This window comes from Tenrec ecaudatus, chromosome 10, assembly GCF_050624435.1.
Source record: "Tenrec ecaudatus isolate mTenEca1 chromosome 10, mTenEca1.hap1, whole genome shotgun sequence".
Lineage (NCBI taxonomy): Eukaryota > Metazoa > Chordata > Mammalia > Afrosoricida > Tenrecidae > Tenrec > Tenrec ecaudatus.
The window spans coordinates 100,789,351-100,933,529 of record NC_134539.1 but is presented as its reverse complement, the minus strand read 5'-3'; the positions used below and the strand labels follow the sequence as shown (position 1 = coordinate 100,933,529).

Below are 144,179 nucleotides of genomic sequence, written 5' to 3'. Positions count from 1 at the left end.
GCTCTTTATAATTTTCTTCTTTAAACTTATTTGGAATTTTATTTACTGTTTTCTAGCTTCTTGTGTAGGATTTGAGACCATTAAGTGTACATCCTTCTTTTTAAATAAAGTATTTAAAGATATGAATTCCCCTAAAAATTCCACTTCACTGGATACCACAAATATTTATAGACTGTCTTAATATTGAGAATCAGCTTAATTTTTTTTCTAATTCCCTTTGATTTCTTCTTTAACCATTGAGTTACTTTGATTTGAAGAGTATTGATTGGTTATCAAATATTTAAGACTTTTCAAACATCTTACTGTGGTTGATTTCAGAATCTAGTCTATATAATTGCAATACTTTAACATTTATTTAATAGTATATTCTAACTTAGAATATAATTCTTGGTGAATGTTCCATGTATACTTGAAAAGTATGTGCATCCAGTTGTTACTGAACTCTAAATTAAAATTAAGTCCAGTTTTCTGCTGATTTGCCTACTTGCCTTTTCTTTGTTGTCAGTATTTCTTCATATATTTTGAAGTTCTGCTATTAGGATCGTCACATTTAGAATATAGCTCAGAGGAATGTACCACTTTTGCATTTACAAAATATTCAACTTTAACTCTTACTTTTGAAGTCTACTCTGTATAAGATTAATGCAATTACACATGATTTGTAAGTAAGTTGCTACTCTTTGCCTTTAATATACCTATATTATATGAAAATTACGGTTTGTTAGTATACTGTGTTTGAAAAGTCTATCATAGGCTTCTTTACCCCGTCTAACAATCTTTGCTTTTCAGTTGAGTGGTTGTTTTATTTATAGGTAATATGATTATTGGCATAGTGTAGCTTAGTTTTTCTGTTTTACTATTTATTTTCCATTTGTCTTATTCATTTTGTTTTCTTATTGTTCCTTTATGAATACTTTTTTTAATAAATAATTTTTAGGAGTTCACTTTTTTCTCCACTACTAGTTTGCTAAGAAGCCTGCTGATTGTTACATTTTGTTTTATTTTTTGGTTGTTCTTGATCTTTTTCTAATTGTTCCTGCTGTTTGGCTTTGGTTGCTCTGACATTTACAGTATGAGTAGTTACGTTCTATAAGATAGATAGCATTATATAGAGATTGTTATATATCGTTAACATTTAGATTATTAATATATTATGTAGCTATATATTATATGTGTTATATATTACACAGATGATATGGTATAGGATAGGATACATACAGAAGAAAGATGGGACTTTTCTGCTCCCATAAAGAGTTGCAGTCTCATAAACTCACAAGAGCAGTTCTAGCCTGCCCTATAGTGTCGCTATGAGTGGGCATCCATTCAATGGTGGTAAGTAGGATATTTGTGTGTGTGTGTGTGTGTGTACCAGGAAAAAAAGGAAAAAAGCTCCATTGGGCAGAGCTTTCATAGTAAGCATTTATCCTGCTAGACGGGCATCCAGTGCCCCAGTGGCTGCCTGAGTCAGTGCACCCAGTGGCTGCCTGGGAAGGTTCTCTCTGGTCACAGTGATTTTTTTTGTAAAAGCAGTTTTTTGCTTGACCTTGTTTTTTGTGAGGTTCATTTAAGAGAATAGCATGCGGCTATGAAATTTTGCTTCCTGATCGGGAAACATGCCACAGAAACTGTTGTGATGTTGAACACAGTTTACAAGGACAGCACTATGGGAAAAACTCAAGTGTATGGGTGGTTTTCTCATTTCAAACAAGGTGAAATGTTGATTGATGACAAACCTGTCTGGACATCCGTCAACTCACCGAATGGACAAAAATGTTGACTAATGGGGTATTAGGAGTTTGTTCCACCAGGTCAGACTGTTAACCAAGCTTTCTATTTAGAGGTTCTGAAAAGATACAGTAACAGTGTGCAACAAACAAGGCCTGATTAGCATCTAAGACCCAACAAAAACACCCAATGTGAACGGGTGAGGAGAGCATGGAGTGGAGACCCAATGCCCATCTGTAGACAATTGGACATCCCCTCACAAATGGGTTGCAGGGAAGAGATGAGCCAGTCAGGGTGCAGTATAGCACTGATGAAACACACAACTTTCCTCTAGTTCTTTGGTGCTTCCTTCCCCCCATTATCATGACCTCAATTCTACCTTATAAATCGGATTAGACCAGAGCATGCACACTGCTACAGATAAGAGCCCACAACACAGGGAACCCAGGATAGATAAACCCCTCAGGGCCAACAATGAGAGTTGAGATACCAGGAGAATTAGGGGAGGGTGGGGGAATAAAGGGGAACCGATCACAAGGGTCAATATATAACCCCCTCCCAGGGGGATGAATTATGAAAAAGTGGGTGAGGGGCAAGGGAGGATGATGTAAGATATGAAAATAATAATCTATAACTTATCAAGGGTTTGTGAGGGAGGGAGGGCAGGGAAGGAAGAAAAAATGGGGAGCTGATATCAGGGGCTCGAGTAGAAAGAGAATGCTTTGAGAATGATGATGGCGGCATATGTGCAAATGTGCTTGACACACTGGATGAATGCATGGATTGTGATAAGAGATGTAAGAGCCCCATAAAAAATAAGGGGAAAAATAAATAAATAACATCCTGGGGTGGTGGGGGAAACTCTGATTTGTGGCAGATAGGGGACTGGTTTTGCCACCACAACAATGCACCTGCTCACACAGCCTTCTCTGCACAAGTTTTTGGCAAAAAGCAGCATGTCTTTCTTGCCCCATGCACCATACTCACCTGACTTCACTCCATGAGACTTCTTTTTGTTTCTGCAAATGAAAGGGACATGAAAGGAAAGAGATTTGATGATGTAAAAGAGGTGAAGACAAAAACAAGGCAGGTGCTGTCAGCCATCCAAACAGATGAGTTTGAAAAACGTTTCCAAGAATGAAATCGCAGATTTGATAAATGAAGTGTGATGGAGAGTGCTTTGAAGGTGATAAGGTTGTTTTGTTTTAAAAAGTATTAAACATATAGCTTTAAAAAATCAGGTTTTTTCCCCTTGGGTACGTGTGTGTGTGTGTGTGTGTGTAAATTGTTAAATGCCACCAAGTGGATTCCAATTCATAGCAACCCTATGTGCAAAAGAAGGCAATGCTGGCCCCGCCCCCCTCTCACAGTTGTCCTGTGTGCGCCTTTGTTGCATGCCCCCTGTGGGGGGCCCTCTTCTCGTGCACTGACCATCTGTTGTACAAGTGTGACGTCCTTTGTCAGGAACTGGTCTCTCCTGATATAGATCATCGACTTGCCTGATCTGTGTGTTTGTGTTCACCATTAAAATTTTTAAGTGTAGACTTCAGTGGCATTCATAATGCTGTGTAACTACCGCTACTATTTCGAAAAAAATTTTAACACCCCAAATAGAAACTCTTACCGATTAAGCTATAACTTTTAATTTTCGACTTCCCACTAAAACCAAAGACCAAACTCACACTCATAAATTCAATGGCAACTCATAGCAGCCCTATAGGACAGAATAGAATTTCCCCTGTGAGTTCCTGAGTTTATTTTTTGATATTTATATTTAGTCAATTCTAGATATTTTATATCAGTTGGATCATTCTATAGTTATGTCTGGTTTATTTCATTTATCAGCATGTTTTCAAAGTTCATCTGTGTTGCATCATGTATCAGAACTTCATTTCTCTTTATGATTGAATAGTAATTGATTATAACCCTATTTCATTATCCATTCATCTGTTGATGGACTCTTGGCTATAAATAATGTTGCAATGAACATTGGGGTGCAAGTATCTGAGTCCCTATTTTACAGCGTTCTTCAAATATGAAGGTAAATCAAAAAGTTATTGCTGCTAAGATTTCATCCCTTACATACATAGATTTATTATAAATAAATTGTTTAAAGAAATCTCTGCAATCAGTGAATGGCTGCAGCCAAGCTCTCTCCATAATACTCAAATCTTCATCTCATTGATGAGCCTTTAAGATAAACTTACAATCAAAACATTGGCTTACACCTAGGAAGAAAAATTTTATTTGGACACTTATTTTGGAAGCAATGGTACAATTATGTTTGATATGATTGAACTGTGAAATGATATAACATATGTATTATGGCCCAAGCTACAGAAAATTAATTTTTTTTAAAACCATAGGTCCAAGATGGAGTTCTGGGTTCACACTAAATCCTAGCTCCAACTTAAGAACAATTTGTTCTTATATCTTGACCCTGCTCAGTACTCACTTTCATGAAATGACCACTGCACATAAGGGTGCTGCAGCACAGTGGGGTGAAGAAAGCAGATGGTGCCCAGCTATCATCCAAGTAGTGAAAGGGGCCTTAATAAGCAGCCATCCAAGTGAGGAATCAACTACTTCCAACAAACGCACAAAAGTGCTTGACACAATGGATGTATGTGTGGATTATGATACGAGTTGTGCAAAAAAAACTGAAAAAAAAAAAGAGTTGTGCAAGCCCCCAATAAAATGATTTAGTTACTTTTAAAAAAGTAATCTGAAAAAAAAAACAAGCAAGCACACCAGCTACTGTAATCCAAAGATGACAGTTCCAAAATTCAAAAATGATGAAGAGAAAATATCAGAGCTACAATTATGAACATTCAATTTGTAGAAGGTAATGGAGGACAGTGGGAGCCCAAACCCCATCTGCTAAGTAGCTCGTCAGACAGAGCTGCTGCAGATCCACTCTAGCCAAAGGCAGGAGTCCTGCACAGCCCTGCTAGTAGGCAGAGACCATTGCAACCTTGGTGATGCTGGACAGGACTGGATACTTGGCCAGTTGACCTCCCCACAGACACATCATGGATTTGTTCTGGGGGCAAGAATCTCTTAGATGCTCCGTGACGATTATTTGTATTTTTGCCTTTATATGGATGTGATCAATCCTTACCACCTTAGTGCCAATTTTTGGTCATGGTTTTCTGTGGGTTTCCCCAGCTGTGAAGTGCCAGAGGAGTGGATGTATACTGCTAATAACTGATTCAAGGTGCTACAGCACATGTAAGGGAGTGGGGTGAAAGGGAGGGGGAGGGGAGTATAGGAGTAAATAATGAAGGTGGGAGGGGACAGGGAGCACTGAAGCTGATTGTGATTGAATAGCTCACTTTGGGGGCTAATCAATCATGGGGGGGGGGAATGCTCTAGGATGGATGTGGTGGTGATTGTACAATTCCCCCTTGCTATGTTTGAGTGACTGAACTATTTGATTCTATGATGTTTAAGTTATGTGCCAATAAAACTGTTGAAGGAACCTCAGTGTTATAGCAGGTTACACATTGGGCTGTTGATCATAAGGTCAGCAGTTCAAACCCACCAGCCAACTCATGGGAAAACTGTTGGAAAAAATATAACAACAACAAAACAGTGGCTTATAAGATCTGCCAGATTAGTAAAATTCAAGGCAGTGAGGTCAGCTCAGAAGGATTCAGAAACTGTGTATTAGGATCCCAAAGGGTAATATAATCTTGATACATTTTCTAAAAGGAAACATGACCATCATGGGGTTTTATTAGGGGGGAAGTTTTAGGAAATTTGAAAATGGCATTGGTGAGACAAAAGGCCAGGAAAGCTGTGCTGAGGACATTTCCTTTGCATCACAATACAGCACCTGCTCCTCCTTCAATGGTGGCCAAAGCTGTCCTAGGAGAAAGAAGTCCATTGAGAAACCTTACCCTCTCCACTCTACAGCCTTGATTTTGCCCCATCAGACCTCTCTTTGCTCCAGAAACTCAAAGAACATTTCAAGGGAACACAACTTGAGACTCCGGCCATTGTGGCGTGGTCCGAAACGAAGAGTGCGAAATTCCTCGGGGATGGTTTAGAGCAAGAAAGAAATGCCACCTTCAGGAGTATGCCGACCTAGATGGAGAAGATGTCAGGACACAGTAACTTTACATTTGGATTATTTTGCTTAATAATGATTTTTGCTTTCTATGATTTGGTAGCAATAATTCTTGATTCACACGCCTATTTTAGGAGTGGTGATTCTATGTTTGACTTTTTAAGAATACCCAAATTACTTTCCACAGGAGCTGCACCTGGGGATGTAAAATCAGTCCTAGGAGCAATGGACAAGAGTGCCAATTTGTCCACATCCTTGCTAACATTCATTATTATTTCTTTAGTTTGTTTCATTGTTGTTTTAAAAGTTTAGTGGGTACGAAGTAGTATCTCATGGTGATTTTTATTTGCATTTCCCAAATGACTAATAATATGTCTTTTCATGTGCTTACTGGAGATTTTTATATCTACTTTGGAGAAAAACCTATTAAACCCTTCTTCCCAATTTTAAAAATAAGTTATTTTTCTTTTTTTCTGGTGAGTTGTCTAAGCTCCTTATAGAATCTGAATAACAAACCCTTATCAGCGATAGGGCCGGTCATCAAATATTTTCTCCCGTTCTGCGGTTTGTCTTTTCGTTTTGTTAGTAATGCCATTTGATACACAAAAGTTTATTTTTAAGAATTCATCTGCTTTGTCTTTTATTACTCAAGCTCTGCTGTCATTTCTAAGAATTTATGGCCAACTCCAAAATATGAATATTGACTCCTCTGCTTTCTTCTTCTAAGGTTGTCGTGGTGTTAGCGCTTATATTTGGTCACTGGTCCATCTTGAGTTAAATTTTGTACACCCAGTGAGTTTGAAGTCCAACATCACTCTTCCACATGTGGCAATCTAGTTGTCCCAGCATAATTTGTTGAAAGGAGTACCGTCCCCCATAGAATGGCTGGCCTTGTCAAAAGTCAGTTCCTCGCAGACATATGGCTTTCTTTCTGAATTCTGAGTTTGAGTCCACTGATCCCTGTAGCATCCCAGCACCATTGTTATCACGGCAGCTTTGTCTGAAGGTTCGAAGTTGGAAAGAGTAAGGACTCCCACTGCTTCCTCTCCTTTCGGATTGCTTTTGCTACTCTGGGCTCTTGGCAATTCCACTGACTCTGGTGACTGCCTTTTTCCTTTCCACAAAGAAGGAGCTGGACTTTTCAAAGAGATCTTATTGAATATGTAGGTTGCATTGGCTTATACGGATCCCTGGTGGCAGAGTGGTTATACATTGGGTTGCAATCCACAGGGTCGGTAGATTGAAACCACCAGCAACTCCTCAGGAGAGAGAGGAGGCTTTAGTCCCACAAACAGTTACGGTCTTGGAAACCTACAGGGGTAGTTCTACCCTGTCCTGTAGGGTCGCTATGAGTCAGCATCAACTCAATGCCAGTGAACTTGGCTTTGGCAAATACAAAGTCCTCCCAATAATCCAATCACCCACATCACACTCCTGAGAGTTTCAGGAAGGACTGAAATAGGCCTCTTGGAGACCAGCCTTATGGGCAGGAGTCTGGAGAGCAGCACATCTTGAAATCATCACAATTAGCCACTGACTTTGAGCAGGACAGAGCTGATTCTTTCCTATTCTAATCAAAATGCCGGAAGAAACAGATTCGTCTGCTACGACACATACACGACCTTTGTTTCCTATGGCAAATATTGGACTGTTTGGGACCAGCTTAATGCCCACCCTGCATCTTTACAATTGTAAGTCTTCCCAATCACGAACACAGGATATCTTTTCCTTTATTTAAGTCTCCTTTAATGTAGTTCAGAAACTGTGGTTTTCAGTGTACTTATATTTCAACTTTCAAGTTAAATTTAATAATCCTAGGTACTTCATTCTTTTAAGTGTTGTAAATGAAATTGCTTATAAATGGAGTTTCATGTGATATTATACCTGTATTTACTAGCTCTATTAGCTTTCTGGTAGAATCTCTTGGAATATATATATATATACCATATATACTCAAATATAAGCTGACCCGAATATCAGCTGAGGCCCCTAATTGTACCACAAGAACTACATTAAAAATGTGCTGAAAAAACTCAGCTTATACTCGAGTATATATGGTATTCTTCCTTTCTGATCTGGATGGGTTCCATTTCTTTTTATTGTCATTCATGAGCCAAGTCTTGTTCCAATTTTCCCTCATATTGCATTGAAATTTTTTCCTTTCAGTCCTAGTGCCTTGTAACTTCCACCCAGTCTAGCCCAGCTTCTTATCATCTGAGGCCTCAAAAAATGGAACATTCTTCTAGCTGGCCCTTGACTCCAGACTTAATCCCCTCAAATCCATCCTGCATAGATTAGTCTTTCTGAACTACTACTTGGATCTTCTCCTGTTGGAAATTAATCGCACCTCCCCCATAGAATTGCCGGCTAAGGAGATTGGACTTTGGCCTACAGATAAATTCCTCAAAACATGCCCTCAGCCTCCTTCTAGCTTTCTTTCCCAACATACTCCTTACAAACCCTTCTGTCCCTGTCTGACTGGCCTTCCCACCACCTCCAGACATTTCCTGTATTGCTGTCTTCCTAATTACATCTTACTTTTGTCTCACAGCCAGTGACTTTCCCAGCCAATAGTCATAAGTCTACCAATAATACTTCATAACCATACAAATTACTCATTACAATAGAGTCAATTCTGACTCATGTGTGTCAGAAATAGCATTATGGTCCAAAAGGTTTTCAGTGGCTGCTTTTTTTGTAAGTAGACCTTTCATCCAAGGTAGCTGTGTTGTCAAGTTCCACTGAGGTGGGTCAGGCTTGTAGCAACCCCGTGTGCAATGGAACAGGACACTGCCCGGTCCTGTGGCTCCTCATCATCGCTAAGTTTGCACTCATTGTTACAGCCAATGGGGCAACATATCTCCTGGATGGTCTTCCTCTTTTTCTCCGAAGCTCCAAACATGCTGTCCTTTTCCAAGGACTGGCCTCACCTGAGAGCGCAGCCAAAGTACACGAGGTCAGGTCCTTCCATCTTTACTTTTAAGGAACATTCTGGTTGTACTTTTTCCAAGATCTGTTTACTCTTCTGGCATTCCGTGGTATTTTCAATATTTGACACCAACACCATTCTTCCAATACATCAATTCTCCTTTGATCTTCCTTTCTCATTGTCCAACTTTCACATGCATAGGAGGCATTTGAAAAACACCCTGGCTTGAGTCAAGTGCATCTTGTCTTCCAAGTGATATCCCTGCTCTTCGACATTTTAAAGAGGTCTTGCACAGCGTATTTGCACATTGCAATACGTCACTTGACTTCTTAACCACTGCTTCCATGAGCATGGTGTGTGGATTCAAGCAGAATGGAACCCTTGACAAATTCCACCTTTACTCCATGGATCATGATATTATTTATTGGTCTGGTTGTGGGAATTTTTGTTTTCTCTACATTGAGTTGTAGTCCATAGTAAAGGCTGAAGTCCTCAGTCTTCACCAGCAAGTTCTTCAAGTCCTCCATGCCTTTAGCAAGCGAGGTGTGTCCTGTGTGTGTGTGTGTGTGTGTGTGTGTGTGTATCGTGGCTATTAAAAGCCTTCCTCCCATCCAGATCTCAAGTTCTTCATGTAGTCCAGATTCTCAAATTATTTGCTCAGCATACTGATTGAATAAACATGGGGAAAGGTACACCCATGATGCATATCTTTCCTGATTTTAAACTATAGACTGGAGTCATTCGTCTTTGGGTTAGCAGCCACATGTTAGCCATTTGCAGCATCCAGAGTCCCATAAAAACGACAGGACTTGCAGATCGGAGCCCATTACATCAGTGCTCACAGGGGCTGAACTCATTACATCAACATTTTATAGAAGGAGAAACCCTTGTACCCTCGTCTACTCAAAGAGGAGACTGGGTTGGGTGCTTCCAAACCAGGAAAGATCTAGTAATTGTCCCAAATCAAACAAAGAGAGGAAATACAAAACAAATTGACTACCCTTCTAGCTCATCTTTCAACCTTGATTATTTTGAAAAGTATATCTTTCAACCTGCTATACACCGGGGATGTAGCAAGTAACAGAACAAACAGAAATCCCCATGCTCAGGGAGCTGATACTCAAGAAAATGGACAGAAACATCAAACGAACTCACTAAACAAGATCTACTTGGTGGTAGGTGCTATGAGGAAAAGAGCCATTCATGGAAGGAGCTGCCATTATCAGGAGAGGGAGAGGCAACAGGGAAAGAAGTTGAGGGAGGAGGTTTTGTAGACACCTGGGACCAGAACACTGCAAGCAGGAAGCAGGGACACTACAGTGCGACCCTTCCTGGAACATTCAATTAGCACTTTAAGAAGGTCGATGAAATTGTTATGAATTGAATTGTGTGTTCCCTCACAAATACTTTGAATCCCTAGTTCCTGGTAACTCTAAACATAACCTTGTTTGGAAATCGGCTCTTTTTAAAGTGTTACCATTCATATGTGATCATACTGGAGTCGTATGGGTCCTAATCCAATATGATTTGTGTCCTATGAAAAGCGAGTATAAAAACACAAAGACCGAGTGGTACACCCAGAGGTCATCATGGGAAGGCAGAGGCAGAGATGTGAGGGATGCTGCCACGCATCAAGGAACACCTCTACTTCCAGAAGCCAGCAGAGACAAGGAAGGGCCTTCCCCGAGAGCCTTTGGGGAGAACAGGGCTCGGCCAACACCCTGGCGTCAAACCTCCGTGTTCTGGAAGCATGAGAACATTTTCGTTTGTTTGTTAAAGTGCCCACGGCCCCCAAACTCCAAACTTGCTGCCACCAAGTGGATTTCTGACTTATAGCGCCTCTACGGGGCAGAGAAGCACTCAAAAATGGTCGTTTCTGGACTGTCCATCTTTACAGGTTTAAAACCTCACCTGTCTGCTGAAGAGTGGAGCAGCTGGTGATTTCAAACAGCTTGCCTTTAGTTTCACAAGTCAATGGGTTTACACGGATGTTCCTAACAACTCATCTCACATACTCTGACATGTTATCAGAAGGGACTGGTCCCCAGAGAATGACATCATGTTTGACAGAGTAGGTGAACCAAAAAGAGGACAAATCTCACTGAGATGGATACGCACTGCAGCTGTGGCCACAATGGCCCCCAAATTAGCAATGACTCAGGACCAGGCAGAATCAAGGAAACAGTATCTACAGTTGTAAGCAAGGGTGAGTCCAAAAGTCCTGTGGCTGGATTCCGGTGCATACATACAGGGATCTATTCCGAACAAAACATGTTTAAACATGTCTTTAAGATCAGTGAAGGGCTACAAACAAGTTCTCTCAGTAATACACTTGTCTTCGTCTTGCTAGGATGTCTTCCAAAAAAAAAGTTTGACCCAAACAGTAATGAAAGGGGATCTTCTGAGCCCGATACATTCAAGGGAAGGAGGTCAATCAGCTCCCAATATACGGCAGCTCTTTGGGGAGGCCCCAAAAGGGTACTGTTGATTAGATGTTCTCCAATGACCATCATGGGGATGAATTAGGGGGCGGTTTCAACACAATTCAAAACCACATTGGTGAGAAAGAAATCAGAAAAGGACGTTTTCCCACCCGCCGAATGCACCCATCATTCTTCAAGGATAGCACGAGCTGTTGCCAGGATGTTCTGCTGGGACACCTCATCCTCTCTGTGCTACCGTCCTGCTCGTCCCTGAGGATGTCTTTTTATTCCTCCAACTCACAGAACAGGTCAAAGGAACACAAGTAATCCATTCTCTGAAAACAACAGGGCAACACGTAGCCAAGGAAGGGTCGGTAAGAAGAGGGAATGAAACCAGGAAGCACAGAAAGAAAATGAGTGACATTGTGGGGGTTGCAATCAGTGACATGAAACAAGCTATGTATAAATTATTGCATGGCAATCTCCTCTGCTCTGTTAATCCTAATCTAATTCACAACAATAAAAAGTTTTAAAATCAAATGAAAGGAGCATGATTTGACTCCTTCAAGAATGCCAAAACTGCCGCTTTGACTGGGTTTAAATAATAAGTTGGAGAGCACAGAATGCTTCAAGGAAGGGCTGTTATTGTTGTTGTTGTAGATGCATTGAGCCCGTCGGTTCCAGCCCATGGCGACCGAGGTACAACAAAGCGCACCGTGCCTGGTCCTGCACCGTCCTCATTGTTGTTCCTGTGCTTGAGCCTTTTGTTGCAGCCACTGTGTCGATCCGTCCTGTCGGAGTTCTTCCTCTTGTTCTGTGCCCCTCCATTTACCCAGCACGACGACCTTCTCCAGGGACTAGTCTTTCCTCATAACATGTCCAAAGTGCATGAGGCCAAGTCTCACCATCTGTTTAGTGAGCGTTACTATGATTTTGTAGCAATGCTATATATATATATATATATACACACATACATACATACATACATACATACATAATACATACATACATACATGAGCCTTGGAAGTAAGTCTTGGGCTACTAATCAAAAGGTCAGAAACCCAAGCCCACCAGTTGCTCCAAGAGAAAAGGGTGGAGCCCCTGCAGATTCCCAGGTGGAAAGCCGGATGTAGGGTCCGCAGGAGTCAGAGTTGAGTCCATGGCAGTGATCTGGGGTTTGGGGAGGAATTGTTTGTTTGTTAATATCCATACAAAAGACACACACACGTTCCCTGACACATACTAAATCAAACCTAGGAAGATACTGTTTGTTCAGTGCCGCTCTCATCTAAAGTACAACACAAATTCATCAGTCAAACACTTTCACATGAGCAGAATTGAACTCCACGCAGGCACAGAGGAAGGAGAAGTAAATGAATAAGGGAACCTAGCAAACTTTTAACTACAGTTGATTTCTATCAGGTGTGTTGTTGAGACATTTTTTTAAAAAACGATTCTAGCCTTCAGACTACTGGTTACTTGTATGACAATGAATAGTTGGTTTCTCCTCTCTGAGCCTCTGCCTCTCCTAATGTAAAATGAAGGAGTGGACCTAGATCCTTACACCTCCTTTCTCAACAGCCACTAAAATCCATCTTTCCTGGAACTTATTTCCTTTGCAGGCATATGGCTCCCCCAAGTGGCCACTGGAATAAATGCAGCTTGTGTGAGGGCCTTGGGTTTTAGGCACCCACTCATTTGCCATCCTGTTGATCTTGAATGTAAATTTTTTTTTTTCCAAGAGAAAAGCTTGTAGTTAGTTCAGGGATTGTTTGCTGGCCCTTAGGAGCGTTTTCCAGTCCAGTCTGTTGGGGCACCACGCCCTGGCCCCAAAGTCCACTTTCAGCATTCCCTGGGGCCACTCCATTCCCTTGCTGTTCCGCTGCACTCCCCCAGTGCTTTGCCTTGGTGTGGTGGGATCAGGTCAGGTGCAATTCCCACACTGTGTCTCCGGTGCAGTCCCCTGTATCGCCCTTAGTCACTGATTGGCATCATTTCTCATAGTTGGGCCAGCCATGTTGTTCTCTCTGTGGACTGGCTGCTCTACTCAGGAACATCATCCTCACAGCCTGGTGGGCCAGGCTGTGTTCCACTCTCTCCTCCTGCCCCTTCATCTGCTCCCGTGTGCTCTGATCAGATATGTCCATCTCCCGGAGCTACAGAGTCAATGTCGTCCTTTGGAACAAATTCTTTTCGGGGGAGGGGCAGGAATCCACTTCATTTATGGTGCTGGGGCCAGCCTCCCAGATCTCTCCAGAATGTAAAATTTTAAGGGAGGAGACAGCCTCATCTTTTTCCGACTGGGGGGTTTGAACTTCCTACCTCAGAGTTAGCAACCCAAAACTTGTCGCACCGTACCACCAGGGCTCATTTTTTGTAATGATTATTAATAACTATGTTCATTTTACTGACCATTCAACATGTTATCAGACATTACGGTAACAGTTTTGTATGCAATTGCTCATTAAATCTTCACCAAAATACTCAAAAAAAAAAACTCTCACCCCCATTGAGTCGATTCCTACTCAGTAGAACTGCCCCTGTGGATTCCGGAAACTAGAACTCTTTATGGGAGCAGAAAGCCTCGTCTTTCTTCCACACCGCTGCTGGTAGTTTCAAACTACCAACCTGGAAGTTAGCAGCCCAACGCATAACCATTATGCCACCAGGGCTCCTCCGTCTTCTGTCAAGTTGTTTCTGACGTCTGGCAACCCGTGCGTTTCAGCACAAAGCAAAGCTGCCCGGGGTTTTCACACTGTGACCTTTCGGATGAGCGTGGCTACACGTGGAGAGAAAGGAGCTTCCAACCTACCCAGCAGGGCAATGGGAGAAAGAACTGGTGACTGGTTCTCCCAAAGATTAGAGACAACCCCGCGAAGCAGTTCTACTACCTAACACATGGGATCGCCATGAGTCCCCATCAATTGGATGGCCACAGATGTGTTTCAGTGTTTGGTTTTTGATGTTCTGAAACAAATAGCCAGCTGGTCTTTTCATAGCATCTCCGGTGGGTTTGAACTATCAACCTTTCTGCTAATAGCTGCATGTATAACCATTTGCGCCACCTAGGGACAAACTATTGTATGAGGAAATTAAGGCAGAAGCATTCAATGAACCAGGTTTCAAACGCAGGCAGTCTAAATCCAGTCTCCACGGTTGACCACTGTGCGATTCACGGTTGCTCCCTACACAGAGGGAAGAATGACTCGACGGCTGGCCGAGCCTTTAAAGGAGCCGACCTGGAGAGCTGATGAGCTGCTACAGGGAAGAAAGTGACTTGAGACTTGGGTGCGAGCAAAGAACCTCCCTGCTGGCCGCCTCAGTCAGAAGAGGTTTCTGAAGACAGCCAGGGAGAGGTCCCCGAAGGAGAGCGGTATCTAACCCAGCACCGTCCAGTCAGCATGAGGTCCTTGGGGCAGTGCCCTCGATGAGCTCAAAATATGTGTATGGAAATTGACACACTTTTCTGGTTGACTATCTGGGCAGTTTCTAGGGATGGATTTTTATTTGTTTTGAGGCTCGGTTTTTGTGTTTCATTCATTAATATTGTTTTGGGGTGTGTGCGGTTTTATGAATTTCGACACGGGCATATCTTATCTTCCAGTTTTGAGTTCTATCCCCACTTTACTTGCTGTTGGTTACTTGTCAGGGCTCTTTTGTTTGTAGTTAGCAGCAGTGGAAAACACAAAAATGTTTGGTAGGACTCGCCATAAGACCTGGCATCTAGATACGAAATGCTTTGGTTGAAGAGTTTTGGATGATGATTCACTAACGACACTGGAGGGGGCACTGGGTCGGTGCTGCCCCATAGCAGCAACTCTGTGTACAACAGAACGAAACTCCATCTTATCCGGCATCGCCCTCCCAGGGGTAGCTATGTTTGAGCTCATTGTTGCCGGCAGCGTGCCAATCCATCTTATTGAGCATCTTCCTCTGTTTCTCTCACTCTCTACTTGACCAAGCATCTAATATCCTTCTTCAGAAAATGGCTCCCCTGGATAACGAGTTGAAAGTACATGAGACAAAGGAACATTCTGGTTGCACTTCTTTCAAGACCGATTTCGCTGTCTGGTTTACAGGGAGTGCACGTTATCGTGAACACTCTTTGCCAGCCCCGAAATACAAAGGGATGAGGTGTGACCTATTTCTCCAAGGGACTTCGTTGTCTTTGGATATGGGGAAGAGGGTGGGGTTTTTTGCAATTGATCTGTCCATGCAAAACATCATTGATTTCTTGACTCCTGCTTCCATGGGCACTTACTGGGAATCTGAGTAAGGCCTTGATAGCTTTAATCTCTTCTGTTTACCATATGATACGTATCAGTCCAGTTGTAAGGATTTTTGTTTTCCATACTGAAGTATAGTCCATATTGAAAGCTGTAGCATTTCATCTTCATCGGTACATGCTTCAGGTCCTCTTGACTTTGAGCTATCATGGTTGTATTATCTGCATATCACAGGTTGTTAATTAGTCTTCCTCTGATCCTGATGCCACGTTCTTCTCCACAGAGTCCAGCTTCTTAGAGGATTTGCTCAGCATACAGAATAAATATGGATGGTGAAAGGGTACAATCCTAACACATAAACCTGCTAATTTTATACAGTGCTACATCCCCATGTTCTATTTCAATGACTGTCCTGGGTTGTCTGTCTGAAATTCCTATTTTTCCCAATGTTATCCATAATTTGTGTAATCCACACAATTAAATGCCTTTGCATAGTCAATGAAATGCAGGTAAATATCTTTCTGGTACTCTCTGAATATCACAACTAATCATTTTGTATGTTTTTCCTTGAGTCAATGTTGGTAAGCTGCATTTTCCTTTCTGTGATTTTGCATTTCTTCTAAATTTTCAGGTTTATTCATCATTTTCATTATCTGTTTATCTCCACACCAAGTCTAGTTATAATAATCTAATATTGTTTGTACCTGCTCTTTATACATGGAATACATCTTGCCTAGGGTTTATATTTTCCTTGGAATTTTCCGAGAAATATATTTAGTCATTATTGATCTTCTCTGTTAACATTTGTCTTTGTATGTCTAATTTCTGCTCCTATCTTTATTATTTCCTTCTTACAGCTTGCTTTGGATTTAAATGTTTTGATGAGGCTCCCTTGAAGGCCTGGATTAATTATTGTCATGTTCCAAAAATGCATACACCTCACTCATCATCATAGTAGGAAATTTACCTCCCTTGGTTGTTAATAATAAGTTAAATGAACAAACAAAAATTCAGAAAACATCAAAGACCTGAGCAACAATATAAACAAGCAGGACCAACAAACATACATAGAATTCTGCACCTAACGGTTAGAGTTGATACATTTTTCTCAAGCAGAGAAGAACCCTTCCAAAAATATCAATTATTTACTGGCTCTAAAGAAATCTCAACAAGGAGGTGACATGAGCTTTTAAATATCTCCACCACAATGATAGGGAATAGCGGGGGAAAGAGCAAATTAGTACAACCAGGACTATAAATAATTCCAAGTGGAAACTGATGTAAAAGTCAAAACAAGGGGCTGTGAACTAAAGGAGGGCAGGAGGAAGGACTGAGTCAGAAGCTCTTTTCTGTCCCCCTGGACACCCACCACCACCGTGAAGCTAGGACAACCGCTGTAGAGCAAGTCCAGGCACCGGAGGACGGAGGACACCGTGAAAAGACCGCTCGGAGGGCAATAAAAGCCAGCTGGAGTTGAGGACCTCCTGTCTTGGAGCCACAGCATCAGTTAAGCAGCAGCCACCGGAATAGAGAATCCTAGGACTCAAAGGAGAAGCTGATTTTATCATACCCCAACATGAAGGGGCGGAGAGGCAGGGCTCGAAAGGTCACACAAACTCTCCAAACAAACAAACCATAATGCCAGATATTTGTAATTTACCTGCATTAGAAGACTTTGGGAACTTTCAGAATGAAAGAAAAAGCGAGTTGGACAACCACCTCTACAGCAAAGTGAATGCGCCCTGTGAAAATGCAATAGGACTCGTCTAGGGGACTTTGAAATCAAATTGGAGGCTTGTATCCATTAAGAGCAAAGGGGAGACTGCAAACATCTTCAAGTCAGCTGACTCGCTCAAAAAGGAGGTTACACCAGGCCTATAGACCTGGGAAAGCCACAATGTTGAGGCTAGATCACCCTCTAGTGGAATTTACAAGACTAGGGGGAAATACATACACACAAAGCTGGAAAAAGAGAAGAATGAATCTGAAACTGTATATCAACAAAGTATTAAAATTACTCAAATTCAGCCCCAAATTGCTAAGGCATATAAGAATATAAAATGACACAACTACACTAAAAGAAATCACCCTTAAGGAAGGATGAAATTCTGGAGTGGAGAAACTAAATAACTGAATTGTAGAAGGTAAGAGAAGGAAGAAGTCAGAAGAAAGAATCAGTGGGCTAGAGAACAATTTATCTGAACTCACCAAACTAAGGAAAACGTCTTGTTGTTGTTGATGTTGCTCGGTGCTGTGGAGTCTGCTCCAACCCAATGTACAAATGAAGGAAATACCGCCCGGACCCACACTATCCTGACCATTGTTCTTATGTTTGAGCCCATTGACGCAACCACTGTGTCTGTCCATCTTATCCAACGTCTTCCTCTTTTTCACTGCCCCTCTTCTTTATCAAGCATGATGTCCTTCCCCAGAGATGGGTCTCTCCTGGCAACATGTCAAAACACACGAGAAGACGTTCTGCCATCCTTGCTTCTAAGGAGTATTCTGGCTGATCCGCCCGTCCCCCACCAAGAAATATTAGAAAATAATACAACAAAAGACAATTGAGAAAACCCAAATTAAAGTGTAGGACACCATCAAGAAAACAGACATCAGAATTGTGGAATTACTAGGAAGTAAAGGGAGAAACAAAAGACCAGAAAGAATATTTGTGAAAACAGTAGCAGAAAACTATCCAGACCTGAGCAAGAAAATTGGCCTGCCCATCCAAGAAGCTTGGCAAACTCCAACTAGAATGAACCCAAAGAGGGCTTCACCAAGCAATCTTGTAAACAAACTCCTGACGATCCAACAAGGAAAATATTTCCAAAGCAGCAAGAGAGTAAAGTAAAACAACATGGGTCAAAGAGAGAAGTTGATAATAGACATTTTACTTTGCATTGGGGCTTTTCTGACCCTCAACCCCAAATATTGACTCTAATGCAGTTATTCAACAGGATTGATCCTGGCTTTTCTTTCCCCCAAAATTGATGTCTTTTTTTCCCTGTTCAAAGTCAGGCTTGCTGGATTTGAATTTCTATAGATGTGGATGGATGGAGGATTAGAGGCCATCTTTTTACCTGATATCAATTGATTTCAATAAGGGTAAAGGTAAGCTGTAATTATTTGTGAAGATTCACCAATAGTTGGTCTTCCATAATTTCCATTTTCTTCTCTGTATAATCCCCATTGCTCCTAGTTTCCTTGAGCGATTTATGTAATCCAAATAGTCTCTCCATATACAAATAGAATTATTCAGAATAATTCTCAAGTTCAAATTTTGTTGAGTTTTGGTTATTTTTTATCAGTACAATTAAATGTCAACTTCTCCACAGAAACCTTAGTGGCCAGGAAATACGTAACATAACACACAGAAAGAAAATAACTTTCAAAGATCGTTCATCGGTCAAAGCTATTCTTTAAGAACAAAGATGAAGGTTTTCCCAGATGAACTTGAGATTCATTATCAGACAAGTCTTATAAGAACTGTGAGAGGCTATCCGTTAGGTGGAAAGAAAGAGCATTAGACAACTATGTGATCCTCAGCACAATGAATAAAACTGAAAACTACAAGAGGCATCTCCAGGGAAGGGAATGGAATGATCAAACAAAATGACTTGTTGCAGTGTAGGTACTTGCAGCAAGTAAATTGACTTATTAAGTACTGAAAGTTTTATTATATCAAATGTATGTGTAATAAGTACAAATTAATCAAAACAGACCCCCATATATAAGAAGCTGTGAAAAGTGATACAAAAGAGGCATGAAGAAGAAGGAAAGGATTAGGATTAGAAATTGTGTTAATATTGTTACTTGTAGTTTATAGTTTAACATGTTGGGGTCAAGTTAAAATAGGTCATAGTAATGATGGCAATATATGTACAAATATGCTTGATACAATTGATGTATGAATTGTTATGAGTTGTAAGAGACCCCAATAAAATGATCTTTTAACACAAATGCATAAATAATGTCATAGTAAACATGAAGTCTCAAAGCATAAAAGTTCATGGCAACCACCAAGAAGATATTATATTAATATATACCCAGAGTGCCTAGGTATCAAAATATATAGCGTCTGGGGTCTTGAAGGCTTGAAGGTAAGCAAGCAACCATCTAGATGAGAAGCAACAAAGCTCACATGGAAGAAGCACACCAGCCTGTGTGATCATGAGGTATTGATGGGATCAGGTATCAGACATCAAAGACCCAGAACAAAATTAAAAAGTCCTATCAGAGTGCAGAGTAGAGACCTAAAGCTCATATGTAGTCAGTTGGACATCCCCTTACAGAAGGAACACAAGGAAGAGACAAGCCAGTCAGGGTGCAGTATAGTACCAATGAAACACACAACTATCCTCTACTTCTTTAATGCTTCCCAACCACCACCCCCAACCCTACCCACCATCCCATACCCCACCCCACTATCATGACCCCAATTCTACCTTACAAATCTGGCTATACCAGAACATGTACACTAGTACAGATAAGAGCTCGCAACACAGGGAATCAGGATAGATAAACCCCTCATGACCAATAATGAGAGTAGTGATATCCGGAGGCTAAGGGAAGGTGGGGGGAGTAAGGAGGAACTAATCACAATGATTGACATATAAGCCTCTCCCAGTGGGACAGACAACAAAAAAGTGGGTGAAGGGAGACAGCAGTTGGGGTAAGACATGAAAATTTTTTTAATAAAGTATCAAGGGTTCATGGCGGGGGGCCGGGGGGAATGGGAAATGAGCTGATACCAAGGACTCAAGTAGAAAGAAAATGTTGAGAAAATGATGATGGCAACATATGTACAGATGTGCTTGACACAGGGATATATGTATGGATTATGATAAGAGCTGTTATAGCCCCCAATAAGATGATTAGATATATATATAACCAGAAATAAAAAAGAAAACAGACCAGCAAGAAACCAACTATATTCAGTAGTGTCAAAACCTAACTTCTCATCCCTTTGAGATGGAGGTCTGATCTACCTCTCCTCTTTGACGCTCTCATCATTTCTAACACCAGCCTCCTGCCTCAATAGCATTCTCTAGTTCTTTACTGAGTTCTATAATTTCTTGCAATGGCCACACTGAACTGACAGACTACATTAACAATTATAATAATTAAAGACTTAATGAAAAGAGCTAAAAGGGCAATGGAAGGACAAAATGAGGATCTTCAAAAAGCAAGATGAGAACTGAGTGAAAGCACAGTAACAAATGGAACAGTCTAAGTCCTACATTTCTTCATAAATCAGAATCGGTTGGATGGCAGTATTTTGTTTTTTTATGCATCATTGGGATTCCAGAAGGAAAGGGAAGAGTGGTAGGGGTAAAAATAATATTTAAAGAAATAGTATAAAATTTCCCCAAGCAGATGAAAGACATAAACTACAAATCCAACAAGCTTAAAGAACACCTAACAGTATACACTGAGAAACATCATAATTAGGCTCTCAAAAATACTCATGAAAGCAGCATGAGAAGCAAACAGTCATACACACAGGATGTCCCATAATATAGAGTCTGATTTTTCCTCAGAAACAGCCCAACCAAAAACCAAACCCACTGCCACTGAGTCGATTCAGAGAGCAGACAGCCTCATTTTCCGTCCATGGAAGGTTTGAAGTGCAAACGTTGCAGTTAGCAGCCCAAGGCTACTAGAGCCTCAAGGAATAAAATGTTATGTTAAAGTGCTGAAGGAAAAGAATTCGTAACCAAAAATAACATACCCAGCAAAACTGTCCTTGAAAATATGTCTGTAAACATCCAAACAGAAGCTGAGAATGTTTTTGTGCACCAGACTGGCCCTACAATAAATACTATTGGGAGAAAGAAATTTGAAGCTATACATTTTTTTTAAAAGATCCCTAATAAGAACTGCACGAATAAGTGTTATGGGCTAGTAATAAAGTACACAAGCCTTACAATTCTAATGGTTTTGTCCCTCGTGACTAACTAAAAACTGAAAGGACGAATGAAATTATGGCACAGCATACGTGAAACACAGACATCCGTAGTGATGACACAGACAAAATCAGGGCTCAGAGAATGGTATAGGATTGAAGGTTTGTGTGTTACTATATTTAAGGTGGTATCAACTTGCCCTAGGATGTTATAAGTACAAACTGTTATAATTAAAAACTGTAATGTTCAAGCTAATCACTAATATCAAAAGAACAATCAAAAAAGGAAAAGGGAAGGGACCCAAATTGGTTCACAAGAAAACAGTAAAACTAAAGCAATAGTAAGACAAAGAAAAGGCATAAGACACACACACACACACACACCAAATGACAAAATGACAGACATAAAGTCACTTATTAGTAATTACCAAAGCAAACGAAATCCAGTGCCATCAAGTTAGAAGCCAGTCATCATGACCCTATGGGACCAGGCAGAACTGTCCCTGTGAGTGTCCATGACTGTAACTGCTATGGAAGTGAAAACCCCATCTTTCTCCCTTGGAGCGCTTGGTGCTTTTGAACTACCATCGCTGCAGATCGCAGCCCAGAGTGTGCCCACAACGCAACCAGAAAATGCTGCAAAGTCAGTGTCAGAATAGGTTTAACAAAAATGAGCCAAGAGATACACATTAGACCCAAGGATACAAACAGGTTGAAAATTACAGGATGTCTGTGTGTGTGAGACACATTCCATGCAAATAATAACAGAAAGCTGAAGTGGCAACTTTAATATCAGACAAAGTAATACAAGATGTAAAGCCATTGTGGAAAACAGTGTAGGAGATCCTGGAAACGCTCTAAATGGACCTATCATGTGACCCAGAAATCCCACCCTTACATCTATGTTCCAAGATGGAAAGCAAAATCAGCGCCATGCATACCAATATTCATCGCAGCACTACTTACAATACCCAAATGGTGGAACCAACCTAAATGTCCACCAACCGAAGAATGGATAAACATGTGTATACACACGCAGAGAATACTGCTCAGTCAGAAGGAAGGAAGGCTTGATATGGCGGAGTTTGAAGACACTGTGTGAAGTGAAATAAGTCCATCACAAAGGGAAAATACTGCATGGTCTGGTTTATATAAAAAGACAATAAAGGGCCAATGTATAGAAACCAGTTTATTGAGGGTTTCCAAGGTGAGCAGGAGGAAGGAAGAGGGTCATTGTTTAAAGAATATCGAGCTTCTGTGTGTGGGGCGGGAAAATTAGCATTGCTGACAAGTAGGGTTGAATAGCTGTTGTTTTGATGTGCTGTAAATACTACCATTATGTTATACACCTGTAAAAAGTTGAACTGGCAATTGTGGGGTGGATTTATTTTCAAAAATCAGCAAAAAGCAGCTGCTGAGCCTGCTTATGCACATCCATGGAGTTGTGTTCCTTGATTTGGAAGTTTAGGATATCCTGGCTGTACCTCTTGCAAGCCAGATTTATTCGTTCTGGCAATCTGCAGATAATTGGTGATCAGTGAAAGTCCTATCAAGAGCATAATGAAATGCTGTTTTTGAAATCTTTGATGGAGGGAAATTATGTTTCCTCTGACTTCATAATCTCTTAGTCTCGGTTCGTATTATCCAGCGTCCCTTGCTAGGCCTTTCAATATATTTAACATTTACAGTCTGCATTTGGTAACTGTGCTGGTTCTCACGTTGGTACACTGTGTCTCTGATTTGCTACTCTGAGCCATGTCTGTGGTGATTCTTTTCAGGTCCGTTTGGAAGAGAGCGCTTCCAAAGACAATGCTGGTTTTGCTTTGCCAACTCAAGGTCACTTACATCCTCTCTGTGAGGCTGGTGGACCCCACGGACAGTGTGAGTTCCAACGCAAAGCCACGTGGATATCGGCGTGTCGTGAGGGAGTCCTATTTTTCCCTTCCACTCAGGCCAAAATCGAACACTTCCTGTCTTAATGCTATCACCAGATCACTGGCAGACTTATCTCTTGCCCTACATACTAAATTCCAGATTTCTTGAAGGATTTCTGAGTAGATATCCCACAAACGGCAGGTGCCCCTTCTTATTTCCTAGCCCCAGACCCCTGCAGCGTTTTAAATACAAAAGCTCAGTTTTCAGAGTTCGGCACAAAGATGTCTTTGTGGGTCCTTGGATGGACAAGTGTCAAAGAAAACCCCCAACATCGTCAAGAACAAAGGTTGGCCTGAAGCAATGCTTGCTTTGATAATAGAATGACTTTCTAGAAACAAGCAAAGTGGGTTGAGATCAAAAGTTCCTGCTTCTCTTTCTTTCAGGACACGGTAGATGCCTCCCTTTTGTACCAACTAAGAATTCAAGAAGGAATATTCTATTACAATGAGTCGTGTAGTTTCATTAATGTTATCTAACGTCCTGTCGGGAACAGAAATTATTACTTTCTTCATTGCTACTGACAGATTTGATTGCTTCAGTTTGAGTAACTCTTCAAATTTGTCTGCTAACTATTAACTGTATGGTGGGACAGCCATACTACAGGCTGTGTGTCCCTTTGCTTTTAGCAGAACTATACCATGGGTATATAATTCCTATCGATTTTATATTCTTTTGGAGAAAATTCATTCAGATGCAACAGAATGAAATGCCATCTTTCAAGTGGGTTAAATAGACGCCCGTTTACTAGAAGCGCATGGTGACTGTGTGGCATTCTACAGCAGGACAGCCCTTAGGGCGGTGCAATCAGAGCAACACTGCAATCCTACCTCTCACCCCGACATTAACAACACAGCTCAAAAGAACAAGATGACAAATGCTAGCAAGGGTCTGGAGAACCTGAAATTCTCCTGAACTGCTGATGGGACTGTAAAATGGAAGAGCTAGTAGGACTAGATCCTCAAAATAAGAGACACAGACACACATACAGTAAAAAAAAATTATTCAGCACAGGCAGAGAATCATGCATATAGTAAAGGTGCTATTCATCACAGCCATTATCTACAACAGCAAAAAGATGGATGCAACCTAAGTGCTCATCAATGGATGAACGGATAAACAAAACTCTGGTACAAACCAGAATGCGATGGGACCCGATGATAAACAGCAATGATCCATCTGTGAAACACCTCAAAACGTGGGTAAACCTGGAGAACATCATGCTGAGTGAAATTTGTCGGTCACACCCTTATGAAAGGCAAGAAAAAGTTCTCACACAGAAACGATCCATGATGGTTGCCATGAATGGGACGGGAAGAGACTGTGAATCGCTAAGTAGAAGGTAGGCATATATTAACTTGGGTGAAGGGGATGACAGCATAAAAAAGGGGTCAACACAAAACAAGCCAGGCAAAAACACTGGAAAGAGCATTAAAGGTGACAGAGGGAAGTACTATTACATATACCACCTTTCAAAAGCCGTGAAAACAACCATCAAGGGGTGGAGACAGGCACACCAGATGGACATACAACTCTCCCACACATACACGAAGGTAAGTAAAAAGGGAGAGCTACAAGCTCCACTTCACGCCCATCAGTTTCTTCTTTTAAATGTGCATTAAAACATGCCTCAGGGATCAGTGGGTGGCTGAAGACAAGTTCTCTCTCTGATATGCTTGTCTTGGTCTAATTAGGGTACTGTCAAAAATGGATGCTTTGAGGCCAGGCAAAAAGCCCAAACTACGTGTGTGTGTGTGTGTGTGTGTGTGTGTGTGTGTGTGTGTGTGTGAAGCCAGAGATAGATAGATAGATATGAAGGCATATGTATGTATGTATATGTGTATATATATATGCAAGACTGGGAGTAGGATTAAAAGCAACAAGGGACGATAGACACATTTCTGCAATAACAGCCCACGAGCGTTAAAATGAGCGTGGGAAGGAGAGTGGGATTGTGTCCAACAGGAATATATAGGTTAAAAAACAATCTTTCTACATTTGTAGTTTCCTATACTGCAAACATATACAGGAATATCACAGAGCCCTTAAGAATCAAAGCTATGAAAGCTTCTTAGACATAACCAAATGCCTTGAAGGACCATGTGAACCTTAGTCTCTACAACCCTGAGCCAGAAAATATCTGAAACTACCGACTGCTCTGAAAGGGACGGCCTTAGGGGGTCCTGAAGAGGGTGAAGGCAAATGTGCAACAGAGCAAACTCATGAAAAGACTGGGCTTGCTGGCTGGATAGACTACTGGAAGTCCTGGGACTAAGACCCTTAGTCATCGTTAACCTGGAACTGAAATCGCTTTTGAGTCAAATAATAGGTAAGACTCTATGGAAAACTAGCCCCCAAATAGGCAAGTCTATCCGGTGACTAAGGAGCTACACACTGCTTGGAATAATCAAATATTTTAGGTCAAAAGGAGAGCATCGACCCCAGGACAATGTTAAGAAGGATGAGGAAAGACAAGAGCGGAAATGTGAAGCACAAGGAAGTAGATGAGTGGTGTTTGCATTGCAGGAGGGAAAAGGGATACTTTTTATGTCCTGGGGGAAATCGCTTTGAGGTCATGGTTAATAACCAATTTTTAAGAGCACTCAAGAGGGCACATTATTGAAGTGTTGCAGTAATTTTATGCAAATGCTTCCCGCATCACCAGTTTTTAGATAGTTCAAATGTTCTAAAAATGAGGAAACCCTCAAAGATGAGCCAAGAAGGGGGAAGACTGTCGATCTATGAATGAAACAACTGGCTGGAATCCAGAAACTGGTGGGAAAAGACCAGACTCACCACTGATATGACAGCTACTCAGTTGGGGCCCGTCTCAACGTAGTAGAGCATGTCCAATTTTAAGTGAACATTTTGACCCCAGCAAACTTTCAGCCAAGAATGCACAAAGACTAGCTAGCTCAAAGACCAGATTTTTCCACCAGTCTTTGCAGCAAGATCAAAATCTAGGAAGATTTTAAGACACTATGACCCGGACAGCAAGGCCCAATCAAGAACGGGGCTGCCAAAGAGAGCTGCTGGGCCAACTAAAGTCAAGGCAGAGAAGTTGGCTCAGGTCATGTTAGGTGCCATCGAGTCAGTCCTGACCCACGCACAAGGAAATGCCTCTAAGGTGAACTATAGAACACCAGAGAGGTTCCGTCGTTATGTAACTCCTAAGAAACCCCAACCATAGGACACCAAACCCAGAGACAAGTTCAGAGGGCGGGAAGGCATAGGAAAATCCAATGGAACTGGTCAACACAGGGAGGAAATGGGATGAGTGCCATTATATTGTGGGGATTCCAACTGTCATAAAAACTGTGTATGAATTGATGAATAGAAAACATTTGCTCTGCAAACTTCCCCTTCAAATCACAAATTAAGGGAAAGATAAATCTGATATTTCTTTTCTGCCAAATTCCCATTCTGTCGTCAAGTATCATACTAAGGGAGACTATCCAAACTCCTTAATTGAATATTAAGATGTTACGGTTTTAAGACTTGAGTATCTTTGTTTATTTCTGAGCTAACTACTCCCTACACTGTTTTCTTTTGATGGGCTAGTTAGCTACACTGCTTCCCAGAAACACTACTCTTAATCCCAAAGAACCAACCGGATCTCAATAAGGTAAAATAACAACCTAGAGGGCACATTTCTTCTTCTCCCACTTAGTGCCAGATTTCTTTTTTGAATTGTCATTCCATGTAAAGTGTTACAACCTGGGATTTGAATCTCAGCCTTGCCACCTACTATTTATCTGGGCCAGAAGCTCACTTTGCAAAGGCTTTTTTGCTCCCAAGAAGGAATACCACCACCTGATTTTTTATACAATCAAGTGAGATGAACAGATAGTCTTCACATTGCAGATCTCATCATGATGGGTCTTTGCTGCACTCTAGAAGCTCCATGGGATAGCCTTTCCTTCAGTAGCTACAGCTTAGCTGGAGGCAGGATTCCTATAGCCACAGCTTGCTCTGCAGTGTTTACACTTACCACATCTGGTTTTACTTACTTGACAGCTGCTTCTCAGGTCAGAGTGAGAGCAGGCAAAGGGGAGGGTACTCAACTAGTGTTTAATCAGAGGCGAAAACATGGAATCAAGGTGACTGGACTTCCAAGACTTCTTGTTCACTCCATACTCCTCATCCACAAGCTTCCAAATCTGATCCCCCCACCCCCCAAATCTCCTCCACTGTCCTCCTAGGGAGGAGTGAGTTCAACCCAGGCTGACATTCCAGGTACTTGGCAGCCACACATGCAGCCAAGAGGGGACTGAGCTCTCCACCAAGACTCAGGTCAAAGAGTGTGTCTTCTGATGTCCCCATTAGGCCAGTTGAGGCAAGCCAGGGCACTCAATGCAGACAAACTGGAAGAGACTATCTCACACCTACGCAGAGCACAGAGCTGATGCTTCATGGATATATCTCGTTTCACCAAGAATGAGCACAGGGACACTGGAACCATCGAGAGAGTGGTGAAGATGAGAAGCAGCCATAGACACTTCTGGAGAGAATTGGTCCCAATGTGAAATGAGCAGATAATTCAATGGTATTGACTTGATGTTCCCCTTTGAGGGTCTGACTGCAGAAAATCAAATGACAAAGTCATCATCGCATCCTAGATTTATTACAACTGACCTGCAGGCAAAAGGATAGAACTATGACATAGACACTTGGATTCCATGTATGTATCTTAAATAGAGGAGGAGATTCAAACAAGAATACAGGGTAAAATATTCCAAAGCTCCAAGAAGCAGTTATGTTACTGAGCTCCATTTTTACAGACAAATAAGGCAATATCCCTGCACATTAGCTTTTTGATAATTTTTATACATTTTTTCTTATGGTACAAGAGAAAAATAACCAGAGCTCACAATGTACAGTTCTTACACTATTTTCACAGTTTGTGAACACTATACACCCTTTTGTTTTAATAAAGATACATTGTAATAAACTCATTGCCCTTAAGTTTATAGTTTATAATAATCTATGATTAATACACTAAAATTGCTTTTTTTTAATGTGGTCATCCACACAATAGAATGGTCAGATTTTAGCTCCTGTACAGTCAGAATTGCTTTTAATATCCATTTGCATAATAGCAACGTGACCCCTACGCTGAGCCAGGTGGGAGAGGTTGACAGCAGAGAAATGAAATTCCTCTTTGAGTCCCGGAGCAATGGAGGATGATGGCTTGGTGTGGCCTAAGGAGGGGCAGACAGCATCGAGCCTCCTCTCAAAACGCTGGGAAGTCTAAGGTAGTGAATGCCAAGGGGAGGGGGGCAAGAGGGAGGGAGAGAAAAATTCGGCAAGTGGACCAAAGAGATTAATCACTTTTGAATTGTGAAATGTATGTGGATGTAACTTGAAACAGCACCAATCTCTCTTTATTGTTTCATAGTGTTTGTGACTGTCACTCAGGGAGGAGACAGCTATCCAGGCCACAGTTTGGCTCTGTGAACGGCATCACGTGCATCTGCGACAAGGGCTGTTTTATATTCGTGTGCTGGAGCCGCTCACAGTGCTGCTGAATGAAGCCTGATGCTGGGTCTGGGTGCCGGAGTGGGCGCGTCTCAAAGCGGAACGTGGCTAATGGGTAAGTGAAGCAGCACAGCAAAAGAGGACAATCCTTGGGGGCCTGGGGGGGCTTTTCTTGTACCTAGTAAGAATCCCAATTCCGTGAACTGGTGGTGACCCTGCCGAAGGCCACCTGGAGCAGGGAATGAGTTGGGAGGAAAGACTACTCTCTCAGGTTGAAGAAGCTGCCGCATCACTCAGCACATAGGGTCGGCCCCGCTCTTCCCAACCTTTGAAACATTACAGCAGGGGTTCTCAACCTGTGGGTCATTACCCCTTTGGGAGTCGAAGGACCCTTTCACAGGGGTTGCCCGATTCATAGCAGTAGCAAAATGACAGTTATGAAGTAGCAACAAAATAATTTTATGGGGGGTGGGGGGGGTCACCACAACATGAAGACCTGTATTAAAGGGTAGCGGCATGAGACAGGTTGAGAACCACTGCATTAGAGCATATGCAAGAACCGGGACCAGAAATCCTTGTTAAGGAACGTCCCTAGTAATTAGTAAGCAATTAATAAAAGGTGAAATGTTGGATTGGGCAAAAGCCACACAGCGGCAACAAACCTCATGGGAAAGGAAGAGGATTCAGGGCCACTGAGGGCAAGGAGCAGAACCAGGACCAGTGAGGGCTAGAAGCCAACCAGTGGGGTTTGGTCTTTCACTACCTACCAGAATCTGCATCTAATCGATCAAGGCACATCGCTACTAGCTACTGCTCCCTGTGAGTTAGGATGGCTAGAAAACAGGCTCAGGGCCAGGCAGAGATTCATAGCTGCTGCACGTTGTTCGGGGTAAGATACTGGGGGGTGAAACATCTGCAGACATTCCCTCGGTACTTGCTCTTCTTTTCACTCCTGGTGGGCGGTGGCAGGTGAAACACCTCGTTGGCAGCACACTGAATTCTGGGAATGAGAAATGCTAGGGTCGGCACCTTCTTTAACAAATGGCAGACTCCCAAGTCTCCCCAGCGAAGAGCGGAAGGCTGCCTGGTAAAGGAGAAAAGAACACATTCGGTCCCGTCTCAATAGTTTAATGTTCACCGCTTTGAACGCAACATGGTTTTTGGTAGAGATAAAATTCATTCTAAACTTTAACATGATCTTGCAAAACATAAAATTTGGCTGAGCACATCGATCACCAAACATCGACTGCGTCTCACTGTAAAGCAACAGGGTATCAATCAGAAAATCTATTGCACTTGGTGAAGAAAGTAACTTCCTCCTTAGTCTCCCAGCTCCAGAAGGCAATGGGTCTCATTGGCTGTGCAGGCTCTTCTCTCTCACACCCCAGTCTCAGTGTTCAGGCATAGTACATCCATCACCACGTTCTTCCAGGATTGGGAAGTCTGACAAAACACCACTCTAGTAGCTGCGTCTCCAGGTTTCGAGTCTAGAAATGAATTTTTCAGATGTGATCTAATCACAGTCAACAAATCGATCGTACTGACTTCCACATTTCATGACTATGTTCATCACGAAAGAGCAGGATGAGGTCTCTCGGACCAGCACTAACACTGTGTGATCAATCAGGTATTACAGGGATGCACGTTCTATGTGACAGGAGTATACAGACATGATGGAAACGAACACCAATCTTATTGCACATGGTGTCTGGGCGAGCAATAAAAACACTGTGATACAGGATGAAAATTCGTTACGTCTTGCTTCTTCTCAGCCCTTTTCTCTAGAGTCTGATGTAGCAGCGGTATCAATCGACATACATGGGAGAGCTAGGAGTGGCTGGCATTTGATCCAAGATTTTACAAACATAGCATGCGACCTCTACGGTACGTTCTTCATACATCAAAATAAAGGTATGTTTCTGGAAGAAAGTGAAGAGAAAAAATATACAAAGGTAGTATCAGAGCCCATCCGGAATGTTTCCCCAGTTTCAATACAGCCTTGAACTAAAGGCTCCCATCCACATGTGGCTGCTTTCTGAACACAAGTCACTGCAGAGAGGCAAGTGCAGCCTTCATTTCATGCAACACTGAGTGGGCGGCAGGTGTGTCTGGATACACAGTGTTATGATATGGAGGCACCTCTCTGGAAGTGCAGCTGACCGACAGACCAGGGAGACCTTGTGTGTCAGAGAGCAGAGTGTTCCTCATGATAAACATAGCTGGAGCCTCTGCCACCACCTGGGAATAGGGAAGAACTCCATGGATGGCCACCCCTCTTCCTCTCAGGGACAGGCACAAAGCCGCCCTGTATCCTCATCTCAGGAGAGGGGCTTTCTAAAAAGGTTCCCACCCCCATAGATACCCAACAGAAGACAGTCTCAGCTTCTACCCTGCCCTGTCCTCTCCAGACCTTTGCATCTACCTAACACACCTTTATTAAAGATTCCCAATCTAAACTTCATCTTCTTTCCTAGCTTGTCAGTGAGAGTTCTTCCTGGGTGTCTCTCTGTAAGAGTTATTGCTAGGGTTGACCACAGGCTACATCTAACTTCTGTGGGGAGCTGGGAGCTAAATGTGACAGACAAGTAGATCTTCTCTTAAAGCACCCCACAGCATGAGAGCACAGTACTTTATTCACTGTCTAGACCAATACCATATCCAAAGGACTGCTTAAAACAGCTACCAGCCAGAGGATGGATGAAAAATGTCCAAAACTATGGGACTAGCCATACCATATAAAGTCACGGGAACATTTCAAGTAAAGACAAATTTAGCACAATAAATAAGTCTTTCACTCTTTTGTTGGATAGATATATTACACAAAGCTGTGGAAATGCTGTATGCTTTCGAACAGATTCTGCCCCTACAGGCTGCAGTGAAATGACACCACCAGGTTTCCTATTCTGTACTCTCGACAGGAGCAGATCGCCCGACTGTCCTGTCCTGTGGGGTCACTGGAAGATGCAAGCCACCTACCCGCTCAATTAACAGCCTGGTGCTTAGCAACTGAGCCAACTACTCCCTAACCCTATAACACCAAGCATGACATTTTCGTAACATTTAATTAAATGTATATATTAATATATATTGATAACTATGAAAGAATAAAAACCAAAAAAATTTTTTCCTGAAATTAAAAATTCAGGCGTTATAGGGCTGAAATATGTTGGAATTCTCTGAAGTCACTTTTATAACATGTCGAAGTCAAAACTTTCAACAAAAAGCCAACCAGTAAATTAGCAGGAAATTATTACTACAATTAAATTGTTCAAAATATCTTTTAAAATATATACATCTTTTTTAACTTCTTATATTTTTAGGAAGTATATTTTGGCTTGGTTGGTTTTCTTGACATCATCTTTTTCAAAATGTAATTTAAAACACGAGAAATTCAACACTATAGACTGCCTTAAGATCATAAACCCTCTATTCATTAAAATTGAGCTGTTTGGTTGTGACAGAGGGGCTGACTACTGGCTCCGTGAGCTGGCATGCTAAGCAAACTCAGGGGTGGTGAATCATCTAAAATTCCCAAGTCCCAGACTCACCAGAAGTTCCTTATACTTTGGCCTTTTGGATTCATCCTTTGTAAGGCTAAAATGTACAAAATAAAATCGTTAAAGCCGAAATACATTTATCAACTATTTTTCTCTTAACAAAACATTGTACAGAATCAAGTACTTTCTCCCCCGTCAGATACATAATTACAAAAAAAAAAAAACCAGACAACCTACCAAACAGTAAGAGCACCTAAAATTTTAAACAATCTATAATGTGAAAATATATCCTTAGCTGATTTATTAAAGGATCAAAAACTACAAGCAAGTTCACTGTTAACGGTTGACGTATGGCACAGCTGCACAGGAGAACACACAATAAACACACGAAGTGCGTGTGCATGAGTGAGTGTGTGTGCACACGTGTAAGCCAGATCCTGCTATAAGGGTTCCCGTTCACAAGTGCGTGGGTTTATTTTTAAAAGAAAAAAAAGTGCTTAACAGGTCACTAAAATCAGTGGAAGGCTGTAGACAGGTTCTCTTAGTAATGCCCTCATTTTAGTCCCCCTAGGGTATCTTCCCCCAAATGGGGCCCAATCAAAGCACTGGTTTCTAAGGGGTCTGCTGAGGAAGTTATTTTCAGGGCAGAGAAGTCAGCTCAGAAGGTTATAGTAACCGTTTTTTAGGATTTTTAAGGAGTAGTCTTTATAGATTTTTTTCAAGACACAGGAAAATCACAAGAGTGTATTAGATAGAAAGTTTTACGAAACTTAAACTGTGTTGGTGAGAAAAAAGCCAATAAAGTAGTACCGTGGAATTTTTTTCATAGCAACAATGTATCTGTTCATTCATTCAGGGAGAATTGCACTGGGAAACCTTACCCCATCTGCCCTACAGAATAATCTTGTTCCTTCAGACAAGTTTTTTGATCCTAAAACTTAAAAAAAAAATTTTAAAGGAGCATGACTTGAGTCTTTGTGACTCATCATTGTTATTATCTACTATCTATCTAGATATATATGTACCTGTATTTTCACAGAAATCACTCAAGAAAACTAGGAATCCTGGAAGGGGAAATATGAATAAATTTTATCAATCTATCATTTGTTTCTCAAGGCATTTGCGCTTTATATTTCAGTGTTGTGTTACCTGATACAAACTGCACAGAAGACTATATTTTTTACCAATACATATACAATCTCTGCCCTACTGATAGTTCTCCTTTGATCCTGCTTTAATTAATGTTGCTGGAAGGACTTCAGCCCAACATGTAACCACAACACCACCAGGGCACCTCAGGGGCAGCACCTGTGCTGTAACATATCAACAGGGGGGCATTAAGAACCAAACCTCTCATTCCAAAACAGCTCCCCCCAGTGTCCCTCCCACAGTGGCCACTGCAGCCCTACTTCTCCTACCTGGTCCGGATTCCTTCCCTTCACTAGTTGATTAACATTAGTCAGTGAGTAACATTAATCTGAATGATACAGATGAAAAATTATAGATAATGCCCAAGATTGGGATGTAGCAGGAAGAACAGACAGACGGGAAGTTCCACAAGAATTAAAATGGAAACAACAGCCATGGGGCAGGAGAGCTCAGTTTAGATTCACGCTCTATGATGCACAGCTCTCAAGCAAGGATTTCACAAATGAACTACACGAAATGAACACATAGTGCAAAATTAAATCAATGACATGAATGTGCATTAATAAGGTACATTATTTTTGAATTGATTAAAAAGAGATTATTTTAGAATTGAGGAAATTTATGGCCTTCTAACTTAGAACATTTTTGAGGTGGTCCTCTATTTAAGAAAAAAAAACATTTTATTTTGGAATTTAGCTAGATGATGTCAGAAACATGAAAGGTAGAGTCAAGGAAGCATTAGATGTTATTCAAAAAAAGATGGATTAAGTATAAAGCCTGGAATGAGCAGCATGAAAGAGCACTGCTAGTGAGAAAGAGAAGAAAACATTTCAAGAGCCAATAAGAAAAGTCACTAACTTCTCATAAATATATATTATTCTTAGACATTTTAAGCAAAATTTTATCCCAAAAAATCCTAATAATTAGTCAACAAAGTTGCATTTAAAATGTAGAATGAGCGAACATAAGGCATGATGACTCTGTAGCGCTCTGCCTGCATATAGTCACTCCTGTGTGTGACACACACACACACACACACACACACACACACACACTGAGTAAAACGTCGGGAAGAGAATCAACAGGACTAGCACCTCATCTGGAATAAGGTTTCAGAGAATCAATACACACTAACACTTCTGTCAATAGAACTTGAGGCTTGTCTCTCCTACATACATCCAACTATATTGTGTTCTGTGACAGCAATGATCCAATGGCCTCCAAGACTCTGATTCGGCTGAGTCAACGCTACCAGCTGGGTACAAGCTCACTTGTGAGAACCTTATCGGAACAAGGCGAGCAGTCTCACTGCAAGTTTACCCTGGCCTTTCTGGTTCACAGCCGTCTCAGCCCCAACCACTCCTACTTCCCACGAACCCCTGAGCAGTAAGACAAGCAGATGATCCTTCTCCAGATTAGCTGGGACTCTCCAGAAATCCAGAGTCCCAACTCAGAAGTAAGGCTAACCTACCACGGTCTCCCTCCCCAGTGCAAAATAAACGTGTGCTAAGAACAGGAGACTTCAGTGTTTTCACCACAGGCAATCGGGGAGTCATAAATTCAGTACTCACCACAAGTTGACAAAGTTGATGAAACTTGGGGAGAATTCCCTCTCCTCAGAATTGCTCAGCTGTGGGGGATCTCCTTTCACGACTTGTGTTAGTTGATCAAATACACTATTCCACTTTGGATAAGGAAATCGGCCTGTGGCCAACTCGTACTAAGAACAGAGAGGAAGAAGAAAAATACACCAGGCATTACATACTGCAATGGCCAAATTGAAAACCTAGACGCTCAAGCAACTCTTGTTAGGACAGAATCTCCAGAATTATCAAAGCTAAGGTAAGACCACATTTAAAAATCGACACAGTAAAAAGAACTCTGTTTCAACCAACTTCAAAGCCCTGGACTGACAGAAAAAAAAAAAACAAAGTAAGCCTACATACAAATCTCAAAGTGAATGCTCTAGGGCAGCAGTCTCTGGTTCTGACGGCACTATGTAAGACATGCTGGAAGGGGGTTTTAGACGGTTTTCAGCACAGCGCTTGCTCAATTTGTAGTCACCTGTATAGCAGCTACAGTCCAGAAGAGTGGTCAAACAATATTCAACACACAAAAGCCCAACCTGAGCTAAGAGGAAATGCCATCAAATCACGTTCTATGGCTATTCCATAGGTATTGCTATGCCAAGCACAGCCAGAGGTTACTATTACCGAGAAAACCAAGTCAGGGTCAAACACGTCATTCTGTGGCCCAACAATGATGCTTAGGACAGTGCCTGTAAGCCATACAGAACCAGAAGTGAAGATCCTCAAGTGGATACATCTAAATGAATATCTGCCTCCCATGTTTCTGAACACAGTGAAATAGTAGAAATTCTGCGTTTAGAAGTGCATCTACATCTGCAAGCTGGCCTAAACGAATCCCACGTTTAAGTGCATGGACAGCTGATTCATGTATGAGGGTGAGAATCCAAACAACTAGAGGACAAAGGCATATTGAGGAGAGGACGGACTCAGAATCTCCCTCAGCTTACTTTTATCTGCGTACATTTCAGTAAGTAATAAATTACTAATTTACATGGAGTAGAATGAAGGTCACTGAGTAAAGGGTAAGGAAACCCTGATGTAGAAGGTAGGTCTGGGAAGACCTTCCTCCCCAAAGGATGCCCCCCGATCAATGTACTGCTGTCCCAAATTACACACATGTGCAGGCAGGTGGGCATGCAGGCATGTGCATGCGAGCGTGACCACAGGCACAGAACTTCATTCCTCTGACTTGAGCTTAAAAGCACCAATAACTCAGGAGGATAGAACTTCACAACATCAGGGAGAGCTTATGGGTTGGGTTATTCACGGCACTAGCGGTACTTCACAAGATTCATTCTTGAAAACAGGTTTTCATAAAAGATGGGGGGCAAGACTGCAAGTCAGAAGAGGAAAGAACTGGGAGCTCCGAAATTAGTTTCGCATAGTTCATAGTTTTTATAAAATTATGCTTGTGAAAAATAAATTACGAAGCAAATGTTAAATATCAGAAACCTTTTAAAGTTACTAGATTTAGCTAGATGAAGGCCTTGCTACACAATTTCTAAGTTAAAACTTTTCAGGGAACAAAATTTGTTGTGCTCTTTAAACATTAACCGGTTTGGTCATTGATAAAACCATCCTGGAGGATAGTTTGCATATATCTCCCTTATATGCAAAGAGCTGCCTCAACTGGAGCTATAGATTTTGCTGCAGCGTAGGGGACCAGCTACCAGATCCAAGATTCTCAAGGGTCACAGTCCTTCCACTCACCACTTTACATTTATCTGATCTTCTGCCACTGGGGTCTTAAGAATCTGCTTGCAGAACTTGGGATTCCACAGGGAGATTCGCCCTCACAGAGATGAAGTGAATTTAGAACTCAGATAAAAGGAACAATCACAGATCCACATGTGACCTCTTCCCTGGGAGAGGGACAGCAGAGAAGGGGGGAAGGGAGACTCCGGATAGGGCAAGATATGACAAAATAACGAGGTATAAATTACCAAGGGCACATGAGGGAGGGGGGAAAGGGGAGGGAGGGGGAAAAAAAAAAGAGGACCTGATGCAAGGGGCTTAAGTGGAGAGCAAATGCCTTGAGAATGATTGGGGCAGGGAATGTATGGATGTGCTTTATACAATTGATGTATGTATATGTATGGATGGTGATAAGAGTTGTATGAGTCCCTAATAAAATGTAAAAAAAAAGAGGAGAAAAAAATGATTAGGGCAAAGACTGTACAGATGTGCTTTATACAATTGATGTATGTATATGTATGAACTGTGATAAGAATTGTATGAGCCCCTAATAAATTGTTAAAATTAAAAAAAAATAAAAGAAAAAAAATTGATTAGCTATGTCTACACTATTGGTAATGCTATGAGTCACAGTAACAGAATGGTGCATGGGCTTTCCAGAGAACTCATCATTTCTACCCTTTTTTTTTTGGGGGGGGTGGCTATTGAATTTTAAGTTTCAAACCACTAAATAAGTCAGATATTTGTGGTATGATATGGTCACTTGTGCATGAGAATTCAGGTATATTCAGAAAGAATCTTGTAGTCAAGTGAGAAACGCAGCGTCCGTCACCACCCTCTTGGATTCATAATACAAGCAACATACCGGTGTCTCTACACGACACAGGCTTCACACTAAACTCCGAATTTTCTAAACTTCTTGACTATGAAATACTTCTGTATATACCTGTTAATAACTTACTCGCCTATGAAACATTTGAGGAATTGGTAAAGACACATAAATCCGGGGGTGGGGACTTAGAATTTGAGCATAAAGAGGGTATCTGAGGTAATTAACAACCCAAATAGGGCTTTCAAAGCAACATTTAGAAATATATAAATAAAATAACACACATACATACACACACAGATCATGGATTTTAAAATCAAGCAGAGACGAACAAAAAAGAGCACCAACATAGAATTCCTCATAAAGTCTTTTAATATCAGAATATGTTTGCATTTTGAAACTTACTGCAAAGCTACAGAATGCTACACCTCTAGGCGACAAGTCTTACTCCCTGCCCTCGAGTCGATTCGATCCTATAGGACAGGGGTGAAACGGCCCTGTGGGATTCCGACACTGAAGCGCTTCACAGTAGAAAGGCCATCTTTCTCCTGCTGTACGCAGCGCCACATGTAACACACTCTGCCCCCAGGGTTCCTCCTTGGCTATCGCAGAAAGTTAAAAGTTCTGACTTCAATATTAAATATGACAGGGCACAGTTAACTGGTATAGAGCTCTAACTATGGGAAGAGATGATAACTTGTTTTGTTTTTTTTAATTTAAGACATATCTAGTTTATACTTCACATATAAAAGCAGAAAGCAAAAGGTATAAATGTTAAGTAATGTACACCAAAAAAATCCAAGTCCACTGTCATTAAGTTGTCTCCAACACACGATGACCTCACACAGGGTTTTCAAGACAAAAATCTTTACAGGAGCACACAGCCCCAATAGCCCTTAGAGATAGCCAGAGGCTCTAAATCATTGGTTCTCAACCTTCCTAATGCCATGACCTTTTAATACAGTTCCTTATGTTGCGGTGAACCCCCCCCCCCAACCCATAAAATTATTTTTGTTGCTACTTCATAACTGTAATTTTGCTACTGTTATGAATCGGGAAACCCCTGTGAAATGGTCGTTCGACTCTCAAAGGGAGGCAACTCACAGGTTGAGAACGGCTCCTCTAAATGATGGTAGCATCGAAGACAACTAGTTGTACAATCCAACTGGCAGTTGCTCTTGGTGGGCCAGGCACCATCTGAGCCAGAGGGCATTTACTCAGAGCAGCAGCAACAAAATTAATGCCGGTGACCCCTTTTTCCTTAGAGGTGGCTGGTGTCACAGGGAGAAATGGTTCCAGAAATTGTACGGCCCCTTACTGTTCAGATGGGAAACCAGGTGAGGTCTCCATGCAGAAGTAAGGGTTAAATTTCAACTCTCTGTACAGAAAATAATTCCGTAGGGGCATTAACATGGCTTATCAAGGATAGCCCCAGATGATGAAATAAAAAAGAGGGTATGCCACTCCAAACTCCAAGAAGAGGAATATTAAACCACAGAAAGCCGGTGAAAACAAGGAGGTTAATGAAGAAGTTACAACAAACTCCTTGCTTGGGCTTGTATATTTCCATGTCGTGGAGCCTTGAACAGTACAGAGGAGAAGGGCAGAGAAGGAACAGATTTGGATTGTCTACGAAACACGAGAACCCCCATGGAGGGATGAAATATCCCCACGCCAAGGCAGAAAAGGAGTCGCGGATGCTGCCGCCAAACTAGGAAAACATTATCCAGCCTGATAGAGAACATAAATTTAATCCTTCTGTTCAGAACTTGGTAAATCTGTTTTTTTTAAGGCAAATAACGATAACTTTTTAAGTGCTTTCAAAATTTTAATATCATCCACAGGTGACTAAGAAGAGTTTAACTGTGCTCGATAGCCACAGAAAAGTAGCTATCCTTTACTTCTCAATTCTGTTGTCCCAAAACTAACCTCTAGATATTGTCTCATCCCTTAATAGAGAAATTATTTTCAGTTCATGCATCTGTGGCTTTTCTTCAAATAGAAAATTACAGTAGAAATTCTTTTCCATGTATAAAGACATCTCTCTAGTGTGCACAGTCTGTGCAGTGTTTTACACAAACTGGGATAAGCCCAGGAGTGCTCCCTGCTGCCCTGGCTGAGGTGGGCTGCTCCTCCTCTTTCCCGTTCTTAGTCTCACTGCTGGCTCCTTTCAACGATGGCAAACAGACTCGGCGCTTCAGGCTAAAGAACCTTAATGTACTTCATAAAACCTTGGGGCAAATGCTAAACCTCGATTTGGCTTTTCCAGTTAAAAAATAATACTCCCCCTCTACCCAACAATTGGTCCATAGTCCATAATATCATCAGCATGAGGGAAAGGAGGTAAAAAATAAGACTGGAACAGGGAATGAGAGAGTTCTTAGGAGGCGTGGATGCCTGGTTAAGTTGTATTTCCTCTCTAAGGTCTTGTCAACACATGCCGATGACAAGGTTAAGTCAACATAAACATACCAATGTGATCCCCAAACTCCAGACATCAGAGCGGACATCATATCCTTGTCGAGATGCACTTGGGTCTATTCTTTCAGGCTGTAACACAAAGAAAAGTCAGGGTCATTTACGATGCTCAGCCCCAAAAAGCAGACCAACACAAGCAATAGTTGATGTAGCTAGCCAAAAGGAATCCATGCCTAGGGACAGAATGAGAGTTATGGAAAGCCACCATTACTCAGGCGTATAATACTCAGAGACATTGTGGGTTCTGTTCCAGGCCACAGTATTGAGATTAGTCTTCCGCTACTTGGTGGATAAAGAACTGGGACCTAATTTATAAGCACAGGTATAAAAAAAGTTTAGTAGCCCAAATGTACATAAAACAAAAAAATGAATTGTCTGTCCTCAAGTTGATGCCGACTCATAGCAACCCTATAGAACAGGGTAAATCTGCCTCTGAGTTTCTGAGACTATTAACTCTTTCTAGGAGTAGAAAGCCTCGTCTTTCTCCCTCAGAGTGGCTCGTAGTTTAGAAAGGCTGACCTTAAGGTTAGCAGCCCAGTGATCACCACTACACCACCGGGGCTCTATTTCTTATTTTCCAACTGAAACCCTAATGCAGACAGGCATATCATCTTATAATAGTTTTATAATGCCATGGTTTTTCCAATTGCCTCAGATGCATAAGAAAGCTGGGCAATGAAATATACACAAATAGATGTTTTTGAATTGTGGTGTTGGCAGAAGAAAATACATATACAGTGGAATGTCAAAAAGAACAAACAAATCAATCTCAGAAGAAATGCATATGGCCAATATATTTTTGATAGAGGTGTCAAGGTGATTCAATACATAAGACTACAGAGAGGAAAACCCAATTCAATGTAAAAATCAGCTGAGAATGTTAACTCTGTGTGTGTGTTGGGGGGTGGGGGGTAACCAAGCCAGGTCAGCATACCCGACATCATTTCTCCTCCCAGGAGAAAACTAGCAATAACTAGAGATGTTTTTATTCCACTGAGGACTACTATTAGATCTAATGGGATAATGTACACAGGCAGTCCTGTGACCCAAAAGAATCTCAGAGAAAGGAAAGAACTTGGCTCTTTGACCTGCACCACGTTGGCCACCAACCTTCACTTGAACAAAGCAAATCACCGTGCGGTTTCTCATGTAAAATGAAGGAACTGGAGCCTCTCTGACAGGCGACACTCAAGTGGAGGGAGAGTGGTACCAAAGCAAATGCCTGCAAGTACAAAATGTACTCTTGCTTTTACCTCGGCTCCAACCTTGCTGAAACGCTGGAAAGCAGGCAGGCACGAACCAAGTTGTCGAGAGGGCTACTTTATGAGATCGTAATTAGAAAGGTCTAATGCTCTTAAAGCTTTTATAACAATTCATACATCAACTGCATCAGACATACTTACACATATGTTACCATCATTCGTTTCAAGACATGTACTTTCTATTGAGTCCTAGGTTTCAGAGCCTTAAGAACCCCCAATAAAATGATCTTTTAATTTAATTTAATTTAATTTAAAAAAGGCCTAACGCAGCGGTTCTCAACCTGTGGGTTGCCCAATTCATAACAGTAGCAAAATTAAAGTCATGAAATAGCAACTGTATGCGGAACTGTATGAAAGGGTCACGGCATTAGGAAGGCTGAGAACTACCTGTTTAATAATTCAAATAACTAATGCAGGAATCCAAGTCCATTAAAATACCTGTTTAGCTATCTGATCCTAGAGTTTACAATTTATAAGGTACCAAAGGTACTGCTTTAGGTACTAGATGAAAAATTACACACACACCCATTGTGGCTCTCTTCTACAATGCAGATTGCAAATAACTCTGGAAGAGAAAAACGTGTGACCAAAATAACATCTATATCTCTACTTGCAAAAATCAGAAAATTAGAAAGATGTAACTCCCTAACAAGCTGTTTGCTCATGGACTTCAGGTCACTGGGAGGTCTTTAGGAGTCCTCATGGTGTCCTGCTTACACATCGGGTTGCTAATGCAAGGTCACCAGTTTGAAACCTCCAGTTATACTGATGGTGAAAGATGGGACTTTCTATTCCAGTAAAAAGTTACTGTCTCAGAAATGCACAGGGGCAGTTCTACCTATAGGGTTGTTATGAGTCAGCATTGGCTAAACAGCAGAGTTTGGTTTAATTTGGGGAGGTTTTTTTTAACATCTTAAGATATAGCTGGATTTCATTCAACACAATCAGAACCCAAATACTCTACATCCTTCTCCAACAAGGTGACCCCATGCTCCCAATTCTAAGATCTAAAAGGGAATGCTTTTAGAGTGTCCATCTTAACCACTGAGATGGAATCTTAGAAGTCAAGCCCATAGCCAGTGATGCCCCATGTGGATGGAAAAGGACAACATTAACAGAAGAGCAGCAAGAACACGAGACTGGCCATTGTCTCTGTACTGCCTGGGAACATCCCAGGTCACTCACCCTCTCTCAGCACCGAGATCAGAATCAGGTTACGATGGTATGCCAAAGCTTAGTTTTATACCTCTATTACCTGTGCTTGATTTGAAAACTTGAATTTTGACCCCATGATGCCCAGCTAGCAAAAGCAGCAAATCCAGGGCACTTGACTATCTACCATATACACTCGAGTATAAGCCGAGTTATACAGCATTTTATGTAGTTTTGTGGTAAAATTATGTGCCGTGGCTGATATTGGGGGGGGGGGCTTATATTCTAGTATATACGGTATAAGCCCTGTAGGTTGTCAATTATGGCACAAGGGTCCAGACTTCACCTCAACTGAAGAAAATTCTGAAATTTTCTAACTTTTCTACTTTTTGATGCCATACCTCGTCACCTATGTACTGAAACCACCATTAACCTCGTGGCTATTCTAAAAAGCTCAGAATGCCATTTTCACAAGGCACGCGCAGATCTTTACAATCTAGTTGGTAGGTTGGCTAATGTGCGAATTTAGGCCGACTAAAGTGAATGAACAATGACTAACAATAACAACCCATTAAGGTCCCAAGTTCACCTCCTAGCCACCTTGGCACCCATCAAAATCAACTTTGATAGTGATACCACTGGTATCCTTAATGTGGCTACAACAGTTAAAAAATAAAAAAACTAAAGGTACAACAGAAGAGAACAGGTTGCAATTAACAGGGAAAAAAGGCGTCAGTCATAAGCAATATGAAGAACGTGGTCTAAAAAGCTGATAAGTGACACAGAGAAAAAAGGTGTCTTCCAAAACTTCACTCCTGGCTTATGCAATCAACATAAAGGTCACAGTAGAAGAAGAGAAATTTCACAGCAAGATTATGAAGACAAATAGCACATTCTTAGGAATAAATTGGATAAAAAGGATCGTGCTGTGAGCATAAAGAACATGAAGGGCGGGGAAAGGTCTGATTTATCATCAATAAGCTGTGCCAGGGTGTGGACAGGATGCACAGTAATGGCAAAGTAGATGATAGGTAGCCTAGGATTTTTTGTTACTTTTCTACTTGCTTATAACACTAGAAAAGTAACATTGAAATCCAGACAGAATCTAAAACATGAAAAGAGAGAAATTTTTCTCCAATTTTAAGCTCGTCTGTGATTTTCAAAAATCCAAATAGACTAAAGCACAATCAGCTGTAAATAATGTCTCCCCAGAGGGCATTTATAGAGGGCTAAATACAGGCATGTACATATGTAAATAAATTTATATATGACGAAGGGGAAATAGATCTATGTACATATATTTATAGGTTTAGTATTAAGGTAGCAAATGGACATTGGGCTTCCACTCAAGTACTCCCTCAATACAAGAACACTTTGTTCTATTAAACTGGCATTCCACGATGCTCACCTTCCCAACACAATCACTGAAGACAAAGTGGGTGCATAAGCAAATGTGGTGAAGAAAGCTGATGGTGCCCGGCTATCAAAAGATATAGCATCTAGGATCTTAAAAGACTTGAAGGTAAACAAGGAGCCATTTAGCTCAGAAGCAACAAAGCCCACATGGAAGAAGCACACCAGCTTGTGTGACCACGAGGTGTCAAAGGGATCAGTTATCGGGCATCAAAGAACAAAAAATCATGTCATTGTGAATGAGGGGGAGTGCAGAGTGCATACCCAAAGCCCATCTGTAGGCAACTGGACATCCCTTTACAGAAGGGTCACGGGGAGGAGACGAGCCAGTCAGGGTGCAGTATAGCATCGATGAAACATAACTTTCCTCTAGTTCTTCAATGTTTCCTCCCCCCCACCCCCTCACTATCAGGATCCCAATTCTACCTTACAAATCCAGCTAGACCAAAGGATGTTCACTGGTACAGATCAGAGCCGGAAACACAGGGAATCCAGGACAGATGAACCCCTCAGGACCAATAATTAAAATAGAGATACCATAAGGGGAAGGGGAAGGTGGGGGGAGAAAGGGGAACCCAATCACAATGATCTATATATAAACTCCTCCCTGGGGGATGGACAATAGAAAAATGGGTGAAGGGAGACATCGGACAGTGTAAGACATGGAAAAATAATAATTTATAAATTATCAAGGGTTCCTGAGGGAGGGAGGGGGAAAAATGAAGAGCTGATACCAAGTGCTCAAGTAGAAAGAAAATGTTTTGAGACTGATGGTGGCAACAAATGTATAAAAATGCTTGACACAATGGATGGATTGATGAATTGTGATAAGAGTTGTACAAGTCCCCAATAAAATGATTTTTTAAAAAAAGATTCAACCTCATTAGAAGCAAAAGATAAAAAAGAAAGACTCCTGTCTTTGACACATGGGTGTATGTATGGATTATGATAAGAGTTGTAGGAGCCCCAAATAAAATCATTAAAAAAATGCCTCCCAAGTGCAAGCCTTATACATTACTGTTTAGATTTGGGTGCTAGTCCCCAAAGGACACCTATGACTGTGAAAACATGTTTAAAATAGAGATAATAAATTTCCAATTTAAATATAAAACAAAACCCAGCTTATAGGAACAGTCTATGCAGATACACCTGGGTATGATGAGTATGCAATAGAAGGAAGGTGCGGGTCTGTCTCTCTAAAGGACATGAGACTTCAGGACAGGAAATATCTGAAGCTTCTACCAGTGTTTCCCAGTTGACTTCTAAAGAAGAAACTAGCAATACTCAAAACATAGCTTTAGCTCTGTCAGACATACTATGTTCTATGAGGAACTCAAGCCGCCTTCTCTAACTAGGAGGAGCATCATTCAGTGGCCTACACACAGTATCCATATGTACTGACATCTACTATAGCCTAGATATCATGCAGGTACTAGAAACAATTTCTTCTGAAAACTTACTGCTTGGTTAATGAAGTAGGTTAAATACAAGAAGTCATAATGAGAGAAGACAACAAACGCTGTGTCAAATAAGAACACAGAATAAAATACTGAATGGCAAAAGTTCACTGAGCTGATTTAGTGAAAATTTATGGAGAAGATGAGGTCCGTCAGGGGAGAGAGAGAAATATTCCAGCATTTTTAAACCGTGGGACCAATGCGGGGTTCTTAGCAGGAAAGGACACCAGTTCTCTCTACCATGACCAGAAAGTAACAGTTCTTGGGTTTTCACTTACTGCCATGTATGGCCTACACCCGGCATCTCTTGTCTTGGCGATGGAGTCCACAAGCTGTCCACTGATGCCAAAGTCACAGAGTTTAATATTTCCACTTCTGTCCAGAAGAATATTGGAAGGTTTGATATCTGTAAGAGATAAGATATATTTGGTGCACACAGACCCAATGAAATGAGTTACGTTCTAAAATGCTGGGAAGGAAGGAAGGAGAGATGGAGGGAGGGAGGGAGGGGGAGGGGAGAAAGGAGGGACCTCTTCTACAATCTAAGTGGTCAAGTTCTACAAACACAGACATCTAAGGAGCAACAAAATTTCTGATTTATCACATGTGATCGCTAACTCATGATTTGATTATGCAACTTTAATGGCTAGGATTGCATAAATGCAAAATCAGTTCATCAACAATTTAATCTAAAACATGAATGAGGATGTTTTTTTCTTAACATCTCTATATTTAGAAAACATCAACAGAACTGGTTTTTTTCTCTATCAGACATGAAAGAGTAAACCATTTTCTGAATGCTTCTGCTTAAAACTAGGTATGAAAATGTACCAAAATAAATTCAGATTTTTAAGATATTTTCTTGGTTTTCATCAAGATGCTATATTAATTTTACTTTTTAATTGATTTCATTACAATATTTGTGGTCAATAAAGGAGAAGCCACTAAATTACTTGCTCATTAATTCTCGGTGCCTATCCTTCTATCCAGAAATCCTGATGGCATAGGAGTGGGCAAGGCACTGCGCTGCTAACCACGGGGTCCAAGGTTCAAATACATCAGCTGTTCCACTGGAGAAAGATGAGGTGGCCTACCTACTTCTGTACAGATTGAAAGTCTTGGAAACCCAAAGAGGCAGCTCTTCTCCTATAGAGTTGCTATGAGTTTGAATTGACTCAATGGCAATGTTTTGGTTTTTTGATCATTCTACCCATTTCATTGTGATTCTCATGACTGAATAACAAACATACCAAAAAATAGACATGAAGGAAAAGTTTCTCTGCTCCTAAAACAGGCACATACAAAGAGATGTAGACTCTTTTCAAGAGGTTGTCATGTCAATAGAACACCTGGGGCTACAGCTGTGACGATCCTGAGGACGGCACCACCTCACTAAGGATGGCAGAACCAAGAGTGGACTTTGAACCTGGGAGCAGCCTCACTTTGGTCTTATTTTTCTGTTACTTGTAATCAAAAACTCTCTAATTACAGCAAACAAAAACACTAACTGATAAAAGACGGCAAAACTTTTTTTAATTATGTAGTAGAAAAAGCAAAGTTAACTTTGAAGACAGTTTATTTTATTCAACTATTCTTAAAAAGTGTGTCACTGCTCTGCTGTGATTAATGAGTAGCTGTAATCTCAAATGCTCGAGAGGCAATAGTCTCAAAACTGCAACACACGACTAGAAGAAGAAAAAGTCTAAATCAAAAGCAAGAAGGATAGTGTTGGGAGAAGAGAATGTTATTTTTAACAAGCTTTGAATCATGCTTCCACACGTTAAAACAAGGGTACAATTTAATGACATATTCTATTATATATTAATCTATCTAATTTCAATGGCTCAATCTCAATCCCAAAGTAATTTAGGTAAATGCCTAACTATGTACTGGGAACTATTCTTTTCTTTCAACATTAGAAACTATGTTTCCTATAATTCAACATGTTTGTTGAACTTGACACTCTTCACTTTCTATCCTTGTTATTCTCAAACTGAATTGCACACAGTCACAACAGTATTAAAATTCACTGAGGGTGGTAGCCTTGCACTTCGAAGCCACCACCTCAAAGCCCTGAGCCTAGCACAACCATAAACATAAACGGAGCATCTGTCTATTTACTGCGAGGTCCGTTCAAGATCCCCTAGGCAGCATTTCTTTCTTAAACTTGCTCTTCAACAGACCTCCAGAATCATACTTGGGGGCATAGCTCCAATGAAAGGATCGCTCTCAATTTTGTAGAAGCATACTCTGAAGTAAAGCAAAAACAGCTGATTGTGAGTCACATGTCCTTAAAATGCTGTAGAGCACTATGGCTCATTCTGTTCCTATCCACAGAATGGACTACAGAAAGGACTACTCTGTTCAAATCCAGCCCTCTGTCACAGAGTCTATTCCAATTCATTATGACCTATAGATGCTTATGCAGGTAAACCTTTGAGGGAGTAGACAGTTTCAGCTTTCTCCTATATTTATAAATGGGGGGGGGTCATTAATGATCTATCAGGCAAATAAATTATTATTTTTCAACTAAGGGTAATGAAAACCTGCAGCAAAGTCTATTTGAATTTCTAAGTTCAACTAGTTAATATGTTAAGGTGAAAACTATAGATTCTAAAGAAAAACATTCAATCAAATATCCAATGTTTACAGTAAAAACATTTAAAAAGCAAATTAGATACTGAGGTACATATTTTTACCAGAAAAAAAGCTTTTATTATGATACTGCCATTTTCAATACTTCTCATTTTTATTCTATAAGAAACAGGCCACACGTACCTCTGTGAATGATTTTCAAGTTTTCTTTTAAGTGGTTTAGTGCTTTCACAGTCTAGGGAGAAAAAATAGTGAAAAATTATTTCTTTTTCGTTAAACTGAACAATAGGTAATCATGAGAAATACCCAAATACAGTCCTGTGTAGGTTGGCTTACACTGAAGTGTCAAAGCCCCTCTCTCTTCCTCAGTCTGTTCTTAAAAGGAAAATACAATCTGCAATGTTGTATTTGGGGGGGGGGGGGCTGTCTGTAGTAGAGTCTAGCCTGTCAATCAATCAAGCCATAGCATAGCATAGCGTGTGTGTGTGTGTGTGTGTGTGTGTGTGTGTAGTAGAGTCTAGCCTGTCGATCAATCAAGCCATAGCCAATGAAACCTCTGCATGGGCATGGCCTTCTCCTGAGGATTCTAGGAATGCCCCTCTTCTTCCCTGGAGGGGAGATACACAGACTCTCTGCTTGACTCCCGGTGAAACATTCCTGTTGACAAGCCACATGGAGACACACTGATGGAGTCGGAGCCATGGAGCTGGAGGACCTATGTGGAGACCCACACCAGCACGGAGATCCTTCCACCGCTACTGGATCTACAAGACTTTCCACCCACTGGCCTGTGATCTTCCTGCATTCGGCATTATTGCATGGCTGCATGAGTCTAAGGAGGAATTTATGTACTAGTATTGGATACATGGGCTAATATTGGACTTATGGACTTAACCTGGACTTAACTGGGATGTTTCTCAATATATAATTGCTCTTTTATATAAAGATCTTTCTTATACACATATGAATGTCCATGAATTTGTTTCTTTTATTTCTTTAGTCTACCCAGACTAACACTGTGTGTAAATAAATAAATATACACACACATACATATCTATGTATGTATGTATGTTTAATTTTTTATTGTGAGTCAGGTAGGGGGTTATAGTTCAGATCATCAGGTTTCTATTCAACAACTTTAACTACTTAACAAACCTATTCTTGTGGTCGTTACTAGGCTATAAATTCACGAGATCATTATATTTAACATGGAGTAATTTCAAATGTTCTGCTTAGCTTTGTATAATGGTTGGTTGATCACCTTGTCGGGAACTGTTGAGAAATATGTAATAAAACTAGTTATGGTTATATATTTTAGACAAAGTATATGATAAAGTAATTTTATCTTTGCTTTCTGACTTCCTGGCCACCACAAGCACAGTAAGAATAGGGCTCTTGGTTCAGGCTACCTGGACGCCAATCATTTATCACTGACAAATATATAACCTTCAAAATCAATTTCTTAACTTTCCTATGTTTCACATTTATCATCTGTGAAAGTAGTGATCTAGCACTTTTCATAGATGTTATGATTAAATGTCCTGAGATCTTGACCTGACACACATAAATGCTATACATTAGCTCAGTCACAATTCTATTATTGTTACTTTATAATTACTATTGAATAATAACAAACTCTTAGATATTAGTGAATTTGGTAGTAATAGAGGGAGGTTAAATAGATTATTATAAAATTTAAAATATCTATCAAAATAATCAAATTTCTAGTATGACCCAGTTTCTTTTAATAAAACTGTATAAAAAAGCCTATCTTCAATCTCATAAAAACTTTAAATTTATCCATTAACGCAACAAAATTACTTAAAATATTAACATGAGATTTATGAATCTTAGATCATAGTTTGACTAGTATAATCTGAATCAAAATTAGGTCCACTTTTGTAATATGTAAAATTGGACATATTAGCCCATATGTCCGATACCAATCTATAAAGTCCTCTTCAGATTAATGAAAACCATGCAATGATGCTGAATGCAGAAAGATCACAGGCCAGTGGGTGGAAAATCTTGTGGATTCAGTGGTGGTGTAAGAAGCAAAGTGCTAGCGTGGGTCTCCATGTGGCCCTTCCAGCTCCAAGGATCTGGCTGCCATCAGCCTAGCTCCATGAGGCTTGTCTGGAGGAAGATAAAGCAGAGAGGCTGTGCCTATCTATCCTCCAGTGAGCTATTTATCTCCGTGGTGCGTTCAAATGACGTCCTCAAACTGAGACCTGGTTGACAGGCTAGACTCGACCCCTCCACAAGCTGACACTAGATTATGTAACTACAACACAGGGCAAGTCTGATGGGGCATAACTCATGACTATGTGACCCCTCAGTACTGTCACCAGTACAGTGACCTCTGTCAAAGACGCATTCAAGCAAGCCCCTAACAGAGAGGGATGGAGTTCGTCCACTTTGCAAACCTAAGGGCATGATTACCTGCATCCTTGGTTAACGATCAGAAATAATTTGATGGAGACTTAATAGTGTTGTTGTTTTCATTGTTGTCACTGTTAGGTGTCATCCAGTTGGTTCCAACCCAGAGCGGCCCCACGCACAACAGGATAAAACATTGCCCGGTCCTACACCATGCTCACAACTGCTCCTGTGCTGGAGCCCAGCTGTGACAATGGTGTGGATGGATCCCCCTCGTTTTCACTGCCCCTCTACTTGACTAAACTTGATGTCTTTCTCCAGGGGTTGTTCTCTTCCAATAACATGTTCAAAGTATCTAAGACAAAGTCTCACCATCCTTGCCTTTAAGAGGCATTCTAGCCGCACTTCTTCCAACAGATTGGTTTGTACTTTTAGCAGTCCGTGACACTGATTCCTCTCTGGTCTTCTTTATTCAACATCCAATTTTCACATGCATATGAGGCAATGGTAAACACCGTGGCTTCAATGAGGAGCACCTTAGTCCTCAAAATAACATCCTTGCTTTTCAATACTCTAAAGAGGTTATGCAGGTTTACCCAATCCAACACCTCTTCTGACCTCCTGACTGCTGTCTTCATGAGTATGGATTGTGGATCCAAGCAAGACAAAAATACTTGACAACTTCAACCTTTTGTCCATTTATCATGTTACCAATTGTGAGGAGTTTGGTCTTCTTTACACTGAGTTGTAATCCCTACTGAAAGCTGCAAACCTCTATCTTCATCAGCAGAGGGGACTCTGCAAATGGATTTTGGACTATCACTGTCATGCGTAGCTTTCTGCAGTCAGGGTGCTCAGAATGTAAGCTCTAATACAGTAGTAACCTTGGTTCCTGAAATTGCTATTCAGCTGTGTAAATCGTTTAGTCTGGACAGCCCAACTTTTAAACTACAAGAAATATGTGTCCAAGAGCTCTAATTAAGGGACTACAAGGAGAATGCTACTATTCTGAGTAATCTAGGATAATTGTTAATCTAACTTATTTGATGATGATTAAAAGCAACAAGGGAAAAATGGAAAATTGATTTTTCTAGCCTTATTTATAGGACAGCCTATTATGATTCATTGTACTTTGAATGAAAAGAAAACGGTATTTATCCAGACCATGTGATTAGAGTGCTCTTCTGAGCAGGTGCATTAATTATGCCACATAGTGACTTAGTTCCCTTTCCTTCTACAAATGATTCTTCCTGGAAGTTAAGTAACATTCTGTGAAGGACATCGGAGCACAAGCATTCAAAGCCACAGCGGTATCTTTAACTATTATGTCAGAAGGAAAAATTTAGTATCCTTTTGAAACAAGTAAGAAAAACAGGCACTTACTGCTAAAGTGATTTTTCCTAAAATTTCTTCTGGAATAACATCATCTAATACACTATATACATATTTGTAAAACTTATCAAACGAGGTAGACATGAGTTCCATACAGATCCAACAGTCACCCTGTAAAATAAGAAATATTTGTTATTCCAACACATACAAATCATCATTATGTGCCACCTTGCCTTTACATTAAATAGATTACAACTTGTTTTTTCAATCTCACACTGGCAATACTCCTTTCTTCTCATGAGAGCCTTGAATAGAAAACTCTCCTCATGTTTATGCACAAACTAAACCTGTTTGGGGCCAATGTCCCCCACTCTTAATTGCAAAGACCAGGGTAGTCTCTCGCATTGAAAGCTTTTGTGCTTTAAATTTTACCATAGTTGAACATAAAGTAGGAAATATGTGTAAAACGGTTCATTCTCACTAACAGAGAATAGATAGACAGCAGTCCTCTTCAGATACCAGGTAAGAGGAGAAAAAGACAAAAACCACACTTATGGTCTCAAGTCCTGACTCCAATGCTACTTTTCAGTTAGGACTAAATTAACCTTCCAAAACTGCAATTCATCCCATTCTCAGCATCCTCTTATGCCGCACTATTTCATACTGTGCCCATGATCTCCTCAAATAAATGTAAATTTTAAAAGAGTACATTTTTCATGGTTTGTCATTTATTGCCTCCACTGGAATGTAAGCGCCATCAACATAGAAGCTCAAGTGATCTTTGACACATTGATCTCAGCATTACTGATTGTTTTAAACCCCTCTGAAAGCAATTTGACAATAAAACTGGAGAAATAAATGTGCTCACACCTTTTGCTACAATCATCTTGTGACTGGGAATCTATCTCCATGAATTACAAGAAGGGGGGGTGGGGCGGGATAACAATGAGAAACAAAGCTAGAAACCACTGAAAATTTTTACTAAAGGGAATGGTACATTGTAAAAAAGAATTATCTGAAATTAATTTTTATTTAGAACTGAACAGTTCTTGAGAGACAGCTTATGCATTAAGTGGAAAATATATAGAACATATATTTAGAATAGATAACATGTAGAGAGCACGAGAATATAAGCAGACATTATGGTACATATATGAATAAGGTCTACACACAAGTACCTTATGAAAGTAAAAACTGCTATCAGATAATGACAAAATTTATCTTAAACTATTTTTATGCTACTACTAATTTACGCATCCAGCTAAATATTCAGATTTCTTATCCACTTCTCCTTTCTCTCATACTTGAGCTGGATCGTCTAGATGACATGACTGTCTCGTGGTGGGGTGGCTGAGTAGGGCTGCTAACCACAAGGTCTGCAGTTCGAAACCACCTGGCCACTCCAAGATGAGGCTTTGCATTCCTGTAAAGAGTTGCTGTCTTGGAAACCAACAGGAGCAGTTTATACTATGCTATAGGGTAGCTGTGAGTCAGAATTGACTTGATGGCACTGTTTTCTGTTTTGTTTTGTACTTTAAAGTACAATAGTCTGGCCAGAATAATTATCTAGTTATTCTGTTAATTAGTGACAAAGCCAAGAATAAAATCAAGTTTCCTATCTCTTTTCTCCACTCAGCTCTTAAAGCACAAATGTACTTAGCTTACATTCAGATAAAAATGTTTTGAAGCACACTGAAACGACTAACAGAACCATCTCAAAAATTATATGGCTCCACAGTTATTTTTAACTGTGTTATGTTTATTTATAAATCATATTTGACATGGCAGGATTTGACCTAAATTTCCTTTATGTCAGTCTTCCTTCTATTTCTGCAGCCTTGGTGGCATTGTGGGAGAAGCAGAAGATTGCTAACTACAGGCTGGGGGTGGGGCCCCACGGGCTGCTCCCCTAGAGAAAGACGCGGCTCTCCGGTCGGGTAAAGATTGGTGGCCTCGGAAGCTGTGAGTGGGTTTGGAGGTATGGGTGGGGAGCGGGAAGTATTATGCTATTTCTATGCTCCTTTTTCTTTAGAATATTCTTCAGAGAATGCTTCTCACAAAAGATTGAGTAACAGTGCCACTCAAAAACAACTTTTTTCTTACTCAAAAGACACCATGATAGGTCTACTAAAAGTTTTAATAGAGAACAATAAACACATTTAACTCGTCTTATTAGAAAAACAATACAGAAGGAGCTTAAACTCATGGCAAAGAGGTTTTCCCCACTTTAGAATCTCATCATGAGGTGTCCATGGGATCAGCTATCAGGCATCTAAGACCCAGAGAAAAGCATACAAAATGTGACTGGGGAGCGGGGAGGGGGGCAGTCTCTTTTAGGGGTTTGCCAAGGTGTGTCCTTGATGAAGGGCACCCTTGGCAAGGACAACTGGGGAAAGGGGGTGGTCCACACAGTAATGACCATGCCTCTATTGGTCTCCCCAGACTGCCTTGTTCGGAAGACCCTGGGCCAATTTTGTTAGCCCTTCTGTCTCAGGATGTACATGTCCCAATCATGGTCTTCCTCAGACTTCTGTAGTCCCACCTGTAATTGAGATGTGCTGATCTGCGACCAATTATGCATTTGTGGCAGTTTCCTTTGCCCTTTCATGCCTCTTTTTAAAGTGTTGTTTATCAACAAACCCTTGGACACCATTTCAAATTCCTGTCTCTCTCCTGTGAATAAGTTAACCAGGTGTGAAACCACCTTGCAAACAACATCTGGCATTTTTTCTTGATTCACTTGCGCTGTACCATAACTGAAACTAATGCATGAGGGGTGACCAAACTAAAAGGAACGAATGAAGGGGTTGGTGTTGACTCAAGAACTAAGATAGAATCTGCCACCGCCATGTGCAGAGACAAACTGGTACCTCTGCATGGGAGAGGGTAACATATATATCTTCTTGTAACACAGAGAGTCTACACATGGCTGCTCCAGATGACCTTCATTTGTACCTTTTGGTTGTAGTAAATCTGTAAGCATGAGTATGGTATGTCCAACATGAGTCCTATGAGTAATTCCAACAAGGTAATGAACCCAAGAATCAGCAAGGGCTGGTGTCTGCCTACGTGGCAGTTTGGAACTTCCAACCTGTGACCTATGACCTAGCCCTAGGTGGACAGGATCAGAGAGCTTAACTGAAAGAAGCTCTGACCCCAGACAGGGTGGCTATGGTCGGAGAGAGAGTAGGCAGAGGTTCGGACAGCTGGTGTTGAGGATAAAGAAATGGGAAGGGTGAGAAGGAAAGGTGAAGATTACACCATCCCCATGCTTTGTGTATCAGAATATCCACACAATTAGCAATGAAAGTGAGCTGCCTCGCCCTTTGTGCAATGTCAAAACGGTAATATATTAAATCTGTCATCTGGGTGTAGTGTATTTCTCTGTAACATAGTCTTAAAAATGCAGCAAGTACTGTTAATAAACTAGAAAAAGAAGAGCAAATTAAACTAACGGTAATTAGAAGACAGAATACGGAGAAATAAAATCAATAAAACCTAAACTTGGTTAAACGAGAAGACCAATAAAACTAATAAACTAGACTGAATATTCATGAGAAGATACAATTATCAATATGAGGATTAGGACAAGTGACATCACTGTGGATTCAACAGATATTAAAATAACAAAAAATACAATAAACAGGTCTATGCCAAGAAATTTGACAATGTAGATGAAAGGGATGCATATCTTTGGAGAAATCAACTACCAAAGATCACCCAACAAGTAACAGACAATAAAAATAGCACTCTCAATCTTTGAAAGAAACAGAAATTTATAGTTTAAAATTTTTTCCACAAAGAAAACACCAAGATCAGATGGCTTCATGGATGAGTTCTATCAAATATCTGGCAAAGAACAATTCCAGAAATTCTCCTAGAATTTGTTTTTAAGAGAATATTTCCCAAATCATTCTATGGAGCTATGAAAACTACAGTGTACAGCTGAGAGAAATTAGAGATGTCAATAAATGGAGTGATATATTCCATGGCGAGTCCTTAACATCAATCCTACAAAGACGTCAATTCTCCTCCAAATCAATCAATCAATCTGATGCAATCAGTTTTAAAAATCACAACAAGATTTCTTAGTAGAAACCAGCAAACAGATTCTAAGATTTATTTGGAAAATAAAAGAATCTAGAAGGGCCAAAGGAATTCTGGCAGCACTGTGTATCAGGCTTTGGATGATGTGCTTACCAAAGCATTGGCTTTTTTACCCCTCCAGTGGGAAAGATGTGAAGTCGTCTGTTCCCTTGAAGAGCTACAGCCTTAGGAACATTATGAAACAGCTGTACTCCACCAAGGTCCCTAAGAGTCAGAACCAACTCTACGGAACGGGGCTCTTTTTATCCTCGCCTTTTTGAAAGAAAAAAAAGTAAGGACTAATACCACTTAATCAAAGGCTCCTAGTTAACGTTCTGTAAAAATTCAGTACTTGGGCAAGAGAAGGAGAGGGAAAAGATAGGGAGATGATATCAGGGGCTCAAGTGGGAAGAAAATGCTTTGAAATGATGATGGTGGCATATGTGCAAATGTGCTTGATACACTGGATGAATGTATGGATTGTGATAAGAGATTCAAGAACCCCCAATATAAGTATTAAAAAAATAATAATAAATTTGGCACTTTCTTACAGTATAGTGCTGACATAAAAAATACAAATAGATGATTGCATCACCATATAAAAATTAACTCAAAGCTAATTTCTGCTATAATTGGTATAAAGGTAAATTCTAAACCTATAAAACTGATACAAGAAAACAGTTGACATTAAGGGCTGAAGTAGAAGGCAAATGTTTTGAGAATGATGATGGCAATGAATGTACCTATGAGCTTGACACAATGGATGGATGGATGGATAGTGATAAGAGTTGTACGAGCCCCCAATAAAATGAGATATAAACAAAGACTTGTGCACCAATATTCACAGCAGCACTAGGAACAATAATCAAAATTTACCACACAATAACCAGCCAAAATATTTAGGTTGAGACAACCTAAATGCCCACCAACAGATGAAAGAGTAAACAGACGAGGTACACACATACAATGGGATACTACTCAGCCAGAAAGAGAAATGAACCTCGATAGATGCTACAGTATGGAGCTTGGAGACTATGAAGCTCAGTGTAAAGAGTCAATCACAAAGGAAAATATTGTATGACCTCAAACATATAAAAGGACAAGAAAAGGCAAATATAGAGAGATAAAAGTTTATTAGTGGTTCTCGGGAGGCGGGAAGGGCAGGAGGAGGGGTTAATTGCTTATGGAGTACTGAGTTCACTTTACCAAACCAAGCTCACTGCCCCTGAACTGATTCTGACACATAGCAACCCTGAAGGACAGAGCAGAAATGCCCCTTTGGGTTTCCAAGACTGCAACTATTGGGGGGAGTAGAAAGCGTTGTCTTTCTCCCATGGTGTGGCTGGTGGTTTCAAACTGCCGACCCTGAGGTTAGCAGCCCCTTGTGTAACCACTACCCCACCAAGGCTCCTCTGAGATCACTTTACAGTGATGGGAAAATCACATTAAGGGCAGGGTTACACGGCCGATTAGTGTTAGTCTGTCTAGTCTGTTGAACTGACACCGAAATAAGACATACTTACAACAACAAATGAGTAGCTTCAGAAGCCGCTTATATATAACCCATTGGTTCCCAAACAGGGAAAAAAAATTACTCAGTACTTCCCTAGCGATTAAACACTTTTGTACTATAGCCCATAATCCAAGATAAAAAGTATAGGTGTCTCTTTGGCAGTGCCTGAATCACTTCAAAACACACACACACACACACACACACGCGCACACAAACATGCACACGCGCGCACGCGCACACACACACACATACACACACACACAGGGGGTGGGATCTCCTACTGGGGAAAACACAACTCTCCAGCCTTCTTTCTGCTTATCATGTTTAAAAAGGGGGTAATTTCTCCCTCATCAGATCATTAGTGAACATTAAACAAAGATAAAACTTAATGACAGAAATGAGTAAAAGCGATGAAAATGGGGGAATGGGGAAAAGGCAGGATTGAAGAGCCCAACGCCAAAAAGGTAAGAATCTAAACCTAGAGTAAAAGGGCTGCTATTTAGAATTCAGGTCATTTGTCAGGTTCCTAAAGAACAGAAAATGTTTATCAATGAAGAAAGAATATATAAAATCACAAATTCTATCACAAATCAGAAAAATAAAAAGGGATTCTTCCCTTAACCAAAGGAACAATGAGGGTGGAAATTCATCTGTAGGCTACCATAACTATATATTCAAATACTGACACATCAGCTTTTTACTAGTGTATGGCTTTTAACTGAGTTTTGGAGTCTAATATTGTTGTATTCTTATTTGTCCCGATGAGATGCTCATTCTTCAACTAAAGCCCAATAGTTTATTCCTACCTCTCTGAAGAGTGCACCATAAAACTGAACAATATATGGGCAGTCACTACTCCGCATTACTACATCCAAATCCATTAGAAGTTGTTTCTGTTCTTTTTCATCCACTGTCGACCGAATTCTCTGGAAAAGAATGACAAAAGATGTCATAAGAAATCATAAAGCACTTTAGAAACCTGAGAAAAACCTTTACTACAAAAGGCTGAAAATTAACCCAGCAAATACCACAAATACTAACCAGACATGAAAATTATTATCTTTTCTTTTATTTTACAAGAATAATTTTAATCATAGAAAACTGAACAAAATATGGCTAACAAATTCTTTAACTTGTTTAGGGAGTCAAACCGCAGGGAGCCGCTGATGGAGTTATGCAACATAAGCTCGTGGGCAGTGAAAATTAAACCCAACACACAAACGGAAAACCAAGGGAAGAAAATCTTAATGGATTATACTTTATTTAAATAGCTTTCACAGGAGTTAATTAACAGGTATCTCAGACAGACTTTTAATCACCCTTTCAGAATTGTACAGACTCCAGGCACTCAGTGCAAGAAGCCCTTCCCTTCTAGCAAGCTCACCCCACCGCGTGGAAAATAACCCACCGCCAGTCCAAAGGGACAGCTGGTGAAAGGGCAGTGTTGTCTGACTCTCCCTTTTCCACGCTTCATGGTGAAAACACAAACGTCTACCTGACTCTTGAACCCACAAGTCAGAGAATGCAGGACAGCATACACCTGTGGAGGAAAGCCTGACGGGGAGAATAAAATACGGTGTGTACTCTTGAGCCCACGAGAACCCCTCCCCATCCTGCAGCCCTGGGGTATATCCTGTGCAGCAACCCCTGGGAATAGTTCTAAGAGACTGCCACAACATTCGCAGACCCATCTTCTCCCATCCAGAAAGAGAGGGGTCCAGAGGAAGGGTTCCCACTACACTAGAGAGATAGGAAAGAATCAAGCTGAGAAATTATAAAATATTAACAATAAAATTCTACTTCAACATCATCGAAAAGCATGCACACGACATTTGTTCTCAAGAAAAGTTTACAATCTCACACTACACCACTGTGCACGACACATAGCATACTTACAAGGTAAGTTACCATCAACAAATACACAAGGTGAAATTGTGCCTTCCACAGACTTCGAAGAATCTGTCGTAAATGTTCTTGAAAAGGATGACCGAAGTCAAGTAAATGCTTGAGCCCACTTTACAGGAGAGAAATCAGTGGCACAGAGATATGATAACTATATTCCACATCGCATGAGAACAGCAGTTGTTTTAAGGAACATATGTGGCTTCTCTTAGTTCCATTTTTTAATCACTAAATAATTTAGTATGCTCCAAATACAAGCCAATTTAAAGTTGCTACTTAAGATTTTTATCCTATAAGCTATACAATTCCAAACCAAGTGATTTATATTAACTGACATCTACGAACCGACAATATGTGGTTTACTTTAAGATTTAACATTGAATGGCACTGCCCAGATAAATAAGGAAGAACAAGGAAAAGTAGAAACAAAATAAAACTACTACCTTTAAAGGTATAAAAAAATTCCCTTTTCTCATTTCTGTATTCTCAGAGTTTTGAGATTAATACTTTAATTTTGAAACCAATGTAAGTGTGCTCTTTTCGCCAAAAAGAAATATTTTTTAAAAATCAAATTAGCCCAGGTATAGACTATAGTTTTAGCACGCTATATATTTTTAATCCTCCAAAGGTGCAGCTCCCTCACTCCTTAGTTTCCTGTGTGTGCTCCATGTGGCGTCTGTGCAATCAGGTTTTATGCAGAGGTGCATTTTATGCAAAAATATTATCATCTCTACTGGTTCAAAACATGAGCTCGTTTTAATAAACGTTTTTATTACATCTCCATAATCCTGCCGGACACTGTTTCAATATGAGATCATTTGCAGGGGCTTCCATCAGTCATTCATTGTATATAGTAGCACATAGAATCTTTGGAGCAACACTGGTCCATAATTTATGGGCACAATCAACTTTCTGGCTAGAATGTGATTTCCAGCAATTGAAATGCCAGCATCCATGCCAATGTAAATTTTAAAAGCCACAAAATAAATTTTTAAAACCCAACCAAACTCACTGGCATCAAGGCAACGCTGACCCATAGTGACCCACTGTGGGCTTCTGAGACTATTAACTGTTTATGAAGGTAGAAAGCCCAGTCTCTTTCTAGAGGCGCTGCTGGGGGTTTCAAACTACACCACCAGGGTTCCTTTAATAGATTTAAGGAAATGAAAAACGAACAGCAAAGGGGAACCTTTAAAACTAGTGTTTTATAAGTACGTTAAAGTATGCACACTTACAAATATATTCACACAAATTTAAGTAGAAAAAGCAGTGTCTCTTCTGAAACATTCATACAGGGAGTTCTTAGCAGGTAAAAACAGTCCCACCATCGAGTCATTTGATTTTTTTCTTCTTGATGAGGCAAGATCGTCATTCTACAATGAGCCACACACCATAAGAAAATCACTTCTATCATCAACTTTCCAACAGTGGCTTTGAACAGGTAAAGCAAGCTCAGTTGGAAAGAGCCCAAACCAATACCCTCTGTATGTACAATGAGACAGGACTCTCAGTGTCTGCTCCAAAATCAACAAGACAGATCTCCCAGGGGGTCCTTCAGAACAGGCTAGCACCTCCTACCGAGATACTGTCAGCCGCAAGGCTGTAGCCAAGGTGCTACAGAAAATCCCTGTAGTCAACACTACATATGCCTCCCTGTATATCCCTAGCTCAGCTCTTTGTACTCATCATGGCGGACCTCTCTTGAAGGTAAATTTGGGTCTGTGTGCTCCCTCTTCTGGTCAGAGTTGTGGACTGCTGACTGACAGTGTCAGGGGCTGGGAAACAGGGTTGGAGGATAACCCACAGCCAACATAGCACAGTGAGCCTCTGATACCAAAAAACAAACAAACTAGCAGACTTCTCTGGGGAGTTATTTGGAACATGACACCTTTTCCTGTCCAGTTACGGTTGGCTGCAAGGTTACTGCAAAATGCTACAGAAGGGGCCCTGCAGTGAAGTCTGCTTCCACAGTTGACATTTGCAAAGAATATAATCACACTAGGTTAGGCATAATTAAAGAGGTAAGTGGAAAAAGAGTTTAAAAAAAAAGAGAAGAAAACCATGAAAAACAAAATCAGGATCCAAAAGAAAAACAATGTGAAGGGCAGGAAGGGGGGGGGGGGTGTAGGGATATATAAAAAAGAAACCAAACCAAAATATTTCAAATCAAATGGACCATTTAAATGAGAAAACATAATGATACGATTTAATGAGGCAGAGGAAAGAAATGAACAAGATAATAAAAATTAAAGGACCTCAAGAAGAAAGAGGGGGTAAAGGTTCAAGAAAACTGGGCAGTTTAAATGTTATTTGGGGGCATGAAGGACATAGAATTCTAGCTGGAGATGAAACCGGGAACAGGGCAGAAAGAGCATATGAAAAACAAATGGCAGAGCAGAATAAAAAAAGAGGTCTACGCTGAAAACTCATAGACTTTCTAAACTCTCCATTCTCACTGCCCTCTAGGAAAGGGTAGAACTGCTTCAGGGGGTTTCTGAGACTATTAACTCTACACAGGAGTAGAGAGCCTCGTCTTTCTCCTGCAGAGTGGCTGCTGGTTTCAAACTACTGGCCTTGCAGTTCACGACCCAACACATAAGTGGCTACATCACTAGCCGAAAATGACCACTTTCTACTCTTCAAAAAGTACAGAAAAAATCAGAATACTGCAAGTGGTGAGAGAGAAGTAAACAAAAAAATGATCTCCAATAACATTAAGTGCCAATTTCTCCCCAGAAGCATTAGTGTCAACAAAGCAATGGGATATAACGTACAGGTTGTCCTCAACTTGGGGCAGGGCTCCATTCCAGTGACGCCGTGGTAAGCCTGCTGAGACCTAAGTAGCATGCCTTTAAAATTGTTTGTTATGATTGTCGTATATTAGCAGAACACGCATAAATTTTACCTGTCCTTGTCTTGGGTGCTTCAAAGGGTTCAGACACATAGAATTTGAAGATAAAAGAATTTCCCATAAACTCTTTGAAGCCCCCTGTATACAGCAAGTAAGTGGATAATCTAGATGAAATGGACAGTTACTTAGAAACACACCTCTCAAACTGATATAAGAAAAAGGAGAAATTTCAACAGATGCATAACAATTAAAAAGTTTGAATCATCCCCCCCAATTATCATGATCCCAATTCTGCCCTGTGGACCTGGTTAGACCAGAGGATGTACCGCGGTGCAGTAGGGCTCTGGAAACACAGGGAATCTAGGACAGATGAAGCCCTCAGCACCAGCGGTGAGAGTGGCAACACCGGGAGGGAAGGGGGTGTAGAAAGGGAGAACCAATCTCAGGGATCTACATGTAACCTCCTCTCTGGGGGATGGACAACAGGCAGGTGGGTGAGGGGAGACACCGGGCAGTGTAAGATAAGATAAAATAATAATTTATAAACTATTAAGGGTTCATGGAAGGGGGGGAAATGAGCTGATTCCAGGAACCCAAGTGGAAAGCGAATTTTGAGAATGACGAGGACAACAAATGTATAAGGGTGCTTTACTCAATTGATGTATGGATTGTGATAAGAGTTGTATGAGCCCCAATAAAATGATTTATTAAATTTTAAAAAAACTAAAAAAAAAATGTTTGAATCCGTGAACAAAAATCTTCTAACAGAGAAGAAAAAGAATAGTCCCTGATGCATTCCATGAACCCTATGTAGCATGATAGCAAAGCCATACTAAAATACCACAAGAGAATAAAAAACTATATTCTGACAGTCCCTTATGAAAATATACGCCTATATACTCGAGTGTAAGCCAACACGAGTATCAGCCGAAGCACCTAATTTTACCACAAAAACTGCATTAAAAATGTGCTGAAAAACTCAGCTTATACACGAGTATACACTGTAGATGCAAAACCTACCACAAAATACTAACAGACTCAAAATGCACATAGAGTGAGACACCATGACCATGTAGAATTGCTTCCAGTAACACTGGGGAGGTTCAATAGCCTAAGACTCAGTTAACTTAGATCAAATAGAACAAAGGGAAAGAACCACATGATCAATTTTAAAGATGAAAAACTATTTTATAAAATCTAACACCCTTTCTGTAAGAACTCCCTAGAGAAGGTGGAACACGGGAATTCCTCAGTATAACACAGAGCAAATACCAGCGGCCAACAAGCAACCGCACACTTTCACACTTCACGGGGAAGGGCTCAGAACATTTTTCTTACCATGGCTAGCGAGAAGGGTGCACACTCTCCCAGTGGTGCTGTTGGATAAGGTCTAAAAGGGATCCAGACTGGAATGGAAGTAAAATGATCTCTGTTCACGAATGACATAACCTACGTATAACCAAAAGACCAAATTCACTGCCAGTGAGTCAATGCTGACTCATAGTGACCCCTGTGGGTTTCCGAGTAGAAAGCCCCGTCTTTCTCCCACGGTGCTGCTGGTGGTTTTGAACTGCCAAACCTCAGCCCAGTATTTAATCACTACACCACCAAGGCTCCTTATGGAACACCCCCAATGTCCCACAAGAAAGCCTCTAAAGGTAGAAAAGAATTTAGCAATGTTGCAGTGCTACAAATGAAAACCCTAAAAGTAAGAAATCTGAAAGGAACATTCAGAAAAATTACTACATTTGAAATAACAACTTGTGGGCAGGGTGGCAAAAGTAGGAATAAATTTAGCCAAGGATGTAAGGGACTTATAAAGTGAAAAAGAACATGAAACACTGCTGACAGAGGTTACAGAAAACTTAAATAAATGGAGCCACCCTCCCTGTCTATGTGGTGGAAGACCTAGAATTGATAAGACGTCTACACTACCCAAAGCAATCAATAGATTTATTCAGCGGTTCTCAACCTGTTTGGGGGTCAAACAACCCTTTCACAGAGGCCGCCTGATTCCTAACAGGAGCAAAATGACAGTGATGAAGTAGCAACAAAAATAATTTTTGGTTGGGGGGGGCGGACATCACAACATGAGGAACTGTGTGAAAGGGTCGTGGCATTCGGAAGGTTGAGAACCGCTGGATCAACTCAATCCTGATCCAAATTCCAACCGCCTTCTTTACAGAAATAGGGGTTGAGGGGTAAGTATCTTCAACTTTAAATGAAAGGTAAAATAATACTAAAACAGGAAAAGTAGGGCTCACACTTTGTGATTTTAAGATACATTACAAAGCTACAATAATCTAGAGTCTGGAACTGGTATAATAATATTGTTATTGTTAAGTGCCGTCACATTGTTTCTGATGCAGAGCGACCGTATGGATGGACAAACAGTACAACACACCGCCTGGTCCTGTGCCATCCTCACAATTGTGATGTTTGAGCCCATCATTGTAGCAGTATAACAACAGTCATTTAAATATTCATGGAAAATAATTCCAAGTCTAGAAAGAGATGTACTGATCTACAGCCAATTACTTTTGACAAAGGTACTAGGTGTCTACTAGGCAGGGAAAGAGAGTCTGGTGAGTAAATAGTGTTGAGAAAATTTGATTTCCACTTGCAGAAAAATGAAATAGAATCCATGCCTCGATTCACACACAAAACAAAATCAGAATGAAATAAAAAACTAAATGTGAAAGTGAAAACCGTAAAACACGCTGTAGAAAATGCTAGGGCAGTGCTGTTAGGCCCAGCTTTTAACAATGGACTATCTAATCTAATAACGAATAAATTGGATTTGATAAAAACTCAAAACTTTTGCTCATCAAAAGATTTTGTCAAAAAAGAAAAGACAAGTTAATAACTGGGAAACTATCTTTGGAATCTGTACATCTGAAAATAATAATCAAAATATAATAAACGTTGACAATTTAACAACAAATAGCCCAATAAGAAAACAAAGGATCTGACTAGGGAATGCATCAAAAAAGGACATTCAAATGCCACCAAACCTACAAAGATGTTCAATGTCATTAACTATCAGGAGGATGGAAATCAAAACCACCATGGTATGTCATTTCATTCCCACGAGAATACTTAAGATAAAAATACTGTCCATCAACAGCAAAAATAAATTGCACAAAACAACCAATGAATAGGATTCAATGATGCAATTAATGATTCAAATTAAAAATACTTAGTGATTAATCAATGATTCAAATTGGAGAACACTTAGTAACAAAAGTCACCAACTGGAAAGTTTTTCGGAGTATCAAACCAGTATCAGTAATAATTTCTACGATTTAGAGGTATTTCTCTAATACTAAGAACCTCAGAAGACAGACCTGGTTAGCTGCCTCTGAAATGCCACAGCCCTACGACACAGTCCTCGCAGGCACACACACCTAGGGTATCCATGAGTCAAAATCCATTCAGTCTCTAACAACAATAACAGTCACTTACAATTGAATGTTTCAGAGTACACAACACCCCCCCCCTTCTAAAGCTGGAATTTAATTAAGGGTATTTAATTCATAAATGCGTCAAATAAGAAATCTCATTTATTTCTATTATAAATGTAAAAGCTTTGTCCAAATCAGATAAGGCTGATGTCTATTGGGACTCAGCAGATATCATCTTCCCTTCCCCCTCTGCCCTCCCCCCAGCCAGTGTAAATGAACACCCACATCCAGAAGGGAGACAACAGACAGGGTAAGATATGAAAATAATCATTTATAATTTATCAAGGGCCTCATGAGATTGGGAGAACAGGGGAAGGAGAGGGGGAAAATGAGGAGCTGATACCAAGGGTTCAAGTAGAAAGAAAACGTTTTGAAAAGGTTGACTGCGACATATGTACAAATGTGCTTGACATGATGAATGATATAAGAGCTGTAAGAGCCCCAATTTTTAAAAGTGATTAAAAAGAAGAAAAACCCACACCCCAAAAAGGGCCATAAAATGCTTCTGAAAGTCATTTCAAAAAACTTACCGTACATACTCGAGTATACGCCGACCCAAATATCAGCCAAGGCACCTCATTTTGCCACAAAAACTGCATAAAAATGTGTCAAAAACGCAACTTATACTCGAGTATATAAGTTTAAAATTTTTCATATCTACCCAATATCGCAGTCATTCTTGTTTCTTATTTATGAGGGTGTTGAGCTCTTTTGTTGTTACTCTTTTATTCACCTATCTGAAATAATTACATGTCCTCAATACAAAGTGTCTGTAGTTTTTTTTTTTTAATCCCCATGTCTTTTCTAGGAATAAAGTATTTTCATGTTACTACAGTTTTTACATTATTTGAGACATAATGTAGAGAACTAACTTGAAATCAAAACAAAAAAATACTGCCTTCCATGCTTGTGCATATGTAGTTATCCACAGTGAAAGTAACTGATGTCACTGCCGGGAGCCATGGAGGTAGAGTCCAACTAACAGAGAGATGTACAAGGCAGAACTGCCCCACGGGGTTTTCTAGGGTGTATTCTCTATGGGAGCAGATCACCAGGCCTTTTCTCCTGCAGCACCACTGGTGGACTGGAACCAGCAAGCTTTCAGCAGCAGATACTTTAAGCACTATAGATTAATATGACACAGCTTTTTACTTTAATAGCTTTAAGAACTATTGTCCAGATCTATAGCCAGGGTCGTTTATACTCTCGTAACATTTTAAAAGGAGGCAAATGTCAAGAACAAGAGCAACAAAAAAACCACAACAAAAAGAGGAAAGTGTGCTAACTACAGATTGGCACCACCAAAACGACTCCAATTAGGATTTGTTTGGAGATGCAACGAATGATCCATTAAAGTCCCAGTTTTCTAGTTTTAGGACTCCTACTGCTATAGATCTCGATGTTTTTAAATTTTCCACAGCTTCAAATTTCTACAACAGCCAATACAAACACGCGATTTCCTTGAGCAGCTACAAATTCATGCTTGGTATGGATTAAACTGTTGTGATAGAAAGCTGGTTGGTATCACAGGATGAGTTAAAAAATATTAGCTAGAAATTATCCTCTTTCCCTCTTCTACTTCATGCACAAAACACAGGACTATCTACTTTGGGAACAGTCCCCAAGCAAACAGAAGCGGCCCACATTCCCAAGATGGTGTTGAAAGATTGCTTTCCTTCTTCCGCTGCAATGTTGCAGCTCAAAGTTGACAGTTTATGCTTAGCCTCAGAATTGGATGATAAGTAATAATTTAAAGTGTAAATATGCATATACTAATATTGAGCTACTATCTAAATTGGTCAAGGTCCAGGAGTCCCCATCTTTACATTAGGACCTACAGGGCAGCTCTTGCTTCATGGTGACACCATTCTTATTTATCTTTTTAATACTTTTATTGGGGGCTTACATCTGTTACCATAATCCATATATTCATCCACTGTGTCAAACACATTTGCACATATGGTGCCATCACCATTTTCAAAGCATTCTCTTCCCACTTAAGCCTGATATCAGCTACCCATATCTTCCCCCTCCCTCCCCCGCCCACCCTCTCTCCCAAACCTTTAATAAGTTATAGATTATTATTTTCATATCTTACATTGTCCTGTCTCCCTTCACACATTTTGCTGTTGTTCGTCTCCCTGAGAAGGAGTTCTAGATTGATCCTTACAATCGATTGCCCCTTTCTCCCCCCACCCTCCCCTAATCCTCCTGGTATCTCTACTCTCCTTGTTAGCCCTGAGGGGTTTATCTATCCTGGACTCCCTGTGTTGCAGGCTCTGAGCTGTAGCAGTGTGCATGTTCTGGTCTAATCCGATTTGTAAGGTAGAATTGAGGTCATGATAGTGGGGGGAAAGAAGCACCAAAGAACTTGAGGAAAGTTGTGTGTTTCATCGGTGCTACACTGCACTCTGACTGGTTTGTCTCTTCGCTGTGATCCCTCTGTGAGGGGATGGGTGACACCATTCGTGTGGCCCCACTCCAAATCCTGTCAAGCCAACCTCCCACACACAATGCAATGGTATTCTGGAGGGATGAATGACTGGTGATTAAAGTACAGGTCAGGAAGTATGGGACACTGAAGTGATCAAGACACACTGTTATTAAGAAAAAGGATTTGGTGAACTACCCTGTTTTCCCAAAAGTAAGACAGTGTCTTATATTAATTTTTGCTCCCAAAGATGCGCTAGGTCTTATTTTCAGGGGATGTCTTTTTTTTCCATGAAGAATATGGTACACATTGTTTTATTAAAAGAGACCTCGCACTTCCTGTCTGCTCCGGCTGTGCTACAGCCAACAGTGAGCTGGGCAGTTGTGCCCGCTGCCATGGTCGAGTCCAGAGTTACGGTAGCTTGAGGGGTCTTATTTTCAGGGAGGTCTTATTTTCGGGGGATGCCTTCTATTTCAGCGAGAGGCAAACTGTAAGTAGGTCCTCTTTTCGGGGGATGTCTTACTTTCAGGGAAACAGGGTAGTAAAACAAAATTCACCAACAGAGAGAGAAAATGAAAGAAACAATGTACGACAGCCATTGGAAGCACTTCTTTAAAAACGGGATTTGTAGTAGTATTTCAACGAGTCACCTCAGTAGTCATGTATAAGGTCAGATTGCAAAAAAATGAGCAGTAATTCCCTAATTTCACTCTGAAATTCCTTCAAAACTTAGCAAGCATTATTCAGGTCCCAATTGTACGGTATGAAATTGAACATTAGAAAAAACGTTTATAACACCAAAATGAAATGCCCCTTCATTCATCACCTCCTGATCCTGTGGTGGCTAAAGTCCCTCCATTCTCGGAACAGACATCAAGCACGCACAACACAAACTGAAAAGTCAGGATTAAAAAAAAAAAAAAACTTTCACTAGCACCTGGGATAAGAGTTTAGAACTTGACTACACATGACAGCTTTCCCTTAAGAACAAGACAACCAGAATGGGAGATCTACCCAAATGCAGGCAAGACACCTGAGTGGTGTCTTTACATAAAATGTCTTTTCTCCTAGTTAAATTATACTGGTACAAATAAGAATAGAGAAATCAATGCACACGCCAAGGAAATCAGTGTTTTATTTCAATGGATAATCCAGAGTAGAGGTTCCTCGCCAGTGTACCTTTAGCCATTCCATTGTCTATGGGCTAAGTTGGATGTATGCATGTTCTTCAGGAAAGAGCCCGTAGTTTTCATCACAGTGGGAAAGAGAGACCCCAACCCCCAAATCAAGGACAGACCCTCATGTCAAGGAACCATGCAACTCTTCCTCCCTGAGTTACCATTACATGTGCATGACCCGGCAAAGAGAAATGGTCAAAATTAAAGAGTTAGAATAAGATTTTCTTCTTCATTGAGTTCTACAGAAAGAGACTTTCATATTAATAAGATAAAATTAAACTCCCAAACGCCAAGTGGAAACAAAGGGTCCCTCCTCTCATCTGAGCACTGGAACAAATATTCAAACTAGGAATCTGACAGAAAGGTGAGTAAGTGAGACTGCCTGTGCAAAGCCATTCTCATAACGCGGGACACTTTGTACGACAGAAACCTTCGGTTCACAGAAGACAGGGCCAGGGTCAGCTTGCTTGCTTTTTATCTTTTTCTATCCTTTTTCCTTTTTCTTCTTTCTTAACAGCCCCTTCTCCCTCCTCAATTTTCCAAACATTTCTTAAGCAGAGGACATATTAGACATCTGAACACAAATGACATTACATGAGTCCACCAGGAGTCAGCTGGAAACCACAAGTTCACTTGCAGGCAAGTGAGGAAGCCGGACAAGTACAGTCTAGAGCGACCAAACTCCATTTCTACCCATTCTTCTTCTTTTTAAATGAACATATTAAGTAGTGCGACTCTCACAATAAGGACAGAATGTCACAAGGAAAATCACAAGGTAGGCATTTCAATACAGCTTTCAGACCAGGGAACAGGGCAGTACTGAGTTGAGATGAAATGAAATTAACAGAAGCCGAGCCGGTCAGGACCGAGTAAGGTCGAGGTTAGTGGCAACAGCATGTGTGTGGTTTCCAGGAAACCTTCAGTGAGACTGCTGTTAGCCCTAGCCCCGCACCTTGCCCAACCCAGTGCACTGCCTCCTCTTCCAGCTGCCCGCCTGGCTCAGTGCAGCACTGCCCTGCTCCCAGGGGGCAGACGCCTGTCCGGAACTCACCTGGGCAGTGAGAGGGCCGGAAGTTTAAAACACGTTAATGCATCATGCCAAAAGTGCAGTGTCCATGCACACTTCATACACTCGTGGGACTCCAGAGAGACAGAAAACATGCCACTGGTAAGACAACCCCTCCACAGGAAACATTCTTTAAAATAAAACTCTGAGAAACCACTTTTTAAAGCACCTACATTTACCGCGAAAAGTAAGAACAATGGTGGTTATTACAATACCATCAAATTTTATCTCATGGAATAAAGAACCAAAAGGAATCAGGGGCATCACCTACTTTAACTGCCATTATTTGCCCACTTGGTTTGTGGACCATTTTGTTGACAGAACCATATGCTCCTCGTCCGATTTCCCCCAGGTCCTTCAGGTCCTCTGCAGTGAAATCGCAGTGCTGCTCAGGGGAAATCTTCAGCTTTCCTGACGATTCAATGCTGTGTGTTCTCAGTCTCTCTCTGTTAAAACATTGGGAAGCAATTTTTCCACATTTTATAAATAGGTTTTTAACATTTTTCTTTTAACCACCACTGATTAATGTAGAGGGAAATTTTTTTCTCATCAACTACTTGGTTTGACTTCGTGTTTTTGCCATTTGTTTTACTTCACACACATTAAATTAATTAGGAAAGACTTGAATTGAAGTAGTCTAATACATTTGTTATTTTATTTTAATAAATCATTTTATTGGGGGCTTGTGCAACTAACTCATTACCATTCATCCATCCATTTGTGTCAAGCACATTTGTACATTTGTTACATTCATCATTTTCTTTTTTATATAATTGTTTGTTTGTTTGTTTAGTCATTTTATTGGGGCTCATATAACTCTTATCACAATCCACATACACATCAATTGTAATACTCATTTCTTCAACAGGATCATAAGCCCGAATTTCTTCTATTCATTGATAAAAATTCTGCATACCTGTTTTCTTTTGTTTTACAAAACTGCTTTATGAGATGATAGAATCCCAGTAGTTGAACACTTCATTTCCAAAAAGGTCTTATACCCTACCTTAAAACCACGGCCACCACGTCAATTCCTACTCATGGCAGCCCTACAAAAGAGAAGAGAACTGCCCCACAGGTTTTCAGAGGTTGTAAATCTTTACAGAAGCAGACTGCCACATCTCTCTCCTGTGAAGTGGCTGGTTGGCTCAAACCACTAACCTTTTAGTTACCAGTCAAGCACTTTAACTCTGTGTCAACAAGGATCCTTTAACTCACTTTACCCAAATTAATTATCATAGGGTCTTAATCCTTAGTTATTAGTGTAATGCCTTCAAAACTTTGCCTATTAGGAAATTCTAGGACACTTTAAAAATCCCAATGCCTAGGTACTATCCCATAACAATTTTAAAAAATTCTAGAACTGATCATCAGAAATCGGGTTGCTGTTTTTTTAAGGTTTGTAAAATCATTTTTAGGGGTTCATATATTAACTCATCACAATCCATGCATACTTCAACTGTGTCAAGCATATCTGTATAATCATTGCCCTCATCCTTCTCAAAACATTTGCTCTCCACTTAAGCCCTTGGTATCAGCTCTTCATTTCTCCCCCTCCCTTCCCACTACCCCCTCCCTAATGAACCCTTGATAATTTATAAATTATTATTTTGTCATATCTTACACTGTCCGATGTCTCCTTTCACCTACTTTTCTGTTGTCCGTCCCCCAGGGAGGAGGTTATATGTAGATCCCTGTAATTGGTTCCCCCTTTCCAGCCCACCCCACCGCTACCCTCCTGGTACGGCCACTCTCAGCACTGGCCCTAAAGTGATCACCTGTACTGGTTTCCCTGTGTTTCCAGTTCCTATCTGTACCAGTGTACATCCTCTGGTCTAGTCAGATTTGTAAGGTAGAATTGGGATCATGACAGTGGGATGGGGGCGGGGAGGAAAGAAGCATTTAGGAACTAGAGGAAAGTTATATGTTTCATCGTTGCTACAAATGTTTTAAGTTTTATAGAAATCAGTATTTTTAGAGATAGCTGAATGTTTCTGACAGCACCAAAGTTCAGAAATTATTACCCAAGAATACTGCCCAGTTGCTGTACTGCTATGATGAAGTGAGGAATTAAAGGCTGGCCCAAAAGAAGAAATCTATCATGTAATGTCCGAAACGGAAACAGATAAAGAAATGTGGTGAAATTTTAATAATTTATGAATAAAAGCTCATTCATTGGGTTTTCATTAAATAAAAAATAAATCATCTCCAAAATATCAACCTGAAGATCAAAAATATTAACTTTTAACCATGCTCTGCAAAATAAAAATCTGATGAAAAACTATACAAGCAATGAAGCTCTCTCTGCCTCAGTCTCTGGCACACACACACACCCTGCAAGGTGGTAGGAATCAGCGAGTGTGCAAACATATGAAGGAAAAACCTCCACTTGAATAGTAACTACATTGTTCAATTTCATATTAAAGTGATCCCAGTGTCTATTAAGTCTGATCTCCTAATACATTCAAGAAAAGTCTACAAACTTGTTTTGTTGTTGTTGTTAATTGTTCTTCAAATTTAGGAATGGCTTCACAAACTAATGGAAATATTCTTAGAGCTCCTTTTGAGATTCTCAAAATATTTAGGATTTTAAAAGCAAAAATCAGAGTTCTATTTCAGAGATCAATACAATTTGTCTAAATAACAACTCAGCAAGCCAGCATTCTAACTGCCAACTCCTCAAATTGCAATATTATGACATTACAATAGCAGCTTCCTTTACTCATCAACACATTGCAGTTTACAAAATCCTTTTACCCGAATTACTTGATATTCTAGTACGACATGTCACAAGGTGCCTAGAAATCAATGGTATAAGTTAAAAACTCAGAAAAATCCACTGAGATGAAGTTCGAACACACTTTTTATGATGGAAATTAGATTATTTGGGGGTGCAGATCAAGCCCAGTAACTAATCTTCTCAATTTGGAGGGAGGGGTGTCATGAAGTACATAGATTAAGCCATAAAATATCCTATTGCAAAGATATTCTATGTAATATGATTACTGCTCCATGATCAGTGGCAATTAAACACCATTTCTAAATCTCAATTTAAGTCACTGGTAATATATATAACGCCAGCCTATACTGCTGAGGGTAGCTAAAAAAGTTCATGAAAACTGTTAGTAAAGTGAAGCAACATCTTTAAAACATCTATGCATTTAAAGACTGTGTCTCACGGGCTGGAAAGCAGTCCCCATGCCACCCCCACCCCCTCTTACTTACAGTCATAACCTTTGTGTGAGCCCCTCACTGGATGTAGGTGAAACTTGTCTGTGACTTGTTACTAACAAATGAAAAGTGACCTAAGTAATCGACTATCACTCCCATGATTATATTATGTTATAGAACACTTCCAGCTGCCAATCTTGAGAAATAAAATTAATGATATTTTGTTACTATCATAAAATGAGAAGAGTTACAGTATTCTATCTCTACTACTTTAAAGACCAAATTGTAGCATGGAATATTTCTACTAATGGTGTAAAGGGTACGGGATAAGGTGGCATGCAGGATGGCTTCTGGATACGGCCATTTCGGAGCTGAGTAAGTTGACCACTACGGAATCTTCATGAAAATGTTTGAAAGTTGAGTTGATGGAGACACAACTCTGGGTACATAAGCTTAAAGCAACTGAATTTTAAATGGATGGCATGTATGACAAGTGAATTATATCTCAGTAAGGCAGGCAACTAATGACAACAGAGTTCCATGAATATATTTCGACAGGAAAAGAATTTTATCCACCTGAGAAAAGCATGCTACTGTTATAACCCCAAGCCTGTTGATAGAACTTCAATAATGATGGGCTGGGAATCCGTCCAGAAAAATCCATCCATTTCACACTTACAGCTTAAATTGTTATAATCATGATGGTTGTCGAAGATGGATTTTACATAGATACAGCACTTTATTGATTAGTTCTGAAGTCTGATCTAACCCTTTATCATTACATTATAGCACTCTATCACAGAAGCAACTGTACCAAGTGGCCAAAACCTTCATTTCAGTTCACAGAACCTCATGTCCAAGTCCTTACTGAAGGATCAGTAAATGCATAAGATGACACTGGACATGCACACCCTCACTTCTTTTCTTTCAAAGCCAGCCTAGCCGTCCCGTTGCCATTGCTTACACAGGCCGCCACTTATTAGCCAAGAACGAGGGGGAGTCATCAAACTCCTATGGCCTCAAATGTTTCCAATTTGCTCTTTGTCAAGAATAAGATGAACATTATCATCTCCGACTAGCTCTTGGATCTCTCTTAATTGTCCCAAACACAAATGAAATATTTTTTAAATGGATCCTTCCCTATAACCAAAAGTCATGAAATTCTCAAAAGTTTTAACTAAGTATTAGGTAGTCACAACAAGAATAATTCAGTGTGCCTAACATCCTCCAGGCCCAAGAGTTTCCTCTGCACGACTCACTTCTTTATTCTTTTTTTAAAACACACAAGACAAATTTTTGAGTGTATGAAATGAGTTGACACTGTATTTTCAAGGTGCTTGTTTATTCCACTTCTGGAAAAGTTCACCAAGAGCCTCAACTGCAAAGAAGGATCATGTGCAATTTGCTGATTGGTTATTTCTATCCTAAACCACACAGGATAGGGAAAAACACACATGAATAGTAGAAAACACAGTCACTGGGAATATGGGTTGGGTAGGGGGAGTAGAAACCAATTAAGATGTTAAGTTTCCCTTTTTTGTTAAAAAAATAAATACTTACCCGTAGTTAAGTTCTCAGAACAAAAGTTCCTTGACTTCTCTCAAAAATGGAAGCATCAATACCCTTGAATTATGGAGTTAGTGAAGAATACTGAAAGTACCATGGGCTGTCAGAACGACAAGCAAACCTGTCTTGGAAGAAGTATAATCAAAACGCTCCTTGGAAACACAGATGGTGAGACTTCAACAGACGTACTTTGGACATGCTGCTGGGAAGAACTAGTTCCTGGAGACAAGATCCTGCTGGATGAAGTCGAGGGTCGGCGATAAAAAGGAAACCCCTCAACAATGGGCTCAAACAGCAAGACACGTGAGGATGGCATAACACACGACACTCAACAGTGCGTTCTGTTTTGTTCTGTTCTGCTGTACACAGGGTCTCTGTGAGGGAGATCCAACGGGCTGGCACCAAACACCACCACCATCTCAAGAGAACTCTCTTGAGAATAGGGATTGCATTTGATCAAAAATCACTTCTAAACATACCCTTTTTCTTTTCATAATTTTTAAGGCATAACATATAGCTTACCGTGAGCTACCTTACCTTAGGTGAACACTCACTTCATAGGGTCCCTAGTTTAATTAATTAATCAATCCCTTCCTTATTACTATAGACAAGTCAGCCAAGTGTCTCTTTGGCTTCAAAAATTAGTGGGGAAAATGAGGTGAAAAGATAACAGAATTTTTCCACGTGATTTCCTAAAGTTCCACGATGTAAGGGATTTGAGCACCCATAGATTTTGGTATCTGCGGGGAGTGGATCCTGGAGCCTCCAACCTGGGTGCCAAGGGATGAAAGCACCAACAGCAGCAATGGATCTTTGATGTTACTTCCAAAGACCTTTGCTAATGGACACCATTCACCTTCTACGTCCTTGTGAAATCTAATCTTCAATCTAATCTAATCCAGTCCTAAGTGGAGACACCAGCTGGTTTCTTTTCCTTTTTACTTTTTATCACCAGTATAACTTTCCTTTTATTTTATTTTTAAAAATCATTTTATAGGGAGCTCATACAACTCAGCACATCCATCTTGTCAAGCACATTTGTACATTTGTTGTCACCATCATTCTCAAGACATTTTCTTTCCCCTTCGTATCAGCTTCTCATTTTTCCCCTCCCTCCCTCCCTCCCTCCTTCATGAATCCTTGGTAATTTATACATTAGTATCATTTTTTCCATGTCTCCCTTCACCCACTTTTCTGCTGTCCATCCCCTTGGGAAGGGGTTATAGACAGATCATTGTGATCAGTTCCCCCTTTCTCTCCCCACTTTCTCCTTACCCTCCTGGTATGGGTACTCTCAATATTAATCCTGAAGGGTTTATCTGTCCTGGATGCTGGGTTTATAGCTCTTATCTGTACCCGTGTACATGCTCTGGTCTAGCCTGATTTGTAAGCAGAATTGGGGTCATGATAGTGGTGGGGAGAAAGCATTAAAGAACTAGAGGAAAATTGTATGTTTCATCAGTGCTATACTGTACCCTGACTGGCTTGTCTCCTCCCTGTGACCCTCCTGTAAGGGGATGTCCAATTGCCTACAGGTGGGCTTTGGGTTTCCACTCTGCACTCGCCCTCATTTACAATGGTATGACTTTTTATTCTTTAATGCCTGATACCTTGTGGTCATACCTTGTGGTCACACAGGCCGGTGTGCTTCTTCCATGTGGGCTTTGTTGCTTCTCAGCTAGATGGTCGCTTGTTTTTCTTCAAGCCTTTAAGACTCCAGACACTATATCTTTTGATAGCCGGGCACCATCGGCTTTCTTCACCACATTTGCTTATGCACCCATTTGTCTTCAGCGATCGTGTCAGGAAAATAAGCAACCTTATATATAGTACAGACTAGAAGTGATCCCAGGTTTTCCCAAGACTGTATATTTTTACAGGAGCAGACAGCCTCATCTTTCTCCCATGGAGCAGTTGTTGGGTTTGAGTCTCTGACCTTGCAGTAAGCAGCCTGATGCCTAACCTACTTTGCCACTATCCTTTTATTAAATCCACCTCTTTTTGAATCATATAGATTTTCACATTGCCATAATCTAGCGCTAAGTCTCATCCCTCAAAACTCAAGCTTCAGAAAGGTATAGGAGAAGTTCAATTCTGTCCTCTAGGTTCGTTTTGAGTCAGAATCAACTTAATGATTTTTTGAGGAACTTTCATTAAAAGGCCGAATTCATTTGTTCTTTCTGGGAGGTGGGAGTTGAAGACTGAGGGAAATGTGAAGCTTTACACACCATTGCACATCAACTTACTGTAAGTAGTGTTAGGACCTTTTCTCTGGTGAATACTTTAGTACTGCCTCTACTTGTTAATTATACTTGTGGAAATCGTTTGTGGCTTAAACTAGGCCTTTATCGCCCTTGTCTCTGAAAAGTAGGCTTAATATTCTCTATCAGGTACAAGTCTCCTGCAGAGGGCATCCTTCCAAGGCTTCGAAAGGAAAACAAAGCCCATTCCTAATTGCGATCTGTAGTTGGTTAAATTAATTGTGTTCCTCTTAGCCCTCCCTGCTCCCCCAAAATACATCCACCCAGAACGTTAGAAAGTGACCTGATTTGGGATAAAGGCCTTTGCAGGTGTAATGAAGGTTAGGCCCTCCAGTGGAAATCATCCTGGATTAGCGTAGGCTCCAAATCCAATGAGCATCCTTATAAGAGACAGAAGATAGAAACACACATACAGACAGGGTAAAAGACCGTGGGAAAGCACAGGCAGAGACTGAGTTCCACCACCAAAACCCCAGACATGCCAGAAGCCACCAGAAGCTGGAAGAAGCCCCGAAGGAGTCTAGAGACGTCGGAGAAGCATGACCTGGACAATACTTTGGTTTTGGACTTCTGTGTGAGTAAATTTCTGTGTTTTAAGCTACCAAGTTTCGTGTAATTTAATACCTGTTTGTGGTTTGAAAAAGAAAAGGAATGCACTACATTGTTTTCCTTTATAAACCAAATATAGTACATATTTTAGACTTTACAGGCCATACAATCTCTGGCACAGCTCCTCAAAGCTACCATTACAGAATGACTGCAGGCATTCTCTAAGGAAAACATCTGAAAGCCGACTCCCGGGGCTTGTCTGACTGGGTGGCGGGGGGGGGGGGGGGGGGGGAGGGGGCAGGCGGGGGGGGGGGCGTGTGGAACCACCAGCCATTCAGTCAGAGGCCAGTCCTTCATCATCTGCACCATCCTGGCACTTCATCTAAATGACAACCGTCATTCAAATGTTTAAATGAGAGCTATTAATTTTTCATGCCCTTTTTTCTTTCAAATTTACAAATATGCTCTGGAAGATTTCTTTTTTTTTTTTAACCCTACAAATCTTAGTTCCATTTCTAGAAGTAATTTTGAGATACAATTCTGGACACCCTATCCACCCCCACCCCCACTCCCCAAATAAAGAGTGGGACTCTCAAAACCTTTCCTTCCGTCTCTCACTAAAGAAGTAGCACACTTTCTTATTCAATCTATGTATCTTTCAGCCAGGCATACCTACTTACCTTAACAAATACCTTCTTCTTGAACCTGATAACCTGATTTCTCAAATCTACCAATGCCGACTAATGTTCCTTTGAATGAATAAATACCATCTTGCCCCCTACAACTAGCATTCCTAAGAACCTTTCATTATCTGATTAGGAGGGTGGTGTGTACTCTCCTCGTATTACATGACCCCATTCTTCTGCCTCACTTACCATGATCTCCTCACAATGCCATCAGACACATGTTTCTTCCCAGCCTTGGCTCTTCCTTTTTAACTAGCCATCCTTAAAAAAGCTAGCACATACTAAAATCCACAAAGCTGTTTATTCTCTTCTAAGCGTGCGCAGATACATACATAGTAAACCTCTTTAGACAGGAAAATAAACATAGCACATACCCTGCACACCACTGCAACTGTCCTTCTATGTCCATACTGTTAGAATCTCTAGATGAATACTGCTTTATGCATCCTTCTGCAATGCAGCTCTGTTAATTCCGGAAATTTCCACGTAAACTCGGGTCTGTCAGTTGCCATGGAAACTGTCTGCTTCCTGGCACTACTAACAAAATGAGTGGCTTTGCTTAGATCTAAAATGAGGTTTAAAAAAAAACTGAAAAAGAAAGATGTCCACGAGATTTGCTCAAATGTTCCAAATAAAAATGTTCATGTTCTAATGTTCATAATAATAAAGGGAAAATAGTAGAAAAACCTACTGTATTTTGAACCAGTACTGATTTCTGAAGTAGGAAGAAATGTTGCCACCAAGGGTATGAACAATACTAAAGAAAACAAGACAAACACGCATGATTGCATTTTGCTGCTACAAAGGACATGCTATGAGCCTGTCCTGTGTCAACTACACACACTATCAGAGTAATCCTGGGGCACCCCTTCTCATAGGAAAGGTTAGGAAAGGCACCCTGTATCAACAAGTTACCTGTCTCGTTAAGATAGTCTTCCAGTAAAACTGAAAACCATCCACCCATCCTCCTCAAAGAGATGACAGAATGGAGGAGTTAAAGTGTATTTCAGTGGTCACGGCCAATAAAGACGTCCTCCTAATCCTCTCAGAATATTAAACATCACTGACCACAATCCCCATCACTACCACCACCACCCTTAGAAGGATGTTTCCTTTCACAGCACACACTAGTGATTTACTTTCTTTATTGCAATTTTATCTGACCCTCGTTCTCCATCCAAGTTAGAATTCAGATTTCCTCAGGGCTCAGCCCTAGACTCAATCCTTTCATCAAGGTATACTCTCTTCCTAGGCAAACTTACATAGGCAACAAAGATCAACTTTTGGTCTCCAATCTAAGCCATCTCCTCCGAGTACCAGACTCATATTTCCAACTATCTTCTTGATGTTTTTAATCAAATCCTTCTCAAGTATGTCAAGTTTAACATAGTAAGTTGAACTCTTGCTCTACTTCTACTCCTCCCCTGACACTACATAGGCAACGGTCCTCGACTCAGTAATGACAACTAAACCCACTATGGTGAGCCAGAAACCTGGAAGTCACTCTGATTATCTTTCCCTGTTCACCACCTATATTCAATTTCAAAGTCTCTTTGAAATCTATCCACTTCCTTTTACCTCCATTGCAATCAACCTGTTAATACTATCAGCCATAATGTTTCAGCTGCACTAACAGCCTTGTTCAGTAAAATGATTTGCCATTGGGTCAGCTCCAATTTATGGCACCACATGGCTGATGGTTTCAATGGCTGATTCATGCAAGTGGCTTGCTAGGATTGCCTTCTAAGGTTCCAATATAGGTGCACTCACATTTGCAATTTGGGTTGGACGTCAGTAAATTACCACCACCCAACGCCAAGTCCACTGCCACTGAGTCAATTCCAACTCATAGCAAACCTACCATATAGATTCAAATATAAGCCGACCTGAATATCAGCCAAGGCCCCTAATTTTACCACAAAAACTACATTAAAAATGTGCTGAAGATTCGGCTTATGCCCGAGTATATACAGTAGTATATAAAGTTTCCAAGGCTTTGTGTATCTTTATAATAGAAGACACCTTCATCTTTCTCCTGCAAAGCAACTGATAGGTTTGAACCATCAGCCTCAGGGTAAATAGCTCCATACTTATCCCTCAGTGTCATCAGGCCTCCTTCACATTCTGGGATTTCCCTCCCACACATACTGCAGTGCATCTGCCATACATCAATGACAGCCTTTCTTGCTGAAAGCAAAGAGGACTTAAAGCACGTACTTAAGAAGATCAACCTTCAATATGGATTATATAGCATAAAATTAAAATCTTCCTAACTGGACCAATAAACAACATCACAATAAACGAAGACCGACAGTGTTAAAGATGCCACTTTGAGGATTTCGGTCTGCCTGGCCCAAGTCATGGTGCTTCCAATCACCTCCTGTGCATGGGAAGCTGAAAAACTGAAAAAGAATGGATGGATCTGAATTATGGTGATGACCATTAAATATGCCATACAACGCCAGAACAAACACATCTGTCTGGGAAGAGATACAACCAGAATGTTCTTTAGCAGGACAGATGACGAGATGGCACCTCATGTACTTTAGGTATGTTATTGGGAGGGACCAGTCATGGTTGGTTAAGTAGGTGGTCATCAAAAACGAGGAAGGTTCTCAGTGAGACAGACTGACCGAGCCCATTGTTCTAGTCTCTCTAACAGCAATTATTGTGAGGATGCACAGGACCTGACGACGTCTCATTCTGTTGCACGCAAGGTCAGTGTATGACAAAAGTGACCCAACGGCACCTAACAGCAATACCAATACATATTCCGCACAGCAGCCAGAATAATTCGTCTAGAGCAGTGGTTCTCAACCTGTGGGTCGCGACCCCTTTGGGGGGAGTTGAACAATCCTTTCACAGGAATCACCCGATTCTAACAGTAGCAAAATTACAGTTAAGAAGTAGCAACAAAATAATGTTATGGTTGGGGGTCACAACATGAGGAACTATATTAAAGGGTCGGGGCATTAGGAAGACTGAGAAGCACTATGCTAGGGTTTTTATGTTACTCATCTGTTTAAAACATTCCCATAGATTTCCACTGAACTTTGGATTCATCCTATCTCTTTACCTAAAAGGCCTTATATTACCTAGTCAATAGCTACCCCTCCACCCTTATCTTAAATCCCTTCTCCACGTATTCAATTATTCTTCATTCAAAATAATATTCTTTTAGTTTCATGAAGATGGTATGTTCCCATTTTGGTAACTTCAAATACACACTACTTTACAGATACTTGTCTCTATTTGGAAGATTCTTATCGGTCCTTCCCCAAAATCTACTGAAAGTTTATTCCTGTTTATATGCCTTCAGTGACTAGTCACTCACTCACTCTCCACCAGCCCTATCTAATCATTAGCTTTCTCTGTAAGTCTCTCATAACATCTGGCCCTTTTACTTCATTTGCCCTATTTATAATTACTTATATAATGTCTGCTTCACGTTAAATCTTAAGCTTTATAAGTAGCAATTCATATCTCTTTTTGTCCAACATGAAATTAAATGGCCAATGCCTACAATGGTAGCATTCTTGCCTTCCATGCAGGAAACCCAGATTCAACTCTTGGCCAATTCGCCTCATGTGTAGCTATCACCACTTGTCAAAAGAGGTTTGCATGTTTGCTTTGACGAAAAGCAAGTTTCAGCCGAGCTTCCACATTAAGACAAACAAGTTAGAAAGGCCTGGCAATCTACTTCCAGAAATCTGCCAATGAAAACTTAAGTTCTGCAGTCAGTCATAGAGATGATGGAAGGCTGGGCTGTGTTTAATTCCATTGTGCATAGGGTCAGCATGAGTTCGGAATCAACCTAACAGCAGCTACCATCCCACCACCCCACCACCACCAACATCTTTCCTAGCAGATGAGAGGTATGGAATATATATTTACTGAAAGAATGACAGAGAATGTATTGAATTACTTAATTTCTGACATGAATCAATCATAAACCTTTGATTCACCCCCTGTTCTCTCTGAAATATGCCCTAAATTCCTTTTTTTTAATTCAATCCTAAAAAGAAGGGGTAACCTTTTCTATTTGACTCCTGCAGCTCCTCATCATCAGGAAAGCGGTGAATAGTAACCATCTGTCCTGTGAGCCTTCAGTGAAGTGTGTACCAGTGTTTCTCAGCAAGGATGATTTTGTACTCCAAGATACTTAGCAACATCCAGAAACATTTCTGCTTGATACAATCGGGAGGAAGAGGTGCTTACTTACATCTAGTGGGTAGAGATCAGGCATGCTGCTAAATCTTCTACAATGTAGAAGACTCTATACACAATAAAGAACTACTCTGCCTAAATTGTAACTAGGGCTAAAGTTATCCAGCTATTTTGAGCAGCTACTTCCATCGTCTCTGTTATGATAGGAGAAAGGTCTCAAACTGTCAGTTTATGAAGAATTAAATATTTTTCATAAAAAAGCACATATTTCACCTGCAGAATTAATTAAAACATTTTCAAGGAAAAAGAATAAAATGGTTATCAATAAAATACAACCAAACTCATTGCCATCAAGTGGTTTCCAACTTCTGGTGACCCTAAAGAACTTAGTAGAAGTATCCCTGTGGGTTTAAGAGGCTGCAGATCTTTACAGGAGTAGAAAGTCTCCTTTTCTTCTGTGGGGGATGGTTTTGAACTGTTGACCTTGTGAGTAGCAACCCAATGCATAACCCACCACACCACCAGGGATCCTCAATTAAGGAGACAGTTAAAAGTACAAGAATATACCTATACAATGTAATGCTGTCTAAGTGAAAATCGTTTATGTGCTTGAGGTACAGTAAATTGCATAATATGGCTCTTCTAGCCACAGTCTTTGTAACTACCACCAAGTAACTGGGTGGGCCCATGATGACTAAGTGCATTTCCTCTTTGTGTAATGGGCTTGTGTAACAGAGAGTGGGGGAAGATGTTGATCGCGTTGTATGATTCAACTGTGACTGTCAACAAGGTTGACTGGAATTGTAAAAACCTGGAACTCTAGCCTGGGAATTGGTTATTTTTGCTTTCTTGCTGGGCATAAAATGAGCATCTCCGCAACAGAAGGAATGATCTCACTAGCAGCAAGAAGGAAGAGGCCAGTGGAGAGTGCGTGCTTTGGATCCTGAGCTCCCTGTGTACTGAACCTCTTTGATACAGAGATGGAAAGCGATGCCACCAGAGGAGCAGAGGAATGGCAGCAACAGAATCAAAAGCCAGAGCAGGAGTCAAAGCAGTAGGCTTCCCAGCTCCAGCCCCACAGATGAAGTAAACTTAGGTGCTATTGGGCAGGAAGCAAGCATCCTAATTGAGGGAGCTAGGTTTCCTGACCTACAGGGCTGGAACCAAAACCTTCTGGCAGAGCCTTATTGGTCGCCAAAGAGCTTTGTGACATTACTCTAGTAGGGCTAAGGTCAAAAGGTCATGTGATTGAGGAGGACAAGGGCCACAGAGAGGTGAGGGTGAGCCTGTGAACCCAGCTAAGAGGCTGGCCTGACTTCAAGAACTGTGGCCTACGCATTTCTGATCCTGTTAACTTCTCTACTATAAACTCCATAATTGTGAGCATTGTTCTGAGAGTTCTGTGTGGCTCTTGCCGAGAATTATCAAACTCAACTAAGCAGAAAATGCTATGGGAGAGATAGTTGGTTTCAAAATTGCAAAGGAGGGTAGCTTCTAAGGATCTGCTTCTTCATTTGGAAATTTGGGGGCGTGGTTTCCAATTAATTTTCAACTGTAAATAGTTCTTCCGTTTTACCTCCTGTATCATTGCATTGTGCCTGTTGTCTTAAAAACTTAAAAACACTTGCAAGCAGGCATCCAAGGCAGTAATAATTGGTCTGCACTTGTCTGGAGCGACTGAAGGAGGTAGAGAGCAAGGAGAAGGCAAATGAATACATGGCTAACTGCTTCCATGAGAACAGTTGACTCCTTTTCCTTAAGACCAAAATAAATGAATAGTGTCCTATTAGCATTACTGATCATGTTGATTAAAGATTCAATAGAATGGTGACCAATGGGAGGGGAAAAAATGCAGAATAGGAATTGGTTTTCTTGTGGAATCCAAACCCTGGGCCATTGAGAAAGAATGAATCCCTAAAACTACTGTCCTAAGAAAACTGTTACACTTTAAGAATTATCTCCTGGATCTTCTTAAAACCAAACAATGGTTTAGCTCAACTAGTAAGGAATGTCTTCATTGAGCATTATGCTCTTCAAAGATCTACCTACACAGGATGGAATTGACAACAGTAACCAGAAAGACCGGACAGATACTTTGGGAGCGGTGGGTTTACATTAATGGTGGAGGAACATCTCAGAAAAAGAGTGTGAGTGGAGAGCAAATGCTATGAGAGTGATTAGGGCAAAGAATGTACCGATGTGCTTTATACAATTGATGTATGTATATGTGTGGATTGTGATAAGAGTTGTATGAGCCCCTAATAAAATGTAAAAAAGAAAAAGACTGTGAGAATGCTGTACAACTCCAAGACTGTCTGTAGACAGTGTCACCGAAGTGGATATGTAATAACTTAAATTGGTGTGTGTTTTTGCTGTGTGTGTACAAGAAACAAACTTTTTAAGTACTTTTTAAATGATTTATATATAAATGTCCACATAAATGGCTCAAATATCTTTATCTCTGAGTTTGATTTCATACTTTTAACTTGACAAATAAACCTTTTGGGAGAAAAATTCTAGATACAGTAAGTCCCTGAGTTACAAATGTCCAACTTGTTGACAACTGGAACTTTAGTATTAAATAAATTTTCCCTCTTTGAAAAGACTGACCAACTCTTACTTAACAAATTCTCATCACTATCACTTTCCCTTGCTGCACATGCAAATTTCAAAACATGGACAAGGCTTTCGGTCTTTTCTTGCACTAAAATAAGGGTAAAATTGATGTATGGATTGTTATAAGAGTTGTAAGAGCCCCAAATAAAATGACATAAAAGTTTTTTAATAATTAAGTGCCATTGACTGTACTCTTCGTATGCCTATGTCTTATAAAATAAACCTGACTGAGAAAATATATCTACATGATCAGTTAGCTGATCAATTACAAAAGAATCATGTAATTATTTCAATCAAGAAACTAAATTTTTAAAGCCCAACTAATGAAGTTATTTCCAGATAAGCAAGCATTCATCTCCTCCCTTCCAAAACACTACGAAACAACCCCCCCAAAAAAAACACAATTTTTTTAAAAGTTAAACCTCTAACATCAGAGAGACTGACAGAGGAGACTAGCAAATGATTTTTGGAAGACTGAAAATAAAAGAGGAAGTAGCAGATTTAACAATACAGAAAAAGGTAAAACCAAAAATATCTGTCACTGACATGTTTTTAAAAAGTGAAATGCCACAAAATAGAAGGCCCAGAAAGGCTCAAAAACTGACGCCATCAGTAAAGGATAAGGAGTGGGGAGAAGGTGGGGAACACTGAAAGTTCAGACAAAATTGAAAGTACACAAAGGTGTGGGAAACAGATTTCTCCCAAGTCCTCTCCCCCAAATATATGTTAGGCTTAGGACACTGCTTACAGCTAATGGTAAAAGATTGTCAAGTTACCTCCCTGAAGACAGTCAGTTGCCTGACTACTTACTGTCTGGTCCCACCACAAGTTAGTAGGGCCCACTCCCTGCTGTTAAGGACAATGGGCTACTTCTCCCTAAAGGCTTGCAGTCATAGGCTTGGTCCCTATAGGGTGGGTTTACACCCTACTGATAAGGATTTCTATAGTGAGTCAGAGAACAGGTCAAACCTGCTCAGTGACATCCAAAGTTAAGCTGACTCCCTGAATCTAGAATCCTTCCACCTTGTCACATGTGTGCCCCTACTACCTCCCCTTCCTATTACGTGGATACCCCTAGATCACCCCTCCTCCCATTACTGTATTACCTATAGCACAACTCTTTCCTGTGACATATGTCTTCGCCTGTAATTAGGGGGCTTGCACATCCCTAGAGAATATAAAAGCCTTGGTTAGCAATAAAGATCTCTCTCTCTCTCTCTCTCTCTCTCTCTCTCTCTCTCTCACTCTCACTCTCACTCTCACTCTCACTCGCTCCCGCCCGCTCCCGCCCTCTCTCCACCCCATGTGGACCACGAAGTGAGGCTGAGGTGAGCATGCTACCATAAAATGTGTCTGACTCCATTATTTCAATCTCCCTTCTATCTCTCATGCTATCTATGACTTTACTATAATGTTACTTATTATTGCTGTATAATTGTGTCTAACGGACCTGTCATGATGTGTTAAAGGCCAATGAGATTCGCTTATGGTCAATGATCCCCTCATGGCCCAAAGTCATATATTTTAGAGAAACTACCAGGGAAACGTCAGGCAAAGAGAAGATGAAGTAAACACATGTACAAGGGAGATATATATGACTTCCTTTGTCTAAATCAACTCCCGGAATTCTAAGAGCTGGATATGCACATCTTTCCTCAGAAACATGGTCTGTTGTTAGTTCTTGTCCACTAGATTCCAGCTCATGGCAACCCGTGTCCACAGTGGAACTGCACCACAGGGTTTTCAAGGCCATGACCACTCACAAGTAGATGATCAACCCTGCCTTCTGAGGAGCCTCTAGACCAACAGCTCTCAACCGGGGGTGGGGGGGGTGTCAAATGACCCTTTCAGAGGGGTCACTCAATTCATCACAGTAGCAAAATGACAGTGATGAAGTAGCAACGAAAATAACTGTATGGTTGGGGACTCACTACAACATGAAGAACTGTATGAAAGGGTCGTGGCATTAGGAAGGTTGAGAACCACTGTGAGGGATGAGAAAACTGGCAACCTACTAGAGTCACGTGTTTATTTAACCTCTTCTTTTACCCAAGAACTCCGCAATCAAAGAAGGAAGCAGCAGCAAAGCGGAAGAGGAAGATGAGAAAAAGAAAGAAAGAAGAAAAGTTGCCAAAGAGTTAATACCAGCTCATGTAACCTCAGGTATAGCAGCAGAAGTTTGCTCCAGAAGAGATGGTTTTCCTTCCTGGCAAAAATGAGGGAAGACTTCTAGATACTGATATTTGGGAGTTCTCTAAATTTAGTAAGGGGCCAAATTTGGCTTTCAGAGTCTAAATGCAAAATCCGGTCCCTCTCTAGGTCTGACCAATCATATTCCAATGTTCCCAATCAACTTTTAATTGCCTTGACTTATGTTTACCTAGCAAACAACCAACCAATGATCAACCAAAATCAAGATCAATTTAAGAAGAAATGTATGTGACACTGAAGGTGGAATAAAGATTTTTTTAAACCTAAAGTAGAGTTCTATTAAGAGGCTAAAGGGGCTGAGAAAAAAAAAAAACACCTCTTTTCCCCTAGAAGGAAGAGTAGTTTCTAGAGTGAACAACTTTGTGAATGAAAGAAGGAAATGAGGAAGGGAGCAGGAGCTGAAGGGAGAGACAGCTCTAATGGAAGGGAACAGGAGGAAGAGATGGGGAAGCAGGAGGGGAGGGGAGAGGAGTGATGGGAAAGGTGGTTAAAAAAAACAGATCATAATGATATTTCAGAGACTGGAATACTAAACTACAATCATACACAAAATGGGGAGGGGGGAACATTCCCAGGATTCAGGAATCAGAATGGCATCTGAGTTTTTACAGTAGCTATGTATACTAGGAAACAATGAAGCAATGTCATCAAAAAACTCTGAAGGAAAATTTCTACCAAAGCATTCTAGGTCTAAGAAAACAACTTACCTGTGAGGGTTAAAGAAAAACATGTTCAGGCAACGAAGAACCCCCAAAGTCTTATGCTAAAGAAGATCCCTTTGCAGGTGTGGCTATCAGATGATAGATACTCCCAACAAAATGAGAGTGGATACTGAGGAAAAAGCAAACATGGCACCCTGGAGACGGGAATCAAAATTAGGAGACAGATATAAGCAATTCACAAGATAATAAAGACAAATAAGCTGTGCCAGAATCGTCAGGTGCACTGAGGAAGGGTGTGGGGCTAAGGAAAGGGGTAAACACTGTACGAGGCATACAAGGAGAGAGGACTGCTTAAGGGGGGAGGAGGCGGGAGCCACTAATATATTCAATACCATTTTGAGCAAAGATTGACAGTGAACCACAAAATAAGGTGATTGCTAACCCAGGAAAACTAATTTACTCAAGAACAGCAATATAATCATATTGTAGCACTTGACTGTAAAAAATGAAACAGAACATTCTTGAAAGATTTGTTCCCTCTAAACAGCAAACTCCCTTTAAAATAGTAAAAAATTTTAGAAACATGGCTATTCTTTAAAGGCAAAGGACTTCTATAATATTCTAAATTAAATCAGAACTCAAAAATTTGCTATCTGACTTCAAGTGGTTAGAAAATTGATTGGTAGCAAAGAAGCCAGATGGGTCTTTTAAAGAGAACATTGTGGTATTGTGGATAAAGCACTAGAGACATGTTTTACAATCTCTGTCTGAGCCTGCTGATTCAAGGGCAAGGTGGCTAACAACATAGCCAATTGCAGCAACAATTCCTTTTTTCAGAATACCAAATTAGCCCCATGGAGTTGGAGACAGACAAAGTCCAAAAGTAAGTCCAACTCTTGCAAGATGCTAGTCTGCTTGACCCCCTCCCTCCCCCACACCCGCCACCAAGTTTCCCTTGAGTATATTCCCTCTTGTCTCTGGGTTCTGCAGATCGCTGTAGTATTCCCCACAGAACACACAAGAGTTAGAAGAAATGTCTCTAGCAGTGGCAGGTGCATTTCAGTCAAAATCTGAAGTTCAGGCAGCAGGGGTAAGCTAGATGCTGGAGCTAGAGGCTACACTTCCCTCCTGGCTCTTGCCAATGATAAAATCACACCCTTGCTCCTCAGTGGACTCATTTTATATGCAGCAGGATGGTACTGCAAGGAATCCTGTTCCCCGTTACTTACAGGTGAATCCTATCAGTATTTCACCCACCTTCTAACCAGACCCACACAGGGGAAACGTCGTTTAGTGGAAGTTACATAATGCAATCAAATGTCACCCAAATATAAAAATCTAGTATCCACCATTGAACTGTATCTTATCTATGCACATATGACCTGGGTCCTCTGGCAAGATATTGGCAGTAGGCACTGGGCTCCTACTAATCTTAATCAGCCAGGCCATTTTAGAAACAATTCTTTTTCCTCATCCCAGCTGGACCACTCAACTCCATACATCCATTGTAAGGAACATTAACCAAGATAACCATAAAACCGAGTGTGGTTTATTCACATCCCCGACGAAGGTCAGAACTTAATCTCATTCTTTTCCCAGGTGTTAGCAAACAACGACCTCCAAAGCAGGAGCAGAGCCACGGGCCTGGATGAAACCCAGAATGATCATATAGCATAGGCAGGGGCAAGGGCTGAACGATAGTATGGCTGAAAGGGCAATATTAATTGAGTAGAACTAAGCAATTAACTTTTTGTTAGGTAAATAACTAAACATTATTAAGGTCCTTAAATATTTTAGAATTCATGTCCAACACACTTCAGCTCTAAACATTCCATTGGGAAAGAGAGGGAACCATGCTGAATTTCAAAGGGGGGCAGGAAAAACGGGGAAGCAATTCAACTAGCCCCACCCTGTTGAGAATGACTTCTCCAGCAAACCACAACTTAAAGAGAGGTGCCAGAACTATCATCTGCACCAAGGAGTGTGTGGGCTAAGGGAAGGAGTAAGAAGTCCAATAATGCAAACTTTAAAAGATGCCTCACCACGATTCATGACATCTCAGGTTTTAAAATATTCACTACTACTTGTACCATTTATTACTGCCATTTTGTGAACATCCTCCAAATTCAGGAAATTTCAGATATAGAAAAAATATTTTCAAGTTCCCATAGAGTAGAGTTTTTACACTTAGGAATAGCCCAGGTGACTGTTTTGGAGAATGGGGTCAGACAAAACTATAGCAACGATGAAATATACAACTTTCCTCTAGTTCCTAAATGCTTCCTCAGCATTCCCCCCACCCCAAACAATCATGATCCCAATTCTACCTTACAAATCTGACTAGTCCAGAGGATGTACAATGGTACAGATAGGAACTGGAAACACAGGGACTCCAGGACAGATGAACCAGCGGTGAGAGTGGCAATACTGGGAGGGTGGAAGGAAGGTGGGGTAGAAAGGGAGAACCGATTACAAGGATCTACATATAACCTCCTCCCTGGGGGATGGACAACAGGAAAGTGGGTGAAGGGAGACGTCAGACAGGGCAAGATATGACAAAATAATAATTTATAAATTATCAAGGGTTCATGAGGGAGGAGGGAGCGGGGAAGGAGGGGAAAAATGAGGAGCTGATGCCGGGGGCTTCAGTGGAGAGTAAATGTTTTGAGAATGATGAGGGCAACAAATGTACAAATGTACTTTACCCAATTGATGTATGTATGGATTATGATAAAGAGTTGTATGAGCACCCAATAAAATGATTTTTTTTTAAATATTATAGGATCTTCCCTCACCTCTAGTGCAAAATACACTGACAGAAGGAGTGCAAAGTTGGCTTAATGTAAGACCAAAAGCCACAGCATCAAGATTTAGCAGTGGGTTTCCCAGACCACAGTCCAAGTAAAAGTGAGAGCTTTCAGGCAGGAGATCTCCTGGCAGAGGCCAAGGATCAGAGTAAGGCGGGCCTGTAGGCATAGCTGACAAGAGGTTGTCCTGACCAAACAACTGTGTTCTGAGTATTTCTGATCCTGAATTGTAACCTGTTAACTTCCCTTATACATCTCGTAATTGTGAGTATTGTCTATGAGATCTGTGTGGTCACTGCAATGAATTATGAAACCAAGCAAGGAAACAGAGTGACATTAGAAGGGCTGGTTGGCCCAGAAATGGTAGCATGTTTGATAGGTGGAGGTATGTCTGACCTCCACCTCATCGTAATCAACCTTGGGTTGATGTTGAATCTGATTCTCCTTCCTCCTTGTAAATTCAGGAGGTCAGAGTTAATCTCTGCACCATTTTGACAGTAGCAGAGATGAGATTAATGATGGTCACAACATCCCAAGAGAGAATCTTTAGATGACAGGTAAAACAACTGCATTAAAATCCTTTCTAGAAGAAACATCTAGACGGGTTTCCTTTATACTTCTCCTTCCCCGAGGAGCACATGTCTAAAGATAATAAACAAAATATTCGCCTCCTACAGGGAAAAATTGGTCCTGTTCATCCTGTGATTGAGAATGTCCCTGTTCTACAAACCAGCTCTTTAATCACGCACAGATGGAAGCCCACCAGTCAATGAGAAATACCCAGTAGAAAATACTCCCAATCAACCTTACAATTAATTTCCTCATCCTCAAAAGCCAATAGACCACCAGACACAAGACACAAGGGGAGAAAAAACAAAAACAAATTAAAATGGCTGAATAACACAAATAAAATGGCAAAGAAAATAGAAGCATCCTGAGAGCAGAAAGGACCTTCTATTGTGCAAAAATTTGAGTCACAATCAACCCATGGAAGTAAAAATCCATTACCAAAATATACTATTACTGCTACTACTCACTGCCATCAAGTGGATTCCAACTCTTAGCAACCCTACAGAACAGAACAGAACTGCCCCCGTGGGTTTCTGAGGCTGTACATCTTTATGGGAATAGAAAACCTCATCTTTCCCCTACGGAGCGGCTTGTGCTTTCCAAATACTGACCCTGTGCTTGGCAACCTAAGGCATAACCTACTATGTGACCAAGTATCCTTACCAAAAACAAGAGTCAGAAAATAAAGGACACCTCTCAGAATGCACTGCAGGCAGACAGATGAAAAATATGAAAGAATAGTCTTAAGAAATTCAGGAAGTCTAAAAGTCAAAACAAATAATTTCAGGAAAAGAGAATAAAAAATAATGAAAACCAGTAAAGAATATCAAGAGATAAGCAGTAGAAATTGTCTCAGAAATAAATGAATCTCCAGACTCAAAGAGCTCATGAAGTATACAAAAAGATGATTCACACATAGGGAGAGCCACATATAATTTTAGAACACTAAGAATAAAGAAAAATAAAATGCTGAAGCTCCACATGAGAGAAATAAATAGGCACTAAGTAATATCTCTGCTGATTTAAATAGATCTACACATAGTCCCTCCCCAAAGGTTATCTTGTGCTTACACTTCACAGAATGCCACACACCCTTCCCTCCACCTGTCCTTCCCTACCAGTTTTACAATGTCCAATTCAAAACATGTTCTCCTGTGAAACATGGACCAAGTCATTCCCATAGAGTGATCTCACCTTCTCCTGCACCATTTGTTTCACATTCGCTCCGCATTATCTTGTGCCAATTACTATAGCCAACTGTCAGCTCTTGAAATGTGGTTTAAATTGTTGCATATATTTAATCCTGCACAAAATCATGTATCCAGAAAACAGTAAGAGTCAGATGGATCTGAGTAGTTCCTTGGGCATATTTTAACTGAATTAGTTGCTTATTCATCTTATTTCGTAAATCCTCTTCTTGAAGAGAAATCATCAGTAGTTTTCAGCATCGGCTGGCACCGGATCCAGAGGAAGGGAATGGGAAAACAGAGATGCTTTTTCTTAATTTGCAAAACTATAATCTGATGAAGGAACCCTGAGGCATACTGGGTTACATGTTGGGTTGCTAACAACAAGGATATCAGCTCAAATCCACCAGTCGGCTCATGGGAGAAAAATGAGGCTTTCAGCTCCCCTAAAGAGTTACCGTCTTAGAAAATTACAAAAGCAGTTCTGTTCTGTCTTATAGGGCCAATATGAGTTAGAATCAACTTATTGGCAGTGGCTTTGGTTTGGGTTTTATCCCGAGGGGCTAACGCTGTTAATATCTTTGCTAGTAGTTGTCTCTTCTTGCTATTTAAGAAGGCACACCAAAAGAAGGGGGGGGGGGCTGGTTTTTGAAAAGCTACGTGTTTACATTTTTTTTTTTTTTTACAAAACAGCCTTTTCACATTCAAAGTCCTCTCCATTACACTAAATACATTTGTCATATCTGCAATTCCATTCTTGGAAACATTTTTCAGGCTCCTCTGTTTGGATGGCTGACAGCACCTCCCTGTTTTTTCCACCTCTTCTCCTACGTCAAGTCGCTGTCCTTTAATGTCCCTCTTCATTCGTGGGAACAAAAAGAAGTAGCACAGAGTGAGGTCAGGTGAGGAAGGTGCGTGGGACAAGAGATATATGCTGGTTTGGGGCAAAAATTGGCACACTGAGATGGCTGCGTAGGCAGATTCACTGTCGTGGTGGAAAACCAGTTCCCCGTCTGCCACAAACCAGGTCTATTTTGGCCTATCTTTATGCTATCTTTTCAGAAACTCTAAACAGAAAGCTTGATTAAAACAGTCTGACCTGATAGAATGAACTCAAATTACACTATGAGTCAGTATCTTCCTCTGTTTGGGAAGTTGACGGACATCCAGAATGAGGTTTGTCATCCATCAATATTTCACCTTTTTGAAACGAAAAACCATTTGTACACTTGAGTTTTCCCCATTGTGCTGTCCTTGTAAGCTGTGTTCAACATCACAACAGGCTCTGTGGCATTTTTTTGCCAAAGAAGGAAAGAAAATTTCACAGCCGCAAGCTGTTCTCTTTAATCAGCCATCACAAAAAAAAGAGGTTCAAGCAAAACTGCTTTGACGAAAAATTCACTGTGACCAGAAAGAACCTTCCCGTGTGACGCCACTGGGTGCACTAACCCAGAGCAAGCTGTGCCTGATGCTCACCTAGAGGGGAAATGCGTACTAAGAAAGCCCCTGCACTGTCAAGGGCGAGTCGGGTTTGTTTGGGGTTCTTTGGTACCCCCTTGTAGATAGCTGACCTATGTAAGAAATAAAATTTGTAAAATGTCTAGCTCTGAAATGCTTCACATATAAGAAGCAAGTTCTAGAATTGCTGATAAGTGTAGGGTACCTACTATTAAGGTCTGTCAATTTTTCAACCCATGCCGAGAAGCAATGGATGAGAAACCTGGCTGCTTAGAGATTTCTTGTCAGCTAGTCGCTTAAAAAGGAGTCTTGATGGCATAGTGGTTACATGTTGGAGTGCTCACTGTGCGGTCAGCAGTTCAAAACTACTGGTCTCAATTTGATGGCAGTGAGTTTAATTCTGAAAATTTTAGATAGAGTGAATTTTATAGTAGCTTCCACCAGAAATCCTGGGAAATTGGGAGAGGTGCTTATGTAAAGGGTTTTTCCTTACTATTGGAACTCTCACTATTGGAGAATCACCAAATTGGCTTCCTCACAGTAGCCCTCACTGGGTACTTGAGAGAAAAGTAAAAAGCCTGGGATTTTAGGCTGAGTTTTGACAAGATACTTAATTATGAACATTTGTCCAATACAAATTGACCGAAAACTCTCCAAGTTATTTGTATTACTCCAGAATTCATTTACAATCTAATTCATTCCTCCTAAGGTTCTAGATGTATGTATACCTAAACATAAACCCTTTTGCTTCTAGACATTACTGTTCAAAAACAATTACTCAAAAACACTCTACTGCAAGATATGCTGCCTTCAAACTACATGCTACTATATGCAAATACTGTACACACCAAACGTTTGAGGAAAAGTGGCCGTCAATGTGCCTTTTAAAAAGAATCAATATGCTTTTAGTTAAATCAACTATGAGCTTGTACTCAAACTTGATTTAACTAAAAGTATAGGGTGCAGTAAAGCACCAATGAAACACTATTCCTCTGGTTCCTTGAGGCCTCCTCACCCCCCACTGTCATGACCCCAGTGCTGCCTCTCACTTTGGACTAGCCCGGAGCATGTGCACATGTACAGAGAAGAAATAAGAGCTCAGGATCCAGGGACAGGAATGGGAATCCAGAACAGGAACACAGAACCCAGGAACAGGAATGGGAACAGCAATACCAAAAGCTTAGTGGGAAGGTAGGGAGAGGAGGTGAGGATGGGGAAACAGATCGCAATGATGGACACATACCATACCCCCTGCTCCAGGGGAATGAACAACAGAAACCATAGGGAAGGGAGACAGCAGATGGTGTAAGATATGAAAATAATAATAATTTGTAATATATCATGGGGTCACAATGGGGGGGGAGAGGAGCTGATACCAAGGGCTTACTAGAAAGTAAATATTTAGAAATGATGGCAACCTATGCACAAATATGCTTGATACAAATGATGTGTGGATTCTAATAAGGGTTGTAAAAGCCCCCAATAAAATGACCTTTTAATAATAATGTATTGTCATTTTTCTTTACTATAGTAGCTTCACAATCCCTAATATTAGGACTGACCAAAAGTGATTTTTATAGATATGAGTATGAATATAAAGCTACTCGCGTTGACACTGATGATTATTTTGAGAGAGTGAGGGGTGAAAAGGGGTTTTAATACAATTCACTTCAATTTATTTGAAGGTTTCTGTAACCACCTTTAAGCTAGCATTTGAATTAACTTGCATATATTTGGTTTGGTTTTTTAATAGTTTTGAATACAATTTACAGACAAGTTGCTAGTTCAATGATATTGAGAGGAGTTGTGCAATTATCACCATAATCAATTTTAATACATTTTCATCTTTCTTGTAATCACTACTGCTTGCTCATTTCTCCCCAACCTCCCCCATGTCCATGGGTAATTGTGAATCCAGACACTGTCTCTATGATTTATTTATCCTGAATTCCACAAGCAGAAAAACATTCAAGACAAGAAACCAAAAAAAAAGAAAAAGCGAATAACCATAACAAAATAAAAACCTCATTCAAGGATGTGCTTTATACAATTGATGTATGTATATGTATGGATGGTGATAAGAGTTGTATGAGTCCCTAATAAAATGTAAAAAAAGAAAAAAAAACCTCATTCAATAATAAAGCAGAAAATATAAAAAACTGAGATAAATTTAAAATGGGTCCAAATGAGAAGGTATTGCCTAACCATTCTAACCTAACCACCTGCCATTATCGACTCCACAGGCTCTCTGTCAGATAGCAAGGGTAGCCACACCCCTCAACCATCAGGGGGGTTTCACCAGAGGCTTAATATCAGTGAGGACCCTGCAAATGGTTTTTGAGCATCCACTGCCACCCACAGCCTTCTGCAAACTGGGTGTTCAGAATTTAGGCTTGACTTGAAGATATTTTAATAATATTTTCAGTGAGATACTCTAATAATTCTCCTTTTCAATAATATATATATATATATATATATATATATATACATATATCCCCCCCCCACTGGATAAACTTTTAAAACCTCACAGGCACCTGGAGCACATGCCATTCTTACAGTGAACATGGAAGACTTCTATGTTGTCACCAAGTACATGGAAATGAGCTGAGCGCATCTACAGAAGGCAGTTCAGACGCCTGAATATACTCTGCAGTTTAATAGAAAATCCAACAGGAAAGGGATTGGAATATCCCAAAATCCTCAGTTCAGTTTAATGAGAGAAATGATATATATACACCTATATCGTCTAATCAACCTTTAACAAAGAAGATTGTGCTTTCTTACATGAGACTACAGAAATCACTAGCTTTCTATAGTACAATTTTAACCAGCCCAAAGACCAATGAAAATGCCAGCCTCGAGCTTTAGAAAGAGTCACAAAATGCCTTTTATTTGACTACCAGGTATACTCACATGTGTGGGTTTTGAACTCCTGTAGGATTAGGATTCAGAGTAAACCTTGCTGTCGATTTGAAAGGTGGATTTGCAAAATTCAGCTTCAGTGCTTTGCGTTTACCTGAGAAATAACAAATGAAAAGTACAAGTTTCAAGTACTATAAAAATAACTACCATTCATCGGGCACAAAAGTCACACCAAAAGCAGAGCTACAACTATACAGATAATGCCCTATTTTAAAAATCAACAGAGAATTTCTCAAGAATTAAAAAAAAAACGGTAAATACAAATTACCTTTCATTGATAGCAACCATAAATTACATTTGTGCTGCAATCCTATGCTAGCAGAGCTGGGGGCTTCGAATTTGACTTGTTCAGGGGCCTTAATGCTTTTACAATGAAAATACAAATATAAAAATCATTTACTTCAGCAGATAATATAAAAAAATACTAAATTATTCCTCCTTTCCAATGTTATACTTTCATTTATGTCAGTTTGACAAAAAGAGAAATCTTAAATTTAATATAAACAACTGAGAATCTAAAGCACTGCCAATGCTTAATGGGATAAAAACCAACTTGTAGGTTAAAACATAGGTATCATTCCAAATAGTCATTTATTTGCAGCAACTTATTAGGGAGGGGAAAAGGAGGACTAAGGTATATATATTTTTATTATACAAATATATCTATTACAGAAATTTTTTAAAAGATAAAACAAGTCACTTGTAAATCCCCGAAATTAGTAGGTTACTTTCTGAAGATGTTTTCTATACATAGATACAGGTGTGGTTGTTTCTTTAGAATGAAAATCAGATCACGATACTATTTTGTTTTCTCTCAATGTCAAAAGGTCTTATAAGATTCCCTAAGTTACTTTTTTTTAAGAGTTGGATTTGGAAGCATTACTTGAAAATCTTATTTTCATGTTCATAAGAAGGATAGTTTTCCCCAGCACTCACTCTTCACCATTTCTTACACACATAACTACTCATCAAATAACAACACCTTTGTAATCTCCATATGGACCTTAGTGGACTCAGGAATAAAAATAATAAAGCAACCCACTACCATCAAGTTGATTGCAATTTATAGTGACCACAAACAGGGTGCTCACGACTGTAAACTTTGGAGGAAGGCTTGAATTGCTCTGACCTCATATAAACAGCCCAGTGCCCACGGTACCACCAAGGTGCCTAGGTAATTGATTAAGCTTTTAAAAAAAAATGCCTTTTCAGGTGCCCAAACCATTTTTTATCTGATAGCAAGGAAATAAAGAACAGTCAAACTAAACATATCAACAACAAACAAATAAAAACAAAACCCAACAACTGGAGCTGTTGGAATCTATTTCAACCCACGTGTGTCACAGTAATTGCATTCCACGGGGTTTCCCTGGACTAGAGGCAGATCAATAGGTCTTACTTCCAAGGCAGCTATGGGTGAATGGGAGCCTTTAACACAGCTGTGAACCATGTGCTCCACTTTAGGACTCTGGAAAATGGCAAACAGCACTATATGAAATACAAATTCCACACATCACACACAACACAAGACAACTAAGAAATTTTAAATGAAAATATAAAGTAGTCCAAGCAATACAAAATCAGTCACTCTAAATACATAAAGACAACCTAAATTAAGAATCAAGAAAAATTGACAGGGATATGAACTGCAGCAAAAGTGGGATGGGAGGAAGTAAAATTATGCTCAAACACTAACAATTATATATGTACACATTTTTCATCCAAGGCAAAGTGGCAAGTTTGGGGGGTTTTTTTAATTAAGTATTTCCTTTTTACTTCATTTCCTCATTAATTGTAAGGATAACGTGTTAATCAAAGTAAGAAGCCACAAATATCACTAATGCATTGCTAATGAGAAAGTAAACTGATGGAACGTGTCAGATAAGAGGTTCAGCAAGAAATGTCAGAAATAAGCACATTTAGTTCTTAGGAAACAGGTATTTAGGAAATATTTACAGACTGGATTATTCTAAGGCCTTGAAACCTCATGGAATTTGTCCTGCTAGATTTCAAAATTGTTTGGAAATACTGGCTCCCTTTCTCCAATTTCCTCCCTTTTGGGATGAGAGTATTTGTAACTGTTAGTCTAGACCAGTCCCACTACTATGTTTTGGAAGATCACTGGTTTTCTAGTTTCACAAGTCCTTAGGTGAGGAGGAATTTTGTCCCAGGATAGATCACACCCAGAGTGTCCTCCGAACTTTATTCAGATGATTTTGATGATGAGATTTAGGGCTTTTGAGGTTCTAATACTTAGATAATATTTAGACTTGAGTTGACGTTTGGTGGTGGGGGTGGGGTTGTTGGTAAAGATATTTTGCATCTGGGATGGGTGCTGAATCTTTGAGGACCAGAGGATGGTGTCCCCCTAAGAATCCTAATCCCTAGAACCTAGGAACGGTCCCTTAAACGGTAAAGGTTTCTGCAACTCTGATTAAGGTTTCGGAGAACACTAACCTAAGTGTGTTCACAAAGGATGTGGAGTGAGAAGTTACAGACACGCAGAGGAGGGCACCACTATGGACACAGAGGGAGAAACTGAAAGTCAGTGGTTCTCAACCTTCCTAAAGCCACGACCCTTTAATACAGTTCATGTCGTGAACCCCTCAGCCATAAAACTATTTTCATTGCTACTTCATAATTGTCACTTTGCTACTGTTATGAATCGGGAGATCCCTGTGAAAGGGTCGTTCGACCCCCAAAGGGGTCATGACCCCCAGGTTGAGAACCGCTGCTGAAAGGGGTTCCTTAACGGCCAGAGGAATGCAAGCAGCAGGCACCATCCACTGCCACCGAGTGGACTCCAACTCACAGAAACCCCTTCTGGACTGAGTCTACTGCCCCAGTGGGTTTCTGAGACTGTACATCTTTACAAGACTAAAAACTCACATCTTCCTCCTGAAGAGTGGCTGGTGGTCTTGACCTTGCAGTTAGCACCCCAAAGCCTAAAGCCATTCCACCACCGGAAGCTGAAAAAGGCACACAACCAAATCCCCTCTGGGGTCTCCAAAGGGAATGCTATCCTGCTGATATCTAGAAAACAGCCCAGGGAAATGGTTTCACATCGTGGGCCTCCAGAACTGTGAGAATAAATGTATGCTGTTCTAAGCCATCAAAACAAACACAAAATTCTTTGTCATCAAGTTGATTTTGACTCCCAACGACCCTGTAGGACAGAGTAGAAAGCCTCTGTTTCCTGAGGAGTGGCTGATGGTTTCAAACTATGGGCCTTGCTGTGAGCAGCTCAACTCGTCACTCTAATTGTCTGGGCCAGGTCCGGACTATGCAGCCGATTCCCGGAGCTCTCACGAAAGATGGCCTGCTGGACTGTGTGGCCAAGGTCAGAGCTGGACTGTGCAGTCCCTGCCTCCAGCATTCCAAGGAGCTTATCACTCTGGGCGGGGTCTGTACAGCCCCTTCCCTCAGTGTTCCCCATGACTTACTCACAGACCACATCCTGACTCAGATCTGCAACTGCAGCACCAGAAGGCCCTCCTTCCCCTTATCAGCACATCCGTCCTTGGCTCAAGCCCTGTATGTGACCCGCCGCCTCTCTGCCAGACGCGATTTCCCTGACATAACTCACTGAGTCTCAGAACCTGCCCGGGGGCTCAAGATGCCCCCATCCTTTTCTGCTCTCCCTTCCCTCCCGGGAGTTCTTTCTCTGCCTCAGTAAAATCATTCTCAACTTCACATTCCTGGGTAAATTCTATCTCTGTTCTGCCCCTCCGTCTCCAACCTCTCATCTTGGTGCCGAAAGACCAGGGACCAAAATGAGGGGCCTCTATGCCACCCCGGCTCTCTTCTGGCCGGTGCGCAGCCCCGTCCTCCGTTTTTAACCTTTCAGTAATTTGTTGCAGCAACCATCAAAACCAAAACTCACTGCTATGGAGTCGATGCTAACTCATGGAAACCCTACAGAATACAACAGGACTGCCTCTGTGGGTGTCTGAGTCTATAACTGTTTAGCTGAGTAGAAAGCTCCATCTTTCCCTTGCAGAGCAGCTGATGGTTCCAACCGCTGACCTTGCAGCCAGCAGCCCAACAAGTAACCACTATGCTACCAGGGCCCCCACAGAAAACTAAAGCACTGCACAAAAATCCGTCTACAAGGATACCAATGTCACTGTATAAAAAAAAAAAAAACCAAACCACTGCCATCCAGTCAATTCTGACTGATACCAACCCTATAGAGCGAAGTAGATCTGTCCCTGTGGGTTTCCAAGACTGTGAATCTTTACAAGACTGGACAGACTTACCTCTCTCTTACAGAGCAACTGACAGGTTTGGACAAGATATAAATGCAAAGAAATCAGACAGTTAAAATATTGGTAGTTGGTTAAAAAAAATTCCATATAATGGAAGTTGTCGTTTCATTCAAAAAATGGTATAAGAACATTAGGCTCAAACTATGTAACAGAAGAAAACATGCTGAAGTATTAAAGGAGAATGTTTAACCTACACAATTTTCAAGGTATGAACCAGGGACACCAAAAATTCTTTCAGAAAGCCCTGAAGGTCAAAATTATCCCAGGAGAACAGTAAGACTTTATATGCCTTTTTGCCTCTTTTCTTTCTTTCTTTCTTTCTTTCATTCATTCATTTATTTATTTGTAATCATTTTATTAGGGGCTTATACAACTCATATCACAATCCATACATACATCAATTGTGTAAAGCACATTTGTACATTCATTGCCTTCATCATTCTCAAAACATTTGCTTTCCACTGAAGCACCTGGCAACAGTTCCTCGTTTTTTCCCCTCCCTCCCCGCTTCCCTCTCCCTCATGAACCCTAATTTATAAATTATTGTTTTGTCATATCTTTCCCTCTCCGACGTCTCCCTTCGCCCACTTTTTTGCTGGCCATCCCCCAAGGAGGAGTCACATGTAGATCCTTGTAATCAGTTCCCCCTTTCCAACCTATCCACCCTCTACACTCCCAGCATCTCCACTCACACCACTGGTCCTGAAGGGATCATCCGTCCTGGACTCCCTGTGTTTCTGGTTCCTATCTGTACCAGTGTCCATCGGCTGGTCGAGCCAGATTTGCAAGGCAGAAGGAACTCTACTTTCATGAGCAGTATTCCAAAAGCTATATGAGATGTGATATCCCAACAGGATCAATACAAACAGACATGACAATCCAACTGTGCTACTTCTAAAGCCAAGATATTATGGACCCATGGCTACCCCATTGATCACAGTCTCCATAGGCTGTAAGTCCTGGCCTCTGAGGCTGTAAATCTTTGCCTCATCCTCCCACAGAGGCTTATCCTCCCATGGAGCACCTGGTGAATTTGAACCTCAGCCTTCATGGTAAGCAGTGCACTATTTAGCCCATTGTACCACAAGAACTCCTAGACATTACTGAGATTTTCTAAGATGTAAAACACACTCGTCCCAATAGTTTTTGTCTTGAAAAGTAGTACCTTTCATGTCAATCTTACCTAAAGCACTTTATAAGTTCAACACTATTCCGATTCAAATACCAACAACTTTCTTCAAAGTATTGGAAAAACTGACCACCAAATTCATATGGAGAGGGAAGAAGCCCAGAATTAACCAAGAACTCTTCAAGAAGAAGGACAAAGTTGGAGGACTTGCTTTACCTGATTTTAACACCTACTACACAGCCACAGTGGTACTGGCATAATGACAGACACTCAGACCAGTGAAAAAGAACAGAAAGCCCAGAACTAAAACCACCAGCGTATAGACAACTGATCTTCTATAACGCATTTTGTGATGCTCACATCCCACCGCCCCAACCCCCACCCCCGACACAATTGCTGAAGACAAAATACTAGTCATCATCAGGGCAAGACATAATTTGCTTTTCAATACAGACATTGATAATGTACGGTATTTTTATTTTCTTCCCATCTCTTCTACACTTTCAGGATTTTTTAAAAACAAAAATCTATTTAATTCAAACATAACATTTCCTTCTCAATTAATTCATAAGCAGGATGCTAAATGCAAGAAGGCTTCAAAAAGTTCCTAGTAAAAAGGAATTAAAAGATAATGGAATTTTTCTACAAACTGCTTGAAGCTTCCTGGTCGATTGTACTTACCCTAAACTTATGGGGTCATTGGAGAATAATTATTCTGTGCATACTGGATTTATAGAAGTAATTTATTGAGAATGATGATGGCAGCAGATGTACATATGTTCTTGACACAATGGATGTATAGATTGTGATAAGAATTGTACAAGCCCCAATAAAATGATTTTTAAAGTAATTTATATAAAATGACCTCATATTGCTGTTAACATCACTTGACTAACTTTTTTTCCTTCATTAAAAAATTATTTTATTGGGGGCTCTTACAGCTTTTTTAAAAAAATCATTTTATTAGGGGCTCATACAACTCTTATCACAATCCATACATATACATACATCAATTGTGTAAAGCGCATTTGTCATTTGTTGCCCTCGTCATTCTCAAAACATTTGCTCTCCACTTGAGCCCTTGGCATCAACTCATTTTTCCCCTCCCTTCCTGCTCCCGACCTCCCCTCATGAACTCAATAGATAATTTATAAATTATCATTTTGTCATATCTTGCACTGTCCAACGTCTCCCTTCACCTACTTTTCTGTTGTCCGTCCCCAGGGAGGAGGTTACATGTACATCCTTGTAACTATTTTAAGTACTTTTTTATCTCATTTCTTAAATTTAGATAGCTAGCCATAATTTCTGGCTTGATTCCAAGGCTCCAGCCTCAAAGCCTAACGAAATTAGAATGCCAAGTAACTAAATCTGTGAGAAGTGTGACAGACAATGTTTTGTTAGTCTTATCCTCCATCTAGATATTGCTTGTTGTCATTTTTATACCCCCTTCTCCCTTTCTCAGGGCTCTATGTGTGTTTGGGGGTAGGATAATAAAATGAAAGGCTGATTGAAAAATAAATACACACCTGAGTGTAAGAAATGTGCCCTTTATGCTGCCAGGGGCTATTTCAATGTAGAGAGGCTACCAGCAGAGCTATGTGCATAAATGGATGGATGTCATGCCAAACCGCATTCCAGCAAAAGGGAAAGGGGTTTCTTTTTAATTCTCTGCAATATTAGTCAAAAGAAGAGCTCTCTTTTACAAAACTATGAAAGTCAGAACTAATTGTCCGAGTCAGAGCTACTCTGAGGACTATTATCAAAAATATTATTTCACAAAAACTGTCTTAATGATCACTTTTGAAGAGCTTTTAAACTACAGATTAGGACTTTCACCGCTGTCAAGACTCAGTTGCTTTTGTTTTTAATCTAAGGCATCAACAGTTCACTTGACTGATTTGCAAATTCTTCAGATTTAAAAATTCTTTGGAAGAAATACATCATATCGTTTGCCTAAACTGCCTAGAATGTGTAAAAGGCACACTAATACAGCTCTCAAAAACCAAAACTATCAAATACAAGCAGAAGGAAATTTTACAACTAAAATATTCAATTGCTTATGCAATTTACTTTCTGCTCAGATTCACCTTATAGGAACAATCAGCTATGATACCCCCCCTTAAATTATTAAATTCCCAAAGCAAAAGAAAACCAGAAGATATGTTGATTATTTCATAAAATCTGTCTAATTATTCACTTTAGAAGTGCTTTTGACAGGTGTATGGTGATCATGAAGTGGTGTTTGACTAAGATGATACCATATTACCCCGGGCATTTTGGTCTTATGGTAATAGAGCATGCATTATGAGAGAGAGTTCAGACAGTTCAGGGAGAGGGGTGCATCTGATCAGAGCACACAGGAGAAAACAGAGAGGGAAGGAGAGAGAGTGGAACACATCCTGGCCCACCTAGCCCCGAGGACGACATTCCTACTCAGAGCACCTAAAGAACAGAGGGAATCATAGGGCCAGCCACACCACAAGACAAGACGTCCCTCACTGACCCATAGCACTATGAGGGGCAACACTGGAGGCACAGTGCAGGAGTTGTGCCCAATCTGACCCCACCACACTAAGGGGAAACACTAAGGGCGTGCAACAGAGCAGCAAGGAGAGCAGAGCAATGAAGTCCCTGGGAAATGCCAAAAATAGACTTTGGGGCCAGGGCATGGTACCCCATCAGACTCGACTGGAAAACACTCCTAAAGGTCAACAAACAGACCTGGAACTATTTATAGGTTTTTATCTTTTTTGTCATTGGATTTTGTTATTGTTTGGTTTTCTTTTGCTCTGCCTTGTTTTTGTGCTTATTATTGTCTCTGCATGTCTATCCAGATAAGATAGGAGAGATAAACGATCCAGAGGAGAAAACAACATGGCGGAAAATTGGGGGGGAAAGGACAAGGGGGAAACATGGGAGAGGGGAGGCAGGGAAACGAAGTGAGGGTTGACAAATCTAGGGACAAGGAACAACAAGTGATCTAAAATCGATGGTGAGGAGGCTGTAGGAGGCCTAGTAAGGCTTGATCAAAGGCAATGTAGCCGAGAGGAATTACTGAAACCCAAATGAAGGCCAAACATGATAGTGGGACAAGCGGAAAGTAAAAGGAAATAGAGGAAAGAGCTAGGAGGCAAAGGACATTTATAGAGGTCTAAATACAGGCATGTACATATAAATATATATATAATAAAGGGAAATGAATCTGTGTACATATATTTATATATTTAGTATCAAGGTAGCGGGTGGACATTGGGCCTCTATTCAAGTACTCCCTCAATACAAGAACACTTTATTCTAATAACCTGACATCCTGTGATGCTAACCTTCCTGTCAGGATTGCTGAAGACAAATGGATGCATAGCAAAAGTGGTGAAGAAAGTTGATGGTGCCAGGCTATCAAAAGATAGCATCTGGGGTCTTAAAGGCTTGACAAACAAGGTCATCTTAGCTGAGAAGTAACAGAGTCCACATGGAAGAAGCACACCAGCCTGTGCGATCGTGAGGTGTCGATGGGATCGTGAGGTGTCAATGGGAATGAGGGGAAGTGCAGAGTGGAGACTCAAAGCCCATCTATAGACAATTGCACACCCGCTTATAGGATCACAAGGAAGAGACGAGCCAGTCGGGGTACAGTGTAGCACTGACGAAACTTACAACTCTCCTCTAGTTCTTTAATCCTTCCTCCCCCCACTATCATGATCCCAATTCTAAATTACAAATCCAGCGAGTCCAGAGCATGTACACTGGTGCAGATACGAGCTGAAAACACAGGGAATCCAGGACAGATGAACCCATCAGGGTGAAGAATGAGAGTAGCCATACCAGGAGGGGAAGGAGGTGGTGGGGGAGAAACAGGAAACTGATCACAATGATCTAAGTATAAACCCTTCCCTGGGGGATGGAAAACAGAAAAGTAGGTCAGTCTAAGACATAAAAAAATAATAATTTTTAAATTACCATGGGTTCATGAAGGGTGGAGGAGGGAGGGGAAAAATGAGGAGATGACACCAAGGACTCAAGTAGAAAGCAAATGTTTTGAAAATGATGATGGCAACAAATGTACAAGTGTGCTTGACACAATCGATGGATGTATGGTGAAAAGAGCTATATGAGTCCCCGGTAAAATGATTTAAAAAAAGAGAGAGTTCAGAAAAGATGCTAAGGAAAGAAATACAGCTAATTTCAGATATCCTGATGTTATTAAGTTTTTATAATAAATCTAAGCAAAGTTTCAGGAACATTAATTGAAATCTACAGAAAATTCATTTCAAGATTTTTGACCTCTCTATGGATACAACCTGAATTTGCTCTGGGTACAAGTATCTCTTAGATGTTCCAAGACAGAAATTTCTTCCCTGGCTTCTTGAATGTTGGTGGGCAAGAGGGAGGGAAAGGGCATTTCAGGAGTAAATAAATAAAGCGTGGTGTGGCGGGTGTGGAATCACCAAAGTGATCGTGATTACACAACTCGGTTTAAAGGTGACTTAGTCCTGGCATGGGGGGTGGGGTGCTTTAAGACAGATGTGGTGGTGATTGTACAATTCCTCTTGAAATGACTGAAGGATTGAAGCATTCAATGGCATGATATGTAAATTATGTGCCAACAAAACCCTTTGGAAAAAACTAATAAAATTAATTAATTTTAAAATATTTTCCTCAGGTTCAAAACAGGAGCATTCTTCCAGTTAGCCAAGATTATTCCAAAGTACTTCACAATCATAAATTTGAATAAGCTCCCTCTCTACAAACTCCCCATATCAAAAGGTGAAAACAGCTCGTCAGATGACAGTTGCTAAAAACTACCTGGTATACCCATGACCCACCTTACATGGTGATGTCTAAAGTCAGATGCAGAAGAATGACAGACCAAATAAGACTGAGAAGACTAGTGGCTACAAACACTGAAATTGATGCTTCCTTCAAAATTTAAAATTAGCTAAACTGCTATTTTTAATATACATAAATACTGCATACACATGTATCTTACTTTTTCAAATTTGCAGTCACAAAAAATAAACTGGGGTACTTAAAGCCCATTATTTCAGAAAGGAGCAAGCATAGGAGCGACGTAACTTACATACGAACAATGTAACTCATAAATCAGATTTACACGCACTCTATAATCAGAAACATGTGCAGTTACCTGAAAGACAGTCCATTACATGCTCTTGAGTATTCACTAATAAAAGACATCATTTCTGTAAACGTGCAAACCCTCTCCAGGGATGACCCAGAACCCTAAAACAGTGTCAGTGAACAATATGGCCTTGGCTGCAGTTCCTACTGCCCCCACTTCTCTTGGCTCATCTGCATTTTCTGAGCTGGAAACTCTCGAGCACGTTCCAATATATTCCATTTCTGCTAAATTAGCTACAGCAAGTTTGTGTTGGTTGCAACCAAGAGCCTGGTGAAGAATACAACCAATGTCATTGATCATCTATCTAGAAACCAGACAGGGAATAGGTTTTGCTGTGTGTACTTTCACCAAAAGTGAATTTTGAGAGAAAAGCCAATATTTAAACAACCTTGTCCACACCATCTATATAAATGTCTTCCTCAACATTCTCATGAAGGGGCACTATCCATAATGGGATCATCAGAATATTCAAAATTACCATTCTAAAGGATGTGGATTTGGCACATCCATTTCCATGACCACTGAAGCCTATAAGTATCCTTTACTCTAATTCTATATAAGTATCCTTTGCTCTAATTCTAACCAGAGTAACTCAGACTCACAGATTATGGGAGTTGAAAGGAAGACATCTAGTTTTATTGAGGCTTAAACAAGATGAGAAGGAACTGAGATTATTTCCCCTCCAATAATTTCTCAAACAACATAATCCTTTAACATCACTTCCCACAATCAGCTAAACAAATCCCATGGTTGGGTTTCTAGTTCAGTTTTGACTAAAGACACTAGCAGGGTAGTAAGAATCCACTAGTCCACCACTCAGATAAGGAGGGTACCATAACTACTCGTTGAAACATAGGGCTTAACCAAAAAGCCTAACAATGGGGCACAGGCACTTGAGTGCGCTCAGATGGGAGCAATGAGACCACCGCCTAAATTAAAGGTAGCCATAACTTGCTTTATTATGTTAGGTTTTATTGTTCTCTGTAGATACTATGTTTTTCATAAATTGAAAGTTTGTGCAAGCAAGTCTACCACTGCCATTTTTCCAACTACATGTGTTCATCGTGTGTCTCATTTTGTTATCTTCACACTACTTAAAACCTTTTCATGATGGTATTGCACACAACAGTAGAGTATAAACACAACTTTTACATGCCCTGGGAAACCCGAGAGCTTGTAAGACCCGCTTTATTATGAAATTCACTCTTTGGCTACGGTCTGGAACCCATGTCACAGTATCTATGAGTCTACCTGGACGCAGTCTTTTACTTCTGTATTCTTGCTCTAAAGAAAGGATTAAGAAATTAAATCAGAACTGATCCCACTTAAGTTATCAACTCCTACTGGCACTCCTGCCAACTCAAGGGGCTCCCTAGAACTAAACGTAGGAAAAAGTTACAAATTGGAACCAAAATTCCCTCAGAGAATACCTTTAAGAATATTGGTAACTGGTCTACAATTATTCAGAGCATCCCACTAAGGAGGAGGAGGAGGAAAAAAGAAAAAAGAATGCCTTAAATTTTCACTTCTCCTTTGGCTCAAATTTTTACTGCCTCATTTTCAAAACAGAAAAATCATACAGAACTTTTTTAATTACCTACAATTACTGGTTATGAAGCGAGCAGCATACAATTCCAACTACACAATTTCATATTCAACTTCAGAAATGAGGAAATTAACAATTGCCTTCATTCCCTTTTTCCTCATGCAACTTACTGCAGTGCTGTTGGGTACCGTAACTTGTTTCATAAAATGAAGACACTAAGCGAGGAAGGACACTGGAATCGGGATTTAAAGAAAAGGGCTCCTTTCTCAGCTCCATCCTAGCCTTGCCTCCATGTATTAATTGAGCTACTATCAGCTAATATTATATTGCTACCCCAGAGAACTCACCTAAAAACTAATAAAATCTCACTCAACTTGGAACTACCATCAATTAAATAAAAGAATATTTCATGGATTATTCCATTCAGAAGAAAAAAATTATTTCATTTCAGAAACTAGATTGTTCTCAGTTAAAGAAGCCAGTATTCCAAGTGTGCTCCTTTTGGTACACTTTAGCACATTTATGTGTAAGGTAGGAGTCCCAGGTTATTATAAATAGTTACACCTTAGACTACTAGACAAAACCCACCCACAGCTCCTTAGCAGACCAAAAAAAAAAAAATCAAAACCAAATCCATTGTCATAGAATTGATTCCAAGTCATAGAGACCCTGTATAGGGTTTCCACAGCTGTCAATCTTTAGGAAACGGATAGCCTCCTCTTCCTCCTATGGAGTGACTGGAGGATCTAGACTGTACACACTGTGAATGGCAGGCGAACCGGCCCATGTCTTGGGAGACAGGCCTGGCAACCTGCTTCACTAGAGTGGGCTCTACTCTGCACATACGGGGTCACAATGAATCAGAACCAAATAACACGCAACATAACCAACAACAAACACATCAGTTCTAAGTCTCAAAACCTAATGGAAAAGCCAATAAAGTATCTAAAAGAGGAATGAAAACCAGAAAAGCAAGTAATTTTGCCTAATAACTTTTAAGTCGAGGTGACATATTAGCAACAAGGAAGAAAATCAGCTTGCTTGGTAGATTTGTTTAAACTGTTAGCCCATAAAATTCTCTCTCTGTAGGCAGACTCAGTGTCCCAATGTGCTCAGTGGGGACCTAGAAAGGGCAATATAGAGTTGCAGAGCCAGTCTGCCTGGTTTTGAAACTCAGCTCTGCCATTTGGCAGCTATGTTGCACTTGGACAAGTGACTTCACCACTCAGCCTCAGTTCCACACCTTTTTAATGGGATTAGCATTCCTTCCTCCTAGGGGGGTGTGGTGAAAACTGAGTGTGTTAATAAGTGTAGTAGTGTCAGCCACATAGCAACTCATTTTTCGCCCCAGCTTTAATTATCAGTTTTGTCCAGGCCAAACTCTGAACTCGGCTGATGATAGATGAACCAGAAAGGATGGGAAATGTGCATGACCACCACCAAGTAATATCCACTGTCACAGACCTGGGCATCCTTGACATCAAGATTAAAACAAAATGCAATGAGTGCTGTTGAGCTGTAAATCTACTTACGTTTTACTCAAGACTGGCAGTACTAACACGTGAATGCTTTGCCCATCTGACAGGCCTGGCCTTGGCCTCAGAAGCTTAGCTGCCAAAGGGAGAAGTGATACAGTTCACCTTCATCATTCTATGGTTCAGTCTTTTCCTCACATAACAAGCTGGGTTGTGTTATGCTTTAAACCGGGATAGAAAGGATTCCTGGGATATCAGTGATAGCATCCCTCGATCACTGCCAACATGACAGGGACACTATGAGTGGGCATCAACTGGATGGCAGGGAGTTTGGTTTGGGTAACTGCCTAAACAGGGTACAGCACTCCTTTAACAAAAAGGACATAGTAGCTCTTAGTAGGTTCTTAAGGACTGCAGACATAGGAAAAAGCAGCATTTTACTTGTAGTTTACTTAAACTTAGGGGTCCTTGTCTGGTTAACAAAATTCTACAGGGAGTTTAAAGGGCCAGAGGCCCCAGACGTGCCCTCAATTGTTCTTCCAACAAGGGAGTAGGATATTAAAAAACTACTTGTCAGTAACAGGAAAATAGAGTTTATCAAGGTTCATAAACAGAAGCACTCAAAATATACAAAAATCTTTCCAAACTAAAATGTCATAATTAATTCTCCATTCTTAGCTAGCCATTAATTCTGACAATAATTCCATTAGTCCCTCCATGATCAGCAGTAAACTTCAGCTCAATTTTACTTCAATGATGCATCTAGCTTTTCATTAAAGCTAAAAAACTGCACTGCTTCCTATGGCAGAGTCTGAGACAAACTTCCACTAGCAGGAAGCAAACAACTTACCAGGCTGCACTGGGAATTCCTCTAAGTCCTAATGAGCCCCACTCCCTCAGAATTATGCAGGGAGCCAGCTAATCCTGGAAGGCCCTACTGTAGTTACTAAATGTCAAGGCTCCGATGAAAAATGGAGATTTGAGATGCTTTTCCCCAACAGCCACGTGACCACATAAACAGACTCTGTCTAGCAGAACCTTCACTTGAGATCCCACTCCCAAGCTGTTCGTTGAGGTCTTGAGATTTACTGAGGGTCAAAGAGAAAAGACCATTGTCCTAACAAAGTGGTCTAAGATGAAGTCACTCCCTTCTGAAAACGAGGGGGGGTAGAGAGAATGAGGGGCTTCTGACCATGACAAGTATCCCAAGAATTAGAAAATAAATATAGAACATAAACTGATTCATAACAAGGGGACAAGTACACATAGCCATTAGCACTACAAAATCAACTCCTTCTAGTTATCCAAGAAGTTGACATTCAATTTTTGCAAAACACAATACAAAAGAATCCAATTTTAAGTGACAATAAAGGTATTAAGAAACAAACAGACAGTCCCCTGAACGTTATCACTGCTGCACGTTTTGCCTTTCACTTGTGATGATTTAATTAACCTCTACCTTCCCCAGCACAGCATGAACTCTAGAAGGGCAGGGATTCTATTTCTTCTAGAAGCATGTCTGATACATAAGCATGTATTGAGGAAACAGGCGAACACAGACGAACAAATGCCTGCTGCCATCTTTCCACACAGCAATATCTATTTTCTAAGAAGAATTACATTGCTAACAATTTAACCTAAGGACATTCAAGATTACACAGGGAAAAGTTATTCAATGGAGTGTTTGTGCTTATTAGTTACAAAACATATGGCACATACTTAACTAGAAGACTATGCTATCATTAAAATAAAAAGACTACTGACACTGGAAAACATTAGTAGTAGTAAAATGCTGACTTAAAATCCGTTTATAAGTAAAAGCTTATTTAATAACTAAGTAAAATGTACGTACTATAATAATTTATACACACCCACAAAACATCACTAGTGATTAATTCAGGCTGCTTTAAGTATAAGTAACTCGGTGTGACTTTTTCTACTTTTCCATGCTTTGGCTTTCCTTTATTAAGCACTATTTATTTATTTATGAAAACATGAAGCGTTGGTACATTTTCAATGTAATTTCCTTGTCACTTTTAGCAGCGTTTATGAGAAGGAAGTGATCTGCTCACTGAGGGCTAGAGAATAAGGTTGGGGGGGGGGTGGGGTGAAGGCCCATCAGATACGAACAGGCACTTTCCAGAAACGAATACAACTTGAATTGTTTCTAGACCCCATTATTATTTAATACTTCACAAATTTATATCGTTTGAGATATCTGAAGGCATACCATATCCACTATATTTAACAATACTTTCGTCCCCAAGAAAATAGGGAGTGCTTACCCACACCAATGGTTTTTGTAAACGAAGACTCCATGTGAACAGAGTTGGAACTCCAGTTACATGGCCCCCATCAGACGGCCCAAAAGATAGGCATGAATGTGAGCACACTTCCACCTCTAATTCAGGGCAGGAAAGAAAACAAACAAGACTCACTGCAGTCAAGGTGGATCTTACTGCTAACAGCCCTACGGGCCACAGGACAACTGAGACTGTGACTCTAAGGAAGTTAAAAAGCCTCATCTTTATGAGTTTAAAGCTTGTTTAAAGAATTCTCATTTATGCCAGCTTCCTTCATGGTTCTAATAAGAAAATAAAGACCTTATGTGAACTAATTGCAATAACTAAAGACACACAGAGGCACTCCATCCAGGTGATCCAGCTATCAGAAACAATAGTGTTGAGGGTCTGGAAGGCTTATCTTAAAATAAGAAGCCATCTAAAAGTGGGGTATTAACATTAAGTTTAAAGGAAAGAAGCACACCAGGCCTGTGTGATCCAAGGATTGTGAATAATAAAATCCATGACCAGAGAAGGGAACTGTATTCAAACTTCAATTCTGAGCACCCAATTTGCAGAAAGCTATGGATGGCAGTGAAACCACAAAACACATTTGCAGGATCTCTCCACAGGGATTAAGCCACCAGTGAATTCCCTCTGACCACTGACCAGGGAGGTGAATAGTCTTACTATCAGACACAGTGCATTGGAAAGTGGACGGATACTGATGTAGTTAAGTGAACATGTTACCCTGCATCATTTGATCTCCCTTATGAATCAGAATTGACTCGATGGCAATTAAGTTAGGGTTTTTTATTTGTTTCATTGACCCATTTTAAATCTCTTTAGCTTTTATTATATTCTGCATTCTGTTCTAATGTATTTTATGTTTTATTTTGTTATTGTTTGGGCGTTTGGAGTTTTGTTTTGTTTGGAGTATATTTTTCTTTATATGAAATCCAGAATAGGTAAATTTATAGATACAGTAGCTAGATTACTAGGGAAGGTTTGGGGTGGGGTGGGGTGGGGACAGCTGATAATGAGTACAAGACACAAGAAAATGTTCTGAAATTAATTCTGGAAATGATTGCACAACTTTTTAATAAATGCATTTAAACCAATTAACTATATATGTGAATTATATGTCAATAAAACTTTTAAAAAGAGTTCCATCCAGAATAGTACTTATGAGCATTGCAAAAATCTGTATGGGTAATTGGTACTTTGTACAGGTGCTCAGACCAAGTTAAATTTACATCATGCTTGAAACCCTGCCAAATTACAGAGCATTAATGTTTTTATGACTCAGATTTGTGACCAGCAGGCTGTAGAGCTGAGTGAAACACAAACCCAACGTTGATCAACCCCAACAAAACTTTCAATGCAGAATGGTCAACAATCATCCCTTCTCTGTATATAATGTGCAAGGTATGTGTAGTAGTGACCTATACTTTCCCATCAGACTTCCTGATATTCAAAGTAAGCTCCCCATCAGCTCACCAAAGCTTGAAGTTACTTTCTCACCACGTAGCAACAGCTAGATACTATGATTTCTGGGAAATGATCCACATAAATGACTCACTTTTTGATAGCCTTATCTCTAAAAGAACGTATTACACAGACTTATGAAAACTCATTGCCATAGAGTCAATTCCAATTGGTTGCATAGAGGTACATTGGCCTGCTATCCACGGGGGCCCACTAACTTTAACTCACAATTATTTCTCCAGCTGGAAAAACTCCTAAATATCCTATCAGCACAGTTAGACCTGTCACCACAGATGAAACAAGCCCATACCATATTTTCTAAGTAGACCGTCAGTATTTTTTACCAGTACTTCCAAATGTTTTTATATGTGCCATAATATGAAAAAGTTATTTGTGCAACACAATGAAAGAAAACCAAACTGTCCTTGGATGGAAGCCATTAACCCACATGGAGTCCTGGACTGATGTATTTACAGCATCATACTAATTAGAGAGCTATCAAAACAACCAGATCTGACGTCTCCGTCTAATAGAGTTTACTTAGAAAAAAGTTATTAACTAAACAACATGTATCTAGAGAATTATAGGTCCTCCTTCAAGAGGGCTACAATCACCACCTGAGTTTTAAGAATTGTTCGGAGAGCCCTAGTTGTATACTAATTTAAATATCCAGCTACTAAGCACAAAGTCAACAGTTACACCCATCAGGTAGTCCTAGGGAGAAAGAGAAAACTTTCTGCCCCCTTATTTAGTCTCAGAAACCCACAGAGAAAGCTATATTCTGTCCTGCAGAGTCAGTACAAGACTCAAAGGCAATGAGTTTGGCTTAATGGTCATAGTCAGTACCCGAATATGCTTCTGGATGCCTTTATATCCCTAGGGATTACTTAGCACCACTGTACTCCCTCCCCTTGGATGGGGAGCACAAAGAACATTTATTGGTTGTGGTAGTTACATAATCTGTTGTCAATTTGAGGATTAAGAGTGAAGGGGTGGAGTCTACCCTGTCAACCAGGTCATAGCTTGATGACCTCATTTGGAGGTGCTAAGTGGATAAATAGCTCACTGGGGGCGGGACATAGGCTCACTCCCTGGGAAACATTGCAGCTGACAAGACACGTGGAACTACACAAGTGTCCTGAGCTAGAGGAGCCATGTGGAGAGCCCTGCCAGTGCTGAGATACTCACAAAGCCACTGGATCCACAAGACTTTCCACCCAATGGTGCATTCGGTGCCACTGTACGTGTTTTGTGAGTCTAAAGAGACTTTATAGATTGGTATCAGACACATGGGCTAATATCAGACTTGTGGACTTGATCTGGACTAGGCTGGGATATTTTCTCAATATTCAATTGCTCTTGTAGATAAAGGTCTTCCTACACACGAGTGTCTATGAATTTGTTTCTCTAGTCTACCCTGACTAACACAGTTATGTAAATGTCCACTTTGAAAACAAATTATAGATATGTTAATATTGGAAATCCCACACCTTTTAAAATAACTGATTAAAAATATAAGATATACACACAATGGAGTGTCTAAGTACTTTTAACAAGCCCTTAGCAAGTCACAGAAATTCAAATGGCTCTTGAATTAATGAATAATCCAAGTTGATGCCATGCCTTTAAGACAACTACTTTCATTCACATTGCAATAAAAGGGTTTCATTTGTATTTCCTGAGGGTCTAATTTGTTGTTTCATTTTTTACTCATTAGTCAAAATATGTGTATGCTAAAAGTAGCTTTTCTAAAAGAGTTAGCTAGAAGTTTTTACTAGAGAGATTTTACTGACTGATAAAACTGCATGCGACATAAAAGTCAGCCATCTTCTGACTTTAAATCATCTTTATCTACCACAAGATATTTGGCAATTTTAACTGCCTTGATTTGCATGACGTGATAATCAACTAACTTTTCCATCTTAACCCTGCATTATACTCTATAATCTCTTTAAATTTTTAATCTACAGTCCAAATGTAAAGTAAAATTCAACTCTTTTAGTATCAAAGCAAGTAGTAGATGGAAAATGGATCAACAGTTATATGTAGTAACACAAAGCAAATAATTGTATGAGTAGAAGTATTAACCACAACACTCTACTTCCCTCACCAGCTTCTCTCAGCTCAAATGAGGGATCCCCCTCCCAATTTCAAAAAGCTTTCACTATGTGAATAGCATGTTCAATTCATAATATCCAAATTAAGAACTGATAACATATTGCTCATCAATGTATTCTAGAAATCCAACTTTTCAAAAGGCCAAGATATGAGTAACTAACAGATGAATGGCACTCGCTAAGGGTACATTGTATCCAAACAACTTCTTGTACACACAAGAAGACTTCAAAAAATTTTGGAGGAAAATTCATTATCTTTTACTTCCATTTTCCACAAACTTTTGAAGTACCTCATAAAGTACATGAGCATATCCTCACTGAAATTTCTCTACTTTGTGATTTAGAAACTGTGCACTGTACAGATCCATGGAGGAAGAAAAAAAAGCAAAAGGTAAAATCTGTTTGACAACAGTATGGCTATAATATTACAAAAGTAGACCCCCAAGTCATTCTGCCATGGTCTTTCAGTGGTTCTTCAAGTTCATCAAACAATATTAAGAATTATTTCTTGACATGGCTTTGTATTGTCTACTAAGATTTAGAGATTTAAGAGGGCTTTTTTTCCTTGGTTTTATTATTAAGGGTTTTAAAAAATAAAGTCTAATCACTGAGCAGGTGAACTCATCTCTCAGGGTATGAGGAGTAGCCAGATACTCAGCTCTTACTCTCTCTATCCAGAAGACCATAAGACAGGGGTCCTCAAACTTTTCAAACAGGAGGCCAGTTCACTGTCCCTCAGACCCGTTGGAGGGCCAGACTATAGTTTAAAAAAAAAAAAAACTATGAAATTCCTATGCACACTGCAAATGGGGCAAAAACACCCGGTGGGCCAGATAAATATCCTCAGCGGGATGCATGAGGCCCACGGGCCCTAGTTTGAAGGCACCTGCCATAAGAGATGTTAGTGCATAACGTGTGTGCACATATTCACATACTTGTATGTCTCTCAATGTTGGTTTGGTTTGTCAAACATGACAAATGGTCAAACCTTACAGTATGCTTTTGAAGAGATGTCCCAGACACACATTTTTGATTGTTTGCTAGCAAGAGTCACTATTTGAAGTGTCCACTAGTGTTTGGAGATAAAAGTTCACCTATCCCTAATGAAACAATTGAGAGAAATCATTGTTGGGTGTCAAACCCAGCCAATGAACATAACAGCATATGGACCACAATGACAGTACCTAAACCCACTGATCAATGTTAACAGGATCCACAGTGAAAAGTGATGGCTCCTCACATGATGTCCTGGTGGCACTGTGGGTTAGGCACTGGGCTGTTAGCCACAAAGTTGGCAGGTCAAACCCCTCCACCCCCATCCCGCCCCATGACTCTACTGGTTGCCTGCTCCCATAAAGACGGACAGCTCAAGAAACGCTAAATAGAGTTACTATGAATCAGTGTCAACTGGATGACAGTGGGCTTGGTTTGGGTTTAGATGTGATGGAAAATGAAGTACACAGCAGTAACTATCCAATTTGTGTCAAAGATGACCAAGTCTGCAAATTTTGGAAATAGAGTTATAAGGAAAAAGGTTGACAACTAAAAGGATGTATTCAGCCAAATCCAAAATGTGTGAAATGCTATAAATGACCCAGTTTTTTAAAAAGTGGCAGGGGGGTGGGGAGGAATGGAGAGAAGAAAAAAAAACTACAGATTTAAGAAACATGAGACTGGCTTATCCACCAAAAAACAATGCAGGCCTTGTTGGAATCCAGACCTAAAATAAATGAGATACCTGTGAGCCATCTGGAAAAATCTGAAGAGTGAATGATATTTAATATTAATAATTTTTAATATCTTGGTATGATAATGATACTGAGAGATTATATATTTAAAATAAGACTCCTTCTCCTTAAAGAAAGCCCCAATAGTACAGAGGTTAAGCACTTGGCTGTGAACAGAAAGGTAGGTGGTTCGAACTGATCTGCTGGTCCAGTCTGTCCTACACCTGTTACGCCAAAGATTTGTCCAACTTTCATTCTTTGCAGGAAGTTCAAACTAACGTATGGGAGGAAACTTTTCTTCAAGGTGAAAGAATCTGTTTAATTGGTTTTCTTTTTGAAAAATTTCACACATCAATAATCTCTGGATTATTTTTAAGGTGCAAGAAATGGTAGAAATCTTCCTTCTTCTAGCATTTGATCAAAGTTGCCGTCCCCCATCCTACCCCCCACCCCCCAATGTTGCGATTTCCAAAGTTGAAAATTACCCTCCTTAAATGGTGTAAAAGGAACTATATAAAACTAAGAAATGAGGTGAATCATGATTCACCTACAACGTGGCAGCTTATATTATTATGTAGAAGCTGTCCAGGAAGATAAGAACTGGGAACTGGCAGTGTACCTCCTAGGTAACAACGGACTGGATACTATTCTGGTTTCAGCTTAACCTATAAAAGTATCGTTTTTTGGTTTGTTTGTTTTTTTCAATTAGCTTCAGTATCTATATAACTTTAAATAAACCTTGCAATAACAAATTTAGATATTTTGTTTCCTAAAGATGGCTAGGAAACTCAGCTGGGTTTAATAATTTCCATATGATAAAAGTTTTAGTCACTCGTTTTACATTTCTTAATACCAAACTTGGGAAATCAGGCAGCTTAATCAACTCGATTTGCTACACTCTTAAGTTTGAACTGCAGGACGGTTGATCCTCTCCTCTCTGGCGCCCCCAGTCTCCCCAGGTCTTCTACAGCTCGAGAACACTCAGGCCCTTCTGGAGAGAAACATCAGCTTGTATGACTGAGCCTTTTCATCAGAGTAGTAAACGTAATACTGTCTTCCCCAAACCTCAGGAAGAAGCACAGAACAGCCTTCCTCCTCCTTGTTTTATCAGTTTTTGAAAAATGCGGAAGCTTATGTAAAATGAAAAGTTTTGCATTGAAACGAAATCTCTGATTAGGACACACACACCCCCTTTTTCCCCCCAATATGGACACATCAATGTGCGGTGTCACAGAAACACAAAAATAAATAAAACAACGTTTTTTAAAAAGTCACCATCTGTAGTATGTCTGTTTGTGACATCAAGGGTTAGTAAGAGCTGAAGCCCATCATTTTCTAAAGATCCTTGTGCTGGGCAGACATTCCTGAGCAGGACCACTTTTTAATGTAAGTAATTTTTTTTTTAATTTCTCAAAGCATAAAATGCAAACCTATAGAAACTCAGCATTACCCCAAAACTTTTAAAGCCTAAAAAAATTGTCCATCAGGAGCTGGTAATACACTGCAGGAAAAGTCTAAACGAGACCTTGTGGGAAAACTAAACTGATAAATAAGCATTAGTCTAACTCAAAACTGGAGCCCTGGTGGCACAACGGTTAAGCGGTCAGCTGCTAACCACAAAAGCTCTCAGTTCAAACCCACCATCGGCTCGATGAGAAGACTTGTTACTCTGTTCCCATAAATAATATGGACAGCCTTAAAAACAATATGGGGCAGTTCTCTTCTCAGTCATAATCAGTTTGACTGCACATAACAAACTCAAGATTACTCTGATTTTGATGAACATAATATTGTATTAGTGATTTTCTGAGAAAAATTCATGTCCAGAGATTCTTAATTCCCACCCAAATATAGTTTGATTTGTATATAAAAGCTTTTCTCAAAAACTGTTTCTAGGCAAATCATTCATACACACATACTCACACAAACACTCCCCAAAATTTAGTTTTATAAAGGATATATTTCACACGTTAGTTCATTAATGCCATGAAGATAGAATGATTCATATTTGGTCATAATAAATTTCACAAATATTTTGACATCCAAAACAAAGCATTCTCTCCAAATGATAACGAAGAAATAAAATCATCCACCTTCTTCATTCAACAACAGAAAGACTTTTTTTAACCAAAGTAAAATTTACCCGAAGAAAAATTCAGTGGCCCAACAATACCGAAAAAATTGTTAACACTCTTAAGTCTTAAATGAATATAAACTAATCTATTACAAAACTGTATTTATCATCTTAAAAACATGATCTTAAGCATATATTTAGAAAACATAAGAGCGAATACATGTACAAATTATAATTTCTAAAAAGGAAGATCATGAGATGCAGAGTGGATTTTTATTGAATTTCCTTGGAAATCTGGTTCCCGGATTAAACATGTAATCCCACGCGGTTTGCGTGTGTGCAGACACACACGCGCACACATACACTGTGCACAGATGTCTCCAATAAAACTCCACTAACTTATAACAGGCAATTGTAGCAAACTGATTGGGACAGAGTGATGTAGCAATATAAAGAACAAAAACTATGTGACAGTCAAACAATGGAAAAATTAATCCTTCAGAGCTTCCATTAGTCATCAGTATCAACTTACAATTAATCTCTGTGATCTGTGATGGAAAACGGAGCATTTGAAGCAGCAGTGCTCCAACTCACTGAGCTGACTTTTAACACTATCTTGTTTTGTGGTCCTACTTGCCCCAACCTCTTACAGCTATGATCATGGCACATCATTAGTGGTCATGAATTCAATGAGCCCTTAGTTTCTCAAACAGACTTTCAATCTCTCTGAGAAGTGTGACACTAGAGTATGTCCCAATGCATACACACTGTGTATGTGCTGAAATCACTGCTTTGATGATTTCAAGCCCTTTTAACTTTCAAAGAAATGCGCCACTTTACACCTGAATAAAAAGTCAGTATCTATATCCCAGAGCGAGCTAAAGGACTCTTTTGTATATTACAAAATTGCACTTTTAAGTTTTTTAAATTGTGCAAATCACATACCAGATCTTGAAAAACGCATCAATTTTTGCAGGAAATTTGAAAAGGTACCCTAAAATTCAGGGTCCATTGAATCAATTCTGACTCACAGCGACCCTAAACTTCAGGATAGGTTATAACCGCCCCATCAGGTGTCCAAGGCTGGGATGGTTTATTTTTATGGGAGCAGACCGTCGTCTTTGTCCAGCAGAGGGACTGAAGGTTCTAACCATCAACCTTCCAGTAGCAGTTGACTATTGAACTACTTGCTCCCATAGCTGCTCAAATCCATCTTGTCCATACTGAGGGGGCATCCCTACCAGTCCCTCTCCTCCCTTTCCCAATGGGGAACCAGTGCTGTGTGTGTGGTCCTACTCATAAGCCTTCACAGCAGACAATTCCACAGCACCTAAAGGCAGGGCAGGCCATTACTGCATCCTCGAGATACATCCTCAGATCAGGAAAATGGTGATCATGAGACCCACAACACTGCTTTAAGTTTGTTGTTTCTCATACCTGGTTACCTACATCTGAATCCTGTACCCCCTTGTTCATCTATAAACTGACAACTGATGTCATTTTGTATCGTTAGTTCTAGTCCACTACATTATGTGTCAGCTAGGAGTGAGGGGTCTGTCTGTTTCACTCGTTTCTGTAACTTCCTGGCACCTAAGTGTCCAATGTATGCACCTGAAATGGTCCACAAAGGTGGGAAGGAAAGAGCAGGAGCCTCCCCCAACAAAGGAGAGGGAGAAACAAAGAGAGAGAGAGATGACCAGTCAGGAAGAAGCAGCCACAATGCAGAAGCTAGTGCAAGCAACCAAGAGCAGGCAACAGAGCAGAGTAGACACACTCGCCCCTCTTAGCACATGATTAAAATCCAGTGGGTTCTACTGGCCCCAGCCTCCCAGATAGGGTTCTTCCATGTGTATCAAAATAAGCAGTATCCCAAGCCTGTCATTCCTGTGGCAGCAGCAATGGGGGAGGGAGGGATCACTGAGAAGGCCTACAGGCAGTTCTTGGCTACCTATTGAGCTGTGTGTAGATACTTTTAAACTTCATATAATCACCATTTCTGTTGTCCACAATAGGATTCATTAGAAAATAGAGGGAAATCATGCGAATAGTTTTAAATGTAAAAAGTCAGCCTTTTTCCTTAAATTATATTTAAGAGATAGCATAAAGGCTCTAACTTTATTACACGTAGATAACTATTTTTATTTTGCTATTTAAGGCAAGGGGAAGGGTGATAATAAAAATCGATTCAAAACTTTTTAAGGCAAAGGCTTGCCTCTATATTTACTATACATTTTTATCATGGGTTAACCATTCAAAAAATAAGCTGCTGGCAACTACATTCCAAAGACAGTCACAGTGGTCAACTGATGGAAACTAAAAGCATTCTGATTCTATGGAAAAATGTTAAAGAAATAGCAGAAATGTTTTCCCGGACTGTTTCTGCTTTCACCCTTTGAACTATTGAAGTTGATACACATCAAGGAGCAGACACCATCCTTTCCTAATCCATGTGCAAATAAGAAGTGGATGGGAAAATTAGTTATAGTTTATTTGGGGATATTTGCATTAACTGGGAGTTAATATTTGAGTTAGGGTGATTTTTTTAAATGCATTTTATATGGATGAAATTTAAGTTTTAAATGTGTTTATTTTAGCTTTATGAACTTAGCTTTTAAATCAAAAATCTATTCTGCATTCTTTGAATACTGGTGTCCTTATATAGGACGGTTGAGGGGGGACAGTTTTGCTTAAAATAAAAAATATATATATAAATGCATGCTTTAAAATAAATTCATCTTAAAGCATGAGATCTGAGTATACCAGACGTTTTGCACTAAAATCTTAAAAGTAAACTTTTCTCAGTTCATGGTTCAGTTCAAATGATCGTTAAGTCTGAATAGCTATATACTGCTTTCTACCATTTCACAATTCAAAATATTGCAACATTATTTTTGTGTGTGCATTCGGACAAAAAGAATGAAAAATGGAAGCTCTTTTAATGAAAAATTGTCATGTGTGGTTAGTTTAAACAAGAGTGGACACATTCCCAATACCAAGATGGATATGAAAAAATAACATTAAGTAGCATAGTATCGTAAAATTTGTAGCTTACTTTGTGCCTTTTCACAGAAGTTTATCTGAAAGCCTAAAGTAAAAGAGATAAGTTCCAGTTCATTTACTGTAAATCAAACAAACCAAAATTAGAACATGGCATTACATTTTTAATATTACATTTTGAATAAAACGAATTCAAAAACAGTTCAAATCACATTACCCCACAATTAAAGAAACAACTATAACATGTGGACTTGCTTTAAAAATTCAGTTCCTTCAGGTGAGTTGGAACAGAAATCCATGTATCAGAGTTACACCGTCTAGAAATTCTTATTTTCCACGGCTATTAGCAAGGCTGCCAATGCCTACCAACCCTTGGAAGTTTCAAGCAACTTTCTATAGTTCGCTCCATTGTTTCCATTCCTTCGACCTACAAATTCATAACAGGTTACACGATTTATACCGCCAATGAGTTACTAACCATGACTCAGTAGTTTAGTCGTGCGTAAACTGTGAAATCTAAACACCTATACAGCAACATTTTCCAGTCAATTTGCTACCATCAAATGATAAGAGGTGCTGTCTCCCTCTATAGTTGGCCTGAAAGAAAAAGCAAGTTCCTAGGAAATGATGAAGTAAACAGACTTTAAAAGCTCTGAGAGTAACCAACAGATTCTCTCCATAAACACGAAAAGCACAAACCAAATCCAAATGAACCTGGTTATGCCTCTGAATGCACTATATACAGGTGTAACATCTTATAAAATGCACCGGTAAAATAAGACATTTAAAACTAAAGTATTCTCAAAATATCATTCCACCCTCTAGTTGGCTGGGTTAGTATCTGGTTTTCTTAGCATCTACCTATGTTTTCTTACTAATGCAACAAGGAAAATATATTTCAAATGAGGATCACCCATGAGTTTGTTTATACAGATAAATCAAAACGTGTAGGAAGTAAAAACTAAAAACTTGTAAGGGAGGGGGAAGCCAAGACTGGAGAAAGCATATGTTTCAATAGTCTTTCCACTGACTATCAAAATGCTTAAGATTCTGAGGTAAAGGTACTAAGACCTGTACTATAAGTACATAAACTACAAGTAAAAATGTGTAGTTTTTACTACAATCTAGCATAGCATAGTTTTTACTAAACAACCTAGCCTAGATTGACACAAAAGTACCCTTTTCTCTTCAACTTCTCAGGCTTAGCCCACTGCCTAACTACCTAATCACATGTACAGGAGGAAGTATAGGTGGAAAGAAATACCATAGATACTCGAGTATAAGCCGTCCCGACTATCAACCTAATTTTACCACAAAAACTGCACTTAAAATGTGCTGGAAAACTCGGCTTATACACGAGTATATACGATACCTGGGGTGAAACTCAGATTAGGGGTACAGAGCCTGGCTCTCTATCACTGTACCTCAATATGCCGCCCCACCAAATGAGCAGGAGGAACTCCGCAAGCATACTCACAGGTACCTCAGGCATCCAATTCGAAAGTCTCAGCTACCAACAGCCAGCCAGGCCCCATAGCCAGCCATGCGCCAGTCAAGGGTAAAGGAAAGAAGAGAGACTCACTAGGAGCAGCAGAGGGACAGAAAGCACCAGGGAGCGTGTGTCACACTTCAGAAACCCTAGGAAAGCCATGCACAAATTCTCCCACTGCATCCCATTGGCAGGGAACCAAAACCAAACTAAAGTCAATTCTTACTGACTCCCAGCAACCCTTCAGGACAGACAGAACTGCCCCGGGGGCTCTGAATCTGCTAACTCTATGGGAGAGTTTTCTCCAGGGGACTGGCTGGTGGTTTCAAACTACTGACCTTTAGTGTAACAGCCCAAGGGGTCACACTACACCAAGAGGGCTCCTGGGTGGCAGAAAGGAGGTAAAATGTATCTAGTAACAGAACTGGAGGAAGCTCCGATGCAGGTCAAAACATTGCTTCACACTTGTGGACAAGTTATCAAGAGGAAGTTTTCCCTAGGGAGGGACATCGTGCTTAGTAAAGTAGACAGTCAGCAAAAAAGTGGAGGGCTGTCTAATAAAATGGATTGACACACACAAACGGGAAAAAAAAAACTGGAGGAAGAGTTGATGAAACAATGGAATAACCTTAAAGGTACACTCACGCTTCTCGTGTTAGCGCTATGGCTGCTACTAAGTGGCACTAAAGAAAGATGAGAAAACGCATGTGTGTGCGTGCGTGTTTGCAGTATGCATTTTTCACACTAGGCTCGTATCGAGCAGCTCTCTGAGTTAGTACACCCAGTGGCATCTCCTAGGAAGATTTTCTCTGGTCACAGTGAATTTTTTTTTTTTCACTCCAACTTCGATTTTTGTGATGGCCGACTTAAAGAGAACAGCATGCGGCTCTGAAATTTCGTTTCCTGCTTGGGGGGAAATGCCGCAGAAACTGTTGTGATGTTGAACACAGATTATTAGGACAGCACTACGGGAAAAACTCAAGTGTAAGAGTGGTTTTTCTCGTTTCAGAGAAGGTGAAATGTCGATTGATGATAAACTTCGTTCTGGATGTCCGTCACCTTCCCCAATGGATGAAAATGTCTACTAGTGGTACATTCGGAGTTGATTCCACCAGGTCATATGTTAAAGAAGCTTTTTATTTAGGTTCTGAAAAGACAGCATAACTGTGTGCAACAAAAAAGGCCTATGTGGTGGGCGGGGCACTCGTTCTGCCACCACGACAAAGCACCTGCCCCCACAGTCATCTCCGTGCATCAGTTTTTAGCCAAAAAACATCATGCCTCTCTTGCCCCACGCACCTGACTCACCTGGCCTCACTCCGTGAGACTTCTTTTGGTTTCTGTGAATGAAAAGGGACATGAAAGGACAGTGATTTGATGATGTAGAAGAGGTGAAGAAAAAAATGAGTGAAGGGCTATCAGACTTCCAAACATATGAGTTTGAAAAATGTTTCCAAGAATAGAATCGCATATTTGACAAATGTCTTTTTTTTTTTTTTTTGGACAAAGGTCTTAAGTGTAATGGAGAGTACTTTGAAGGTGAAAAGGCTGTTTTGTAAGAAACATTTAAATACATTGGTTTGAAAAAAAATCTGGTTTATTTCTGGGGGTACCCTCCTTATTTAACATACAAATATATATAAACAAAACTAATTCGAAGGGCATATAGTGACTAAGAATGAAGGAAAAAAAGTCATGTTGGGCTAAAAAAAAACCCTCATATCCTAAAACAAATGCAAGTAGCTATCCTCAATAGCTAATGAGACAGTAAACCAAGAGCTCTGATGGCACTGTAGGTTAGACATTCGGTTACTAACCACAGAGTCAGTGGTTTAAACCCACCAGCCACTCCTCAGGAGAAACATGAGGCTGTCTGCTTCCATACAGATTTACAATCTTGGAAGCCCTCTGAGGCTTAGCTGTGAGTCAGAACTGACTATGGCAAAAAGACCTGCAAAAGCAGAAATCTGTCAGAGAGGGAAAATGTACTTGGTAAGACTGCACTCTGTCAAAGGCAGACAACTTATGAGAGAAGCAAAAAAAAAAAAAAAAGGACAGCTGCGTCAGTGGTGGCTCTCATAGGTTTTACTACATATTCAAAAACCAAATTCATGGCTATTGAGTCAATTCCAGCTCACAGCAACCCTTTGGGACAGGTTAGACCTGCCTCTGTGTACTTCCAAGTTCCAGGTGGTTTTGAACTAATGGCTTTGCAGCTAGCAGTCAACTCATAATTCGCTATGCCACCAAGGTCCCTTTTACGGTGTATACTTGCTCTTTTTATTACGATGAAGTCTGAGGCCTCATACAAACATCTCTCCCTGCACCCATCCTCTCATTCTGAGAAGATCTGGTAACTGACTCAGAGTCCACTGGCAAGCAATAGCTAAGTTAACTAGAACATACATGCCTCACCTTTTTACATGCAATTTTGTAATTTTTTAAATGAAATCAACTAAATCAGAAAGACAGTTATTTTAGCTAAAATTTTCTAAACCTCTAAACTAGCAAGAGAAAAAGAGTATTAGAGAGAAATATATGCACGAGATCTACAAAGGTCAGGAGAGTTTTTGTTTCTTTCAAATTATAGGTTTGGAGAAGGTACTATATTGCTAGACTAGTTCATTCACTAGTGCGGCAAGGAGGGTCAAAGGAGACCCACCACCAATTTCATACATGAAAAGAAGGATGGTGGGGAATAAGTAGTGAGAAAAACATCCAGTGTTCTTGACTTAAAAAAAGAAAAATCTGTGGCTATACTGTAATTCCCACTTATTCACATGCATTCAAGTTTGATATCTCCTTTTACTCCTCAATTCTCATTCCATCCACTGGGAGTACATGATGTTGGTTACATCTGTTGATCCCACTGCCATCAAGTCAACTCCGACTTCTAGAGTTTACACCCATCTTGTGCTTATCAAGCCAACACCTAACCCACAGTGCCACACATCTGTTGACAACAACCAAGTGGTTTTGAGAGTCTTAGGTGTCTCACTCTTTCTTATCCTGGTGAGTTATCTGTATCCTAGGACTTAATTTTGATGGTCCTCCACTTCAATTTTCCTAAAGCATAGTATTGGATCCCAGTATTTTTCATTTTACTAGGCCCCAAGAAAATGTACTTATACCCCCAGGAATAAATATTGATCTACATAAGGCAGAATGTTAGTAAATCTACAAAAGAAATTAAAGCTGTGGGGCTGTTTTGTTGGTTGGTTGGGTCTTGTTCTAAGTCTCTCACACCTTCTCTCTTCAGTCTTCCTTCCTACAGTTCCTCTTCATTCTGACCCTTTTAATTCAATCTACAGGCATCTCACTCCCTGTGATGGTTAGGTTTTCTGTGCCAACTTGGCTCCCATAGGCACATGTGGGCACAGTGTAGCCTGTCAATCAGACTATGGCTTGATTGGAGGGCTACTGAGATAAATGGCTTTCCAAGGCTGGCCTCTTTCTTTCTCCCTGATCAGACCAACTTGTTGCTGCCTGAGCTAGTTCTTTGCCTCAACTGTGTGCTGTACCACCTGTGGGCCAAACCAATCCATGGATCATGTAGCCTTGCCATGCATAGCTAGAGCCTGAGGCTCCATCAGGACCTGCTTCTCAGTGCTCCCCGACTGCACTACTGACCTCTACTTCTTATCTCCCTGCTGTTACCACCCACCCTGCTGTATCTGCTGCCTGCAGCCAGCTCTCCTAGTCTTGCCTGAGGGCAGATTACACTGCTCCCTTAACCTTGGACCATCAGTGGCAAAAGTTGAAGGACTTCCAGTATATTAACTGTTCCATGAAAGTGAGTTGAACTGAGCTCTCTACACTGCTGTGTGGACTAATGAGCTGTTGTATTCCTTCTCACTATACAAACTTATCATTCACACACACACACACACACACACACACACACATAAAATAATAAGTATCCTGGTTTTATTTCTCTAGAGAACACTGCCGAACGCTCCCCTGGTGTCAGTTCTGACTCATTATCACCATATAAGACAGAGTTGAACTGCTCCTGTGGATTCCCCAGGCTATTAATCCTTACAGTAGAAGAATCCTTTTTCTCCTGCAGAGTGGCTGGTAGTTTCAAACTGCTGACCTTTGAGTCAGCAACCCAACTATCAGGGCTCTGACCATAACCTCCAACTCAGTATTAACTTACTGCTTTGTTTTGTTTTGCAAACAAAAGCAAAAGGATCCACATTAATCTAAAAGGTCATCTAAGATACTTGTAAGTGAATATAAAAACAAAATCAAAAAAATACTATTTGATAAAGTAGTAAACAAAATGAAGTGTTAGGAACTAGCCACCAAACAAGCCATTACACTAGAACCCTGGTTTCGATCGATAGATAGATAGAGAGAGAGATCAATTAGTCATAGTATCAGGTAATCTCTTTGGGAGCAGTGGTGAGTCAGTGGTAGAATTCTCTTACCTTCCACATAAGAGACCAGAGTCCTGTCCTGGGCAATGCATCTCAAGCACAATCACCACCCACCTGTCAGTGGAGGTTTATGTGTTGCTATGGTGATGAACCAGTGTCAGACTAAGAGACCAAGAAGAAAAGCTTGGTGATCTACTTTTTTAAAAAATAATCTATGAAACTCCTATGGATTACAATGGTCAGATCCCATTATAGACAGGATCACCGGAAGTCCAGGCCAACTTGACAGCAGCTAACAACAATCTTATTTCACAGCTTAAAAACGGTGTGCCTGCAAGCGGCCACCTAGCTGAGAAACAACAAAGCCCACATGGAAGAAGCACACCAGCCTGTGTGATCATGAGGTGTCAGGCATCAAAGACCCAGAGCAAAAATTCATAATGTGAATGAGAGGGGGAGTATGGAGTGGAGGCCCAAAGCCAATCTGTAAGCAATTGGACATCCCCTTACAGAAGAGTTGTGGGGAGAAGACAGGTCAGTCAGAGTGCAGTGTAGCACTGATGAAACACACAGCTTTCCTCTGGTTCTTTAACGCTTCCTCCCCCCGACTATCATGACCCTAATTCTACCTTAGAAATCTGGCTAGACCAGAGCATGTACATGGGTACAGATAAGAGCTGGAAACACAGGGCATGTAAGACAGATAAACTCCTTGGGACCAATATTGAGAGTAGCCATACCAGGAGGGGAAGAGGAAGGTAGGGGGGAGAAAGGAGGTGCCGAGCACAATGACCTACCAATAACCCCCTCCCAGGGAGATGGACAACAGACAAGGGGGTAGGGAGAGACACTGGACAGTGCAAGACATGAAAAAATAATAATTTTTAAATTATCAAGAGTTCATGAGGGAAGGAGGTCGGAGTGAAGGGGGGAAAAATGAGCAGCTGATACCAAGTAGAAAGAAAATGCTTTGAAAACGATGATGGCAACATATGTACAAATGTACTTGAGACAATGGATGTATGTATGGATTGTGGAAAGTTATACGAGCCCCCCAAAAAAGTTTTTTTTAAAAAACAGTGTACCTGACACAATTTTTTCCTAGAATAATTAGTTTTGCAGTTGCTTTTCCCTGCATTGAAAAGGAGTAGAGGGAGGAAGCGTACAGGGCAGGAACTAAATGGTTTCTCACCTCCTCAGTAGTCACATAGTTTCGTGAACCATCTGGGTGCTTGTACTGGTGAGATTGAATTAAAAACTACAGTGTGAACCCCATATTAAGAAAGAATTTGAGTTGCCTGGGTCAGAACCACAGTCCATCCTATCAAGCCTTCCTTAGACCACAAACATGAAGCGTCTGGTTATCTACTGCCCCCCATTTCCAACCTCAACATTTTCGCATGTGCCTTAAAATTGCAAAGTTACTCATTGTACATCACTGTGGTTGTAACATCTACAGATTTACTTTTCCTAAACTTGCATTTTCATTTAAAGCTCCTCCACAATGGCTTCCCTTTGCTTTAGATGCATTTCCAGTGCTTGTAATGACTTCAGGAGCCCCAGGGGATGGGCAAGGTAGGCTGCTAGCAGCAAGCCCAGCAGTTCAGTCTTGAGTTCTCCACAGGTGAAAGAAGAGGCTTCCTGCTTCCATCAAAAGTTAGTCTCCAAAGTGCACAGGGACAATCCCATAGGCTTGCTATGAGTTGGAAGGAACTCGGTGATAGTCTGAGTGTTTTGATTTCCTTACTTCATCCTTTTCAAGGTTAAAAGAGTGCCCCAGATTCACTAGCTCCAGGATGCAACATAAGGAACCATCCAGGGTGTTCTAACTACTAACCAAATTCTTCCCCGCCTTAACATTCCTAAGCCACCTCTGGTTCCTTTCCCACAGCCACTGCCTACTTTAGTAACTGTAGCTGTGTGAATGAATGCCACAGTATCATCTCAAGCCTGTTCAACTTAGTAACTATATGACTGTGGCAAGTACTTAACTTCAGGTACCCTCAATTTCCTCATCCATCAAACACAATTAACATCAAAAGGTGTTTTGTGAAGGTGGAGGGTCCCACAAAGAGCATGGATGGATCAGACTACGATGATCATTATCATTTCTGTTCCTGCTCCCTCTCACAGATAAGTTTGTGGTGTCTCCTCGACTTCACCCGACCAGCCTGACCTACACAAAACCAGTCACTCCCTCTCCTTTCAATTTCCAAAGAGTTAACCGGGAAAAATTCCAGACGTCACTTGGGGAATGCTTGACACTTCTGCCAGGGCACAACCTAGGGACAACTAGGTGCCCGGAGGGCTTTATTTTACATTCTAAAACATAGAAGTTCCTTACAGCCACCGGCTCTGATCTCAGGAATACTGGCAAATATGTAAGTGTATCAGAGCAGCGTTCATGCCGTGTGTGTGTGTGTGTGCGCGCATGTGTGTGTGTAGCAAAGTCAGGGAATTATGTGTGTGTGTATGTGTGTGTGTGTAGCAAAGTCAGGGAATTGTGTGTGTGTGTGTAGCAAAGTCAGGGAATTGTGTGTGTGTGTGTGTGTGTGTGTGTGTGTGTAGCAAAGTCAGGGGATTGTGTGTGTGTGTGTGTGTGTGTGTGTAGCAAAGTCAGGGGATTGTGTGTGTGTGTGTGTGTGTGTAGCAAAGTCAGGGAATTGTGTGTGTGTGTGTGTGTGTGGCAAAGTCAGGGAATTGTGTGTGTGTGTGTGTGTGTGTGTGGCAAAGTCAGGGAATTGTGTGTGTGTGTGTGTGTGTGTGTGTGTGTGTGTAGCAAAGTCAGGGAATTGTGTGTGTGTGTGTGTAGCAAAGTCAGGGAATTGTGTGTGTGGGGGGGACAAAGTCAGGGAATTGTGTGTGTGTGTGTGTGTGTGAGTGTGTGTGGCAAAGTCAGGGAATTGTGTGTGTGTGTGTGTGGCAAAGTCAGGGAATAGTGTGTGTGTGTGTGTGTGTATGTGTGGCAAAGTCAGGGAATTGTGTGTGTGTGTAGCACAGTCAGGGAATTGTGTGTGTGTGTGTGTGTGTGTGTAGAAAGTCAGGGAATTGTGTGTGTGTGTGTGTGTGTGTGTGTGTGTGTGGCAAAGTCAGGGAATTGTGTGTGTGTGTGTGTGTGGCAAAGTCAGGGAATTGTGTGTGTGTGTGTGGCAAAGTCAGGGAATTGTGTGTGTGTGTAGCACAGTCAGGGAATTGTGTGTGTGTGTGTGTGTAGCAAAGTCAGGGAATTGTGTGTGTGTGTGTGTGTGTGTGTGTGTGTGTGTGGCAAAGTCAGGGAATGAGTAGGCATGGATATAGCAGATATCTATAAATATGTCAGAGCTATATCTAGCAACACTATTCCTGCTTCTCTTTTTAAATTTTTGCTGTAGCAATTTTCGGGTAAGATGAAATAAAGCACAGCTTGACCAAGTAGCTGTGACATCCACATTGATCATCTTCGCTGTGGTGGAGGATGAGGTGTCTTTCATGGAGAATCAAGCTGTGTATGATGTAATTGTTCTCGTCTTTCAAAAGGCCCATCTTGAGTCTTAACTACCCATCATGAGTCAATGTTCCCTTTCACTAGGGGGCCACACACTTGGCCGAGTTTATTAATCCCTATCTTTGGATTCTCTTTACATGATTGGATACATTAACTCCATACCTTTCCAAGCCCGTGAAGAGACCCATGAAAAGTCCAGCAAAGGATCAGAACCTAAGGCAGGCTCATTCACTCCCACCACCATCAAACCGGTGCCAATTCATAGTGACCCTGTAGGACAGGGCAGAGTTGTCCCTGTGGGTTTCTTAGACTGTACCTCTTTACGGGAGCAGAAAGTCTCATAGTTCTTCCTTGGAGCGCTGGTGGTTTTGAATTGTCGACCTTCCAGTTAGCAGCCCAGTGTTAAAACCACTATGCCACCAGGACTCCTTCCAGGCCCACTCGCAGAGAACAATAATTTTCTAGCTGACAAATTAACTCTTAGGTTAACTCTTACTTAACTCTTAAGTGAAGTTATTTCAAGATATGAACTACAGCATTAAGAGGAATCTATCACCTATCTGATCTATAATGGGTTCATTAGTCAATGACCATTTCAAGTCATTTATTTACTTGCAGAAGCCTGATCAAAACACCTCATGGTTCAAAATAACCAGCGTTAAGTACTCCAGTGTGTTTAGAACTCTGAACTAAAGATGAATCAGGAAGGCTGCAGGCTCCAAAACCAACCTCAAAAAGTAGCTGGTGGCTTAGGGCTTCCACCCTCTGACTGAAACTTAAAATAATCTCACTTCTATTCCTGAATCTGCATCACTTCTGTCTGACAAAGACTTTTGTCTCAGACCTGAATGTCTGGAAGGACTTAAAGCTTGGCGAGCCCATATGAACTCATGTAGCAGAGTAGTGAGAACAAAACCCACCAGGCCAGATTAAAACCCACCTGCAATAGGGCTATTTCATTCATTTAAGTGCCAGTTCTCTTATCTTTGAAAGGGGGCATATCCACTTACCCCTAAAGGGTATTTATGGGTTCCAAATTAGAGGAGGAGCAAATTAGGCGAAGAACAAATTAGAGAGCTTGTGCTGAGTATTCCCTTTCCTTTCTTGTTTCAAGTCAGAATTAAAGTTTCTTAGGTTGTATAATTAGGGCCATCTCTCAATGCCCAGAGACATTGAGATAGGGGAGATAGAAATGAGTTATATATAAATAAGGGAGTCCATTATTATATGCAGACCCTAAAAGCAAGTAACACTATTACTCCAAACAAATCAGTCTAGCTTCCCTGATGAGGTTAAAAAAAAATGAAGAGGAAGAATAAGAAATTTGCTAAAAAAGAGAACACAGAGCTAACTACACAAGTTTCAGCATATCGTCACACATCAAAGGGAAATGTGACAAACATGCATTTGAGGGGTTTTTTTTAACTCCCATAAATGTAAACTCAACATAATGTCATTTTTTTTTAATTTATCAAACTTGGCAGACAGATTTATATTTTTGATGGTTTTAGTCATCAGCAAATCAAAGCATAAAACCATTCAACTTATACAGGTTAGATGTGTTTAAGAATAGGTATGAGGGGACAAATGAGTCAGAATGAATGAAATGCTCAGATATGTGAGTAAAGACCAAATTAGCAGCAATTCCTCAATATCTAACGGGCAGAAGGAAGAAAGAAAAATAGTGGCCAGACCAACGCCCCATCAGTTAATATACAATGTAACTGAAAGGAAGTTTGCAGATGGCTGCGGTACATCAGGGTTCACTCTGGATTCCCATTCCAGGGCCCCACAAAGCTCATCGCAACTTCTGCTAGATTTCTACTTCGTAGCGTTGAAATTGCAATTCCTTTGAGCATCCCCAGATGCAGAAAAGGGAGAAGTTCTGGAGTCTGAATTACAACATTCAACCGGAATATCCTAAAGGAAATACTTAGTAATGAAACTGCGGTGCAATCAACAGGGGAGAATGAAGTCTAGGATCTTGTAACGAAGAAAATGAAGGAATAGGGATTCATCTACTAACCATGAGACCATTACAAGAACATTGTTGACAGATGGATGGTACAGGACCAGGAAGCGTTCCCGGGTTTCACACAAGGTCACTATGAGTCAGAACCAACACCACAGCACCTAACAAGCACCAATGGCAAAACATCGATGCTTGACCTTCTTTCTCTTATCACGAATGAGGAAAGGATCATTCCCACTTTCCAAATGAGAAATCAAGAAATAGAGTAATTTGCACAAGGTCAAAAAAGTGTGAATTGTGGTGAGATTAAAACCCAACAGGCAGAGATCTGGCTCTCAAACATGATTATTTAAAAAAGCAATGCTTCACAATTTGCACCAGTCTTGCTTCCAGCTATGAAAAGGTGGGCAGGGTTATTCGATGCCTGGCAAATTTTACCATCTAAGAGAACTGCCAAAGTCTATTAAGTGATATATAATCCATGTGTTCCACAACAGAATCTGGTGATTGAAAGAGGATGGTCACTAGCAACTGCCAGGATGGCAGTTTCCTGAGGTGGCAAGTAGAAAAAAAAAAATCAGACTTTGGGAGCAGAAGCAGTACACCCATACCTTCTGATAACCTAATCGAAAGCCAAGGAAGGCCTTGAACAGATGAAGGGAGGGAGGTCAGGGTATACCACCACAGAACAAGCGGAACCTGGATTCTGCTAGACAACATCTTGAGCATGTCAAGAACTTCTCTTCATTCTAAGTAAACAAGAGAAGTTCAAGAACAAGACAGAAAGCATCAACCAAGGCTGGATAGTCTTGATACAATGAAATTAATCCAAAGACAACCCCCCAAAAAAATATCTCACCCTCCCCTACCTTTTAAAATGGGTTTTGCTTATTAGAAAGTTTAGCATAGTGTGCGCCAAGACCCGATGGGCAGGGAGGAGAATGTAGCACATCAGAAGAATGCCTAACCACAATCAACCACTCTCTTTGAGTTCCTACATCACTCCAAGAGCTTTCCTGCCTGGGAAAGTTCCCATACACTGTTCTGTTCCCTCTGCTGAGAATGCACTCAGGATAGAGTCAGCTTTCCTGGAAGGCGCTCCCTGATCATCTTCTCAGAGAAGCTGACCATCCGTCCTCCCTGGTACTTTCTATCACAAAACCCAGTCTCTCAGCTTCCCAGCACTTTCTCAAATGCTAACTTTCTCATCTACCTACATCTTGTCCTCTCTCCTGTTCTCATAGGAAGGAAAACTCTATTCTTCTCATTCACTCTCCTCTGAATACCCACCCCACCCCCTAAAAAATCACTATCTTCTTCTGCCTGATACTCAACAGATGCTCAATTCTTGGGGTTTTTTTTTTCTTTTTGGAGCAAAATGTATACAGCTTTTACAAATGGTCACCAACTACTTCCCAGAAGGGAAAGAAACAAAAGCAAAACTTGCCTGGCTTTTTTAAATTGCCAGTTTGGGCTGAATGACTTGATCCTTAAGTGTCATTTTGCAGTTTCATTTCCCCACCAGCACCTGGACTGTAAAGCCAGGTGAGGGCTGGAAACCCATGTAGGACTCCATCTCAATACTTTGCGAACTGCTGTGCAAACTGCGGGCACCCATGAACAGACTCCGTCTGAATTCTAAAGGCTGCACAAGAGTCCGCTGAGCTGACACCAGCGTGCCACCCCACCCCAAACCATACAAACACACACACACACACACACACCTGTTCTGTGTATATACTCCAATTATCGCATGGGGAAGATGACAAAGGGTATAAAGAACGACAACATCCTGCCTCTGCTCCCCAAATCTCTCTCTCACATATAGACAGGCAGACAGAAGTGCACAGTCTATGTTTGTGAAACTAAAGTGGATGAAGGTAGCAAGACCAAGAAGCCCTTGAAGAAATTGGAACCAAAGGGTAACCATGTGCACACTGACTACACCAAGGGGGCCCTAGCTGAGTCTATTAATTCAATATAAGCAGTTTGCTAAAGTTGTCAAGAGATTTCTGACACTCGCTATTTTAAAAATAGTATCCCTACTCCAAATTCCCCAGTTCAGCTTAAGGAAATGGTCCCGAATGGGCTGGGGCCTGGTAAGTGTATTTTCACAGAACCACTGTCATGAGCCACACAGAGCTAATAAGCATTCCCAGTGGGTAAAGTCATTAATTAGAAGAGCTGCCTCAGATGTCCAGGCACTATATAGTACCAGCTTGACCCTTGCCTTTCTGTTTCCTGTAGCTCTCCATTATATGGAATTCACTCTCCTTTCTTTTCCTGCAAGCAATGCGAACACAGAAATCCCCGGCGGGGGAGGGGAAGAGAGGGAAGGGAGTGGACATTTTTGAAATCGCCTCTTCCCAGACCAAAGGCCACCTGTAAGGTGGCACCAGCCTGCGCAACCCCGGCCCCTCCCTCCCAACGCACAGAAACCCTGCAGAAGTTTGCGACCGTCAGGGTCCAATGGGACCAGAGGTCAACTCGGTGGTCCGGCTCCAGCTGCGCCCCGAAGAGAAGCAAGATGGCCCTGCCCGGGGCCCCAGTGCAGAGGCGGAGCGCCGCGCCGGGCGCCCAGTCCGGGGCTCCGCGGTCGCCGTCTACCTGCAGGGGCCCCAGAGCGCGGCCCGGGCGCCTCCCAGACTGCCGCCCGCCCGCCCGCCCGCGCGCCGCAGCCCGGCCCGCAGGTTCCCGGAAGCGGGGCCGGGCGGGGGCCAGGTGAGCCGGGGCCGCCAGCGGCGCGGCCGCGGGGGCGGCTCCCGGGCCGGGGGCCCGGCGGGCAGCGCGGCAGGGCCGAGCACCGGGCGCAGGCCGCGGCCGGGCCCGCGCGGGCCAGCGCCCGGAGCGCGGGCGGGCAGCCCGGAGCGGGCGGGCGAGAAGCCGGCAGCGAGGGCGGGAGGCTCCGCGGCTGCCGGGGCCGCGGGCGAAGGGCAGGCCGCGCCGCCGCCGACGGCCGCGCCAGGGGGCCGGGGGCTCAGCGCGGCCGCGTTCCTTACCCTGCATGCTGCTGACGGCCGGGTGGCCCGGCGCCGGGGACCCTATGGAGCCGGGGACGCCGCTGCCGCTGCCACCCCCGGAGCCGCCGCCGCCGCCGCTCGGGCTCGGAGCCGCCATTGTTGGGAGTGAGGAGCCCAGCGGCGCCGCGGCGGCTGCAATGCAGCAAGCTCGGCCTCTCGCACGGCCTAGGGGCGCGGCCACGGTCCGCCTCGGACCCGCCCCCGGCACGCCCACACCCCGCCCCCGACACGCCCCCGCTCGCGGCCCGACGCGGAGCTGCCCTGCGCTGCGGGTCTGCGGGAGGGCTGACCCCGCGAGCCCGCCAGGCACCAAAGTCTGCCGACCTGCAACGTCTGAAAACCGCTTCCAGAATTTCAAGTGTGTATCCTTCTGGCGGTAAAAGGGATGATGCATCGCTTTCATCATGCCGACAATGGTCTATGACAACCCCCCCCACCCCACCCCATTTTTTTGAAAACCATTTTGGACTATCAGGGATCAAAATAGTGAAGCTGAAAAGGATCCCAGGAGTTGGCTTCTTGTCCAGTCTCTGAGGCAGCACTTCCAGAGGGGACTCGGTTTATGATCATTCCAGTCCTGAGTTCCTGTTACCTAAACAAAACCCACTGTCTATCACAGTAGATGTGTGTCCAACGCTTCAAATCCTTTTAGGGATAAACCCAAATTCCAAACTCACTGCTTTCAAGTGGTGACTACATAGAAACCTGAAGTAGTTAGTTTATTGTGCCAACCTGGCCGATAAACATGTGGGGTTAATTGAAAGGCAGAGGGATAAATGACTCAGTGAGCGTCGCCTTTGAGTTCTCAGGTCTCTTGCTTTGTGAGGGTCAGACCAGGGTGCAGGGTGCAGCTGCCTGAGCCAGTTCCCTGCTTCAGCTAACAAGGCTCACTTCCTGTAAGACATCCCTGAGAAGCCACATAGACCTACCCCCACGCAGCCCTGGGTGTTGGAGCAGCCATGTGGAGACCCCTGTCAGAGCTGAGATGCTTACACATTCACTGACTCAGCTTTCCTCCTGCAGTCAGCATCATAGTGTGTGTTTTGTGAGATGGAGGAGGACTTTGTGAATTGGTGTCGGACATATGGGTTAATGTAGGACTTGTGGGCTTAGGCAGCACTGGGATGTTTTCTTGATGTGCACTTAACCTTTTTATAAAACTCTCTTTTATACATGAGTTTCTGTGGATTTGTTTCTCTAAAGTACCCAGACTAATACAGGACCCTATATTATAATGACCCTATAGGGCAGGGTAGAACTGCCCCTGTGAGTGTTACAGATAGAAAACAGGCATAAAAAGGGAGTAGAAAACACCATTTCTCCTTCAGAACAGCTGGTGGTTTTGAATTGCATACCTTGAAGATCACAATCCAACACTTAATCACGACTCCCTCTATTGCAATGGTTCTCAACCTGTGGGTCACGACCCCTTTGAGGGTCGCCTAAGACCATCGGAAAACACATTACTTCCCCCAGCGTGAAGACTGTAACCCATGCTACACCATGCTTCAAGACAAAATTTCATTTATTTGTCATTAGAACTAAATATTTCACAATATATAATTACATATTGTTTTGTGATTAATCACTATGCTTTCATTATGTTCAATTTGTACCAATGAAAATATATCCTGCATAACATATTTACATTACAATTCATAACAGTAGCAAAATTAGTTATGAAGTAGCAACAAAAATAATTTTTTAGTTGGGGGTCACCAAAATATGAGGAACTGTATTAAAGGACTGGGCATTAGGAAGGTTGAGAACCACTGCCCTATGGGGATAGGCACTCTTATCTTTCTCTCCAGGCACTGCTGATGGATCTGAACCCCTGATCTTGTGGTTGGCAACCTAACCCGCAGTGTAGCTGCTGATTAAACCATGCCTAACACCCCAAACTTCTATACTATCCTTGGGTGTCCTAGAGGAGGATATTCAGAATACTGCCCATAGACCCTATGCTAAATCTACTGCATCAGATTCTACATTTTAATAACATTGCCCAGGTAATTTGTATGCTCATTAAATTTGAGAGTTGCAATATTTAAAAATATATAGGCAAAAAATTGATCAATGCAGGGAGCATCAAAAGAAGATGGAAATAATGCACAGAATCACTGTACCAAAAAGAACTAGTTGACATTCAACCATTTCGAAAGGTAGCATATGATCAAGAACCAGTGGTACTTACAGGAGAGACGAAGCTGCACTGAAAGCATTAGCTAAAAGCAAAGCTACAGGAATTGCTGAATACCAAGGGAAATATTTCCACTAGTTGATGAAGCACTGGAAGCACCAACTCTTCTATGCCAGGAAATGTCAAAGACTTGGCCAACTAACTGGAAGATATAACCTATTACCAAGAAAGATGACCCAACAGAATGATCAAATTATACAATAATATCACTGAAATCACATGCAAGTAAAATTTTGCTAAAGACCATTCAACAATGATTACAGCAGTATATTGACAGGAAGCTTCCAGAAATTAAAGCCAAATTCATAGAAAGACATGAAACACAAGGTATCACAAATGATGTCAGATGGTTCTTGCAGAGTACCAGAAAAAAACGCTGACTTGTGTCTTATTAACTACGCAAAGGCATTTATCTTTGTGAATCATAGTAAACTATAGATAGCATTGAGAAGAATGGGAATTCCAGAACACCTCGTTATCATATAGAACTTGTGTATGATCACGTGGCAATTGTTCAAACAGAACAGGGAATAATGCATGGTTTAATATCAGGAAAGGTGTGCATCTGGGTTGTGTCCTTTCACCATAGTTATTCATTATGTACACTGAGAAGATGATCTGAGAAGCTAGACTATATAAGGAAACGTATGGCATGAGGATTAGACGAAGTGTTATTGACAAGTTTCGATGTGTATAACCAATCTCGCTGTAAGTGAGTACAACCCGAAGCACTTCATGATGAAGATCAAAGATTGCAGCCTTCAATAGGGATCACAACTCAGTGTAAAGAACACTGAAACCCTCACAACAGGGCCCATTGGTAACATGATAAACAGAAAAAAGATGAAAAATGCCAAGAATTTCATCCTGCTTGGATCCACAATCAATGTTCATGGAAGCAGCAGCAAAGAAATCAAAGGACACATTACATTGGATAAATCTGGTGCATCAGACCTTTTTAAAAAGTTGAAAAGCTGATTGGGTCCCAATCCCAACTACGTGGACACTTCCCCCTTTCCCCAGAAGATTGCACGTCAGAGAACAGCACTGAAGCTACAGATCAGGGAAAGGGGCACGTCTGATCAGAACACACAGGGGCAAACAAAGAGGGAAGGAGAGAGAGTGGAACACATCCTGGCCCACCAAGCCCCAAAGATGATATTCCTAAGCAGCCAATGCACAGAGACGACCATAGGGCTGGCCCCACCACGAGGAGACACCACATCCCTCACTGGCCCATAATGCTATAGGGACAACACTAGAGACACAGGGCAGGATTGTGCCCAAGCTGACCCCATCACACTTCAGGAAACACTAAGGGCTTACAACAGAACAGTAAGGGAGCAAAGCAATGAAGTCCTCAGGAAATACCAAAAATAGACTTTGGGGCAAAGCATGGCACCCCATCAGACTCCACCAGAAAACACTCCCAAAGGTCAACACACAGACTTAGAACTATTTATTGGTTTATTGTTTATTTTGCTCTGTCTTGTTTTTGTGCTTATTGTCTCTGCATGTCTATCTAGATAACATAAGCAGGAAAAACAATCCAGAGGAGAAAACAATGGGACTGAAGGTTCTGGGGGACAAAAAAACAACAAGTGATCTAAAATTGATGGCAAGAAGGGTATAAGATGCCTGGTGGGGCTTGATCAAGGGCAATGTAACCAAGAGGAATTGCCAAAACCTGAATGAAGGCTGAACATGATAGTGGGACAAGAAGAAAATAAAAGGAAATAGAGGAAAGAACTAGGAGGCAAAAGGACATTTATAGAGGTCTAACTATAAGAATGTGCATATGTAAATATAGAGAAATAGATCTATGTACATATATTTATATGCTAAGTATTAAGGTAGCAGACTGACATTGGGCCTCTACTCAAGTACTACTTCAACCCCCAAAAAATCCTTTGTTCTAATAACCTGACATTCTATGATTCTCACTTTCCCGACACAATCGCTGAAGACCAAATGGGTGCATAAGCAAATGTGGTGAGAAAGCTGATGGAGTCAGGCTATCAAAAGCTATAGCATCTGGGCTCCTAAAGATGTGGAGTTAAGCATCCCTCTAACAGGGAAGCAACAAAGCCCACATGGAAAAAACACACCAGTCTATGTGATCATGAGGTGTTGACCGGAAGTGGTATCATAAAATCAAAAAACATGCAATCAAATTTATATGAAGGGGAGTGGATGTAGTAGAATTGATGCCATACCCATTGAAATGTTTCAGAAAGCTGAAAAAGCACTGGAAGTACCCGCTTGTCTATGCTAGGAAATTAGGAAGACAGTTACCTGGCTAACTGACTGGAAGAGATCCATATTTGTGCCCATTCCAAAGAAAGGTGACCCAATAGAATGCTCAAATTATAGAATGATATCATTGATAACACACACAAGTAAAATTTTACATAACGTCATCCAACAATATTTACAGCGGCACATTGGCAGAGAATTGCCAGAATTTCAAGTCAGATTCAGAAGAGGATGTGGAACAAAGGATATCATTGCTATATCAAATGGATCTTGGCTCAAAGCAGAGTATACCAGAAAGATGTTTACTTGTATTTCTTTGACTATGCAAAGGCAATATACTGTGTGGGCTATAATAAATGATAAACTTGAAAAGAAAGGACATTCCAAAACACTTCAATGTTAGCATTCAGAACTTGTACATGGACCAAGAGATTGTTGAGCAAACAGAGCAAAGGAATACTACATGGTTTAAAATCAGAAAAGGTGTACATCAGGGTTGTATCCTCTCACCATACTTGCTTGGTTCACATGCTGAGCAAATCACCAGAGAAGCTGGATTATATGAAGAATTGTGTAGCATCAGGATTGGAGGAAGGCTTATTAACCACCAGCTATATGTAGATGACACAACCTTGATGAGGAATTGAAGCACTTGGTGATGAAGATCAACTCAATGTAAGGAAAACCAAAATCCTCACAACTGGACCAAAAGGTAACATCATGATAAATGGAGAAAAGGTTGAAGTTGTCAAGGATTTTGTCTTACTTGGATCCACAATCAATGCTCATGGAAGCAGCAGTCAAGAGGTCAAAAGACATACTTCATTGAGTAAATATGTTGTACAAGACCTCTTTAGAGTATTGAAGAGCAAAGATGTTTCTTTGGGGACTGAATTGCACGTGACCCAATCCATGGTATTCTCCATTACATGATATGCCTGTGAAAGTTGGGCATTGAATAAGGAAGACCATAAAAGAATGAATGCCTTTGAATAGCGGTGCCAGAGAAGAATATTGGAAATGCCATGGTCTGCTAAAAGGACAAACAGATCTGTATTGGAAGAAGTAAGGCCAGAGTGCTGCTTAGAGGCAAGGATGACCAAACGTCATCTTACATCCTTTGGACATATTGTCAGGAGAGACCAGTCCCCATCATGTTTGGTACAGTGGAGAGGCAGTGAAAAAGAAGAAGGCCCTTAACAAGATGGATGGACACAATGACTGCCACAATGGGCTCAGGCATAGGAACAGTTGTGAGGATGGGTCAGGCCATGCAATGTTTTCTTTTGTTATGCATAGCATCACTGTGAGTCAGAGCATACACTCTGGCACCTAACAATAACAGTGTACTAGAATGACCCACTTTACTACATTCTCCAAAAATCTATACAATATAGCTGGGTGTTCCCTGCCCTTTGAAAACATTGCAGTCTATTCCAGAACCTCCTTCTTGAACGCCTTCCACCCAGATCTCCCAGATCTTATCTGATGCTGGTTCATCCTCCTAGTATGTTGGATCAAAATATCCTCACGCTCTTGTTCTAGCCCCAGTATCAGCCATTACCTTGATTGCTCAGATCCTAACACTGGCAAGAGAGAAGATATAGAGAAAGTAAACTGATGAGGCATTAAAGGCAATTTAAAGGTGAGAGAGCGTGCAGGTGTATTTAGAGGGCAGATAGGTGTACTCAGAGTTCCAATCCACCAGAATCCTCCTCCAGTGGCCATGCTGAGTTAGAAATATCTCCAAGATAAGGTCTTTATAAACACACACCAAACGACATTGTGAGAACCAGGATCCCGCCATGCTTTTCTTGGTCCTATACACTGGGGTTCTTGAAGGGAAAACTTTACCAAAGTTCATAAAGAAAAGTTCCCATACAGGCTTGTTCAGCCCCAAATGCAGGTTAAGTATTTCACCTGTGTCTTCTACAGAGTGCTGATGTTGGAGAGAAGAAATAAATGACAAAGAAGAAGCTCTGCCTCTCCAACATGCGCTCCTTTTGAGGTGTAAATCTTCTCTTTTGAGCTTATATTCCAATGTCTGGATGAGTTAGTAACCAACCAAACAAACATAACAAATGGACTTCTTCTTTCAAAACATAAATACACCAAACAGCTGCTGCGGTCAATTGATTTGCAACAGAGTGCCAAGACTATTCATTGGTGAAAGATGGTCTCTTCAAGAAATGGTGCTGGGGCAACTGGCTTTTCACATGCAAAGAATGAAGATGAACCCCTTTGTCAGTCCATATTCAAAAATTCATTCAAAACGAATCAACAACTTAAACA

At 40.8% G+C, this 144,179-nt stretch overlaps 1 protein-coding gene across 2 annotated transcripts; it reads right to left on the bottom strand.

Moving 5' to 3' along the window:
- Positions 1-27,833: 27,833 nt before the first annotated feature.
- On the bottom strand, positions 27,834-137,567 carry MAP2K4 (mitogen-activated protein kinase kinase 4). Of its 2 annotated transcripts, XM_075561075.1 has the most exons (12): positions 137,411-137,565; positions 123,140-123,172; positions 96,833-96,935; positions 70,280-70,454; positions 57,923-58,042; positions 51,569-51,688; positions 47,990-48,041; positions 45,490-45,617; positions 39,922-39,999; positions 34,908-35,056; positions 32,239-32,284; positions 27,834-30,609 (listed from the first exon to the last, which is right to left on the bottom strand). In XM_075561075.1, exons 1-12 carry the CDS (start codon positions 137,526-137,528, stop codon positions 30,496-30,498), a joined length of 1,236 nt encoding a protein of 411 aa, XP_075417190.1. In that variant the 5' UTR covers positions 137,529-137,565; the 3' UTR covers positions 27,834-30,495. The 2 variants fall into 2 exon arrangements, with proteins under 2 accessions (XP_075417190.1, XP_075417191.1); XM_075561076.1 differs by lacking the exon at positions 123,140-123,172 and having other exon boundaries at positions 27,835-30,609; positions 137,411-137,567.
- Between the last annotated feature and the right edge of the window lie 6,612 nt (positions 137,568-144,179).

What these genes read in the sequence shown, in the direction of transcription:
- MAP2K4 (XM_075561075.1), bottom strand. Translation starts at nt 137,528, where the DNA reads ATGGCGGCTCCGAGCCCGAGCGGCGGCGGCGGCGGCTCCGGGGGTGGC. An exon ending in GGCAAATAATGGCAGTTAAA is followed by an intron (nt 58,043 to 70,279) that starts GTAGGTGATGCC and finishes ATTCTTTTCCAG; the next exon opens with AGAATTCGGTCGACAGTGGA. An exon ending in ATGGTGCACTCTTCAGAGAG is followed by an intron (nt 51,689 to 57,922) that starts GTAGGAATAAAC and finishes CTTATTTTACAG; the next exon opens with GGTGACTGTTGGATCTGTAT.